The sequence below is a fragment of the Mchenga conophoros genome, linkage group LG19 (genome assembly GCF_057382185.1).
Source record: "Mchenga conophoros isolate Kocher_MC1m ecotype Shallow Benthic linkage group LG19, M_conophoros_male_GT1.1, whole genome shotgun sequence".
Lineage (NCBI taxonomy): Eukaryota > Metazoa > Chordata > Actinopteri > Cichliformes > Cichlidae > Mchenga > Mchenga conophoros.
In genome coordinates, this window is record NC_140544.1 from 2,558,803 (window position 1) to 2,688,034 (window position 129,232).

General features: G+C 44.3%; 1 protein-coding gene across 2 annotated transcripts; it reads left to right on the forward strand.

The window, feature by feature from the left end:
* Positions 1-984: 984 nt before the first annotated feature.
* On the forward strand, positions 985-52,943 carry galcb (galactosylceramidase b). 2 transcript variants are annotated; one of them, XM_085256311.1, is made up of 17 exons: positions 985-1,166; positions 1,319-1,387; positions 1,463-1,526; positions 1,852-1,965; positions 2,466-2,605; positions 3,497-3,535; positions 3,722-3,849; positions 38,485-38,640; positions 38,847-38,971; positions 39,356-39,483; positions 39,584-39,673; positions 39,759-39,848; positions 39,937-40,081; positions 40,188-40,368; positions 40,531-40,694; positions 51,339-51,415; positions 52,050-52,943. In XM_085256311.1, the coding sequence occupies exons 1-17, from the start codon at positions 1,026-1,028 to the stop codon at positions 52,191-52,193; spliced, it is 1,995 nt and encodes a 664-aa protein (XP_085112437.1). In that variant the 5' UTR covers positions 985-1,025; the 3' UTR covers positions 52,194-52,943. The 2 variants fall into 2 exon arrangements, with proteins under 2 accessions (XP_085112437.1, XP_085112436.1); XM_085256310.1 differs by lacking the exon at positions 3,722-3,849 and adding an exon at positions 12,495-12,625.
* The last annotated feature ends 76,289 nt before the right edge of the window (positions 52,944-129,232 follow it).

Below are 129,232 nucleotides of genomic sequence, written 5' to 3' on the forward strand. Positions count from 1 at the left end.
GAGTTTGGGAGCTGAAAAAACGAGGTCCATCTCAGTCCATGTGTCCATGTGTAAGCACGTTTCTCCCACACTCTACAGAGGGCAGTAGCACATACTTGTGACATCACTAAACATTAACTTGGGTTGTCTTAAAGAGACATCACACAGTTGAGATTGTTATAACTTCCTAATCAGTGTATACGTGTATATGAATTTAATAACCCATCTCAAAATAGACAGAGCCGGGTCCGTGACACAAATCGTGTTATTTTTATTTTTTAACAATGAATATGTCATTTGATGGTTTTTCCTCATTTCAGTCTTGTTTTTCAATTAGACTTGCTTTAATTTGTTTCACAATAAATATATTTAATAACCCATTACTTTACAAGTTCTCTCATTTAGAAGACTTCACTAAAAGGGATATTGTTTATGGACTCATTATGCACAATAGCAAAGATGACTTTCTGGTGAATGCTATAATCACTCTTTGTACATTTTAAATACACAGATCTAAACATACAAAGCTGGCTTTTGTAAAATTTTTATTTCATACTTTAAAGCCCTTATTTTATGAAAACAAAAGATGCAGTGAAACCTTTGAACACAACTGAAGAATGTGATTTAGTTAGTAAGCCCAAATTTACCCCTTTATTTTCTCTTCCTTTTTTTAAAAAACTGAAAGCTAATTTCTTGTAATCACCTGCTCCAAAGGAATCTTGCAGGAGCCATGTTGTTATATATTAATTCTTGTTTTTGCGTCAATAAAAAAAACAAAACAAAAAAAACTCTTCTAATGCAGCAGACAAATGCCTCACCGTTTTTCCCCGGATTTTAAGGGTGGGTCGTGTGTACCCTTAAAAAAATCATTGCGAACACTGTTTGAAGATTTTTTTTTTTAAATTGCGGACGTTCGTAGAACGAAATAAACGTTTAAAAGTAAATACCGGTGTGACGGGTTTCAACATCACGTGGCCGCTCAGCTGCGCTGTCATGTGATAGAGAATGTGCGCGCGCGTACAGCGTCTTGTCAGCTAGCGCTCAGGATGGACTGCAGAGAGTCGGCGTTATTAGTGTCCGTTCTCCTCTTGGCTTTGGCTTTGTGCTCTGCTCAGAATTATGTCCTGAGCGATGACGGGGGTCTGGGAAGGGTTTTTGATGGAATTGGAGGTTTAAGCGGCGGAGGGGTGAGTTTAGTGTATTTTACTAGAGTACTTCCTTGTACAACACTGCCTCCACAGGAACAATCTGATCTATGCATGCCTGCCTGCATGTTTCTGTTTCTCTGATTAGCTTATTATTTTACTAACATAACATTTCTACGTGTGCCTTAATGTAGGCGACGTCTCGGTTACTGGTGAGTTATGCGGAGCCGTACCGCAGCCAGATACTAGACTTCCTGTTTAAGGTACGACAGAAGCAACTCATTCACACAGTTCAGTTTTAAGCACGGGAACTCACTGCTCTGTGTTCCTATTTTCAGCCAAACTTTGGAGCTTCTTTGCACATTCTGAAGGTGGAGATCGGAGGAGATGCGCAAACTACTGGTAAAGTACATTTAGTCACACTACATTTCTGACAGTTTCTAATTTGTTACTTGTTACATTTCCATTTCTCTGCTGCCAGGTCTGAAATGCATTATGACACACAGCTAAAGTCCAGCAGAATGACATAAATTCCTTCTTAACAAGGAAACACTTGTGACATCTGCTTCATATGGATCTTAAAGTCTTGTATGGATAGGATATTGGCTATAATTACCACATATTTTGGTGCTGGGGTCGTGATAGACACTTTGGATCATAGTATAACTTCAAGAATAAACTGACTCTCTCCATTTTTTTGGTATTATTGAACCTCTGATTTGATCAGATGGAACAGAGCCGTCTCACATGCGCTATGAAAATGATGAGAACTACTACAGAGGCTACGAGTGGTGGCTTATGAAAGAGGCCAAGAAGAGGAACCCAAATATCACACTCATAGGTAAGAAGGAACATTGCTTCCTTTTCTGTCTGATAACTTGACAGCAGTAAACCAAAACCAGTAGACATCAGAGGGAAAATGTCATAGTAGGAAACTGAGATTTAGAATCTACATGTGTTGTTACAAATGACCACTCCTGCTTTTCTTGGCATGAACACATTTGGTATTACTGGCAAACCTCATGGAATTTCTGCCAGAACTTTCCACCCATTTACTTCTATCCGGAGATTTTGTTTTTTTTTTTTCATTTATTTTTTTTAAAAATTTGAATAAAGTAGTTTTGATATAAAGGTTACAATTCAATGCATGCAGTTATTTTATATGGAATGTAAATAATACAATAATATTATTGATATTATTGAAAACTTTAACAAGTCTGCTCAGTTTGTTGGATAGATGGTGGGGGTGATTGGAAATGTGACCAGATAGTGAAATTTATATTAAATGTAACACAAAAAGAATCATTGTCTTTTCTTGTGTGTCTGCTTGTTTTCATATAGGTTTGCCCTGGGCGTTTCCCGGTTGGGTGGGCCGTGGCAAGAACTGGCCCTATGACTACCCGGATGTCACTGCAACATATGTGGTGAACTGGATCCTTGGTGCCAAGCAGTACCATGACCTAGACATTCAGTATGTTGGGGTGTGTATACCACTTCTCAGATTAGAATGCAGCTCTGCACAAACCCACAAAATTCATGCAATAATCATCTCTACTTCAACACATTGCTTTTGTGGTCCTTACAAAGGCTGCTTCCTCAAAAAGTGAGTGCTTTGCAGCTTGGTGGCTTTTGGCATGTTTTGAACTTTCCTTTCATAACAGGATTATAATTAATTAATATAGCTATTAATTATAATTCTTTGTTACATTTCAAACACACACATTCATTTTTGAGCTCTGGTTAAACTGTTTGAACATCTGACTGCTTGCATTATCTCTCAGTATCTCTGGCATTCTCAGGATTTTAATAACCAAAAGTAGTAATGGTCAAAACTTCTAAACACTAAGCAGTTATTTGCAGCCACCTAGTGACAGTAAATTCTCTAATGTAAGTCCTGTTACCAACTTCTGTATTTCATCAAATATAAACCAGGAATTGGAACAAAGATGGACCTCTAGTAGCAGATGTGAATCTGGTCAATGTGACCAAGTGAAAGCCAGCCCACAAACACAGGGAGGAAAAAAGTAGTTCTGTTAATGTTAAATGTTACTTATTGCTCTCTACAGTAACTTACATGGCTTTGATTCATTCATGTTGTCTTAATCCTGTGCGGCTGTTGTTGCATGGAATTAGCCCTGTTAGAAAATGAAGGGTTTCTGTCCACTAAAGTGTGACTTTAACATGGTAAGTGGGAACATATCAAAACCTGACTTTGTTGTAAAATGTGACAGATGACATTTATTAGTTGCTTAGTACTGAAGGCCTGCCTGGAATATAAAAGCTTTACCACGTGATACTGGATTGATGGATTTGCAGGAAATTGAGCCTGCAAAAGTTTGTTTGCAAACTAAAATTCTCTTTCATCCATTTAGATCTGGAATGAGCGAAGCTTTGACATCAAGTACATTAAGGTAAACATAACTTACTGTTATCTTTCATTGTACTTTTGTCATAATGAGTAGCCTGCAGTGTAAATTGAAGTAGAAAAACAGCCACTAACATTGAGTTGTCCTACTGAGAGATGCAGTGTGACGGTGTTTGGGATGATTTTAAAGCTCTAGCCGAGTTCCACTGAGAGCATGTCTTTGTCGCCAAAGGTGCTCCGGAACATGCTGGATAAAGTTGGTCTAATTGGTGTTGGCATCATCGCAGCAGACGGCGATTGGAGCGTCGCTAATTCTATGATCCTTGACCCATATCTTAATAATTCTGTTGATGTGATTGGGTAAGTACAGAGTCTCAAGAAGTTTGAAATGAAATGCTCCCACTGCGTAAATCATTGGACCAGATGGCACAGTAAAAGCAGAACTTTTACCATGTGCTATAAGTTTACTTGAAGGCTATTTGGTGCTTGACAACTGATTGCGTAAATCCGAAATGTCCACTGAGTTTGGGTGCGTCTCTGTTAAAGCACACTCTTCTTCCACAAGTACCCAGCTGAATGTTTGTGGCTGTTATTTTGCTGGACTTGAAAGATAAAGTTGGAGCTGAATCATGTGTAGGTGTGTTGCTGCTGAAAAAAAAATTTCAGATCTGCCACATTTCTTAGGTGGTTTTAAAGCTGCATTAAAAAAAATTTTTTAAATATGAATATTGACCCAATACAGAAAGTAATCATAAGTGCTGAGAAATTTTTTTTATTGAATTTGGAGTCTAATTTGCATCTGTCTCTCCTGGGTGACAGCATGTTGATGTGCTACTGTAGGAAAAAACGAATGACTACAGTTGTGCCACACACTTATACAATCAAGCACCTAGGCATGCAGACTGCTTCTACAAACATTTGTAACAGAAGGGGTCGCTCTCAGGAGCTCAGTGAATTCCAGTGTGATGCCGTGATAGGATGCCACCAGGACAACAAGTTGTTTTTCAAGAGTTGGGTTCAGCCTCTTATTTCCAGTGAAAAGAAACAGTCCATAGATCACAGTTTTGAGCCATTTTATTGATTTATTGGTTTTAACTCAGTAGGCGTGATTGCGGATGCCACGCAGTTGCATCCACACTGCCCCACACACCACACCCCACTACAAACACATAGTGAAACACTGTCAGTCATGGACTGACCCATTAACATTACTGAAGCAGTGTAGGATCATCTTGACAGAACAGAACAAATGGCCTGTAAATGGTAAATGGCCTGTATTTATATAGCACTTTACTAGTCCCTAAGGACCCCAAAGCGCTTTGCATATCCAGTCATCCACCCATTCACGCACACATTCACACACTGGTGATGGCAGCTACATTGTAGCCACAGCCACCCTGGGGCGCACTGACAGAGGCAGCTTGTTAAGGAATAAAGGTAACCATACCAAATATCAAGAGTTAGTGTAAAAGCAGATGAAGCTGATCACCAGCCTCAATCCCTGCCCCCCTCAAATTCCCTTTCCTGGACACATGACTGTGATAGCTGGCCTGGTGAAGAGACAGCTGGAGTGAATGCATCTATGTTCCGTTTCCTAGTGTAATATAAAGAAAAAAAAGGAAAGGTTCAAGACTTTACAGTAACATTGTAGCATCAGAGAGCACCAAAATATATCAAACATTATATGAAGGACTGGGAGCCATAACCTCAATGATCACTTATAATATCTTCTCTTCTCTTTTGGCTCTCGGCGAAGGCAGTTGCACTTTTCTCCTCTCCTCCTTCCCCTTATCTTCCCTGCTTAGCCTCTTGTGCCCTTGTCTTGTCTCGTGTTTTTACTTTTCCCTGGAACACTCTCTCACAGTCTGTTCTCTAAAACCTAAAATAGAATTATGGATTTGATCAACTGGTCTCTGAATGCTATTGACACCCTTTTCTCAACGAGAGCCCGAGTGCCCTAGAGGTACTTTCCCTGCCGGATACACGATGGACGGGTGGCAGACATGGAGGATCGTGTGCTTGGCGGGACTGTCGATCGAGGACGCTGAAGATATCTACCTATTCGGAACCATGATAACAGGGTTCTTGCTGATCGGAGCTGGCTTGGCCCTGGCTTATCGGAGAATTAAGAAAGCGGAACCGGCTGTTCAAACCCCTCCAAGGCTGCCCACTGGGATTGAAACGGTGGGACGAGGCGCGACTTCTCAGAAAGAGCTCACTGAATGCAGCATGGTTAAGATCTTGGAGAAGCTTACAGCTGCCGTGAATACTCAGAATAAGACCTCTGAGTAGAGCTGGGCAATATAAGATTTTTTCACATCACGATATGTTTTTTTTCATTTCAGGCGATAACGATATCTATCATGATATAAGCCAAATAACTATATTTGTAAGATTTAAATGTGCCGTTGCTCACAAGTAAAGTGTGAAATAATCAGCAGCTTGTTTTTATTTAAATATTTATTTCCCATAATAAGTTCAACAGGGTAGATGTACTTAAGGAACATGAGACTTTTTCAGATAAATAAAGGCAAATATTGCAAACTACACAAAAGGCTATGGAACGCCAGGACTGCCATAATGAATTAATTAAATACACCATTAAATAATTAATTAAATGTGACAATAATTAATTAAAATTGGAATTAATTAATTAATTAAATAAATAGTTATGACACATGTAATTAATTAATTATTGACACATTTAATTAATTATTTAATGATATATTTATTTATTTCATTTTGGCAGTCCTGGTGCCTGGCTCTCATCTTGAAATAATTTTATCTGTCAGCCTCACCCATCAAACTCAGGGGGCGGGGTTAACGCTGCCCATGCAGCTTCTCTAACATTTGATTGGTTGCCGTGCAAAGTAAGTCAAAACAGGTCGATCCTAGATAATCGATTGCTTGTGTAGACTTGGGGAAGCCAGGTATCCCAGAATGCAGATCAAATCACAGGCAGCAGTGGTGGTGTAGTTTTAAAATACCCCGTTTTTCTGTCACCAGCTACACTTTTAACAGTGTTTTAGCCGCGAATGTCGCGCCGTATGTCTGGTCAGGTTGTCAACATAGAACATGTTTGCAAAAGTGCTCAGATGTTTTCAGAGATTTCACTAGCTCTGCTAACAATTAGCATGCAGAGTGCACCCAGGGGGTTACGTTAACCGGTTTGTTTACATATTCCACTCTCCGTGTTCCACATGTTGCATTCGCAGATTCTCATTTTCACCGAACGATCGTCTCTTTCCGCCTGGTTTTGTGTCTCTGTGCTTCTGTAACATAAAGAACGAGCTGACATTTTTCTCACGAAACCAGCGATCAGCTCAACAGACCCTCAGTTTACCTGCATGCATCCTCCTCCTCATCTGTCAGCTGTTTAACACCTGCTGCTAATTCAAGAAACACGCCTACGTTACCTGGTGATAGTCACAGTTTAACTGGGCAGCCGGTGCTCGATATAAAGCAATGTCAGCGCATTTTTCTGCACAAGATAAGTAAATATAGTATTTTTCCCGAGCTGCTGGAGCTTGTTTCCTTACAGAGGACTTTATAGGTGAACAGCTTCATCAGCGGCTGATGTCCAATCACCGGCACACAGCTTTGAAACCTCAGCTGAGTTTTAGCTCTCAGTGGTTAAACGCTGGACTTCATTCACTCAGGTTCTGTCTGTTTACTTCGCTGTTTTATTTACAACTGAGCAAATCGGTTTGGCTGAGGTTAAAGTTACGTTTCATAACTGCATAGTTTCACAGACGTTTAATGGTTCACTGGCACATGTGTTAGACTGAACTATTCGCTTTTCTTTATCTGGTGTGTTTTGGATTTAACAGTGAATTTTGAGATTAAACTGACTTTTATAACGTTTTTATACAAAGAGGAAAGAGAAGGCGCATTTCCACCGAGAGGAGCAGAGTTTGCAACAGCATGTTCATCATGAAGTCTGCAACATGGACAGAAATATTATATCATCTGTTTTTTAATAGTTATTCAACTGTATTCTAAGCACCAGCTGTCTGTTAGAATGAGATTTTTTTTTCTTTCTCTCTGTTGGCAGAGGTATAAAAATGCGCAGGAAAATCTGACGTGCATGGCAAACTTCACCGACAATATTTAGGGAGGAATAAACACACATCAAACATAAATGAACCATTTTTTTGCTTTTTCGGTCATGTTATGTTTACCTGTCAAAGGCTTGTTACAAACTATGAAACACATCGTGCAGACTTCTGGATGTTAGAAGAAAACTAATACTGCTCATGAAGGAGACTAAAGGCAGGAAGGTGTCCTTTAAAACTAAACATGTTAATAGGACCTCCCTATTTATAGCATAGTTTATGATTTAGCACGTGTATTTCAGTAATAGCCTGCTGATTTCAGTGTAGTGGTGAACAGTCGCACAGCTCACATAGGCGTTATCTGTGATACTCCTTAACTATAATTTATCCAAGTTAACTTCAGTTAACCATTCAGACGGTTCTTTTGCAATGAAAAACATAAACACCCATGCTGCCGGTAGGTTTCCTCAGTGCCAGCTGTTAACATTATAGCTGATTATGCAGTAACCATGGTAACCACGGACTCTGAGCAGCTGGATCGACGGAGGTCAGACAACAATTTTACATGTATGATCTTAAAACAGGACACAGCCACTATACGTGCTGGCCTCATATCAAATGTGAAGGCAGACTGAGTCTATGTTTGACATTTTTTAATATCTAATCTTCCTTTTCAAACATTTAAACAGCAGCGAGTCTGCAGCTGAGGGAATACAAACTCAAATTGTTGGAACAGGTTTGCTCGTTTCTTGGATTCATTTGGTGATTTATTAAATGTATAAATGTTATTCTAATCTGCTGCTGAGTCTCTTACACTTTTCTTTATGCTGTATATTTTCACGTCTCTGGAATAGTTGGCAGTTAGATAGTCAGCTGGGAAACTTTGTGTTAACTCATGGAGCTGAGGATATCGTGGATATGCTGACCTCGCTCCGTGGTGTACAGGGCCGTTTACCCTCATGATTAATATTCACAATAAAAATATTAGCCGAACATCATGAAGTCTGTATGTGTTTCATAGTGTCGAACAACCTTTGTACAGTTAAAGCCAGCAGTTACTACATGACGGAAACACCAACGTTATCTCTTTTATGCGTTTATACACAGATGACGCTGATTACTGAACAAAAACCCAAAGATCAGATGTTAAACAGATTTATTTGCACTTTCTCCTCCTTAAACATGTTTTTAATGTTAGTTATAATTCAGAATTGGCGACTGAAACACGTAGGACACATAAGAACATCAGGAAATAAAACACAGATAAATATAACCTCAGTAAAAGAAGTCAGCGGGGGTTATTACAGCTGTGTACCGGGGCCTGCGCTTTGTCGGTGGGATTGCTTGCGAGGCAAGCGGGTCTATCCCACGCTTTGCCGTGAGACTGGGCAGACATCTCCGAAATCATCGAAACACTTTTGCAAAGAGGCTGTATCTTGACAAACCGACCAGACACATGAAGATTAAACCACTACATGCTCGGCTACAAAAATATTAAAACGGTATTTGGTGACACACAAACAGGGTTTTTCAAAGTTCAGTTCTGTTAGCTTCCACATGCCGGTTGTTGTGTGCTAGAAACAATGGCCACCAGGCCAAAGCAATGGTTTTGACTCGATCAGCGTTAACCCCGCCCCCTGAGTTTGATGGGTGAGGCTGACAGATAAAATTATTTCAAGATGAGAGCCAGGCGCCAGGACTGCCAAAATGAAATAAATAAATATATCATTAAATAATTAATTAAATGTGTCAATAATTAATTAAATGTGTCAATAATTAATTAATTAAATGTGTCAATAATTAATTAATCAAATGTGTCAATAATTAATCACATGTGTCATAACTATTTATTTAATTAATTAATTCCAATTTTATTAATTATTGTCACATTTAATTAATTATTTAATGGTGTATTTAATTAATTCATTATGCCAGTCCTGGCGTTCCATAAAAGGCAGCCGCTAAAGCGTTTAAGTTTCAAAATAGAACAAACGAAACAGACTACTAAATTGTCAATTCCACTTAGAAACAAAATATTAATTCTAAAAACAAATCTTAGTTTGTTTTACAGAAGAACAGACAACACTGACTAACTTTTGTCAATATCAAATAAACTGAGAACTAAAAGGAAATTCTCAATCTCTCCTTGTTGTATAGCTGAGCTTTTCAAACAGTTTTAACAGTTACTTTAGTCTGACAAAAGCCGAATGACGAATTAGCGCTTCCAGTCAGAGACTGAGGCTACGTCCACACGTACACAGGTATTTTTGAAAACGGAGATTTTTCGTTTTAAAAAATAATCCCGTCCACACATAAAGGCAGAAATGAAGGAAAACGCTGCTATGAACATGCCAAAGCAGCAGGTGGAGCTAGATTCCTAACTGTGCAGAAATGTTGGCCAATCAGAAGTCTAGAAGCCTCGGTGGGAAAAAGTAAACAAAGCTGGGGCATAGAAGCAGAACCGAGTCGTATGTGTGTGTCACGCTTGGTTGATTTTTCTAGTCGGCACACTCATTTCCTCCATTACCCGGGCGGTACGGTGGCTGGCTGCTTCCCAAACAAATACACATGTGCGGCTTGGCACTTGTGCTGTACGTAACAAGTCACGTGACGTGACGCTGCGGCTGTGATTGGTTCGGCTCTGTGCTACTTAATTTGGATTGGCTGTTCTTTTTTTTCTTTTTTTGTAAGAGGACAAGAGCGGCGAGGTCTATCGCGATATTTTAATTTTTCTATCGAGAAAAAGTTATATCGCGATACATATCGTTATCGTTCTATTGCCCAGCTCTACCTCTGAGCATATATTGGATTACATCAAGGAGAAGATCACTCAGAATAACATCTCTGAGGGAAAGTTGGATTACATCGTGGAGCAGCTCACTGCAGTCGTGAGTAGGGATGGGTATCGTTTAGGTTTTATCGAGAACACAAAATTGGTCGAAAAACCTCTCATGTTCAGCTGTTTTTTGTTTTTTGTAAAAAGATAACAATGTTAGCCTTTTCTGCAGCTATGGGGCATATATGGTATCGCTCTTGGATGGAAGCAGTGCTTAATCAATGGAAAAAAACACAAACTTTGTCCAAAAACCTCTCATGTTTAACTGTTTTCCACTTTTTCTTTGGTCATTTTAGCCTTTTTGGCCAGGGTGAAGGGAGTATCTGCCATCAAACAAGAAGACAGCCGCATGTAGCTATGATGGTGTTTGCTAGTTCACTTTACTGCATTAGGTCAGCCTACTCAACGTAAATTACACACGAACAACATTAAGCTACTCACACAGAGAAGAACGGCTGCTGCTGCCATCATCATCCGTCATCATTTCTGCTACACTGGCAGGGCTAGGGGCCAGGACTCTCCTCTTCGAGTTTTTGGGGGATGTTGCTAACTCCGGGTCCGATAACAGGCGCCACACCCGCAGTAGATGTGCACGGTGTGAGGTCTCGCAGCAAGCTATCAAATACGGTGCATTTCTCGGCTTTTAAAAAAACCCGCTATGCGTCGCCAGGTGTTTCATCGGATATGAGGTGTTACTTCCTTTGACAGTATCACAGTATCAGCTTAAAGCACTTGCAGGCTGCTGAGTTTGCATATTTTGCTGTGAAGTACAGCCAGACTTTTGACCGCTTCGCCTTGGGCATTTTTAATCTGTAGCTCTGCTCTAAAAGAACGTACGTACCTGGGCCCGCCTACTATCCTCGGAAACGTAAAATGATTGGCTAGAATCTAAAGTGTATCACAGCTCAGGGAAAAAAAAGCACCGAAATAAAGCACCGAAATGTGCGCTGCTTTTCGGTCTGGTTACTACCGTTTATGTCAGAACCGGTGCCATCATGGCACCGGATACCGGTAACCATCCCTAGTCGTGAGTTCTCAGAATCGGCTATCAGAGCACAAGAATGACAAGACCACGGAGCGCAAGTTTGATAACATCATGGAGAGGCTCGCGGCTCTCCACAGGAGATTGAGAGACCAGTGTGTGTTAAAGAGCAGCTTTGAAATTCTCATGAGTTGCTCGCATAAAAGAAAAATCACCATTTATTGCGGCTATCCCTTCGGCGCCAGCTGTGGGCTCAAGGCTGGAGCCGAACAAAAACTCCCTGATAACGACTGTGTTGAGTCTGTTCCTTCCCATTCCATGCAAGGCCACCTGGGTTGGCTGGAAGACTGTTTACTTAGCCTGGCAGGCGAAGGACACTGTCTCAGCTGAACTATGGACATGCATACACATACACTGATATGCACACACTCATCACCCCTCCCTTTCCAAACGCCTTCGATGGTTGTTCCCTCCTGGGGAACACGGCGGGTCTGAGCCCGCGCTGGAATGGTAGCGCTGGGCAGGATGGCTGCTGTGTTTGCTTCGGATTACTCCTCACCCCCTACCCATCCCTGTGGCTTGTCACGTGTTACATAATGTTGTGCTGTGGACATTTATGTGCTTTTTTGTGCAGAGGAGTTTTTTTGTTTCTTGTTCTCATGCTGTCCTTCCCGGAGCCCAGCATGAGTAGAGGTCTCTTTTTTTCCTTTTGTACTTTCCCATTGTAGTGTATATTTCAATGTTTTTCTGTAACGCTACCGATCTCCGACCTGTTTCCCCATGTGATGTCTGTGTTGTGTGTGTATGGTCGGGGGGGGGCGTCCCATTTCACTGCAGGGCACCCTGCATGTGGTGAATAAAGCCTTGATTGCTTGATTTATAATAAATTGTCCCAAACATGGACAGAATCACTGAAATGTTAACTGTAGTCAGTAGTTTATCCCTCCTATTGCATCAAGTCTCTTACAAAAGCATCTTTAATGCCACCAGTTTCTTGAGAAACTAGTTCTGGATATAAAAGTTTTATGTGGAAAGCAGCAAACATTGTATAGACAAATTCTGAATTGTGCTAGCTGTGAATCCGTCTTCTCTGCTGTCAATCTCCTTCTATGACTGTGACTGTCTGCACCAGCTGCTGCGATACACTCTGGATAAGAGTGGTCTGGAGAGGGTCAAGATCATAGCCAGTGACAACCTGTGGGAGCCCATTGCCTTCTCTCTGCTGCTAGACCCTGAGCTGAGCACAGCTGTAGACGTGATAGGGTAGGATCCTCCTCTGTCAATAGTTTGTATACGTAGCTTATGTTCTCTATCCTCAGCAGCTAAAACTTCAGCCAGCTGATGGTTGCTGCTTAAAAATGAACCACCTACAAGGCTTTAAATGGTTTGGCACCTTCATACCTTTCTAATCTTTTGCACCCTTATGTTCCATCTCGTACTCTCCGAGCCCAGGATTCTGCCGTTTTAAAGGTTCCTAGAGCCAGAGAAAAAAAACTATCGGGGAACATGATTTTTCTTTTCATGCCCCATTTTTGTGGAACAACCTTCCTCAAGATATTAGGCAGGCATGCTCTGTGGAGGTTTTCAAAGCTAAGTTGAAGACCCACTTGTTCACCCTATCCTACATGTCTTAATTCTTTGCCTTTTAGTTTTGTTTTTTGTTTTTTTTATCGTTTTTAACTTTTATTATGTTTTTAACTTGTTAATTTGTGTTTTTAACTTGTATTGCTATGCATCACTTTTATTTATTTATCTCTTTATTTTCAAATAGCTGTACAGCACTTTGTCTGAAAGCACTTTATAAGTTTATAAGTTGTTGTTGTTGGTTATTATTATTATTATTATTATGTAAACTACTAGCAGTAAAAACAACATGCTTTTTTCTAATGGCAGTATAGCACAGAGTCGTTTGTTATTCTTTCTTTTGCGTTTAAACAAAGTGCAGCATTTAATACCTTCTAAGACGGATTTCATCCACGTTTCAGAGCCCATCACAGCACAGAAACAGCTTTGGTGAAGGTTACAAATGATCTTCTTATGGCCTCTGACAGTGGACTCATCTTTGTGCTTATTGTGCTAAACCTCAGTGCAGCGTTTGATACTGTTGATCACTTACCTTTCATGACCACGTAAACGGGGTGGTAAAATCAGCATTCTATCACCTCAGACGTTTAATGAAGGTTAAGCCCTTTCTTTCCAAGCGTGACTTGGAAAGTGTTATTCATGCCTTTATTACCTCACATTTAGATTATTGCAATTCTCTTTTGTCCCGAATTCGAAAATATTGAGCAATGGAACAAACCAACAGAGGCCCAGAAGAGTGCAGTCAAACAATGATTTATTGAGTACACGCGTGGGAAGATGTATACAGCAACACCAGCATCGATCTTCACCGAACAGCTCAATTCAGAATGGTTTTATTCATGTCAGGGTTCAACCCCTTCTGCGTCACAAATTAACATAATATGCATCAGTTTCAGTAAATGGTCAATCTTAAACCGCTAAAATTAGACAAAGAAGTTCCTTTTTCTATCACATCTTCCATACAAGGCAATTAGGTTCAGACACAGACGGTCCCTCTGGGCTTGTCCTCTTCTTGACTCATCTTCTGTCATCTGTCACTAAGCAAACTAAAATGCAGTTAGAAGCTAAATGAATACCAGGCCTTCGGCCTGGCCTATGTTTAAATCATATGTCTGTAAGCATGAATGCTGTTTATCCTTCTATTGCTCCAAGTCACCTACACAATATATTGTGAAGACATAGCGCTTCACAAAGCTTGAAACCTTTAATAGACTGAGCATCATCTCTGAATGAGCACAAATATGCAATGTGTGTATAAAGTGATTATGGCTGCACCTGTAATAAAAGGTTAATCCAATGCCAGTATCTTTAATAAACATCTTGATGCTATATCAATGCTGTAGGTTATATTATCAATGCAATGTTAATGATAAAGAATATATTGTAGCAGTAAAATAATTTCTTTTATTTCCACACTTTTAATAGGGGTTGGGCAGGGCACTTTGTCACGCTTGCAACTAGTGCAAAATGCTGCGGCACGATTTTTAACTGGCAAAAGGAAATTTGACCACATCACTCCGATTTTGGCCTCTCTACATTGGCTTCCAATTGAATTTAGGATCTGTTTTAAAGTCCTTTTATTGGTTTTTAAATCTCTAAATGGTCTGGCACCTGTTTATTTGTCTGACTTGTTGAAGCCCCATGTTCTCATTCGTTCTCTTTGATCAGCTGAGCATAGAGCTGGGCGATATGAGATTTTTTCATATCACGATATGTTTTTTTCATTTCAGGCGATAACGATATCTATCACAATATAAGCCAAATAACTATATTTGTAAGATTTAAATGTGCCGTTGCTCACAAATAAAATGTGAAATAATCAGCAGCTTGTTTTTAAATATTTATTTCCCATAATAAGTTCAACAGGGTAGATGTATTTAAGGAACATGAGACTTTTTCAGATAAATAAAGGCAAATATTGCAAACTACACAAAAGGCAGCCGCTAAAGCGTTTAAGTTTCAAAATAGAACAAATGAAACAGACTAAATTGTCAATTCCACTTAGAAACAAAGTATTAATTCTAAAAATAAATCTTAGTTTGTTTTACAGAAGAACAGACAACACTGACTAACTTTTGTCAATATCAAATAAACTGAGAACTAAAAGGAAATTCTCAATCTCTCCTTGTTGTATAGCTTAGCTTTTCAAACAGTTTTAACAGTTACTTTAGTCTGACAAAAGCCGAATGACGAATTAGCGCTTCCAGTCAGAGACTGAGGCTACGTCCACACGTACACGGGTATTTTTGAAAACGGAGATTTTCCGTTTCCGTTTTAAAAAATAATCCCGTCCACACATAAAGGCAGAAATGAAGGAAAACGCTGCTATGAACATGCCAAAGCAGCAGGTGGAGCTAGATTCCTAACCGTGCAGAAATGTTGGCCAATCAGAAGTCTAGAAGCCTCGGTGGGAAAAAGTAAACAAAGCTGGGGCATAGAAGCAGAACCGAGTCGTAAGTGTGGAGGGACAGTAACTGTGTGTATATGTAAGCATTTAAACACTGCAGAGAGTAGAATTAACAGTAACAGTATTGTAGAAATTCATTTCACCGAAACAATAACGTGGCGCACAGTGTGACGCATGCACCAGTTTATTGTATTTCCAGACTTGCTTTCGGCACAATTTACAGTGCACGCTACTCTGTTTTTTGTCAGACTTGAAATAGCCGAAATACCTTCACACTACGGAACTTCTATGGCTCTTCCGTTCGACAATCTCTCCGGCGTTGGAACCATCATCTGTTTTCTCTTCGGTCACGCTCGGTTGATTTTTCTAGTCGGCACACTCATTTCCTCCATTATGCGCTGGCTCCATTACCCGCTGGCTGCTTCCCAAACAAACACACGTGCGGCTTGGCACTTGTGCTGTACGTAACAAGTCACACGACGTGACGCTGCGGCTGTGATTGGTTCGGCTCTGCGCTACTGAATTTGGATCGGCTGACCTTTTTTTTTTTTTTTTTTTAAGAGGACAAGAGTGGCGAGGTCTATCGCGATAGCTTAATTTCTCTATCGAGTAAAAGTTATATCGCGATACATATAGTTATCGTTCTATCGCCCAGCTCTAGCTGAGCAGTTGTTGCTTTTGGTCCCAAAGTCACGGCTGAAACTTAGAGGAGACAGAGTGTTCTCTTTTGCAGCGCCGATGCTTTGGAACAACCTTCCTCTCCATATTAGACGGGCTACATCAGTGACAGTTTTTAAGTCCTTATTAAATAACTATTTTTATTCCCTGGCCTTTAACTCTGTGGGTAACTGACATTTTTATTAATTTTGATGCTATGTCTGATTTCTGTTATTTTATTACTATATTTATATTTGTATTGTACAGCACTTTTTAAAGTGCTATATAAATAAATGATGATGGATTCCCATTCATTTTCTATGACGGTCACTTTTGAACACCACAGATGTAACAAAATTGATTAAAACACTCAAAATTCAACGAAAGAAGTGCTCATCACTTTAATATGTTCAAGTGCATAGTGTGGAGGATGTCATAAGGCCTTTAGGCAATTGGATGTAAAACACAATATTTAGGAGTTTTTAAATTTGTAAATCGGTCTGATTTGACCCGAACACGTCAGGAAATGGAGAGTCCTTTTCACACGCTAAATTTAATTATGGAGTTCCACTGGGTTCTTGATATCCCTATGGCAGTATCATTAGAAGGCATAGCATACCACCAGTTCAGAAGTTTTGGCGCGAGATATGTGAAGACTTATCAAAGGCTACGTTCACACCACAAGTCTTAATGCTCAATTCCGATTTTTTGATCAAATCTGATTTTTTTTGTCTGCTCGTTCACACTACAATAAAATGCGTTCGCGATGTCTTATCGAGCGCTTCTCCGGCGGTGATAATTGGCGTCTGTCTTGTGTCAGTGACGTAAAAAACGGATTTAATGCGACTTGACCATTTACACAGCAGTCGCTTTCTGAAACATCGGATATGTATCGGATTCAGTACCACATACGAAAGTGACCCAGATCGGATTTGAAAATATCGGATTTGTGCCGGTCACACTGTCATACCATGATCGGATATGGGTCGCATAGGGTCAAAAAAATCGGATTTGATGCGCTTTCGCCTGCAGTGTGAACATAGCCAAAGTGTCTGAAATGTAACATTCCAACTTCCCCTTTAGTGTGTTTGTTGGGCAGCTTAGATAATGTCACTACAGATAAGAATATAGCCCATATGGTTTTCACTGCCGTATGCATAGCCAAGAAAACAGTCCTCATGAACTGGAAAAAACAAAAATAATCTTAATTCTAACCAATATAGAAATTATCTATTAGATTACATTAGTCTCGATACAGCCTCTACCACCACATCAGATCAATTGCTCTGGGCTCCTTTGATTAGCTCCATCACCTAGTGGGGGTGGGGGGTCATAGTTTGGTCCCACCTTCGCTGTAGTGATTGGTGTGGGGGTAGGGACAGGCTTAGGGCGTCGGGGGGTTCCCCAGTAGCATCTTCCTTGGGGGGCTCAACCCGGGGTAGCGGTCATGGCCTATTAGGGGCTCTTAGGTGACGGTTTCCTTGTGGCTGCATGCAGCGGGGCTAGGGGAGGGTCTGTGCTGACGGACGTGGGTTACTGACCTGGTAGCCTGGCTGCCCCTGGGTGGGTCCGGGACGGGCGTGAGGTTCTGGGGCGCTCCGTCTCTGGGCTGGGGCCTTGGCCGGGCCTCGGGGGCTTGGGTCCTGGTTGGTATGTTGCTGGGGTTGTGGGCGGGTGGGTGTATGGGGGCCCGGCCCTGGCGCAGGGTTCCGCCAGTGCATCGAGCCACCTGGGGGGCTCTTCAACTGGTGGGGGAGGTTGTTACATCTTGCAGGAGCTCTCCTCTCTTCAGGAACTCACTCTGCAGGAGGGGGAGATACAGGAGAGGTGGAGGAAGATCTCAGCCTGGGCGTCTATTGTCTTGTGTAGTCTGGAAGATGAGTGGATGACGGGGTGGGTGCAGTTTTCTCTGTGGTGGGGTCAGATGGGCTGTCCTGGGCTCTGTGGGGCCGGGTGGCGCTGCTGTTCTGTGCCCCGGTCCGGATGGGCCTGTGCCCCCTTTCCCTGGCGGGTTGCAGAGTATGGGGGAGCTGGCCCCAGGGAGAGGTCACTTGCCCCTCCCTTCCTTCCCTCCCCATCTCCAGCTGCCTCCCTCTTCCCGCTCCACCACAATCACCCACACATGCAGGGCCTTGGAGTAGGGGTGTGTCACCAGGGTGCAGGGGAAGCATCCCCCCTCTGTCCCCTTCTGGCTTCTTGTGCCTCAATTTTATCTCACAACTTAGACATTCACATTATTCACACTCTCATAACACATACATATAGGATCTTGGGGGTGGGCACGCTACACGGACTCCAAAAGACCATCAGGGTGTACACCTCACCCCTGGCGTCATTGCCCACCTCTCAATTTTAAATACACGTAGACACTGAGGGCTATCAGGAGGGGCTATGCGCTTACCTGCTGCTCTCTGGCAGGTAGCTCCATGCCCTCCTGGGTTTTAAATGCACCTTAGAACACACATGCATCAGCACTACATATGAGCGGGTGGAGAGAGGTTTGGAGTCTTCTCTCACCCCCGTTCTCTGCGGCCTGCTGGAGTGGGGGGCCAGGAGGAGGAGTTGGCCGTCCGACTGGGGTCTGGAGTGTGGGGCCTCCCTGCTGCTGCGGAGTCGGGGCGGTCTGCTTTTCCCCACTTCAGGGAAAAGGGTAACACCACCTGGGTCTGGGTGCAGTTTCCCCCTCCAGGGGCAAAGGTACCTAGACCCGGTTCTTAGAGTACGCTTGGGGAGTGTGATTGTGTGTACAGTGTCTCTCTATGTCTGTCTCCACGTTGGGTGAGTGTTGAGTAATTGCATATGAGAGCATAAGGGTGGGAATGGATGTTTGTATCTGTGTGTGCCTGTATGTCTGTGTCTATATGTCAGGTTGGGTATCAGACGCCACCTCTCTGGGGACATCTCAGGCCCTCTAAGGTATGGAGGCCTATCTCCCCCCACCACTTCCCCTGCCAGTGGCAGACGCCCTCAGACATCGGTGCTTTGGTGGTTCTTTGTGTCCGGGGATGGGCGCCCGGGTACACACCGGCTCACTCCTTGGTGGCTGCTTGTCGGGGCCTGGAGCCTGGGGCTCGCTTTGGCCACTTCGGGGGTTGGGTGCCCTCGGCCTCTCGGCCTGGGGCTCGGTCACTCTGGCACAGCTGGCTGCCGGCGGAGCTCACGGGCACGTCACTGCAACCCCCCTCTCCTGGCTTCTGCTCCGCGGCTGCTGAGTGACCCCTCATCTGGGGCTCTCCTCAGCTCTTTCTGGGATAGTGGCGCAGCTGCCCCTGTGTTGGTCTTCCTTGGTCTCTTGTGTTCTGAGGGCCTCTGGATGTCTGGAGTTTTGATCTCCTCCATACCTGCTTCATGCCCTGGTGGACGGGGCTGTGCCCCCCCCCCCCCCCCCCCCCCCACACACACACCTCCTCTAGCAGATCATTACATGAAGGAACCTTTTAAAAACAAGCGCGTCCATGCTCACAGGTGTACACACGGGTGATCACACACACAAGCTACACCCTTTTTGGCTCCTACCTCAAAGCACACTGTGCGCTGTTGATATTACGTGCTGCACAATAATGTTTAATATTTAGTATTTACTGTCATATTCCCATATATCATCGTGATGTTGTTTATTGTATTGCTCTCCTTTTCTTCTGCTGTTTTTCTTTTTTATTTCTCAGGTGATCTAGGTTATTGTATTGTATGTATTTTTTTTTTTGTCTGCTTATTTAGTTTTTTGTTTTTTTTGCCCTTTATCCCCGTCTGTCTTCTCCGCTGTTTTTTCCCCCCCCTCTTCCTTTCTCCCTTTTCTTTTCCTCATTCAAGTCTGTCCCGTATCTAGCAAGTGTAAATAAAAAAATAAATAAAATAAACAATAAAAGGTGAATCAAATAAACCATTACGGCAAAGGCTGGGATGTTCAATTTGGTAAAGTAAATCCGTTGGGCATCTTTCTTGGCCTTTAGACAATAATTCTGATGGCAAAAGAACCAAACGGGACAGGCAAAACAAAAAAAAAGACAGCATACATTTTCACTGCCATGCAGATGACACCCAGCTTTATCTATCCATGGAGCCAGATCACACACACCAATTAGTTAGACTGTAGTAATGTCTTAAGAAGCTCATAAAGATGTCTCATACTGACCTTGATGACCTCTAATTTGTTTTTGCTTCTAGTATCAGAAAAATGGTATCTAACTAGATGCTTACTCTGGATGGGATTACCTTGGCCTGGATGGCATCCTGGATTTAGGATAGGTACTTCTTCCACAATTGTAAAAAGTTAATCAATATTTGATCAGAGCATGTGTTCACTGTTCATCAAAACAGTGATCAGTAATTTTACTAATAACCAGGGAAGTACAGAGCAGAAACAGCTTTTTAATATTGTTCTTGCTCGCACCTTTCTGAACACTTTTAAGATTTAAAATAAACAAATATATAAACTTATTAAACAAAAATTTAAAGAATTTCAAGGAAATTGTGCAAATATTTGTCAGACAGCTAATAGATGTGTGATGTTTCCCTGTGGTCTGCAAGTCCAGGCCCAGAGACCAGACTGATGGATCTAAAACAGATATAACTAAAGTTAATCCAGTGGTTACCTGCACAGAGATAACCACAAAGCATAAACAACTTAGCTGCTGCAAGCTAGGTGTGCTACGAGCTTGCTGTGTAATGTAATATAATATAAGATTTACACAGCATGTTCAGACCAATGAGCTACTTACTAAAGATGTCCAAACCCTTTTCTTTCCAAGCTCCTTAGACTATTAAAGAAACCCTGTCACATCCTTCTCTTCTGTCCACTCCACAGATTGTCTGTTCAGGTTCATCTAGGTAATATTTCAGGCTCTCTAAACTCACAGTTAGTGGAGCTCTGCAGCCAGATGTCTAAGAAACAATTTTACCTTTCTTAGGAATGCTGCATGCTTAAATCATAGAAGCTATGTAATGCTATGTAATGCTGTGCAACAAGCACAGAATTACACAGCATCAATGGGACAGCAGTGCAGAGGATTCAGAGCTTATCTTAGAATCCTCGGGTTTAAAATATTGTTTCAACATTAAAGTAATCCAGTGACACACCAAACAATAACTTGATTGTTCCAAGCTTTATTTTTCAAATTGTAACCAAATGCAGTTTAAAAATGTGATAGCGACAAAGAAAAACTATTTCTTCTTTCCAAAACAAAAACTGAGAAAGGAGTCAAGGATTAAATGGAATTTTAAAAAATATATGATTTTTGTAACCGTATCATCCAATTTCAATAATATTATAATTCTTTTCTGTTTCTCTTGTTTTCCCCTCTGGTAAATAAATCAGTTCCCTTTCAGTCTATTCACTCAGTACACATAAGTATGGGATAGCCCTCGCACATCCTGCCGAAGAAACCTTTATTCACTCCTTCAAGGCAGATGACCTGTGTTGACATGCACACAGCCCCACCTGCACATATAACCCCTATCATCACAGACGTCTCTCAGTTCTTATGCTCTTCCCCTCGCTGAGAACACCTCTGCTGAGTTGGGCTAGCTATCTGCTGCTAGTTAGGTCCGTTGTCTGCTGACTTGAACTTAACTTAACTGCCGCTGTTGGTGTTAGTCTCCATCGCTGGTTCCTGATGACAAGCCCGCTGGCACCTCTTCTTAACGAGGTCAGAGTTGCCACGGATTACATCATCCATGCGTCCCGCTGTGCAGTGCTCTCCCTGGGCAGAGGGATGGCTTCGACAGTAGTAGCGCAGAGGCACCTGTGACTGACCTTCTCTGGCGTCCCGGATAGGGACAGGGCTGTATATCTGGACTAACCAGTGTCTGCGGCTAAGTTATTCGGACATTCACTAGATTCAATCTGAGGAAGAAGCAGACAGAAGCTTTGCGCGACATCATCCCCAAACGTCAGGCGAAACCCAAACCCACAGCTACCTCGCACAGGCCCGCCACTCCTCTGCCAACTGGCAAAAGACCGGCGCCCACTGCTGCAGTGGGTGTGCCGCCAGCGGGAGCACATCCTCCACCCTGAGCTCCGCACCAGTCAGCCTGGAGCAAAGGACAACCCTTGGACCCCCGGCGGGACCCGACGCCCAGGAGGAAGCCTCAGCCCTCCTACACTGGCTTGCAAAAGTATTTGGCCCCCTTGAACTTTTCCACATTTTGTCACATTACAGCCACAAACATGAATCAATTTTATTGGAATTCCATATGAAAGACCAATACAAAGTGGTGTACACTTGAGAAGTGGAACGAAAATCATACATGATTCCAAACATTTTTTACAAGTAAATAACTGCAAAGTGGGATGTGCGTAATTTATTCAGCCCCCTTTGGTCTGAGTGCAGTCAGTTGCACATAGACATTGCCTGATGAGTGCTAATGACTAAATAGAGTGCACCTGTGTGTAATCTAATGTCAGTACAAATACAGCTGCTCTGTGATGGCCTTAGAGGTTGTCTAAGAGAATATTGGGCGCAACAACACCATGAAGTCCAAAGAACACACCAGACAGGTCAGGGATAAAGTTCTTGAGAAATTTAAAGCAGGCTTAGGCTACAAAAAGATTTCCCAAGCCTTGAACATCCCACGGAGCACCGTTCAAGCGATCATTCAGAAATGGAAGGAGTATGGCACAACTGTAAACCTACCAAGACAAGGCCGTCCACCTAAACTCACAGGCCGAACAAGGAGAGCGCTGATCATAAATGCAGCCAAGAGGCCCATGGTGACTCTAGACGAGCTGCCTCATTTCCGCAGAGTCGTAAACAAGACAGTCAGCATCAAAGCAGCAGGAAGAAAATAAAGGTGCTATTGCAGAAAAGAGCAATACAAGTACAGCCGTTAGTTTGTTCAAAAAAAAAGGGGGGAGGGCTTCATCCCATCCACAACCTGTGAGTCTTGAACATGTATCTACGAATGTACAAGGTCAAGATGCTAACACTCAGACAGCTCTTGAATGCAGTTGGTCCGGGAGATTGGTTTGCAACAATCGATCTAACAGATGCTTATTTTCATATGACTATACACCCGAACTACAGGCAGTTTCTGAGGTTTGCATTCGAGGGCGTAGCCTACAAATACTTGGTGCTGCCTTTTGGGTTCTTGCTTGCTCCTTGCACCTTTGCAAAATGTGCCGAGGTGGCGCTAGCACCCCTCCGAGAGAGAGGCATCCGCATCTTAGCCTACCTAGACGACTGAACTCTCGTAGCTTGCTCCAGAGAGCAGGTGGAGACTCAGTTGTCACTGGTTTTGTGACACATTCACACACTGGGTTTCTCTGTGAACTTTTAGAGCTCGCTAATCCCGAGTCAGCAGATTTATTTCCTCGGTTTAGAAATATGCTTGCTTTCCAGCCGCTCACGTTTGTCAGAGCATCGCTTCCTCATTCAGGTTCAGCTGGGACGCAGACTGCATTTCCAGATGATATTAGGTTTGTTGGGCATGATGGCATCTATGATCGCCGTAGTGCCGCTTGGACTTTTAAAGATGAGTGTTTCAGTGCTGGATTCTCTCTCATTGCCTGTGGGCATCGTGTCACCTCGGGAGGAGGCATGCTAGCTCTCCGTCCCTGGAGGAAGCCCAGGCTGTTGCATCAGGGCTCTTGGACTGGGAGGGTGTTGTTTTGCTAGGTGGTGTCCACAGATGCTTCCCTAAGGGGGTAGGGAGCGCTGTGCGGTGCATCAGTGAGAGGGATCTGGTCCCCAGCCCGGTGCAAGCTGCACATCAACCACTTAGAGCTGTTAGCAGTGTTCTTAGCTCTCAAACATTTCCGTTCAGTCCTGGAGGGCCAACATGTCCTAGTCAGGATGGACAATTCAACAGTAGTCTCTTACATAAACAGGCATGGAGGAATACGCTCCTCTCAACTGTTGAAGCTGCCTCGCTCTGCTGTTATGGTGCAGTGTTCATTTTCTGTCTCTAAGAGCCATCCATGTTCTGGGTTACCTGAACTTGGGGCCAGACCTTCTCTCTAGCGGGGGGTCCTCTGGTGAGGGAATGGAGGTTGCACCCTTTGATAGTGGCTCAGATTTAGGATCTGTTAGGCAAGGCACAAGTAGATCTTTTTGCCTCCAGGGTAAATACTCACTTCCACATGTTTTTCTCCATAATCAACCACGATGCACCGTTGGGCATGGACACGTTAGCACACCAATGGCCAGACGTGCTCCCTTGTGCATTTCTCCCAGTGAAAATGACATCTCCAGTTCTGGAGAGAGTGCATCAGCAGTCGCTCTCTCTGATTCTAGTGGCCCTTTGGTGGCCCACAAGGTTGTGGTATGCAGAAATAATCAGCCTGCTAGCAGCGAGTCCTTGGCAGCTTCCTCTCCGCGGGGACCTCCTCTCTCAAGGTGCGAGGAGAAGTGGTTCATCCACGCTCGGATCTGTGGCGGCTTTATGCTTACCTGCTGAGAGGTCAAACTTGATTGCTAAGGGTCTGCCAATAAGTGTGATAGCGACAATTCAGAGCATTAGGGCCTCATCCACTAGAGGCTTGTATGCTTACAAATGGTGAGCTTTGAGCAATGGTGCCAGGATTGCCATACTCTCCCATTTCAGTGCTCTATTGTGGTTGTTTTGACATTCCTGCAGGAGCTGCTAGATAAGGGCCTTTCATTTTCAACAATTAAGGTTTATTTAGCAGCTATATCTGCTTGTCATATTGGCTTTGACGGGATGACATCAGATGCATCTCCCCTTGCCTTACGTTTTCTGAAAGGGGTTCACCGGCTGAGACCCATGCTTCTGCCCAGTGTCCCTGCTTGGGTCTTATCTTTGGTGCTGGAGGCCCTTTGTGGCCAACACTTTGAACACATTGAGACTTTGGATATGAAATTTCTCTCATATAAGATGCATTACTTCTCACTTTGGCTTCACCAAACACATGTCTGTGTATTGCGTTCAGATGCTGCCTTTTTTCCCAAGATCATGCCAGCATCTTATAGCTCAATGGAGTTTGATTTGCTGAGCTTTTGCTCCCCTCCTTTTGTATCTGAGGAGCAGAGAGGGCTACATTCTCATTGTCCTGTGCGTGCGCTACGTACCTACATTGAGCATACTCAGAATATGCGTTTATGTAACCAGCTGTTCATCTGTTTCGCTAGTCCAGCCAGAGGTTCCACCAGGGGGATGGCAACTTCATGGGCTCTTTTGGGGTGCCTATAGCTGATATTTGTGCAGCAGCTAGTTGGGCATCACCACACACTTTTGTGTGGTTTTATTGGTTCGACATTAAAGCCCCTTTGGTGGCTCGCACTGTCCTTTCTGCTGGGTCTACTGCACACTAAGGTGGTGGTGGTCCAATTCCAGTTCAGTGGCTGCTCTGCAGGGTGTGTATATATCTTCCATACTTATGTGTTGTACCTCGCTCCTCTCCTTCAGGGAACAGAAGTTATAGACATAACTGTGTGTTCCCTTTCAGTTGATTCACTCGGTACAACACAAGGTGGCCCCACTGAGCAGTTTGGCTCGGTGAAGAGCGGCTATCGAACTGAGGGATGTCTGTGATGACAGCGGTTATATGTGCAGGCGGCGCTATACGCATGTCATCACGGGTCATCTGACTTAAAGGCATGAATAAAGGTTTCCTCAGACAGGACACGTGAGGGCATGATATCCCATACTTATGTGTTGTACCTCGTTCCTCTCCTTCAAGGAACAGAAGTAATAGTGATAGGTTTGTAGCATAAACCTATTCGCTGGAACGTTAAGGACAACTTACTACACAGCAAAAGCAAGACACAAGTAGGCAAAGTTCTCTGTGTTACTCATGCATGAGGGAGGCCTGCCTGGAGCCAAGTGTCGTTCCACCCACTTGACCTCCGTCAGACTCTCAGCCATAGCACTTCTTTTATTGTGGTTACATGAATATACATAGGTTCATTAACATATGACGTCTACATACACACAAAGAGTACCTTGCCTGTGCGTTGTGTAAGTGTCTCCACAGACTACTAAGGATCAAACCTCTACCAACACGACATTGATTATAAAACTCTAAGCATAAATGAGTAGATATTTCTAAGCATAAATGACAATCCGCTATATAACCCTGACAAATAGACATAACTGTTTGCTTCACAAGCTATAAAATACAGGCTTTACAATCTGTGACTGTTTGATACTCAGCTTTAACTCCTTTTGTAGCTACTTTTGTTTTTTGTTTTTTTGCTGTATGGGAACAGCTTGAATACAGAAATCTGAACTGTGATCACCAAGTTTGACCTTTTGTATGTCCAGATGGGACTATTGCAACTCTCTTTACTTGGGCCTCCAACTCTCCCTCCTTCAGCGCCTGTAATTAGTCCAAAATGTGGCAGCATGCCTCTTAACTGGCACTAGAAGGCATGAGCACATCACCCCTACCCTCGCTAACTTACACTGGCTTCCCGTCAAATATCGCATTGATTTCAAAATCCTTCTGCTCACTTTGCTCACTTTCAAAATTCTAAATAACCTGGCCCCTAGCTACCTAAGTGATCTCCTTGATCTGTACAACCCAAAGAGAGCACTAAGATCCTCCAGCCAACTGCTCGTAATGCAGCCGAGGTCTTGTTTAAAAACCAGAGGGACTTCCGCTTCCGGCCGCATGGAGTGAAGTAGTGGGTGCGTTCAGCTCCGCTTATTATTTTTAAATATTGCATATGCATACTTAATTCTTGGTTAGCAGAAGCCACGCTAAAATGGATACTAAGAAGACCAGAAAATACACACAAAAGACCATAGACATCGATTCGACCATCTCGAGCGGGGAATATGGCGAAGCAACTAAAGCTAAAGCTAATGCTAACGTGGAGACGGGGGAGGAAGTGCCTATATCTGTGGGTACGCTGCGACCAGAAATACGTGCAGGACTGAAACCGTATGAAGACAGTTTGGACAGCATTAAAATCCAGTTGGCTAGTATACATAAAGGAATCAGCAGTGATATATCTGTGTTGCAAGAAGAAGCTAAAGCAGATATTAAAACCACCCGAGACGAACTCATGGGAAAAGTTGAACAGCTGTTCACTATGCAAGCAGAGGCAGCGAGCACACAGAAAGAGATGGAGAAGTCCCTGAGTGACACGACTGACAGGCTGACAACACTGGAAAAGTCCTATATGTCTCTAAAGGCAGACCATCAGAAGCTACAAGAGAAATGCACTAACTTAGAAGATAGAAGTCGCAGACAGAATATCAGAGTAGTTGGTGTTGCAGAAGGCGCAGAAGCGAATAACATCACCGATTTTGCCGCAAAGTTTCTGGCGGAGGTCCTCGGAGCAGACAACTTTGACTCCCCTATTGTTATTGATCGAGCTCACAGAAGCCCCAAACCACGCAGCGGGGAGCGACCGAGGCCCATTATTATCCGATTGCACTACTTCACAGACAAGGAGAAGATCCTGAGACTGTTTCGTAATAAAGGAAACTTACGCTTCAACGGGTCTCCAGTTTATATTTTCCCCGATATAAGTCCTGAGGTTGGGCGGATGCGAGCAACCTTCAATCAACTGAAGCAGAAACTCCGCAGCGCTGGCATCCAATACAGCCTGTATTATCCAGCCAAATTGGTGATTACGGCAAACGGCTCCAGATACACGTTTACCGACGCACAAGCAGCTGAGAAATTTATCTTGTCCAACAAGCTGATCACATCGGAAGATGAAACTGAATGGGAGGCGCTGGCCAGCTGATCGAGAAAGACATTACTGGATGGTCACACTCACTGACTGAGTTGATAAACTCTTATTCAGGTGAAATATATTATTATGCTGTTGAGGATATTTTTACATCTTCTTCCTTTCTTTGTTCTGTTTTGAGAGAATGAATAAGTTTATAGAAGGAGAATGAATTAGAATGTGTTCGCAAGAAAATTCATAGTTAATATTTAAATTGATTAATATTAAGGTAATTTAAGTTATAAGATGATGTTTATTCTCTTACCAATGTAATCTCTTCTTGTATGTAAACCATCATAATAGGAATTAAGGGTAATGGCAGAGCCTGAACTACTTTTTCCCCCCCTTTATTTATTAATTTTATTATTATTATTGATATTATTATTACTGTGAGTGTGCTTTATCAAAATTAAACTGGATATGAATAATATAATTCTTTAGGAGCTTAGTGGTAAGTCAGATGCTCATATCTCTCTCTGAGTTGAGACTTAAATACTTTTGTTGTATGGAGTCCCCTCTCTGTCCAAGCTCTGTTGGAGTGCTTTGGTCAGGGAGGAGCAGAGAGGAAGTAGGGACTGTTTTTGTGGGGTTTTTTGTTTGGGTTCTCACCTGCACTTTTGTTTGTATTTTGTTTGGAGGCCATTTTATTAAAAAAGGAGGGGGGAAAGGGTTTAATTGGGTTGCAAATCTTTATTTATAAGTTAAATAATGGTTATTGATAATTATAAAAACCTAGTAAATTTTGTGTCATGGAATTGTAAAGGACTCAATAGTGCTGTTAAGCGGGGCAATATTCTAGCACACCTTAAAAAACTGGGGACAAATACTGTATAGGATATTTGCAGGAAACCCATTTGAGAAATCAGGATCATCAGAAGCTATGTAGCAGATGGATTGGGCAGGTGTTTCATTCTAACTTTACAGCTAAGAATAGAGGTGCAGCCATTATTATCAAAAAAGGGATTCCCTTCATAGCGTCAAAAGTATTATTGGACCCTCGTGGACGTTACATCATAGTTACAGGAAAACTTTATAACAATCAGGTTACACTAGCAAATATTTATGCCCCTAATGTTGAGGATGCAGGTTTTATTAAATCATTTATATCCTCTTTACCTAATATGGACACCCATAAACTGATAATTGGTGGCGATTTTAATTTCGTTTTGGATTCTATTCTAGTCTTGATAGATCATCACAAAGATCAGTATTTAAATCAAAATTTGTGAAAACTATTCAAGAATTTATGAAGACATATAAACTGATAGATCCATTTAGAGCTATTTCCCCTAACTCTAAGCAATTTTCATTTTTCTCTTCTGTTCATCATACTTATTCTAGAATAGACTTTTTCTTAATAGATTATAGATTTCTTACACAGATCCAAAGTTGTGACTATAAGGCAATAGTTTTATCTGACCATAGTCCAGTATTGCTACAACTAGCAATAGGAGATAGACCTACTGCACCAAAATGGAGATTTAATAATGGTTTGCTGTTAGATAATATCTTAGTAAATGAAATAAAGGATCAAATCAAGCTATTTATTTCAATAAATGGCACACTTGAAGTTACGAGATCCATACTATGGGACACATTAAAAGCCTACTTGAGAGGCCAAATTATCTCATTGAGTAGCTATAGGAATAAGCAACGAAAAGAAAGAGAGTTAAACATAACAATGGAACTTTTAGAAATAGACAAGGAATATGCTATCTCTCCTTCATCGAAACTTTATAAAAAGGTCCCATTGCAGACAGAACTTAAATTGCTTTATACAAATGACACGATAAGATTACTTACACAACTTCGACATAAATACTATGAACACGGGGAAAAAACAGGTAGTTTACTAGCAAGGCAAATTAAAGAAGTTGCAGCTTCAAGACTGATTACAGAAATAAGAACTAGTGCAGGGCAATTAACAACTGACCCAAAGAGAATTAATGATGTATTCCGAGAATATTATAAAGCACTTTACTCTTCAGACTTAAAAAAAGATCCAAACATAATCGAAAGTTTTTTCGATTCTATTCAAGTTTCATCTATCAATATAGAACACAAACTATTGTTAGAACAACCAATAACATTAAGGGAGATAAATCAGGCTATTCAAAGTATGCAGTGCTCGAAAAGTCCCGGTCCAGATGGGTATAGTGCTGAATTCTATAAGACCTTTAGTGAACAAATTTCACCCGTTCTTTTGGAGGTATATAACGAAGCTCTAACTAAAGGATGCTTACCTTCAACCATGTATGATAGCACTATCTCTCTAATCCACAAGCCTGGTAAGGATCCTTTGGAACCTGGTTCGTACAGACCAATAAGTCTATTGAACGTAGATAATAAAATATTGGCAAAAATTCTGGCTATGCGATTAGAGATAGTTCTCCCAACAGTTGTGTCGGAGGACCAAACGGGATTTGTAAAAAATAGACAGTTATCTTTTAATATTAGAAGGCTATTCAATATTACTCCACCAGTAATATTGAATAGCCTCCACCAGGCCCAGGATCCTGCAGCAGCCACCAGGCCCAGGCTCTTCCAGCAGCCACCAGGCCCAGGCTCTTCCAGCAGCCACTAGGCCCAGGATCCTCCTGCTCCACCAGGCCCAGGATCCTCCAGCAGCCACCAGGCCCAGGCTCTTCCAGCAGCCACCAGGCCCAGGATCCTCCAGCAGCCACCAGGCCCAGGATCCTGCAGCAGCCACCAGGCCCAGGCTCTTCCAGCAGCCACCAGGCCCAGGCTCTTCCAGCAGCCACTAGGCCCAGGATCCTCCTGCTCCACCAGGCCCAGGATCCTCCAGCAGCCACCAGGCCCAGGCTCTTCCAGCAGCCACTAGGCCCAGGATCCTCCAGCAGCCACCAGGCCCAGGATCCTCCAGCAGCCACCAGGCCCAGGCTCTTCCAGCAGCCACTAGGCCCAGGATCCTCCTGCTCCACCAGGCCCAGGAGCGTTAAGATGCCGCCTAAGAGGAGCAACGTTAATGAGGAGGAACTGGAGGACATAAGGAAATCCCTAAACTTTATGTTTGAAGAAATAACAACAATTTCAAAACAACAAAAACTGATACTCAATTTAATGGATGATATTAAAGAACTAAGAAGGCAGAGCGAGGAAAAGGACAAGAAGATTGCTATGCTGGAAGGACGGGTGTCAGATCTGGAACAATATTCAAGAGTAAATGATGTGATAGTGACAGGACTGGAAACCAAGCATCAGACATACGCACGGGTAGCAGCAGCAGAGAGAGGGGAGCCACCCGAGCAAGAGCTACGCTCTTTGGAAGAGCAGGTAATGGCCTTCTTTAAAAGCAAAGGTATAGAAATGGACAGTAAAAATATTGAGGGATGCCATCCTCTTCCGAGAAAAAATCAAATACCTGCCATTATCATTCGTTTTGTTAATAGAAAACAGAAAAAAGAACTGCTCAAGCAAGGAAGAAAGCTAAAAGGTACAAATGTTTATTTAAATGAACACCTAATCAAGAAAAATGCAGACATTGCAAGACAAGCAAGAATATTAAGAAAACAGAAGAAAATACAGTCAACTTGGACGTCAGACTGTAAAATATTCATTAAGTTAAATGGAACACCAGAGCAGGCTAAGGTTCTAGTCATCAAAGAGATGACGGAACTAGAAAAATATAACCGATAAATGCAAAGCAGTGCTAAATATGATGGGACCGTCCAAGTGCACAACCAACGCAGATGTCTGACAATTTTCAACTAACAACTCGTATAGATATTGAAAATAAGACATTGATGTATGACAGCAACATAGATCCTGATTGTAATTTCTTTAACAATAAAACAAATGAATGCAATTATTATACAAATGAGCAACTTAAAAAGGAATTCAAGGTAGAACAGGGTATAACAATGGTTCACTTTAATAGTCGAAGCTTATATGCAAACTTTCAATCCATCAAAGACTACATAACACAGTTTGAACAGCCATTCAATGTGATAGCCATATCGGAGACCTGGATAACTCCTGGAAAAGAAGAAGACTTTAAAATAAATGGATATGAATTCCTTCATGTAGACAGGATCAACAAGAAAGGAGGTGGGGTGGCACTTTACATTGATAAAAACCTAAAGTACAAAAGAATGGGAAGAATGACAACTGTTATTGATGGAGTGATGGAATGTTTATCAGTGGAAATAATTATAGAAAAAAGGAAAAACCTAATTGTCAGTTGTATATATAGAACACCAGGATCTAAGATTGAGATATTTAAGGATAATATGGAGGACTTATTTACAAATATAAATCAGAAAAGAATGTTTATTTGTGGGGACTTTAATATTGACTTATTGAATCCAAATCATAATAAGAGTACAGAAGAATTTATTGATTCCATGTACAGCATCGGTTTATTTCCACTGATAACAAGACCGACCAGAATAACATCTCATTGTGCAACTCTATTAGATAATATATTTACAAATATAATAGAAGGAAAGATAAAAAGTGGGCTGTTAATCAATGATATAAGTGACCATTTACCAGTCTTTGCATCGTATAATTGCCATTATAAAGTGAACAACGATGGACATAAGATTATTTACAAAAGAATAAGAACAGAGAAGACCTTAAATTGTCTTAGAAATGAACTTTTAAAGCAAGATTGGAATATTGTGTATGAACAAACAGAAGTTAATAAAGCTTACGAAGGATTTTTAAGAACATTTAACACATTACTTGATAAAAACTGCCCAGTAATTGAAATCAATAGGAAACACAACTATGCAGGAAGACCATGGATGACAAAAGGACTACAAAATGCCAGCAAAAAAAAGAATACCTTATATCGAGAATTCATAAAAAAGAGAACAATAGAAACTGAAATGAAGTATAAAACTTACAAAAATAAATTAACTAATATAATGAGATCCTGTAAAAGAGAGTATTACATTAAAAGGTTAGAACACAATAAAGATAACACAAGAGATATATGGAATGTATTAAACAGAATAATCAAAAATGAATCAAGGAATAATGATTACCCTGGATACTTTATAGAAGGGACAAGAAGTATTAATAACATGGAAGAGATAGTAAATGGCTTTAATGAATTCTTCGTAAACATAGGGCCAAAACTGGCAGAAGAAATAAAGGTTGATGGAATAGAAAGGGACACTGGTGAAAATATTGAAAGGAATAGTAGCTCAATGTTTTTAAGAGCAGTGGAAGAGAAAGAGATTTATGACATGGTTAGAGGACTTAAGAACAAAACCAGTACAGACTGGAATGATATTGATATGGTAACGGTAAAGACAGTTATTGATGGTATCGTAAAACCATTAAAATATATATTCAACTTGTCGTTTCAAAAAGGAGTTTTTCCACAAAAAATGAAAGTTGCTAAAGTTATTCCCATTTACAAAACCGGTGAAAGACATAATTTTACAAACTATAGACCAGTGTCAATACTCTCCCAGTTCTCTAAGATACTGGAAAAACTCTTCATAAAAAGATTTGACAGTTTTGTGGAAAAATATGAATTAATGACAGATAGTCAGTATGGGTTCAGAAACAACAGATCAACAGCTTTGGCACTGATAGATTTAATGGAAAAGATAACGGAATGTATGGATAATAAGAGGTATGCGCTCGGAGTTTTCTTAGATCTAAAGAAGGCGTTTGATACTGTTAATCATGAAATTCTATTAAAAAAACTGGAAAAGTACGGGTTTAGGGGAGTGGTTTTGGAATGGTTAAAAAGCTATGTAGGGAATAGGCAACAATATGTACAAATAAATGAATATAAATCTAATTTGATGGATATAGCTTGTGGAGTACCTCAAGGTTCAGTACTGGGTCCAAAAATGTTTATTATGTACTTAAATGATATCTGCAGAGTATCGGAGATTTTAAAGTTTGTAATATTTGCAGATGACACAAATATACTGTGTGCAGGTGGGGAATTGCCACAGGTTTTGGAAATGATCACACAGGAATTAACGATATTAAAGAAGTGGTTTGATATAAATAAATTATCATTGAATCTCGATAAAACCAAATTTATGTTGTTTGGAAACCAAAAGAAAAACATCGAAGTAGAAATATGTGTTGACAATGTATATTTAGAAAGAGTAAATGAAATAAAATTTCTTGGGGTGATCATTGACCACAAGCTCTGTTGGAAGCCACACATTACTTATGTTCGGGGGAAATTGGCACGGGGCATTGCCGTCCTGGGAAAAGCAAAGCATATGTTGGATCAGAAAGCACTGCACATTTTATACTGTGCTTTACTACTGCCATATATGAGCTACTGTGTAGAGGTCTGGGGAAACACATACAAAAGTAACACACAAACAATAACTATAATACAGAAAAGGGCCATTAGATTAATAAATAATGTAGGGTACAGGGACCATACAAATGCACTCTTTGTCAAAATGCAAGCTATTAAATTCCAAGACTTGGTGAAGCTTAAAACAGCGCAAATAATGTATAAAGTCAGAAATAAATTGCTTCCCAAAGAAATCTGTAAATTGTTCATAGAAAGAGAAGGTGGGTATAACTTAAGAGGGAAATGGAATTTAAAAATACAAAGTGCTAGAACAACTTTAAGAACTATGTCAATCTCAATTGCAGGAGTTAAATTATGGAACAGTCTAACAGAAGAAATAAAAGACAGTCAAAACATAAAACAGTTTAAAGTAAAATATAAAAACCTAATTTTAAATAAGTATAAGAATGAAGAAAACGGGGTTAACCCAGGACGGTAATGTTGCTGGTAATGGTGTTGCGGTTCTTTTTTGGTTGTTTTTTTGTTTTTTTGTTTTGTTTTGGTTTGTTGTTTTTCCATAACTTGTGTATCTGCAAATATACACATTCTGTATTTTTCATATGAAAGAAACTATACTGTGGTGGGGCTTGCTAATTTCTTGTTTTTGATTTATGTATGTTATGTTTTGTTTTACTTCATATGTTTATATGTTTCATATGTTGTTTGTTTAATTTAAGACAAAAAAAAATTAAATGAATGAGAGGTAAAACTTGAGGGGGTAGGGACAAATAAGTAAATACTTCAGCCTACTCCTTTTCAAACAAATAATGGAATGATATTTTGTAATGATTGTGAAGGCACATGTTTGAAATGTTTGAAATAAAAATGAACTGAACTGAACTGAACTGAATATTATATACAGGGAGTGCAGAATTATTAGGCAAGTTGTATTTTTGAGGAATAATTTTATTATTGAACAACAACCATGTTCTCAATGAACCCAAAAAACTCATTAATATCAAAGCTGAATGTTTTTGGAAGTAGTTTTTAGTTTGTTTTTAGTTTTAGCTATTTTAGGGGGATATCTGTGTGTGCAGGTGACTATTACTGTGCATAATTATTAGGCAACTTAACAAAAAACAAATATATACCCATTTCAATTATTTATTTTTACCAGTGAAACCAATATAACATCTCCACATTCCCAAATATACATTTCTGACATTCAAAAACAAAACAAAAACAAATCAGCGACCAATATAGCCACCTTTCTTTGCAAGGACACTCAAAAGCCTGCCATCCATGGATTCTGTCAGTGTTTTGATCTGTTCACCATCAACATTGCGTGCAGCAGCAACCACAGCCTCCCAGACACTGTTCAGAGAGGTGTACTGTTTTCCCTCCTTGTAAATCTCACATTTGATGATGGACCACAGGTTCTCAATGGGGTTCAGATCAGGTGAACAAGGTGGCCATGTCATTAGTTTTTCTTCTTTTATACCCTTTCTTTCCAGCCATGCTGTGGAGTACTTGGACGCGTGTGATGGAGCATTGTCCTGCATGAAAATCATGTTTTTCTTGAAGGATGCAGACTTCTTCCTGTACCACTGCTTGAAGAAGGTGTCTTCCAGAGACTGGCAGTAGGACTGGGAGTTGAGCTTGACTCCATCCTCAACCCGAAAAGGCCCCACAAGCTCATCTATGATGATACCAGCCCAAACCAGTACTCCACCTCCACCTTGCTGGCGTCTGAGTCGGACTGGAGCTCTCTGCCCTTTACCAATCCAGCCACGGGCCCATCCATCTGGCCCATCAAGACTCACTCTCATTTCATCAGTCTATAAAACCTTAGAAAAACCAGTCTTGAGATATTTCTTGGCCCAGTCTTGACGTTTCAGCTTGTGTGTCTTGTTCAGTGGTGGTCGTCTTTCAGCCTTTCTTACTTGAGTGGGATTTCCTCTTCTCGACCCTATCAAAGTATGGCATAGGCCCTAATTATATCTCCTTTGTTAAGCTGCTTTACACAAAACCTAAGGCCTCGGTTAATACAAGTAATATATCTTCTAGTCCTTTCCTCCTCCACCGCTCTACAAGACAAGGGTGCCCTTTGTCCCCATTGCTATTTGCACTTGTCATAGAACCTCTTGCCATTCAATTACGCTCTACAAAAGATTATAAAGGAATAAGGAGATTTGGTGTAGAACATAAGGTCTCTCTATGCAGATGATTTTTTTGCTATATATCACTGACCCTACTAAATCATTGCCAAAAATTATGACAGTTTTAACTGAATTTGGGAAAATTTCTGGATACAAAATCAACTTAACAAAAAGCATATTGTTTCCGATTAGTTCTTTAGAAAAATTAGATAGCGCTACATTGATCTCGTTTCCTTTTACAATCTCAAATACCTTCAAATATCTTGGAATAACTGTAACCCGTGAATTCTCTGGCCTTTTTAAACATAATTTTGTTAATTTATACCATCAAACTGAACAGAACTTGGAAAGACTGTCTAAACTGCCCATCTCGCTTGCTGGCCGAGTAAATATCATTAGGATGAGCACTTTACCCAAATTGTTATTTTTGTTTCAATGTATCCCAATATTGATCACAAATTTTTTTTTAAGAAAATAGACCAGTTAATCTCTCAGTTTATCTGGAACAAAAAGACACCCAGAATAAGAAAGATATTTCTCCAAAGATCCAAGATTACAGGAGGAATGGGGTTGCCTTGTTTTCAGTTTTATTATTGGGCCTGTAATATACGTTGTATGTCATTCTGGGGCGGGGAACATAGACCTGATTGGGAACGGATGGAAAGTATGACTTTTTTCTCCAATACTCTTAAATCTTTGGTTCATTCAAACTCAGATCTGGGTAAGCATAAATGTAAAAATCCGGTAGTGTCTGACTCACTAAAAATTTGGTCTCAAATTAGAAAGCATTTTCATTGGCGTCAATGTTCAATCTTTACACCATTAATTCATAATCAAGCATACACATTGCTCTCAGGATCAACATTCCAGCTATGGAGTTCCAAAGGGATACACACAATCAAGGATCTGTTTATTGATAATCTTTTTCCTTCGTTTCAACAACTTCAGCAAAGATTTTCCATAGAAAACAGAGATTTTTTTCAAGTATTTACAAATACGTCATTTTTTTAAAGAAACGTTTCCATCCTTTCCCAATGAACCACAAAAGCTAGTTTCAGATGATCTATTCTTAATGAACCCGCTAAAGAAAGGAGCTATTTCTAGGATCTACAACCAACTTTTGCAAATAGACAGTACAACTACATTGGACCACTTGAGATATGCTTGGAGTGAAGAACTGGCTACTAACATCACTAAAGATCAATGGACTAAGGCACAAGAACTGGTTCACTCCACTTCTGTCTGCTGCAGGCACAGACTACTACAATTTAAGGTCTTGCATAGGCTCCATCTGTCTAAATTGAAGGTTTCAAGGATGTTTCCAGGGGCTGACTCAAGATGTGATCGATATGGCCAGAATTCTGCCTCATTGTCACATATGTTTTGGACATGTCCTAATATCGCTACCTACTGGTCTAAAATATTTAAAACTTTGTCTGATATTTTTAAAAAACAGCTCCCCCCAGACCCAGTAATGGCACTATTTGCTGTAGCTACAGTTAAAAACTTAAATAATAAACAAATTCGTGCTCTGAGTTTTATAACATTGCTTGCAAGACGCCTTATACTTCTAAATTGGAAAAATAAAGCCCCCCCAACTCATTCTGCTTTATTAAGAGACACAGTGTATCATTTACAGTTGGAGAAAATTTAATTTTCATTAAGAGATAATGTTAAACAGTTTTACCTAATTTGGCAACCCTTTATAGATTACTTTAATAAGTAAAACTGGGAGGTATGGCCTCCTCCCATATCTGCCCCAAGATTATATATATATATGGGTCTACGCAGGTGTTGTTGTTTTTTTGTTGTTGTTTTTTTTTTTTTTGTTTGTTTGTTTGTTTGTTTTTTTTGGGGGGGGGGGTTCGTTTGTTTTGGTTTGTTGGTTTGTTTTTGTTTGTTTTTGTTTTTTCCCTCTCTCCCTCCTTTGAATATACTTATTTAGGATAATAAATGTGTATGTATAGACATAGATATGATTGTTTATATAATGGTAATTATATTTTATGTAAAAAGGATGGGGAGAGGAAGGGAGGGAAGGGGGAAAAAGAGGGGAGGGGAAGGGAGAAGGGGAAAAAAAACCGATGTCAATGTAAATGAGATATATACTTTGTTGCCTGATTTGAATAAAGAAAGGAAAAAAAAACAAACAGAGGTGACCATGCCTTTGACATTACCGCCCCTAGACTCTGGAATAATCTCCCAGTTGATATCCGTAAATTGGAATCAACTCAGTCGTTCAAATCATGCTTAAAACACACCTGTTCAACTTGGGGATGGCAAGTGTCCTGCACTACACCATGCAATGTAATTTTAATTGTAACTGTACTACTTGTTCCTTGTTCTGCCCGCATTGCAGTACACTAGTCTTTCAAATGTGCTATAGAAATTAATTTTGACTTGACTTGACTTTTGTATGTGGTGATCAGGGCTCACTACCCGGGTACCACCACAATAACAGAGGCCCTGAAGACACAGAAGAAGCTGTGGTCGTCAGAGGACTACAGCACCTTTAACAATGAGGTGGGAGGAGGTTGTTGGGCTCGTATCCTCAACCAGAACTATGTCAATGGACAAATGACAGCGTAAGTTAAAAAACAAGCAGTACATGCCAGTAAAAATATTAAACATTACACAGAATGTTTTTAAATTTATTGAATTTTAATCAATTTGATGGTAAGTTTATTTTTAGTTAGAATAAAGTGTAAACTTGGTGAATACATGCTTTGGACAGACTGTTAAGCCTTAATGTTGAACAATGTGGTTAATATGACTGTGATCCTTCCTCCAGCACCATCTCCTGGAATCTGGTGGCCAGTTATTATGAGGATCTCCCATTCGGCAGGGATGGGCTCATGACAGCTGAGGAGCCCTGGAGTGGCAACTATGTGGTCGAGTCTCCAATTTGGATCACGGGTCTGCATACAGAGACAGATAGTTTGAAAATGTGTTTCAGATCAACATAACATTTCTCATAATAGCAAAGTTATTAGAGAGTGGTCAGTGGTCATAAAGGTCAGCAGTGTACTTTTAAATCCAGAAATCATGACACCAACCCTTAAGGTTCTGAGTAAATATAATTCATTATGTCACTGCATTTTTAGTGTTGACTGTATGTTGCATACTGATGGGGTAGACTGCATAGAAGACATCTCACTTGTGAGACAGATTTGATGGGTTGGCGAAAGTTTTGGCATGAAAGCAATCTGATTTTTTTTTAGAAGTGAATTAGTTTGGTAGTTGTTAGGTCTGGCTAGTGATTGTTTTGTAACCCTTTGTTTTCAAATGTTTTCCTTGCAGCCCACACCACACAGTTCACCCAGCCAGGATGGACCTACCTGCAGACTGTTGGACATCTGGCACAAGGTGGAAGCTATATTGCCTTGACTGATGGGAAGGGAAATCTCACTGTTGTCATAGAAACAATGGTAAGTTAGTTACACACACACACACACACACACACACACACACACACACACACACACACATGAATGCTCCTTTTAACAAAGCTTTTTGTTTCCTTTATAGACTCACAATCATTCAGTGTGCATAAGACCTCCACTACCTCCCTTTAATGTAACATCCCAAAATGCAACTTTCTGGCTAAAGGGGTCTATTGTAAGTTCATGTTATCTTCTTGAATCTTGCTTAGAGTTTCTGACTTGTACATCTCTCATGTTCAAGATTATTTATTTCTTCTTAGGCATCCATTAAAGAGCTCCAAGTGTGGCGGTCACAGTTTGACTTTAAGACGAACAAGCCCTCCTTTTTTGAGAAACTAAAACCCCTGAAGGTGCTGTTTACACTCTGAAGAAAGATGCACCTCAGTGATATGTGGGCACCAGTTTGTCAACTGTAACACTGTCTTTATATGACATTAGCTTGTAGATGGCTCGTTTACCCTGAATCTGGCTGAAGACGAGGTTTACACACTGACCACTGTTAGCACAGGAAGCAAAGGCAGCTATCCCGACCCACCTCCCTCAGCTCGCTTTCCTAAAGTGTACAAGGATGACTTTGATGTTCGTAAGTTAACCATGTGCATGAACCCAAAACTCACCGAATTTTTAACGTCCATTAAAATGACATAAAATGTGACCTTTATTTTAAATCTGCTTCTGTGTATGTATAGGAAGCCCACCTTTTTCAGAAGCTCCATACTTTGCTGATCAGACAGGAGTGTTTGAGTACTACATTAACCTGACTGATCCTGGACCTCACGTTTTCACCTTAAGACAGGTTCTAACAGAAAGGCCCATCACATGGGCAACGGATGCTGATCAGACCATTAGTGTCATCGGAGACTATTACTGGTGAGTAGTCCTGTGACTACTATGATTACCTTAGTTGGGTTAGTCACTACTATCACTAACCCAACTAAAGTAATTCATGGGGTGTCTGTGGCTGAGGAGATAGGCAGACACACAAAATATTTTTTTTTTTTCTCCACCCTGTTACATTGTTATTTTATACAGGCAGAGCCTGACAGTGACATGTGACGTCTTCATGGAGAAGATGAATGCTGGTGGTGTGTTCATAGCAGCCAGAGTGGATAAAGGGGGACAGTCAATCCGCAGTGCTAAAGGAGTCTTCTTCTGGGTGTTTGCTGATGGCACCTACAAAGTTACCAATGATCTTGGTCAGTACAATCTGTCTCTGCTCCAACCTTCTATAAGAATGATCAAAGATGTCCTACCATTAGTTAATGATTGAGTCTTAAAAAATGATCAATCTGTCTTTATTAATGGGCTGTGTACCACAGGGTTTTGATGTTCCACTAGTTAAACCATTACTTACAAAGCAATCACTTGATCCCGCTGTCTTAGCTAGTTCTAGGCCAGTCTTCAACCTTTTGAAAATTGGCCTAACATTAATATTAGATTTGTCAACTCTTTCTCAAATTTTTGAAAGAATAGTCCTAAAACAAGTAACTGATCATCTACAGCGGATTGATTCTTATTAAAAATGATAATAATACATTTTATTTAAAAGGCGCCTTTCAGAACACTCAAGGACACTGTACACAGCAGAATAATAAAAGTAACATAAAAGCATGCAGTTTACATAATCATAAAAACATAAGACATAACACAAATATAAAATTAGAATAGTTTCAGTCAAGTTTCACAACTTATCAAAGTACTGAAACAGCATTAGTTAAGGTTGCACATCATCTCAGTACAGCGTTCCATACTGTTGCCCATTAGTGATGGGATTTCCGGCTCTTTTTAGAGATCCGGCTCTTTCGGCTCGGCTCACTAAAAAGAACCGGCTCTTCAGGTTGGTTTGTTGCTTTAATTAATTTATTATCAACAATAATATAAAATTATGCGCAAAAGGAATTACTAATGTAAAAAAGTGGTTTTATTTATATATGTTTAAATATAAATATATGCGGTGGCCCCTAGAGACAAAGCACGTGCAAACTCTAAAGCATATACAAACTCCAAAACACATTTCTAGCGTTAACTGAACTTCCAAAACAGAGCTACCTAGATCACTTAAATTACACAATTGAAAGCATATGTGTATTGTTTGTGTATTTATAGACAAGCACTTACATATATTCAAATATTTTTTTTTAAAAAAAGTTCATTTACCTGTTTCAGCTAAACGGGCTGGCCTCGTTTTGCGCCGACAGAAATGCAGCTCTGTGTGGTAAGACTCGCGGTGGCGGCTTGTGTGTTTACATCAACGCGAAATGGTCCAAGAACTCTGTGCTAGTTTCTAGTTATTGCTCATTGCTGGTGGAGTTTGTGACTGTTAGATGCAGACCTTTTTATTTACCACGGGAATTCACCACTGTTTTCATTATCGGAGTGGCGCTTAGAAGAGCTAGGGCCGAACTTTCTCGGGCCATCAGAGAGGCGAAGCGCGCACACGCCCAGAGAATCCACAACCACTTCAAGGACAGTGGCGACACACGGCGCATGTGGCTGCTGAGCATCAACGGCTCCTCTGTGGAGATCGTCGACAGCACCAAATTCCTGGGCGTCCACATGGAGAAGGACCTTGGCTGGTCCCTCAACACCAGATCCCTGCACAAGAAAGCCCAACAGCGTCTCTTCTTTCTGAGAAGACTGAGAAAGGCTCGGCTTCCACCACCGATCCTGACCACCTTCTATAGAGGAACTATCGAGAGCATCCTGAGCGGCTGCATCACTGTCTGGTTTGGGAACTGTGCCATATCGAACTGCAAGACCCTACAGCGGATAGTGGGAACAGCAGAGAAGATCATCGGGGTCTCTCTCCCCTCTATTGAGGACATCTACACCACACGCTGCATTCGCAAAGGCACCAGCATTGTGGCTGATCGGACACACCCCTCTCACACACTCTTCACACTCCTGCCATCTGGAAAAAGGTACCGAAGCATTCGGGCACACACATCCAGACTGTGCAACAGCTTTTTTCCACAAGCCATCCGTCTCCTCAGCAAAAAGGGACTGGACTGATAAACACACACACACACACACACACATTATCACTCAGCTTAACTCAACTACCTCAAAACATTGAGACTGCCCTGACTAATCAACACAAGTGCAAACACACTGACCTACACCACCAAACTATCGTACACACCAACCTATTACTGGACTTTTTGCACTAACTTCTTTACTTCCTAATTTTTGCTGCTACACTAAGGAATGTTTACTGTTCCTCCTCTACCTCAACTCATCATCACAAAACCTTATTATTATGTTACGTTGTGTTTTTTTGTCACACTGTCACTTTGCTGCTCTTGTTTGCACATTTACACGTGCACTTTGTTGTCTGCTGTCTGTTAACAAGAAAAAAAAAGTCTTCCTTAGATAGTTAGATAGTTAGTTTTTGTTAATTTATGTTGTAATTTAAGATAAGATAAGATAACCTTTATTAGTCCCACACGTGGGAAATTTGTTTTGTCACAGCAGGAAGTGGACAGTGCAAAAGTTATGACGCAAAAATTAGAATACAATAAGAATAAATACAGTACACAGCTGTACAGAATAGAATAAAATAATATACTATATACAGTAGAATAAAATAGAATAAAAATATACAATAAGATAAAAATAGAATACGAATGCTATATACAACTGAGTAAAAATACAACGATGCCAGAAAAGATTATTGCACTTAGTGTTATTGCACATGTGTGGATGTGTGTGTTTGTTCAGTTAAAGTCTTTGTTGTGGAGTCTGACAGCAGTGGGGAGGAAAGACCTGCGAAATCTCTCCGTCCCACACCGTGGGTGCCGCAGTCTCCCACTGAAGGAGCTGCTCAGTGCTGTCACAGTCTGCTGCATGGGGTGGGAGACGTTGTCCAACAGGGATGACAGCTTGTCACTCCTGTCACTCACCACCTCCACTGGGTCCAGAGGGCATCCTAGAACAGAGCTGGCCCTTCGGATCACCCTGTTCAGTCTCTTCCTGTCCCCAGCAGAGATGCTGCCGCCCCAGCAGACCACACCATAAAAGATAGCAGAAGCCACCACAGAGTCATAGAAGGTCTTCAGGAGTGGGCCCTCCACCCCAAACGACCTGAGTCTCCGCAGCAGGTACAACCTGCTCTGCCCTTTCCTGTAGAGGGCGTCTGAGTTATGAGTCCAGTCCAGTCTGTTGTTCAGATGAACACCAAGGTACCTGTAGCTGTCCACAGCCTCTATGTCCATACCCTGGATGTTCAGTGGTTGCAGTGGAGAATGCTTGTGCCTGCGGAAGTCTACCACCAGCTCCTTGGTTTTACTGGCGTTGATCTGGAGGTAGTTCAGCTGGCACCAGTCCACAAAGTCTTGAGTCAGTCCTCTGTACTCCTTGTCGTCCCCATCAGTGATGAGGCCGACTATTGCAGAGTCATCAGAGAACTTCTGCAGGAAGCACTGGGTGGAATTGTGGGAGAAGTCTGCAGTGTAGATGGTGAAGAGGAACGGAGCCAGAACCGTTCCCTGTGGGGCCCCCGTACTGCAGACGACCCTGTCCGACACACAGCCCTGAGTCCTCACATACTGTGGTCGGTCGGTGAGGTAGTCCAAAATCCAGGTAGTGAGGTGATGGTCCACTCCAGAGTTCTCCAGCTTGTCCTTCAGAACCGAGGGAAGAATAGTGTTGAAGGCACTGGAGAAATCAAAGAACATGATTCTCACAGTGCTTCCAGCGGTCTCCAGGTGAGCGAGGGAACGATGTAGGAGGTGAATGACGGCATCATCCGCTCCAATGCCAGGCTGGTAGGCAAACTGAAGTGGGTCCAGTGATGAGCTTGTTAGGCGCCGAAGCTGAGCCAGGACCAACCGCTCCAGGGTCTTCATCAGGTGGGATGTCAGAGCCACCGGCCTGTAGCTGTTGAGGTCCTTGGGGCGTGAAGTCTTTGTTAGTCTATGTTAGGTCAGTCTGTCTTGTCTCTGCTAGCCAGCTAACTAGGCCTCTTAGTTAGCTAGTTTAGTGTTTTCTGTTAATTTATGTTGTAAATTTATGTTGCATGTAGCACCTTGGTCCTGGAGGAACGTTGTTTCGCTTCACTGTGTACTAACTGTATATGGTTGAAGTGACAATAAAGCCAACTTGACTTGACTTGACTTACTACCACACACCAAATCCGATTGTTGATACTTCCTGGCTTGTGTAGCCACTAGGTAACAAAAGCTCAACACTGCGCCCTAGCATCCTGGAGCACTTCTGTTGTCTTTTGTATGTGCTTCAGAGTTTGTACATGCTTCTGGGTTTTTACGTGTTTTGGAGTTTGTACGTGATTCTGAGTTTGTACATGCTTCTGGGTTTTTATGTGTTTTGGAATTTTTACATGTTTTGGAGTTTGTACGTGCTTTGTCTCTAAGGGCCACCATAAATATACTTTATTTATTCACTCCACATAAAATGTAATAAATAAATCATATACAGTGGGGCAAAAAAGTATTTAGTCAGCCACCGATTGTGCAAGTTCCCCCACCTAAAATGATGACAGAGGTCAGTAATTTGCACCAGAGGTACACTTCAACTGTGAGAGACAGAATGTGAAAAAAAAATCCATGAATCCACATGGTAGGATTTGTAAAGAATTTATTCGTAAATCAGGGTGGAAAATAAGTATTTGGTCAATAAGAAAAATACAACTCAATACTTTGTAACATAACCTTTGTTGGCAATAACAGAGGTCAAACGTTTACTATAGGTCTTTACCAGGTTTGCACACACAGTAGCTGGTATTTTGGCCCATTCCTCCATGCAGATCTTCTCGAGAGCAGTGATGTTTTGGGGCTGTCGCCGAGCAACACGGTCTTTCAACTCCCGCCACAGATTTTCTATGGGGTTGAGGTCTGGAGACTGGCTAGGCCACTCCAGGACTTTCAAATGCTTCTTTTTACAGAGCCACTCCTTTGTTGCCTGGGCGGTGTGTTTTGGATCATTGTCATGTTGGAAGACCCAGCCTCGTTTCATCTTCAAAGTTCTCACTGATGGAAGGAGGTTTTGGCTCAAAATCTCACGATACATGGCCCCATTCATTCTGTCCTTAACACGGATCAGTCTTCCTGTCCCCTTGGCAGAAAAACAGCCCCATAGCATGATGTTTCCACCCCCATGCTTCACAGTAGGTATGGTGTTCTTGGGATGCAACTCAGTATTCTTCTTCCTCCAAACACGACGAGTTGAGTTTATACCAAAAAAGTTCTACTTTGGTTTCATCTGACCACATGACATTCTCCCAATCCTCTGCTGTATCATCCATGTGCTCTCTGGCAAACTTCAGACGGGCCTGGACATGCACTGGCTTCAGCAGCGGTACACGTCTGGCACTGCGGGATTTGATTCCCTGCCGTTGTAGTGTGTTACTGATGGTGACCTTTGTTACTTTGGTCCCAGCTCTCTGCAGGTCATTCACCAGGTTCCCCTGTGTGGTTCTGGGATCTTTGCTCACCGTTCTCATGATCATTTTGACCCCACGGGATGAGATCTTGCGTGGAGCCCCAGATCGAGGGAGATTATCAGTGGTCTTGTATGTCTTCCATTTTCTGACGATTGCTCCCACAGTTGATTTTTTCACACCAAGCTGCTTGCCTATTGTAGATTCACTCTTCCCAGTCTGGTGCAGGTCTACAATACTTTTCCTGGTGTCCTTCGAAAGCTCTTTGGTCTTGGCCATGGCGAAGTTTGGAGTCTGACTGTTTGAGGCTGTGGACAGGTGTCTTTTATACAGATGATGAGTTCAAACAGGTGCCATTCATACAGGTAACGAGTGGGGGACAGAAAAGCTTCTTACAGACGACGTTACAGGTCTGTGAGAGCCAGAGATTTTCCTTGTTTGAGGTGACCAAATACTTATTTTCCACCCTAATTTACGAATAAATTCTTTACAAATCCTACCATGTGAATTCATGGATTTTTTTTTTTCACATTCTGTCTCTCACAGTTGAAGTGTACCTCTGGTGCAAATTACTGACCTCTGTCATCATTTTAGGTGGGGGAACTTGCACAATCGGTGGCTGACTAAATACTTTTTTGCCCCACTGTAATATGTCTGTGAAGGTTCTCAGTCATCCAGGTCATCGTAGTCAAAGGAGCTTGCAAAGAAAAGCGTCTGGACTTCTTTAAGTTGCTTGAAGACGTTTCACCTCTCATCCGAGAAGCTTCTTCAGTTCTAAGGTCAAATGGTGGAGACAAAACGCCAAAACACAAACTTAACAATGTGGTGTATGCTGTACAGTGCAGCGAGGAATGCTCAGACCTCTACATTGGAGAGACCAAACAGCCACTTCACAAGCGCATGGCACAACACAGAAGAGCCACCTCCACAGGACAAGACTCAGCAGTCCCTCTGCATCTTAAGGATAAAGGACACTCTTTCGAGGATGCCAATGTTCACATTTTGGACAGAGAGGACAGATGGTTTGAAAGAGGAGTGAAAGAAGCCATCTATGTCCACTGTGAGCGACCATCTTTGAACAAAGGCGGGGGTTTACGACACCAACTCTCTGCCATCTATAATCCAGTTTTGAGATCCCTTCCCAGACGCCTTAACGCCCACTCACATCCTGGGCCATCTGACCTCAGGAATTCGCATGATAAGGTGGGGCCAGGTTTCACAATGAACTCACCCGAAACTCTGGCTGATTGGGACCCACACCCAGTTTCACACCTTGGCTCAGGCGAATAGAGAATCATCAGGGGGTCCTTTTGTCCCTCTGTGGGGGGTTACTCCCACTAGGTTTATATCTGGGACTCTCCACCATTTGACCTTAGAACTGAAGAAGCTTCTCGGATGAGAGGTGAAACGTCTTCAAGCAACTTAAAGAAGTCCAGACGCTTTTCTTTGCAAGCTCCTTTGAAATCATATAATACAAAAACCAACTATTTACATTTTAAACTTTTAACAATTTAAATTTTCAGCTTTTTCCTTTTAAACAATTTTAAAGTGAAACAACACAAAACACTGCAAACCACAACACAATTAAATATAAATTAAAATATAAAAACAAAAAGAGCTTGCATATTCTGTCATATGGGCCTGCATGAATAAGCTTTCTGAATCCGTTATCATCCGCAACTGAAAATAGTTGTGGATGATTACTATACCTTTCTAATGTGACGTTATTGTCCCTGGCTCTCTTTCTCTCCCGCTCTGTTCCTGTGCTACTGCAAGTGTAACTACCGCCCCTCCCCCCTCTTCCCAGCACAAAGTACAAGCCTCGCATGCGGAGTGAAGCGGAAAAAAGGTGCGAGAGAGAGAGAGGGTGAGAGAAAGAAAAACAACCCCACGGCTCGCGATAAGGAGCCGGCTCGCGTCGTTCACTTCAAAGAGTCGACTCTAAGAGCCATTTCGTTCGCGAACGACACATCACTATTGCCCATAATATTCTATTAGAGCAGTTAAAGCATGTCGTCCCTCTCTGAAACAGCAGGATGGGTGTTGGTGTCCCTGTTTTGTTGGTCAAAGCGGGCAAAAAACTGGTTTAGGGTGTCAGGTAAGGTGATGTCCGGGGAGTTTGTGTGCGACTGTCCTTGTAGCCAGTGAGTGTCTTGATCCCCTGCCACATGTTTCTGGAATTGTTTGTGTTAAAGTGTTCCTTGATGCACTGTTTGTATTTCCGCTTGGCTTCTTTTATGCGTTTAAGCAGAGATTGGCGTGCCTCTTTGTTGGTCTCCTGATTTGAAGGCACTGTCCCATGCTCTTAGTAGGGCTCGCACCTCACTGTTGAGCCATGGCTTCTGGTTCGGGAACACTTTAACAGTCTTTGTTGTTGTTACACTCTCGCTACAGAAGTTGATGAATGAGAGTACAGCAGATGTGTGGCCCCCCAAGTCTGATCCTTCTGCAAATGCACTCCAATTCATGTTATCAAAACAGTTTTGTAGGGCCGTGGTGGCTTCCATGGTCTACTCTCGTACTGTTTTTACAGATGGTTTTTGTCTTTGAATTAGAGGTTTAAAGGGAGGGATCAGGGACAGAGAGAGATGGTCTGAGAGTCCAAGATGAGGCAGTGGGGTGGCTTTGTAAGCATCTGGGATGTTGGTGTAGACCTGGTCAAGTGTGTTGTTTTCGCTTGTTGGGAAGCTCAAGTTTTTAAAGAATCCAGGCAGGACAGATTTCAGGTTTGCATGGTTAAAATCTCCTGCCATGGTCACAGCGCAGTCCGGGTGCGTTGTTAGCTGTTTATTAATCGAGCGCTGGAGTAGCTCCATGGCTGACTGCACTGCAGTGGTTTGAATTACATTCATCTAATACAGGGAGTGCAGAATTATTAGGCAAGTTGTATTTTTGAGGAATAATTTTATTTTTGAACAACAACCATGTTCTCAATGAACCCAAAAAACTCATTAATATCAAAGCTGAATGTTTTTGGAAGTAGTTTTTAGTTTGTTTTTATTTTTAGCTATTTCAGGGGGATATCTGTGTGTGCAGGTGACGATTACTGTGCATAATTATTAGGCAACTTAACAAAAAACAAATATATACCTATTTCAATTATTTCTTTTTACCAGTGAAACCAATATAACATCTCCACATTCACAAATATACATTTCTGACATTCAAAAACAAAACAAAAACAAATCAGCGACCAATATAGCCACCTTTCTTTGCAAGGACACTCAAAAGCCTGCCATCCATGGATTCTGTCAGTGTTTTGATCTGTTCACCATCAACATTGCGTGCAGCAGCAACCACAGCCTCCCAGACACTGTTCAGAGAGGTGTACTGTTTTCCCTCCTTGTAAATCTCACATTTGATGATGGACCACAGGTTCTCAATGGGGTTCAGATCAGGTGAACAAGGAGGCCATGTCATTAGTTTTTCTTCTTTTATACCCTTTCTTGCCAGCCACGCTGTGGAGTACTTGGACGCGTGTGATGGAGCATTGTCCTGCATGAAAATCATGTTTTTCTTGAAGGATGCAGACTTCTTCCTGTACCACTGCTTGAAGAAGGTGTCTTCCAGAAACTGGCAGTAGGACTGGGAATTGAGCTCGACTCCATCCTTAACCCGAAAAGGCCCCACAAGCTCATCTTTTTTTTTTTTTTTTTTTTTTTTTTTTTTTTTAAATGACATCAGAAACAGCAGTATGCGACATTACGTGATGGCAGAGCTTCAGTTCATCCTTTGTCTTTTTTTTTTTTTTTTTTTTTTTTTTTTTTTTTAATAAATAGGACAGGGGGAATGAATGAGAGAGAGAGGGGGAGAGAAAGAAAGAAAACCAAAGAGGAGAAGAGACGGTGAGAAGGGGGGGGAAGAGAGAGAAAAAAAAAAAGAACTCCTGGGTCACCTGTATGGAGAAAAAAAAAAAAAAACAAACAAACAAAAAAAACAAACAGAGGAGACAGCAAACAACAAAGAGCAACATAATAATAGAGAAAACAAAGCACCATCACAATAAACTAGCTAGTCATAGATATCAATATTTACTAAATAATAAACGATATTGTGCAGCACGCAAGATAGACAGCGCACAGTGTGCTTTGAGGCAGCAGCCAAGAAAGCTTTAGTCCGTGTCTGTGAATACCCATGTGTGCATACCTGTGTGGATCAGCATGCTTGCATTCCAAAGGTTTCTCCATGTAATGATCTGCTAGGGAGTGTGGGGGCCCCACAAGCTCATCTATGATGATACCAGCCCAAACCAGTACTCCACCTCCACCTTGCTGGCGTCTTGCTAGAGCTCTCTGCCCTTTACCAATCCAGCCACGGGCCCATCCATCTGGCCCATCAAGACTCACTCTCATTTCATCAGTCTATAAAACCTTAGAAAAACCAGTCTTGAGATATTTCTTGGCCCAGTCTTGACGTTTCAGCTTGTGTGTCTTGTTCAGTGGTGGTCGTCTTTCAGCCTTTCTTACCTTGGCCATGTCTCTGAGTATTGCACACCTTGTGCTTTTGGGCACTCCAGTGATGTTGCAGCTCTGAAATATGGCCAAACTGGTGGCAAGTGGCATCTTGGCAGCTGCGCGCTTGACTTTTCTCAGTTCATGGGCAGTTATTTTGCGCCTTGGTTTTTCCACACGCTTCTTGAGACCCTGGTGACTATTTTGAATGAAACGCTTGATTGTTCAATGATCACGCTTCAGAAGCTTTGCAATTTTGAGACTGCTGCATCCCTCTGCAAGATATCTCACTATTTTTGACTTTTCTGAGCCTGTCAAGTCCTTCTTTTGACCCATTTTGCCAAAGGAAAGGACGTTGCCTAATAATTATGCACACCTGATATAGGGTGTTGATGTCATTAGACCACACCCCTTCTCATTACAGAGATGCACATCACCTAATATGCTTAATTGGTAGCAGGCTTTCGAGCCTATACAGCTTGGAGTAAGACAACATGCATGAAGAGGATGATGTGGACAAAATACTCATTTGCCTAATAATTCTGCACTCCCTGTAGACTCCAATTTTTCCTGTTAAGGAGTCGTCGTCTTCATACAGTAAGGTTAATTATGGAGTTCCACAGGGCTCTATGCTTAGGCTAATTGTATGTACATTATGCCTGCTTTCTTTAGGAAGTGTCATTAGAAGGCATACTATGCTGTAATTCATTATTATCAGGATGTCCTAAAAACTCCCCGAAAAGCCTTCAGATGATCCAAAATCCTGCAGCAAGAGTACTGACAGTACTGACAAAGAAACTTGAGGCCACTGCTGTTAAGATTTGGCACTGTATAAATAAAATAGAATTGAATTGGTTCATCACACTTAACTCCAAACTGAAAACCAAAATCATCACTTATAGTCTTTTATTTCGTAGACAGTTTCTCCATAATTTCCATAGTTGGACAGTTTGTTGTTTCTGTGCCTCTCATCACTGTTCTTTTGTCAACAGTTGGCGAGACTGTACTTGCAGAGGGACAGTCTGGTACTGAGGTACATAGCTGGTACACCTTGTCACTCACTGTAAAAGTAAGTAGACACTTTTTACTATTTCTAATGTTTCTTTATACTCTCACTTCTTCCACTGTTATGATGATTAAAGGAGTTTGTAATCCAATAAACCATGTTAGGACGTGGAGATTAGATCAACTCAGATTAGCTACTCTCATTATCAATAGTATTTTGAGTCAGCATCTAAATCACATGAGAGATTTAAGATGATGTATTAGCAAGACAGAGCAAAAAATCTGCCTTTTTCCTACTTGGATTTTATATGGAGGTTTGTTTGTTTTTTAGGTGATTTGTAGATTTGTAGGTGTGTTAATACAGTATGTCAAAATCAAGAAATAACAGACGTCACACTTGAGGTTGTTCTGAAAAAAGGCAAGGTAAACAGTTTGTGATCATATATGAAGACAAAATAAAAGGGAAGGATTATAACCTTGACGACACAGTTAACTGGGGCAGTAATCAGTCCTGCTTGCTGGTAGCTGTGCAGGAACAGTCCTTTCTGGTGTAGGTTATTGTGTTGACACACTGTAACTGAACATTTCAGCAATATGCCTGTCTTGTCACAGCCACATTAATTTACGAATTAACCTATGAAAAGTCTATCTTTTTGCGCGGATTTGAAAATGTAAAGATGTTTTTCTCTTTACTGTAGGGACAGTATGCATCAGGGTCACTGAATGGATACCCTCTGTGGAAGAATGCTGTGATACTGACCCCAAAGGCTGGCTGGGCTGCCATAGGAACACGCTCATTTGAACTGGCCCAGTTTGATAACTTTGCTTTGGTGGCTGAGTGATGAATTAACTTTAAATCATGATTTACACTATGCTGAATGTCCTGATTCATTTATGGACTTGATTAGTACTTTACAGCCGATAGCTTCAAGCATAATAATGTTGTGTGTAAAATTTTGGGCGATGTATTGACAGAAATGGGTTATAGTATTTAATTACCATGTAATTATGCATCACTGTGTTTTTTTTTGTTGGAATGATCCTGTCATATCAAACCTCAGTCCTGAACAGAAATTAATGTCTTTCTACAGCTCACAGCCAACAAAACACTGGTTTAAGACCTTTCTTTGAAGAGATGCCAAGACTTCAAGATAAGGCTGGAATTGTTTTGGGGCATAACTTGTAGTGAATCGTGTGTTTGTAGCACATCAGAATCCATCACACTTGTACAGGATGTGCCTTATAGCCTGGTGTTAGAATCAAATGACCATATTAGTATTTGGTGTTAGCCGTGTAGTTGGCTTGTCACTACCATAGGAGCATCCCTCAGTTCCCTCAATGGGCTCCACCCCTCATTTGTTGCATCTGTTTTCAAAACAGCTAAGTTTCAACACACCACGCTTCTCGGAAATAATACTTAATGTCTTGGTGGTTTCCTCCATCTCCATCTTTTTATATACAGTGTATGTGGAGGAAAAAAATATATCATATGGCACTGAATCCTGGAACTTTGTTTGATGTGATTGTAAATGATTTTATAGTTTGACTTTATATTGTCTTAACTGCTTTGAATAAATCAAATAGAAAGCCAACCACAAGTGTAGTGTAATCCGTGACTCCCCATTAATCATGTCTGCTCCCTACTCCCATATAGCTAACTGCACAGTCACCAGGATAACCTAAGATGGCAACACAAGCACTACATTTTAATTTACATTCATTAAAATCAGCTAAATTTAGGGTCCAATCCTGATTTATTCCCTGTGCTTTGAATACCCTAGTTGTCAAAAGTGGAATAACGCTGGGATTTGGTTTAGTCAGTAGAATCTCCAGGTTAGGATTAGATATACAAATTCTGTGGAGAAGGACAGGGAAAACTACTGGTCTAGGTGTTTGTCTTACTCATTTTTCCAGTCCTAGATTGTCCAAACTAATGTAAACTTCTGAGTACCATGGCCAAAGGATATGGAAATCTTAATTTCAGAAACTCTTATAACACTGTTGCATCCCATGAATATGAGAATTTAAGCAGGCTTACCAAAGGTGATCACATGTTTTGTTTTTGTGTTGTTTTTGTGTTTGTTTTTTTAAACACTCACTCTACTCCATGCTGTTCATGACATCTGTGTTCTTTCTTTGCACCATGATTGGGGTTGTTGAAAAGTCCAATCATCAAGCTCTTCTCACAGTTCCATTGTTCCATGCTGGTCCGGTGTCAGGCTTCCAAGCTCCAAAGTAGAGCTTTCAAGTTACTCTGCAGCTGTTTTCATTGAAGAACCTTACACACACAGAACAAGATGGAAAAAAAGTAGCAACAGTTGCCTCTGTTTTCTTGCAGTTTGCATAAGGCTCCATGACACAACAATAAACAAGGCAGCGTTCCCCACTAAAATGTATAATAATATTAAGAAAGCTCAGAAGCTGTTAAAAATCGTGGGATTAAAGTCAAGGATTTAGGTTTAGGTTAAGCTCCATGGGCGTAAACGAAGTTTTATTTTTTATTTGGGGTGGGGAATTTAAGGTATAAGGTTTCAAACCTATATTCAGACGTAGACAGCATATTGAGTGGGTTGGTCAGCACGTACCACATTGCATCTGGCAGATCTGCCCTTTATACTAGTAAATGGACGAACTTTATAAATTGCCTTTCTACAAAGGTATTGCTCATCATTCACACATCACTAATAACTAATAATAACTAATAACTCCAATTTCCTTGGCAGCACCTGGAAATTGGAGTTATGGCAGACTGCACAATTTCCCCTCTGGCATTTATCATGGCAATGGAGTTGGTTATGCAGGTATCCCAGTGGGTAGTGGGATGTGAGAGACTCAAGAGTGGCCTTCGTCTTCTACCCATTAGGGCCTACATGGATGACATGACCATCATTACAACAACAAAACCATGTACTAGGCGATTGCTACAGAAGCTCCAGGAAAACATAGAATGGGCAAAAATGGAGTTTAAGCCAAGTAAATCTTGCAGTATCTCCATCATAAAAGGAAAACTGACAGCCTAGCAATTCTATATCAGTGGAGAACCAATTCCAGCAGTCTTAGAGAAGCCCATAAAGAGCCTGGGATGGTGGTATAATGATACGTGGCAACTAGAACAACTAAGGCAGATCTTGGCTGATGACCTCAAGCAGATTAACAACACTGCACTCCCAGGGAAACTGAAGCTCTGGTGCTTCCAGTTTGGGTTATTACCCAGACTACTGTGGCCGCTGACAATGTACGAGGTCTCACTCAATCATGCCAATCAACTAGAGAGGCTAGTGAGCTCCTACATTAAGAAGTGGCTCGGACTTCCCAAATGCCTCAGCAGCGTTGGACTCTACAGCGACGGGATACTGTCATTGCCTATCCCTAGCCTGGTTGAGGAGATTAAATGTGCAAAAGTAAGGCTTGAGATGTCACTCACGGACTCCCGGGACCCCATAGTGAGAGGCACTGCTCCCACCCTAGCAACGGGGAGGAGGTGGACCACAGCCACATCTGTGCTACAGGCGAAATCCGCTCTTCGGCACTGTGATGTGGTCACGTCCAACAGGGTAGAGGAGGATTTGGTCTTGGCGCAGTAACACCTTGGTGGCAACAGGCATCTGTAACTGTTCTGGTTACAGATGCCTGTTTTATTGTTGTGCCTGAAGAATAAATTCCTCGTTTAGAGCCTCTGGGTCTGGGACTGATCCAGCATCGACACTGTCAGCAGAGGATGGTCCAGCTGCTAGTGTAGAACTTTTAGCAGGAGGTGAAGCTGAAAAATGTTAAATATTAAACATTCATTAAAATGGGTTGAAATAAATGTACAGTACACATAATAAGTAGTGATTTGCATGTTTTCAGTTAAGTTTTTACTAAAGTTACAACTTTTAAATATTGGCATCAAATAAGTCATCTCACACACTCACTGACCCAAATCATTCAGTACAAGTGCCCTCTAGGGTAGTGTGACATCTGTAGTGCTTTTCTACATTGTACATTAATAAATTAATGAGTGTGACTATAAATCCAGATAGCTAATGACTTTTTGACACTACTTTCCTGACTTTGTAGTAGAGCTGGGCGATATAAGATTTTTTCATATCACGATATGTTTTTTTCATTTCAGGCGATAACGATATATATCACGATATAAGCCAAATAACTATATTTGTAAGATTTAAATGTGCCGTTGCTCACAAGTAAAATTTTAAATAATCAGCAGCTTGTTTTTATTTAAATATTTATTTCCCATAATAAGTTCAACAGGGTAGATGTACTTAAGGAACATGAGACTTTTTCAGATAAATAAAGGCAAATATTGCAAACTACACAAAAGGCAGCCGCTAAAGCGTTTAAGTTTCAAAATAGAACAAACGAAACAGACTAAATTGTCAATTCCACTTAGAAACAAAATAATAATTCTAAAAATAAATCTTAGTTTGTTTTACAGAAGAACAGACAAAACTGACTAACTTTTGTCAATATCAAATAAACTGAGAACTAAAAGGAAATTCTCAATCTCTCCTTGTTGTATAGCTTAGCTTTTCAAACAGTTTTAACAGTTACTTTAGTCTGACAAAAGCCGAATGACGAATTAGCGCTTCCAGTCAGAGACTGAGGCTACGTCCACACGTACACGGGTATTTTTGAAAACGGAGATTTTCCGTCCACACATAAAGGCAGAAATGAAGGAAAACGCTGCTATGAACATGCCAAAGCAGCAGGTGGAGCTAGATTCCTAACCATGCAGAAATGTTGGCCAATCAGAAGTCTAGAAGCCTCGGTGGGAAAAAGTAAACAAAGCTGGGGCATAGAAGCAGAACCGAGTCGTATGTGTGGACGGATAGTAACTTTGTGTATATGTAAGCATTTAAACACTGCAGAGAGTAGAATTAACAGTAACAGTATTGTAGAAATTCATTTCACCGAAACAATAACGTGGCACACAGCGTGACGTAAAAAAATGCGCACACCTTTGACGCTGTGTTTTCTCAGTTTTTCTAGTCCACACGTAAATGCAAAAACGGAGTTTTCAAAAATATCCACCCTGGCCGGAGTTTTTAAAAATCTCAGTTTTCAGTGACCAAAAACGCCGTTTACATGTGGACAAAAGGTGCAAATGCATAGAAAAATCTGCGTTTTCAAAAATACCTGTACGTGTGGACGTAGCGCATGCACCAGTCTATTGTATTTCCAGACTTGCTTTCGGCACAATTTACAGTGAACGCTACTCTGTTTTTTGTCAGAGTTGAAATAGCCGAAATACCTTCACACTACGGAACTTCTATGGCTCTTCCGTTCGACAATCTCTCCGGCATTGGAACCATCATCTGTTTTCTCTTCGGTAACCTTCGGTCACGCTCGGTTGACTTTTCTAGTCGGCACACTCATTTCCTCCATTACCCGGGCGGTACGGTGGGTGGCTGCTTCCCAAACAAATACACATGTGCGGCTTGGCACTTGTGCTGTACGTAACAAGTCACGTGACGTGACGCTGCGGCTGTGATTGGTTCGGCTCTGTGCTACTTAATTTGGATTGGCTGTTCTGTTTTTCTTTTTTTTCTTTTTTTAAGAGGAGACGAGCGGCAAGGTCTATCGCAATAGTTTAATTTTTCTATCGAGAAAAAGTTATATCGCAATACATATGTTATCGTTCTATCGCCCAGCTCTACTTTGTAGTGCATAACATTTGACACTTCAAACTAGTACTGTGACTTAAGAGTTTTGTACAATGATGATGCTAACTACCTCAGGGAGGTAATCAGGTAACCTCTTAAGAAGTATATAAGTTATATAAGAATCTTGGTGTTCATATTGGTAACATTATATAACATTTGTTATACTAGAAAGTCTCGAAGAGAATTATCAGGTCTGGTTTTCATGAAGATTTTTAAAATTACATTTGTATATACATGAGTGTGAAGACCATACTACACACACACACAAAATTGTTCAGGTGGGTAACACCAGAGGTTCAGTATGGCTAGCTTTGGTGATGTGAACGACACACGGGGAGGTAATAAGGCATATATAACACTATTTTCACGTTAGCAACAGGACATGTAGGGCAGCTGTCACCTCACAGCAAGTAAGTAAGTAAGTAAAATTTATTTATATAGCACATTTCACAGATAAAAATTAGAGATGGACCGATCCGATATTACGTATCGGTATCGGTCCGATACTGACCTAAATTACTGGATCGGATATCGGAGAAAACTAAAAAATGTAATCCGATCCATTAAATATCACGAAAGCACCTCACAAAACTTGCAACACGCCGTAACTCACCTCAGAACGTTAGCACGTCGGAGCAGTATGCATCACGTGATAGAGCGGCTGTGGCATGCGGGACCTGTCGGTGGTCTGGATAGCATTTGGAGCTTCGCTAGCAACCCGGCATTTCATCTCCGACAAAGTTATCCCGAGAGAAGTAAAGCAAGTGTGTAAGTCCATCTCTGAATGTTTGTAAAGCATTCCTGCGTTAAGCTTAACAAGCGACTGCCTCTCCTGCTGCTACTTCAATCATGAAACTGCTTAACGATCAGCTGATCGGCTTTTCTGTCGCGAGTCCGTGTCTCTAGTTTGCTTTTGGCCCATTTTGCACCAGAAAGAGGAAACCAGCAGCTGAACAACAGCAGCACGTTTAAGCTTGATCAGCTGTTGTTAGAATTTATTTAATATTACTTTCTACTCGAGGATCTTTTCTACGTAGCTGACGGCTGGTAACTGTGCAGGGGCGGATCTAGCAAAGTTTAGCCAGGGGGGCTGATAGGGCATTAACAGGGAAAAGGGGGCACAAAGACATACTTTTCTTTCTTATTCTCATTTAAAATGTCTAGCTTTTAATAAATAATTATCTGACACCCAAAGTTTTAATTTGATGTAAAATGAATAGAAGTCAATTACTGTATATAGTAACTATTAAGTCTAATAAATATATATATATATATATATACACACACCCTAGTAAGCTATAGTACTTTTTCCTTTGGGAAGGTACCATCTGTGCAGTCTGCAATTTTGTTGAAGAAAGATGTTGAATCTATTTAATATTTCTTGAAAAATAATTGATTTCTGTGCATTTTTTTTTTCACACTGCATCAAATTAAGGTTGATTACGTCGATTAAGCATCATGAGGTGGAGCGTGAGGGGTGGTTCCCTATTTTTTATTTATTTATTTTTGTTGTTGCTGGGAGTTGGAACCCTATTAGTTAGGTTGCTTAATATTTATGCTAAGTACTCTTTAAAATACCAGAATAGGGAGGATGGTGTAGGTTTAAGTTTATTAGATTGATCAGTATTGCTGAACTATGAAATTTTTTTTTTTTGCATACAGGTATAACAGAATAGCTTTAGTGTAGTTGTTGTTTTAAACTTGAGTATGAACTTATACAAAATGCAGCAAGATATTTAAAAAACAGTTTTGTTGATTAAAAAACACTATATCGGATTCATATCGGTATCGGCAGATATCCAAATTTATGATATCGGTATCGGTATCGGACATAAAAAAGTGGTATCGTGCCATCTCTAATAAAAATCACAAAGTGCTTTACAATAAGATCAGACATACAAGAAGGTTACTGGTCTGAACCTTGGCTGAATAATAGAACAGAATAGAGTAGAATAGAATAGCTGGTGACTGTTAACTATCCTCATCCTCACCATCTTGTTTGTTTCTGTGTACCCCGTGGTGATCTGCCTTCTTATCTAGGGTGTACTATGAGTATCACCCAAAGACAGCTAGGATAGGCTACCTGATAAGGACACCTGGTTACAGATAATGGACTCATCTTCATGAGGATGTCACGTGCAGCACCTTCCGCTGGTTCGATCTGAGTGATCACGTCCCCTACTATAAGGCCCTTACGGTCAAACTGTCCAAGAAACAGAATTGGCTGGTAGCCCAGGGCATGTAGTTTTGAAACCTGCAAGAACAACAAAGAAAAACATGCAGCCAGTCTTTCATGTAAGAAAATTGATGTATAACAAACCTTTAAGTTTCACATCTTTGTTGTTTTATTGTTGTAGATAGTTAAAAAGTATTTATGGTGACTAAACCTGTAAATGTATGATAAAATCCATCTTAAAATGTTTTGTCTCTCAGTTAATAGCCGATTAAATTAAAAATCAGAAGTAGCTTAAATAAAAAGTTTTTAACAAGTTTTTTCTAGTTTGATGTCTTTAGTGTGATGATGTTATTCTGATGTGAATAACTTTTTTTTATTTATGCTCTTTTATAAATTAATAATTTATGTGTATATACATGTCTTGTTAGTTTCTTACTTCATGATATACAAGAAAACATTGACAACTGTGATTAATAAAGAATTGTCTAGCAGACCAACCATCAGAACTTTTAAACTTACTGACAACTGGGCTGAATTAACCACCCTGCTCGCATTTCTGTTTTTTTTAACAGAGGCAGCCCAGTTACTGTTTTTAAACTGTTCTTGTTTTTTTATTTTCCAATCCCTCCTTTACGTTCAGGCTGCCCAGGCATCCACTGCATGTCTTCCTGTTGCAGGTGCTTGGAGCCTGACAGGAAGGGCATGGTTTGGTTTTTGGCTTTGTCATTTCTGCAAATGAAAATGGAACATGTAGTGATTATTTCAGGTCGGTTTTGGTTAAATTATTACAAAAATAATTTATGACCAAAGAAATAACTTGTATTACGAGGCAGTATTACACCATATTTAGAAAAAAAATCAATTACGAGATTAAAGTCATTAATATTGAGTTAATTACGTGAATAGGGTTAAAAAAAAACTGAATTGATTACAGAAAAGATAAATTGCTAAGCAAGTGTGGCCAAGCAAGTGTCTTTCACATGAGAATACATCACAAAAAAAAAATTTAATAAACTTTTGCAGAAGTAGTTCTCTTGGTACACAGACTGCTCTGTGAAAACATTTCAAGTTTAATATCAGTTTAATATCACTGAAATTAATATTTCAGTGAACATGCAAATAACCCACAGTTTGTCACAACTTACTTAGGTAGGATCTGCCTCGTGTCGAGTCGAAAAATTCGCTGCAGGACCGTGAGTTGAAAGATACATTTACTACGACTCCCAAGATGCATTGCAGTAAAAACCATCCAATCGCCTTGCTTAAGATCTGTTGACGTGTCGCTAAAGGCGCGCTGTAGATAAATATTGCAATTTGAAAAAAATAAAATAAAAAAATAAAATTTGTAATTACATCATTTAACACTGGGCCAGTTTATTTTCGTATTATCGCTGGTTATTATTTTAGAGTAAATAAAGGAATAAGATAAGATAAGATAAGATAAAACTTTATTAATCCGTCGGGTGGGTTCCTCTGGGAAATTCGGTTTCCAAAAGCACAGCACCGACAGAAGTTACAGTTACAGAATATTATATATATATATATATATATATATATATATATATATATAGAGGATCGCAAGTTCGATTCCTGCCTGGGGCGTCTGTATCCAGTAAGGGTCCTAAGGCTAGACCCCCTATGCTAAGCAAGCCTACCGCAGACATGAGCGAGACAGATAAATATGAAGGCATGCCGGCTCGGACGTCGCCCGGATCAACAAGGTCCGCGTCAGGTGTTGAGGAACCAGGGCACCCTGACGAAAAGTGGGCTACTGGGACAAGAAGGCATCGGTGGGCAAGAGACGAAAACAGGGCGTTGTTGGAATGCTACTATGTAAGTAACCCCGGCGGAAGGGGCTACATGAATAGGATGAGGGACCTATGGATTCTTCGATACCCAACATCCACAATGACGGCGAAACAACTAGTAGCTCAGTGTTCCAACATTCGAAAGAAGGGACTGCTCTCACAGCTAGAGATTGACGAGGTACAACACAAATGCTACGGCAAGGAGGAGTCAGGACGCCAGGTCAGGGGGGAGATATCATCACCCCCACCCGAGATTGGGTACATAGCCCCAAGTGCGATAGGAGAAGGATCGTTGAGTGCGAGAGGAACTGACCTGAAAAATAGGATCATGGCCAAGCTTGAAACCTGGATCCCGCGTAGCCGGTTACCATAGCAAAGGTGTACTCTCAGTGGCAAGGGAACAATAAGAGAACAGCACCACCAAGGCTGGAGACGGAGCAATACTGGAAGAGCATATGGGAGAAGGATGCAACCCATAACGGCAATGCTCAGTGGCTAGAGGATCTGAGGGCTGACCACAGCGACCTCCCTGAACAGGGTCCAGTAACCATCACAGTGGCAGATATCCAAGAAAGGGTCTCCAGTATGAAGAGTTGGACAGCACCAGGGCCCGACATGGTTCACGCCTACTGGCTGAAGAAGCTGACTGCACTCCACGAGCGTCTGGCAGCACAAATGAACCAGCTGCTAGTTAACGAGAGACACCCGGAATGGCTAACTGAAGGCCGGACGGTCCTGATCCCCAAGGACCCCAAGAAGGGACCGGTCCCCTCCAACTACCGACCAATAACCTGCCTCAGTACTACATGGAAGCTCCTGTCAGGCATCATATCGGCTAAGATGAACAGGCACATGGGTCAATACATGAGCGGGACACAGAAAGGAATTGGCAAGAATACCAGAGGCGCAAAACACCAGCTACTGGTAGACAGAACAATCAGCCGAGACTGCAAGACCAGACTGACCAACCTGTGCACTGCCTGGATTGATTACAAGAAGGCCTATGACTCAATGCCCCACAGCTGGATACTGGAATGCCTAGAATTGTACAAGATCAATGGGACCCTAAGAGCCTTCATCAGGAACTCAATGGGGATGTGGCGTACAACACTAGAGGCCAACTCCAAGCCCATAGCACAAGTCACCATCAAGTGCGGGATCTACCAAGGAGATGCTCTGTCCCCACTGCTGTTCTGCATAGGCCTGAACCCCCTCAGTGAGATCATTAACAAGACTGGCTACGGATACCGACTACAGAACGGAGCAGTTGTCAGCCACCTCCTGTACATGGATGACATCAAGCTGTATGCCAAGAGTGAACGAGACATCGATTCACTGATCCACACTACCACGCTATACAGCAATGACATTGGAATGTCGTTCGGACTGGAGAAGTGTAGTCGGATGGTAACAAAGAGAGGGAAGGTAGTCAGAACTGAGGGAATTGAACTACCAGAAGGCAACATTGCAGACATAGAGGACAGTTACAAGTACTTGGGGATCCCACAGGCGAATGGGAACCATGAAGAGGCCGCTAGAAAAGCTGCAACCACCAAGTACCTGCAGAGGGTCAGGCAAGTCCTGAGGAGTCAGCTGAATGGTAAGAACAAGATCCGGGCCATCAACACGTACGCCCTGCCCGTGATCAGGTACCCTGCTGGGGTAATAGGCTGGCCAAAGGAGGAGATAGAAGCCACTGACATAAAGACAAGAAAGCTCCTTACCATGCATGGAGGGTTTCACCCCAAATCCAGCACCCTGAGGCTGTACGCTAAGCGGAAGGAAGGGGGCCGGGGACTGGTGAGTGTCAGCACCACAGTCCAGGATGAGACAACGAACATCCAAGAATACATTAGGAAGATGGCCCCAACTGACCGAGTGCTCAGTGAATACCTCAGGCAGCAGAAACCCAAGAAAGAGGAGGGAGACGAGGAACCATCATGGAAGGACAGGCCCCTGCACGGTATGTACCACCGGCAGATAGAGGAGGTGGCTGATATCCAGAAATCCTACCAGTGGCTGGACAAAGCTGGACTGAAAGACAGCACAGAGGCACTAATCATGGCAGCACAAGAACAAGCTCTGAGCACAAGATCCATAGAGGCTGGGGTCTATCACACCAGGCAAGACCCCAGGTGCAGGCTGTGTAAAGATGCCCCAGAGACAATCCAGCACATAACAGCAGGGTGCAAGATGCTAGCAGGCAAGGCATACATGGAACGCCATAACCAAGTGGCCGGCATAGTGTACAGAAACATCTGTGCCGAGTATAACCTGGAAGTCCCGAGGTCAAAATGGGAGATGCCCCCAAGGGTGGTGGAGAATGACCGAGCTAAGATCCTGTGGGACTTCCAGATACAGACGGACAAAATGGTGGTGGCTAACCAACCGGACATAGTGGTGGTAGACAAACAGAAGAAGATGGCCGTAGTGATCGATGTAGCGGTTCCGAATGACAGCAATATCAGGAAGAAGGAACACGAGAAGCTGGAGAAATACCAAGGGCTCAGAGAAGAGCTCGAGAGGATGTGGAGGGTGAAGGTAACGGTGGTCCCCGTGGTAATCGGAGCACTAGGTGCGGTGACTCCCAAGCTAGGCGAGTGGCTCCAGCAGATCCCAGGAACAACATCGGAGATCTCTGTCCAGAAGAGCGCAGTCCTGGGAACAGCTAAGATACTGCGCAGGACCCTCAAGCTCCCAGGCCTCTGGTAGAGGACCCGAGCTTGAAGGATAAACCGCCCGCAGGGGCGTGCTGGGTGTTTTTTTTATATATATATACACACACACACACACACACACACACACACACACACACACACACACACACACACATATATAAATACAGAGACATATATAAATAAAATATATGAAGGGGATAAATAGAATAAATAGGAATAAAAATAAAAATACAAGTGAATTGCACATTTCAAGTATTGAGGTCTATTGCACCATTGACTATTAACAAAAGTATTGCACAAAAGGTATTGCACAGTGAAGTGAAGAGGCACTACAGCTTAGTTGTTCCCCCCTCCTTTGTCCTCCTGTTTCCCCTCCCTCTCCCCTCCAGAGAGGAGTTAAACAGTTTGATGGCGTGTGGGACAAAGGAGTTTTTAAGTCTGTTAGTTCTTGTCTTGGGGAGAAGCAACCTGTCACTGAAAAGACTCTTCTGGTTGTTAATGGCCGTGTGCAGAGGATGCCCAGCATTGTTCATAATGTCTAGCAGTTTTTTTAGTGTCCTTTTCTCTGCCACTGTCACCAGAGTGTCCAGCTTCATGCCGACCACAGAGCTAGCCTTCCTGATCAGTTTCTCTAGCCTGCATGAGTCCTTCTTTGCTGTGCTGCTCCCCCAGCACACCACAGCATAGAAAAGTACTCCAGCAACCACCGACTGGTAAAACATCCTCAGGAGCTTCCTGCAGATGTTAAAAGACCTCAGCCTCCTGAGGAAGTATAGTCGGCTTTGGGCTTTTTTATACAGGTGCTCTGTGTTGCATGACCAGTCCAGTTTATTGTCCACCAGCCCGAGGTACTTGTACTTGTTGACCACCTCCACCTCCTCCCCCTCTATCTGAACCGGCAGTGGACCTTCTCTGGACCTCCCGAAGTCCACAACCAGTTCCTTAGTCTTTGAGGTGTTGAGTTGCAGGTGGTTTGTGTGACTCCATGCGACAAAGTTCCTCACCAGACTTCTGTACTTCTCTTCATGATCGTCCCAGATACACCCCATGATGGCTGTGTCATCTGCAAACTTCTGAATGTGGCATAATTCAGAGTTGTAGCAGAAGTCAGAGGTGTACAGGGTGAAGAGAAGAGGGGACAGCATGGTTCCCTGTGTTGCTCCTGTGCTGCTGACCACAGTGTCAGACGTGATGTCCTTCAGCCTGACGTACTATGGCCCTTGTTGAGGTAGTCGGAGATCCAAGCCACCAGGCGGGGGTCCACCTCCATCCTGTTCAGTTTTTCCTGAAGCATACAGGGCCGGATGGTGTTAAAGGCACTGGAAAAGTCAAGAAACAGGATCCTGACCGTGCCTTTTCCCCCATCCAGGTGTGAGTGGGCTCTATGCAGGAGGTACAGGATGGCATCCTCCACTCCGACACCCGCCTTGTATGCAAACTGTAGTGGGTCCTGGGCATGTTGTACCTGTGGTCAGAGGAGGTTGAGGAAGAGCCGCTCTAGAGTCTTCATAAGATGTGACGTCAGTGCCACCGGTCGGAAGTCATTCAGCTCATTGGGCCGGTTCCTTTTGGGGACCGGGATGATGCAGGATGTCTTCCATAGGGCGGGCACTCTCCCCAGTTGCAGACTGAGATTGAAGACTCGTTGTAGCGGCTCCCCAAGTTCAGCAGCACGGGTAGCACCAAGCTGTTTGAGCTAAGATGTTAAAGTTATTCACATAATGAAAACCTATACTTTGTTTCGGGCGAGTTCCCCATTAAAATGCATGTAATAGTCAGAAACGCACTGTCTTGACGAAATAAAGCGTTTTTGTACAACTGTCCCTGGTGTAATGCGGATGGCCTCAGCCAACATCAAAGGCCCTTGGTTGGTGAAGATTGCCTTACAGGAAGCACTCTCCCTGGTGTAATCTGGATGGCCTCAGCCAACAACAACATTGGCCCTGATGAAATGTGGATGGTATTGGCCAGCACCAAAGGCCCTGGTGTAATGTGGATGACATCAGCTAGTAACGCAGGTTCTGGTCAAATTTACATGGCCTCAGAAAGCAGTACAGGCCCTGGTGTGGTGAAGATGGCCTCACAGGAAGCAGTGGCTTTGGTGTAATGTGGATGGCATCAGGCAGTAGCACAGGCCCTGGTGTAATTTGGATTTTCTCATCTAACAATACTGTCCCTAGTGAAATGTGCATGATATTGGTCAGCAGCACAGGCCCTGGTGTAATGTGCATGCCATCAACGAGTAGCACAGACCCTGGTGAAATGTAGTTGGCCTCAGCCAGTAGCACAGGCCCTGGTGAAATGTAGTTGGCCTCAGCCAGTAGCACAGGCCCTGGTGAAATGTAGTTGGCCTCAGCCAGTAGCACAGACCCTGGTGAAATGTAGTTGGCCTCAGCCAGTAGCACAGGCCCTGGTGTGGTGAAGATGGCCTCACAGGGAGCACAGGCCCTGGTGAAATGTAAATGTCCTCAGCCAGTAGCACAGGCCCTTGTGTGTTGTGGATCGCATCAGCCATCAACACAAGCCCTCTTGAAATTTGGATGGCATGAGCCACCAACGCAGGCCCTGGTGAAATGAGGATGGTATCATCTAGTAGCACAGGCCTTTGTTTCGGGCGAGTTCCCCATTCAAATGCATGTAATAGTCAGAAACGCACTGTATTGACGAAATAAAGCGTTTTTGTACAACTTCATATAAATAGCTGTAACTTTTGATAGAAGATTCAGATATACGTATTCATGGCTTTATCTTATAATATTCAATATCCCCGTGCTGGGCCAACAGGTTTTGCAGCTGTGTGAGCTAAGATTTTCAAGTTATTCACATAATGAAAACCTATACTTTGTTTCGTGTGAGAACTCCATTCAAATGCATGTAATAGTCAGAAACGCACTGTCTTGGCGAAATAATGCGTTTACAACTTCATGAAGACAGGTCTAACTTTTGATAGGAGACTCGGATATGCATATTTATGACTTTATCTTATAGACTTCAATATCTCCGTGCTGGGGAATATACTTTGTTTCGGGCGAAACAGTATGTATACGTGGATGGATCAGCCAGCAACAAAGGCCCTGGTGAAAGGTACTTGGTCTAAACCATGAAACACCGGGCCTGGTGAAATGTGGATGGCCTCAGCCAGAAGCACAGGGCATGGTGCTGTGAAGATGGCCTCACAGAGAGCACTGGCTCTGATGAAATGTGGATGGCATCAGCCAGTAGCACAGGCCCTTGTGTATTGTGGATCGCATAAGCCAGCAATACAAGCCCGGGTGAAATTTGGATGGTATCAACGAGTAGCACAGGCCCTGGTGTAATGTGGATGGCCTCAGCCAACAACACTGGCCCTGGTGAAATGTGGATGGCATTGGCCAGCAGCACAGGCCCTGGTGTGGTGAAGATGACCTCACAGTGAGCACTGGCCCTGCAGCAATGTGGATTGAATCAGCAAGTAGCAAAGAATCTGGTAAAAATGTGGATGGTAACGGCCAAAACCAAAGGCCCTGGTTGTGTGTATGTGTATGGCATCAACGAGTAGCACAGGCCCTGGTGAAATTTAGTTGGTCTAAGCCAGCAACACATGCCCTTGTGTAAAGTGGATGGTGAAAGAAAACTCTGTCCCGGGTCATCCGTGGATCGGGTTTCCTCCGAGGCGTGGGCACCTATCAGCAAAGATTGTCCATGACCTATAGAACTCAAAGGAATATTCTCAAGTAACAGTCAGATATTTTCTCAAGTAATAGTCAAATATGCCATTCAGCGTGTTAGTTACAGCGCCGGGAGTAGCTTGGGAGAACAAGGAAACACAGACTGCTTCAGGTTGCCTTCCCAAACCAACTCAAAGTTTATTTGTCATACAACAGTTTATATAGAGGAAAAAGGTTCGTGTGTCAGCAGATTCTCAGTTCAAACCGGTACAGACCAAATAAGGAAGCGTCTTCCTGCCCTCTGAGCAAAGAAGTATCCTTCGTATAGTTTATCAGTTCAGCTACAATTTATGATTATCCCAGCGAAATACACTCCTAGACATAGAATACAGAGTTCTTTCATTAGTGAATTTTGAAACAAACCACCTGGCCTTTAACAAGCCCTTTTCTAAGAGATAAAGAAGGGAGGATGGGAGTAAGGGAGTGATCTCTGTGGTATTTTCGACCTTGAGGTACCAGCCTGTGATTCTTACACATCAATTCTTGGGTCACAGAGAAAGAGAAAAACAACTAGTAAATGGGCCTTATTAAGTAACAGTTTTCCTGTATAATATCACTATAAAACAATATCCTGTAAATGCTCCCATGGTGCTAAAATACATAACAGTTCCACTCTTTTATTATATTTAAAATAATAACTCAATATAAAGGAAAATCACAAATGTAATAACATAATATAAAGACAAATCATAAATGTGAAGTAAATCATAAATGTAACTGGTCCTTCGAGCAAGCTTAATATCAAAATTCTGAACGAACCTTCATTCCCTTCTTGGATAACGGAGTAATTCACAACCTAATGCTCAATATATACATCAGGATCATCATTGGTGACATCTGGCACATCATCAGGGTCAATTTGTGCTAATTGTAAATATATTGAGGTAGCTGTACTAGGTGGGTGTCCCGCCAAGTGGAGCATGAAGTATTGTCAGCAAAATGTGGCTTGCAGAAATATAAACATGGTTACAGCTTTCAATACAAAATAGTAAATAAAAAATCCTAAAGTTAATGCGATCGATACAACAATCAACCTAAAAATATAAAACATACAGTTCTTCTGTCGTCTCCTGGCCTGGTCCCAGGTTCGAGAGACCTCGTATAAGTGTCGAGTGATGACAATGGGCATTTCATTTTCTCTATTATCAGGATGGAATGAGTCAGCTCAGACATTGTGTGGTACTCTAGGCTTTCTGTTCCTGCTTGATGTTCGAGTACCTTGTTGTTGTTCAGGTGGGGGATCAAAGAGCTCTCTGAGTCTTGGCTTTTTCAGGCGTTGTGTGTATAGAGATTGACAGACCACGTGACTTTCGTGCATTGCATGCCGTGAACTCGTGGCAAAACAATCCAAGTACCGCATCAAATGCAAGCATTTGCAGCACCGCAAAACGTTCATTCTTCGGTTCCAATAAATTCTTGCTTTTTCTTTGCCCCCCAAAAAGGTATGTACAAAACGAAGGAGAACAATGCCGGTCCGTACAAAGACAGACTTGATGAAAAGTCAAAGAAAAGATACGAGGAAAAAAATCAAGCCAGTGAAAGGGTCAGACCCGTACGAGCACACAGAGTGACAAAATACGTTAGCGTGCTGCCCAACTTTCAGATTTATAATTATACGGTTCTTGGAGTGAGTGCATACACTCGTGAAGTTTAGTAACTTCAGGTCACTGCAACAAGCCCAGGTACAGTTTACCGACGGATGGGTACAGGACCTTGAAATGCACCGTGTAGAAAGTAAAGACCATCGTACACATCATAAGTTTACCAGTCTCACAAATTGTCTTCATAAATACACATTCGTTAACCGTTTATTAATAGGACCTTTAAGCTCAACGGTAATTAATTAGTAGTGGAAATAATTTCTGGTACGCATTACAGAAATGTAGCAGTTGTGGAGCAGGGAAATTATTTTACTGCTATTGTTAAATAATCATCATTATTACCATTGCATTAATAATATAATCTGGAGTTTATATTGCATTCACGGGTTGAACAGTGTGTGTCTTTCAGAAAGACTAAGTGGCAGGCTGACAGGAAGTTGCAGAGAGTTTGCAGAAGTGAAAGCAGGAAGTTATTTTGAGCAGCAGGCTAAGACGATCATTGCTTTAACAATGTAACAGATAGCTTTAAGATGGCCTTAAGATGTTTATGATGATGTTAAATTTGTATTTCAGGTGCAGTTATGGCTATTTTGTACACATTGCATATCTGTGCTTATTTGAGTTGATGTTCAGGTTCTTTAAAGGTCTTAAGCTTCACTAGTGAGAGTGTCTAGATGATCCATGCTGAGGGAAAACTAGAACATAGAAGGAATTGCAATACATGCTTACAAAACACTTATATCAGGTCATTTTATATTAAGGTTTTAGTAGAGGTTCTTGGTTAAAACATTTATTTAGTAGAGGACATATACATAGTCTCAGTTAGGTTGTAACACATAAGGATGAGCCTCTGGTCTGGTAAAAGGTCAGAAGTGCGAGAGGTGACATAGAGGCTGAGTGAGGTCGTGACACACACACATGAGTTAGAATTATTTATAGGAAAGAGGTTCGTCATGTCTGGTTGGAACTGCGAAAGTGTCTCGGTAAAAGAGGAACCGTCCTTGTCGTCTCGGCAAGAAAGAAGAACTGAAAGGTAGAAAGGACGTGCCGGCTATGAAAATAGAAGATGATGTTCTTTCAAATTGGGTTAAAAGTCATTGTGGTGTTGATCTGATCTATGTATAAAATGTATCTGTGACGTTAAAGGGGCGTCATTAAATTTAAGCCCTGACAGTATAAAAATCTGTGTATGCTTTGAGTAAGTTGAAGATCAATTGCTGTCTGCGTACAGAGTTGTCTTCCCACACGTGTGTATTCATTAAAAATCATTGTTTGACCAAGAGCTTCTGGACCAAGGGTGGTTTGTACTCTCCTTCCTCAATTTTGAACCTTAACACAGTGACAATAATATTGTATGCTGTAATCGTACTGGGCAATTAGTGATACAAAACAACTGTTTTATCCTGTGAATAAAAGTATATGTTTTTGTCAATGTACCATGGCAATAACAGAAGCGAAACGCAATATTGTGTCAGGACAATTCACTATTTATGCACAATAAACAAAGGCGCGACAATTTCTGTTCAGCGCCAGACTTGCTTGTAACCTATATCACTAATTATGTTAAGAAAAATGACGCATTAACTACAACAGCAGACTTGCCTTCGTGTAAATGCTTGGAGCAGACTAACCTGTGAGCTGGAGTGTTCTGGGACGTTATATTTGGTCTTTGAATGGCTGCAATCCAGTCGCCTCTTTGTTACTTCGGAAACATGGCTCGAACAATTTCTCTTCAACGACGTAATCCGATAAAAAAAAGATCTCTTTACCTGTCAGCTTCCCGTGGCTGTCATGCGACCGGCTATTGCAGTTAATGATACAACAGCTTCTTGCCATTTTTTGTGTTTCTTTTTATCGCTGTGTAACTAATTTCAATTGAAAACCTGCGTGCGCTAGTACCTCTTGCCACGAGTTCCCAGAATTCTTTGCGGTTTTACCCCTGAGTGACGTCACATTTTCAATCTCTATTGGATCCGGGCGCTGGCTCGCCTGAGTCGTTATCTACCTGTGTGTGTTTATTTGTTTTGGTTCCCGGCGCTGGCTCGCCTGAGTCGTCGTCTGCTTCATCCGACACCTGAGGTGGTCTGGTTGGGCTGGTCTTAACCCTGCTGGCATGAATCCACTGAGGTTGTCCGTCTGTGAGGATGCTGGTTCTCGTCACTGCCAGTACAGTCTGGGGGCTGGAACACGCGGCCTCCCCGAGTGGCCCTGGTTTTAGCGACTTCACCAACATCGCGTCTCCTGGTTTCCTGAGGAAGGGAGAGGCTGAGAGAGACAAACTTTCTGATGGTTATTATTCAGTGTTTCTACCAGGTTGTGAACATAGTCCGACAATGCAATGTCTATGTCCCCTTCCAATAGCGGTGCCCCTCTGGAGGCTGACCATGGTGTTGGGAATGGTCTTCCCATGATTATTTCAAATGGAGATAATTTGGTTGCTGCGGATGGAGTCATTCTAATCTCGCAGAGGACTTGAGGAAGTAATTTGACCCAGGTCATTCCTGTTTCTATCATTGCTTTAGTCAGGCGATTTTTTATGGTCCTATTCATTCTTTCTACAACTCCTGAACTCTGAGGGTGGTATGGCACATGATATTTCCAGTCTATTCCTAAAGTTTTAGCACACTTTTGAATTACTTCTGATGTGAATGAAGGTCCTCTATCACTGTTAATTTGGTGAGGTATTCCGAATCTGGGTATTATTTCATTGCACAACTTTTGACAGACTACTACTGCAGTTTCTTTTGATGTTGGATAAGCTTCTACCCATTTACTAAATTGATCCACTATCACCAGTAAGTACTTGATGCTTCCTTGTGCTGGCATATGTGTAAAATCAATTTGTAATGTATGAAATGGAAAATCTGGTTGTGGTAAATGCTGATGTTTTGCTTTTGGTCTCCCTACATTAGTTCGTGCACATGTTAGACAGGTTGCTAATATGCATTTTACTGCGTGTGATGTTTTCTCAATTACAAATCTTGATTTTATTGCTCCTATTACCCCTCTTTGTCCGACATGACTCACACCGTGAAAATGTCGGACAAGGACTGGCAGTAGGGAAGATGGGAGGGCAATCAAACCCTCAAGATTTTTGTATAGGCCATCTCTGTCATCTAAGGTACAGTCATTATCCTCCCAATAGGTGTAATCAGATGCAGAGGCCTGCTCTTGTCTGGGAGTGTAACAAGTGGCAGCTGTAGGGGCACAGATAATACTTCCTGTGGAGGTGGGAGCTGTGACGCAGCTGCAGCCTTGGCAGTCACGTCTGCTAGGGCATTACCTGCTGCTTCGTCTGTGTCAGCTGTACTGTGTCCTTTCGTTTTAACGACTGCAACGGCCGATGTTAGCTGTATAGCCTGCAAAAGTCTTTGAACAAGATAAGAATTAGCAATTGATTTTCCGTCAGCAGATCTGAAGCCTCTCTGTCTCCACAATGTGCCAAAGTCAGGTACCACACCAAACGCATAACGGCTATCAGTATAAATTGTCACCCGCTTATCTACATGTAGCTCACAGGCGCGTATTAAAGCTCTGCTTTTTGTCCTGAGTGAAATGGTAATGAGTGAGCCTCTAGTATAATGTCAGGCAATGTCACCACCCAATAGCCACAAAGAAATGAGTTGTCATTTGGTTTTGAACAGGATCCGTCCACATAAACAGTGATAGGTGTCTGCTCTAAATCTGGGCGTGGTGCTGTAGATTCTTGTATGCGTGTCATGCAATTGTGAACATCAGGCCCGTCTGAACCATCCTGTCGGTCAGAGGAACACAGCATACGAATAAGTAAGTGTGCTGGCGAATTGAGTGTGCTGCTTGCTTTTATAGTGAGATTTGCTGTTGAGGTCAGTGTAGCTTCATAACCTGAGCGACGTTGTGCGGTCATATGTTAAGATAAGATAAGATAAGATAAGATAAGATAACCTTTATTAGTCCCACACGTGGGAAATTTGTTTTGTCACAGCAGGAAGTGGACAGTGCAAAAGTTATGAGGCAAAAATTAGAATACAATAAGAATAAATACAATACACAACTGTACAGAATAGAATAAAATACTATATACAGTAGAATACAATAAAATAAATATACAATAAGATAAAAATAGAATACAAATACAAATACTATATACAACTGAGTAAAAATACAACGATGACAGAAAGGATTATTGCACTTAGTATTATTGCATATGTATGGATGTGTGTGCTTGATCAGTTAAAGTCTTTATTATGGAGTCTGACAGCAGTGGGGAGGAAAGACCTGCGAAATCTCTCCGTCCCACACCGTTGTGTAGTTATGTTTGCTAGAATGGTCGTGACCTGATGATTGGTGTGTAGAATAGTGTCATGTGAGAGTGTGAGCTTCTCGCAGTCCCTTATCATGATAGAGCAAGCTGCTACTGCCCTCAGGCAGGCCGGCATCCCCTGAACAACCACAGGCAGCACCTTTGAGTGGCGGAGGTCAGCGCTCCCTTTAATGCATTGAAAGAGGCAGTCATTTCTGTGGACCACAGTATTCGAGGAGGCTTGTCTTTTTTACAACAGTCACGCAGAATGTGGTCATGAAAAGAACAGTCTGGTATCCACTGTCTGCAATAGTTCACCATGCCTAGGAAGGACAGCATTTCCTTCTGTGTAGTGGGCCGAGGGACGGAGGTCACAGCTTTGACCCTGTCTGCAGTCATGGAATGTTTTCCGTGAGACAGTGTGAATCCCAAATATTGAACAGAAGTCTGACAGTACTGCATTTTCTTTGCCGATGCTTTGTGGCCAGTCTGTTGGAGGTGCTGGAGAGGCATGTGTGTAGCAGTTTGACATAGTTCCTCACTCGGAGCACAGAGGAGGAGGTCATCCATATCCGTACAACATTAAAAAGTTTTTGCATCTCTGTGTGTGGAGTGAAGCTGTGGAACAGACTAAGTAAAGATATGAAGCAATGTCCAAGCATGGCGCAGTTTAAAAAGGATATGGTTTTTACAGGGTACAGGGAAAGGTAGAGATTTGATAGGGTGTTCTTGTCTAATATTTTCATGTGTGTGCGGGTGCACGGGTATGTTGGTATGGGTATATATATATATATTTGTAGGTTGTGTATCCTTGAGGTGAAAATGTGTATATGTGCGTATGTGTATATACGTATGTATGGATAGACAGAAACATATATGTATATATTAAAAAAAACAAAAAAAAAATTACACATGACATATAATGTAATTGCAAGGAGGTATTTTTGTAGTCTATTGATACTATATAGTGGAAAAGGGGTGGGATTAAATAAGCTTATGCTTCTTCCTGCTCCTTTTTGAACATGAACTTTATTTGTAGTTGTGGTTGCTTGTTTTCCTTTTGTTTTGCTTTGTTCATTTGTCTCTTTTAATTCTATTTTGTTGTACTTTTTCAACATGTTCAAAATAAAGATTCAATCAATCAATCAAACCACGTACTGTATCAAGGTACAGCCCTCCGGAGGAGTGAAGCTGTCCAGGGTAGCACGGACCACCATTGAGAAAGCAGCAGGGCTATCCACCATGCCTTGGGGCAGACGAGTCCAGGTGTACTGCTTATTTCTATGTGTGAATGCAAATATCGGCTGTGTGTCTTCATGCACAGGCACTGAGAAAAAAGCGGAACACAGGTCCACCACGGTAAAATGTGTAGCTGTGGATGGAATGGATGTCAATATGCTGGGAACGTCTGGGACGAGAGGTGGCAGAGGCATAATGACTGCATTAATTTGCCTTAAGTCTTGTGTGAAACGCCATACTCCAGGTTTGTTAGGCTTTGGCACAGGATTGACAGGAGTGTTATATGGAGATACTGTGGGCTTTATTACTCCTGTAGTCAATAAATCTCCTATGATGACATCTAGGGCTGCGGCTTTTTCGGCGGAAATGGGATATTGCTTGACATATACTGGCTTGTTGTATTTCAGCTGTGCGTGATAAGGTGTACAGTCAATAAATCCTACATCATTCTCAACTTTTGACCATAATGTCATATTCTGGTATTCAGCTGGCAACGTAACTGCAGAAATAGTACAGTGGATAGGGTAGGTTAGATCTATGTGTCGACATGGTGTAGTTATGTCATAACCTATGTCTGAGTTATGTGACAAAACCACTGTTTGACCTTCACTGGTGTGAGCAGTTATCATGTTGTTGAACAGTGTGAGAGAGACAAAAGTGTGGCTCCCAGGCATGGGGTTACCTGGTAGTGGTGTCTGTACACGTGTTTGGCACAGTGTGTGACATGGAGTACCGGACAAAAAGATGTTGAGTTCATTCTCTGCTGAGGCGTCCAGCTGACACAGAGGCTGTTCCTTCTCCATGATGTCGGTGCATAGGGCAGAGAAAACATAGCTGTTATCAGTGTCAGCAAACATTTCACCCTTTGTGTTAAATGAAATACACAAATTCATTTTTGCCATTAAATCTCTGCCTAATAGATTCACAGGCGAGTTTGGAATAATTACGAATGGATGATATGTGATTTCATCTGGTTTTGGGCCCCAGCGTGTCTTTAGAGAATGAGTTTTAGGGCATCGCACTACAGTTCCGTTAATTCCCATAGTGTTGATGCACACAGAGGAACCAGGCCCATTATAGAATTTTCCAGACAGTGAACTTTTAGTGGCTCCACTATCCACTAAAAATGGGTATTTCTTACCATCTATTTCTACCTCTAGTATGGGCAAGTGCTCTGTGTTAGGGGACAGTTGCAAATGCAGCATCGTGTGTAGTGCTTCACACTGCTGTCCCTCATCCTCACCTGGGCCTCCCTATTGGCGGTCCAGCCGGGGGTTATCAGATGATGGGAAGAGATCATGGTGGGAATTGTAACGCACTCTCTCCCATTCTGATTCATGCTCTGGGTGTCTGCGGCTGCTGGAAAACTGAGCTAAATTTGCACCTCTAGCTTGTCTACCTTGTGGGTTAAAATGCGGATTATAAGGCTGCTGCCTAGATGTGGGGCCATTATTGCGTGATTCCTGTTGTTGCCAGTTACCTTTACTGGAAGAGCTCTGCTGACGCCTAGTGGCAGGAACTTGTCCTGCGTTTTGTGGTTGAGGCTCGCGTGCTCTATTGGAAGCTGCAAATTTGCATTCCCTAAACCAATGTCCTATCTTTCCACAGCAAAAACACACATCTCTACTCTTATCTTTCCGCCCTCTGAAACCTCCCTGCTGTGCTGGGGCAGGTGGTACTCCTGCATACATTAGTTTCTCACTTTCTTCTGGATCTGCAACATCAAAATTCAGCATCATTTTAACACTTTTAGCTTTCGTGGTAGTAGGGAAAAGTTCTGCACTGGCCTTCAGTTTTACAAGCTTTAAAAAAGCATCTTTACTCAGTTCATAGAGATTATTAGTAGCTGTCACTTTTAGCAACTGAGAGCATTCAGGGTGGATATTGTTCAAAAAGGTAGTAATGAAAATCTGATCATTTCCATCCTCAGGCATGCATGCCTCATTGGTCCAACAGTGCATAAAGCATTTTATGAATACTAGGATAGATTCATCAGGCTTTTGTTTACACATAGTTACTGAATTTAAGTCAATTTTGTCTCTGGACATTGTTAGCAGGAATCTCTTTAGATTCCTAAAGAAATCGGTGATTTTGTCATCATTTACCCACAAGAACTCTGCAGTTGTGGATGCTTTATCATACTTTGGATCTAGATCATAGAAGAGTCACAACTCTTCTATGAGTTGTGACTCGGTTACTCCAAGAATGCATTGACACAATATGTACCTGTAATCCGGAAGTGGGAGTCGTACTGAGCCGTTATTTGTGACTTTATATTTTATTTTTTTCGGTTTTACAGTTAATTTAGATTTTTCCTCGGACCTGTCTGAGGTCTTTGAATTATTCTGACCCATGTTCAGTGATTTCCAGAGGGGTTTACGCTTGAAGGATTTAAGTTAGTATTTTTGCTGTGGCATACCTGAGGTTACTTGATTATTGCTAGCAATTTTATCTTTTCTTTTTTTTTTTTTGGTGAGCAGCTTCTCACTCTTTAATGAGCAACTTCTCGTTTTATGACAACAGGCAACTTCCTGTGTCCTTTCTGCTGGTGAGCAACTTCTCACTTTATGACAACAGGCAACTTCCTGTGTCCTTTCTGCTTTATTTTACTTTATTCGGGGACTAAGGAAGATTCGTCAGTGTATCCCATTTATCTGGGCCACTGAGGAAAGCTTCGTCAGCATGTCCCGTTTCTACGTGGGTCACTGAGAAAGGCATAACACAGTCTTTATAAATAAAATTAAGAAAATTGTGTTTTAGTAGCTGTGTTTCGATTAATGTATCGCATTATATTGTTGGGAATGTTAAATGCTAAAGTGAAGAAAAGGTTTGATTTCACTCATGACTGAGCATGTTATTATTAACCATAGCAGGCCACTGTAAAGAGTCAATTAACTTTTATAGAGGTAAAAAAAAAAAAAAAAAAAAACCCCAACCCTCTATTGAGGTCTATGAATAACAGGGGAATGATAGACTTGTCACACTCAAAATGGAGATATGTAATAATAAACACTGGTCCCCGTCTTTTGGGTGCTTTCTTGAAATAGTCAGCAATTTAAAAGCGGGATAGAACCGACAGGGGCATGTGCTGAGAGGTGGCGCTGCACAAGAACAAGAGCAAAATAAAGAAAAATTATTGTGTTTAGCTTTGATAAATTCAAATTAAAATGTACCATTACACTCAGAAGATCAATATGAAATTCGATATATGCTAATTTTGTATGAAGTACATGACTGATAACTGTTCTGTCCTGAGCTTTTGTTTTTACAGCACCCACTTGTCCACACCAACAGTTTCTCGCCACCAACAGGGGGTACTTGCAAAGAATAGGGAGGAATATCATCAAAAATGGGAAAGGTAAGCCCCGAACGGGGTGATAATACCATAACTTTCACTTATGGTCAAATCCTCAAAATTTGATCCCAAACTTGAAAATTCTTCAAACATTTAGAGACAGAGTGGATAAACATAATGTCGCAAACCACATAAGGATGGAGCATTTGAATCGATAAGATGGTGAAATAACATGCAGTAAAATGTTGATCATGTTGATTATGTTTATTCCAGTGTGCAGAGCAAGGTTATTATTATTAACGAAAACAAATGAAATAACGAAAACTAGAAGTGAAAAAACATTTTCGTTAACGGAAATATAATAAAAACAAAAAAGGAAAACTAACTAAAACTGTAATGAGTGTTCACAATACTAACTAAAATTAACTGAATTTACAGCAAAATGTGTTTCGTTTCATTGATGTGTTCGTGTCCTACAATAGTTAAGGGTGAAAATGAAGTTTAGTTTCCAGATTTTTGCTTGCTGTCTAATTATGCCAGCAGGTGGCAGTACATTAGTTGAGTCGTCTGTGTTGCTGCTCCGTCCACGCGCAGAATCATGTCAGGAAAAGTCGGGGGAAAGCGCCAGAGTCCAATTTGAATATGACTGTGTTTTGGATAAAGCAAGTGTCTGTTGTAGTTGAAAGAGACAAATTATGAGGGACATTTCTAATGGGAAAATTCCCACAAACCTTAAAATGCACTTGAAAAGCTCACACAAGAAGGCTAACCTAGCTTACCTTGAGAAGGTAAGGGAGCACACTCAACCCTCATCCCCAGAAAACAGAAGCTAACCCCAGGCAAGGCAGCGTGATGCATCCCGAGACAACAGGACGGGGACATCTATATAACTGTGTGAGTCAATTGCCTTCACAAAGTTTATCAATTCAATTGAACCAAAATTAGGAACACCCGGTGCTGTAAGAGTTAATAGTCTCAATACTAGGGCTGGGCCATATTATACCGTTCACGGTAATACCGGTATAATGTTAGGCAACGATAGGAAAATGAAATAGCTCGATAGAATGGGAGTAAAACGCGCATGCGCAGTGCCTTTGTTTTCATACGCACATGGCCGATTGTTGAGTGAAACAAATGAACCAGAATTGGTTTGTAAAAATGGTGCAACTTCAGTGATGTGGAACTGGATTGGTGTTTGTCCGTCAGATACACAACAAAGCACATTTTTTGCAGAACATGCAAGCGGCCGTTGTTATTGTCATATTTATCAGACTAAGATGCTCTTAAATCTGGGAGTAATCTGGGTCCTAAACTCTGTATGCTTCAGGTCAAACAACACTGCAGCATCACTGAGAGTTAAAAACTGTCTAAATTCTTTCATCTGTAATAAAACGATCAGCATCGCTGCTTTACCAGGTGTAACTATAAAGTTTAACTTCCAGGCATCCATGAAAACAAAAGTTATTACATTTAACAGGGTTAGAAGTTAGCAGGAAGCTAGCGGAAGTTAGCTCGCTAGTTTCGCTAGTTACCTAAGCATGATATTGCATGTTCTGACTGAGATTTCTGAAAAAAAATTAAACGTACAGCTCTGCTATCACTTCCAACATAAATGAAGACAGGAAACTAAACAGCAGTGACGTTTGTAGGGTTACTGAAGTAGGGCTAGCTGGTATATAATGATGTGCTACGTGATCGCTAGCGACACCGCTATGTTAGCATAACATAAACAGTGAAGCTGGAGGACGAACACTAACACTTTTCCACTTATAAAAGTTAATGTGAAGGTTCCTCATGGTTCGAGACAAATGCAATCGCATGGCAGGATGCTGTAAACCAGGGGTGTCAAACTCAAATACACAGTGGGCCAGAATTCAAAACTGGAACAAAGTCGCGGGCTAACATTAATATTTATTGAAATATATTTATTCCTCCAGATATAAGAATGAATCTTTTCTTATGGACTCAAACACGTTTTGCTGAAAAACTGAATATGGAACAAGCAAAGCTTAATTTTAAACAATATATATATTAGCTGTATAATACCAGTAGGCCAGCTCTGATAGTAATTTGGTATGGCTTCACGGGCCAAATGTAATTAGGTTGCAGGCCAGAGTTTGACACCTATGCTGTAAACGGACCAAACTTCAGTCAGGAGAACAACTGAGATAATCCATCCACAATACAAGGTTAGTCATTAATATACTGCAACAACATGGGAATAGAGCAGCTGCCAGAGAATTCAACATTAATGAATCAATGGTACAGAAGCGGAGGAAGCAAGAAGAATGAGTTTAATAAAGTTTGATTTATCTGACTGCTTTGTTTCGCTTAATGTGCCTTATAATCCCGTGCACCTTATGGTCCAAAAAATATGTACTGCACACTGCAGTTTAATGTTGCAAAGCACCTCTTTTTAACTTCAGTGGATATTATACATGGTTATGCTCGGGATATGTCAGCCCATTTCTACTGGAAATGCCTTTTGGTTAAACTTTCAGCAAGGAATTTCCATTTGCACTGTTACATTTTTATAAAGCTTTAATGTACATAAAAACCAGCTTCTTGTTTAAGTGAAAATAAATGGAAGGGAGTCTTTTTGCGCTAGTAATGTTGTGGAGTTGTATTTTGTCTCGCATCAATTATATCGTCAGTTATATCGTTATCGCAAATTTTCAAATATATATCGTGATAAATATTTTTGGCCATATCGCCCTGGTCTACTCAATATCCGAGGATAAGCAGAAGAGCATTACTGATATGATGAAACTGGGATTTTGTTACACTTAATTATCGCAAACACAACCAAAACTAAACTGAAACTAATCAAAACTAGACTAAACTGAAACTAAGGATTTTCAAAAAATAAAAACTAAACTAAACTAGCAAACAATTGGTAAGAACTAATTAGAAACGGATGTAAAATTGAAAATCTGGAGTCAAGACTAAATAAAAATAAAAACTAATGAAAATTGCAAAATGATTAAAACCCTGGTGCAGAGATTGGCTAATCTGACCAGGAAATGTTATAAAATGGATTGTCGGAACAGTCAGCGTTAAAGTCACCTTTGACAGTCCAGACTAAGATGTCCGACGCCATGTTGGACATCTTCAGGGCGGAAAAGGGTTGATGTGACCAAGGTGTGGTTTGGCTTGTTGTATGTATATTTCAAGATCATATGGCTCTGGATGGACCAGTTACCAGGGCATGGAAGGAGGACAGACTCATTAAATGAGGAGAAGGAATTTCCTGGGATTGAAGATCCTCTGGGTGAGTGGTTGACTGAAAGCATGCATAAAATAAAAGCTATTTTTCGTTATTGATTGGTAATACATTGATAATTGGCCACATTTACAGCTGTATTGACTTGTTGTGGACGTAGTCTACTTCATGTTTAAGCACTCTAATTAACAGATTGAACATAGAGACATTAAAGGAAGTGTATGCAGCTCCACCCTGTTAGATGCCAGTCACGGTGGGGCTCAGTGATGAATCAGGTGAGCTGGATTCATGGCTGAATCAAGACAAAGATTCCCCTGCTGTGGTCAGTAAGGGAAAAGCAGGGGGAAATAAAATTTAAAAGAGGCATTTATAAACGTTTATGTGTCAAGTTTATAAACGGGATAAAAAGAGGGTGTTATTTTAGCATCAGCATTATTATTGCATCAGAATCATATAACAAGCATTGCATTGATCATTTATTGAAGCTTCTGACATTATATTAACATTTGTGTTCCAGTGATTGTTATAACCTCAGGTTAATCTTCTATTTACAGGTGTCAGGATAATCATATGATCTTTCATTGCAGGTGTAACCATGATCATTTTTATACATATTGCAGTTTGTTGCTCATGATAGAGTTGTGCTCAAGTTAATAAGGGTTAAAAGCTACAGTCAGCGCGATGTTTGGCTGATCTATGGACTGGAGTGACATTGGGCATGGAAGGCCGCACGCGCTTACATAACACTGATATCATGCTTTTCTTTGTGATCTTTTATTCGGTTATGTCTTTTGCTAAGTTTTAAGTAGTGGCAGTTAATTAAACGACATTCATTTAATATAACATACCTGATTCGGAGCATTACACACAGATCAACTTAACAATCTGCAAAACCTTGTAGCTGCAATATTGTGTCTCCATAAGGGACAGTTGGCTCCATGAGATAAGTGGGAGTCAGTGCCTGTCCTCGAGAAGGAGAGAATCTTCCTTTGCTGTGTCACAAGTAGTCAACAAGTTCATATAAACGTGAAGTTCATATTATTACAGGTTTTGTTTCTTGGCAATTCTGCAGATGCAGGCTCTGGGCGGAGCCAGGGGTTGAACAGATCTAACATGACAATTAAATTGATTTCATTCCCTGACACAGGATGACAGGACTGGAGCGACGACACTGGATAGGAGGAAGTCTCATACTTTCTAAGATATGAGGTCACTAACCTTTTCTTTCAATTTTCTAGCTCCGTTGATTTGACACATGGGAATGTGTCAAAAAAGGGGGAGGAAGTTGAGTTTTAACATCAAACAAGGGTTATATGAACATTTTTATGACTTCATTTGTGTTTTAATAACTTAGGTATGGTAAAAAAAGTTTCCAGACTTTTTTAGAGAATCAGTGAGAAGCATTAATCATTATTTCCATGTTTAAGCATTAATTATTGAAATGAACTGAATAGCGTTTAGAAGATAAAATGCCTGTGTTCATGAGAAGCTGAGTATCACACTGGAGAGGAAACCGTGGGACAGTAGGCGGAAGCAAACACATGATTTTTGGGGGGCAAATGTTAGGATTAAAAATGGCTAATTTGTTTTTGATGTCTTTTGTTAAAATGAGTGGTTTTAATAATTTTCAGACACACCTTGCAAATGTGCTTATAATGAGTTAGCACTTGGTCTTTTGAAGGTCATAAGCTTCGTTCGGCGTGATGGTCCGGACTGATAAAGTGTAGGAAATGCCTTGAGTGCAGAGGGCTAAATGCAAACACGCTTACACACAGGATATGATTAGAATAAGTCCCTGGGACATTCTGAATATTCTAAACCAATTCTGAATCACCAGAAGGTCAGTAGATAACAACATTAGATTATTAGAGCTAGGAAGAGAGGTGTTTTGGTTTTCTGTCTCTTACAGAGAAAGGAACAGACACCAGACGAGGTCACAGATATACGAGGATCCTTCGCAGCAGAGACAGACACAGTGACTGCTGAGACACCAAATGGGTTCAAGTGTCATGGCGTTTGGGGTCCGATTAGTCACCTCAAAAGGATGGATCCCATAAACACACAACCATGAAGGGGTTGGCGGAAATCCAGGAACACCAGACCAACGAGGTTCGAGAGGCTCTTGGGCAAAAGGGGGACACGTTCCTGTTCCTTTTTCTGGGGGATACACAGGATACACAGGACAAACAGGACCCGAGGATACACAGGTCGTTGTTTGAAATCGGGGCAGAATAATCCCCTGATCTGTGCAACGACTGAAGGGTTGTCTAACCCCTGAGGTTGAAGAAAGAAGAGCAGAAGATCACCCAACTGGACGACACTGGTGGCTGCAGCAATAAAATAAAGACTAAAAGCTCCTTGGACAGAGGTTCTAGTCTGAGTACGTCTGAAGGGTATAAGGTAGGACCAAAATAAAGCTGTGGAAGAACTGGGGAGTGTCATCTGTACCTGCTATTGTTGTAATAATAGTTTTTCTTGCATCTGAACTGTGCAAAGACAGAGGTCATCTCACATATGGTTCGCCAAACAGGGGGACAAAGGGCCTCAGGAGTGAGAAGAAATGAACCTGGCCACACTGGATTACAGGGTATAGGTGAGCTCTCTATTCTAAAGAGCTCATCAGGGGGAGTGTGAGATTATAATATTATTTTATGCCATGTTATACCCCTAATTAAAGATTGTGAATTATTATGTAGTTTTAGTTTGCATTATTCTCCTGAATTAGAAGAAGGTGGTAACTATTGCATTTGTTAAACTGATTTGCATTACATTAGACTGCTGATTTATTGTGAATGAATGATATTGTTTTATGATGCATTATACTGCTGAGTTATAAGAAATACTGTTCGCAGAAAGTCTTCGCCTTATTTGTCTGATTAGAAGAGAACAGAACATACTGGAGTTTTCTGCCCCATCTCAGCAGGAGCAGATAAACAGGGAGCCAAGGTCGTAGCTTAGGCGCTGTGTGAGAGAAAGCATGTGAATGTTTAGGCTTTTATGATTAGATGGGGGCCACTAGATGCTATAAGAGTTTGATCAATGCTCCACCATTTTGAGATCTGATGCTGTCTGCGTACGGTGTCCATCTCCCACGCGTGTGATCATTAAAATCATCGTTTGACTCAACCCGCCGGACCAGTGTTGTTATTGTGGTTTTTCCTCTTGTATCCATCCCCAATATTTGAATCAGTAACAATGGCCTGATCTAACAAAACTGTCCCTGTTGAAATATCGATGGTATTGGTCAGCACCCCAAACCCTGGTGTAATGTGAATGGACTAAGCCAACACCACTGGCCCTGGTGAAATGTGGTGGCATCAGCCAGTATCACAAGCCCTTGTGTATTGTGGATGGTTTTGGACAGCACCACATGCCCTTGTATAATGTGGATGGCATCAGGCCCTGGTGAAATGTAGTTGGCCTAAGCCCTGGTGTAATGTGGATGGTATGACCCAGCAACGCAGGCCCTGGTGTGGTGAAGGTGGCCTAACAGGGAGCATTGGCCCTGGTGCAATGTGGATGGCCTCAGCCAGCAACGCAGGCCCTGGTGTGGTGAAGATGGCCTTAGCCAACACCACTGGCCCTGGTGTAATGTCGATGGCATCAGCCAGTATCACATGCCCTTGTGAAATGTAGTTGGCCTGAGCCAGTAGCACAGGCCCTGGTGTAATGTGGATGGTATGACCCAGCAACGCAGGCCCTGGTGTGGTGAAGGTGGCCTAACAGGGAGCATTGGCCCTGGTGCAATGTGGATGGCCTCAGCCAGCAACGCAGGCCCTGGTGTGGTGAAGATGGCCTTAGCCAACACCACTGGCCCTGGTGTAATGTCGATGGCATCAGCCAGTATCACATGCCCTTGTGAAATGTAGTTGGCCTCAGCCAGTAGCACAGGCCCTGTTGTTATGTGGATGGCATGAGCGAGCAATGCAGGCCCTTGTGAAATGTGGATGGCCTCATCTAAAAACACTGTCCCTGTTGAAATATGGATGGTATTGGTCAGCACCACTGGCCCTGGTGTAATGTGAATGGCCTTAGCCAACACCACTGGTACTGGTGTAATGTGAACGGCCTTAGCCAACACCACTGGCCCTGGTGTAATGTGGATGGCATGAGCAAGCACCGCAGGCCCTGGTGAAATGAGGATGGCCTCAGCCAGCAACAAAGGCCCTGGTGTTATGAAGATGGCCTCACAGGAAGCAGTGGCCCTGATGTAATGTGGGTGGCATCAGCCAGTAGCACAGGCCTTTGTATATTGTGGATGGGATCAGCCACCAATACAGGCCCTGCTGATATGTAGTTGGCCTCAGCCATGACCACACACCCTGGTGTAATGTAAATTTTCTAAGCCAGTAGCAAAGGCCCTGGTGTAATGTGAATGACCTTAGCCAACACCACTGGCCCTGGTGAAATGTGCATGATATCGGTCAGCACCACAGGCCCAGGCGTAATGTGGATGGCATCAACGAGCAGCAGAGGCCCTGGTTTGGTGAAGATGGCCTCACAGGAAGCACTGTCTCTGGTGTAATGTATATGGCCTCAGCCAACAACAGTCGCCCTGGTGTAATGTGGATGATATTGGCCAGTACCACAGGCCCAGGTGTAATGTGGATGGCATCAACGAGCAGCAGAGGTCCTGGTGGGGTGAAAATGGCGTCAAAGGAAGCACTGTCGCTGGTGTAATGTGGATTGTAGAAGCCGGCTTCAGAGGCCCTGGTGTAATGTGTATGGCCTCAGCCAACATCACTGGCCCTGGTGAAATGTGGATGGTATTGGCCAGTGTGGCACTATGTTAAAGACAGAGACATGAAAATAGTAGCCCCCCATTTTATTTGATGCTCAGAGACATTTTCTTTTAGTGAGGCCACTGCAATGTAAGTTTTACTGTTGTATAAGTTCCGCCAGCAGAGGGCGCTCGGTCCTGTACGCATCGGTAGGTGACGCTACACTATAAGAAGTAGTGTCAGTGGTGAAGAGGCAGCGTACGGCCTGCACACCAAAGAGAACTGATTGTCTTATTTTTCTGTTTTTACAGGTAAGCTGGGTGGTTGATAATATAAACAGATGTTATAAAAGTGACAGACAGCAGTGGCGATTAATGATAAATGTCTTGTGTGTGGTGAATGTTAAGCTAAAGAGCTAATTTCCAAGTTGGTCCAGTTGTTATTCTGTGCCGATTAAAGTGTTAGACTGTACCGAAACTCTGTGAGCTCGGTGCGGTGTATTTTTGGGTTAAAGTTGCAATATATATGTTTTGCACAATAAGAGAAAGTGTGAATTGCTTTATGTTTAGTTCATGAAGAGTGGATGCTATAGAAACATGTTAAGAAAAACATTTATTTGAAAGAGATCTAGTTTATTAAATACAGTTAAGAAGACAGGTTCATGAATAGATTTAAAAAGTAGTAAAAACAAGATAAAACTGTAATGAGTTCACTATGTTGTTCATGTGTATAGTAAAATGTATTTGTGTGATTTAACCAGTTTACAAAGGTGGTGCATGTGAATGTGAAACTGTATAAGTTACTTGTATAAAGTAATGTCAGCTACACTAGAAGAAGTAGTGTCAGTGGCGAAGAGGCAGCGTGCGGCCTGCGCGCCAAAGAGAACTGATTGTCTTATTTTTCTGTTTTTACAGTTTTCTGTAAAAATAAATGTGTTGCACGGGAGATGAGTTGGCCCATCATTTCAACAGTGTAACACCAGCACCAAAGGCCCTGGTGTAATGTGGATGGTATCAACGAGTAGCACAGGCCCTGGTGAAATGTAGTTGGCATTAGAATCAGAATCAGAATCAGAATACTTTATTGATCCCTGGGGGAAATTATTTTTTGTTACAGTGCTCCATTTTAAACCAACATTAAGACAAGACAGACAATACGCTAACTAAGAATAGTACAATATATACATATATATACATACATACATACATAAGTCACTTATAAATAAATATTTGGAAAAGAAACATGTGTAGCTGTAGCAGCAAACAGTGTGTTAAGTGGATGCGTTGTACAGGGAGATGGCCACAGGCAGGAATGATTTCCTGTGTCGTTCAGTGGTGCTTTTCGGTAATCTCAGTCTCTCACTGAACGAGCTCCTGTGACTGACCAACATGTCATGGAGTGGGTGGGAGGTGTTATCCAACATTGTCTTTATCTTGGACAGCATCCGCCTCTCCGACACCACCTTGAGGGAGTCCAGCTCCATCCCCACAACATTGCTGGCCTTACGGATCAGTTTATTGAGTCTGTTGGCATCTGCGACCCTCAGCCTGCTCCCCCAGCATGCAACAGGATAGAGGATCGCACTGGCCACAACAGACTCATAGAAAATCCTCAGCATTTTCTGGCAGATGTTGAAGGACCTCAGTCGCCTCAAAAAATAGAGACGACTCTGGCCCTTCCTGTAAAGTGCTGTGGTGTTTTTAGCCCAGTCCAGTTTATTGTCAATGTGTACTCCAAGGTATTTATAGTCCTCCACAATGTCAACACTGACCCCCTGGATTGAAACAGGGGTCAAGTGTTTCCTGGTCTTCCTGAAGTCCACGATCAGTTCCTTGGTCTTTGCCACGTTGAGCTGCAGATGATTCTGCTCACACCACGTGACAAAGGAGTCGACCACAGCCCGGTACTCTGTCTCATCATCCCTGCTGATGCATCCAACCACCGCAGAGTCATCAGAAAACTTCTGAAGATGGCAGGTCTCTGTGCAGTGGCTGAAGTCTGTGGTGTAGAGGGTGAAGAGGAAGGGGGAGAGGACAGTCCCCTGTGGTGCCCCTGTGTTGCTAATCACCTTGTCAGACACACACTGTGGGAGACGTACATATTGTGGTCTTCCTGTCAGGTAATCAACAATCCAGGACACCAGAGAAGCATCCACCTGCATCGCTGCTAACTTATCACCCAGGAGGGTCGGCCTGATGGTGTTGAAAGCACTGGAAAAGTCAAAAAACATGACCCTCACAGTGCTCGCCGGCTGGTCCAGATGGGTGTAGACACGATTGAGCAGGTAGATGATGGCGTCCTCTGTTCCGAGACGAGGCTGATAAGCGAACTGAAGGGGATCCAGATGTGGTCTTACTATGGGTCGCAGCTGGTCCAGGATGAGCCTTTCCAGGGTCTTCATGATGTGGGAGGTCAGTGCCACGGGGGGCCACTGGGACGAGGCGTCTTTGGTACAGGGACGAGGCATGATGTCTTCCACATCACCGGGACCCTCTGCAGACTCAGACTCAGCATAAACAGTTTATGAAAGACTCCACACAGCTGGGGGGCACAGGTCTTGAGGACAAGGGGACTCACTCCGTCTGGTCCAGCAGACTTGCCTGAGTGAAGTCTCCTCATTTGCATCTCAACCTGGTATTGAGTGAAGGTGATGGGTGGGGGAGGGGTGTCAGGAATCTCACAGGAGGCAACATGTGAAGAGAGAGGCTGGCACAGTGGTGTGGCTCTGGATTCCAGGCTGACTGCAGGTGAGGTTGTGGGGGTGGGAGCAGACACTGTGGTGTCGAATCTATTGAAAAACAGATTCAACTCGTCGGCTCTATTCTCACCTCCCTCAGCTCCCATGCTGTTGGTTGGCCTGAATCCAGTGATGGTCTTCATGCCCCTCCACACCTCTCTCATGCTGTTCTGCTGGAGTTTCCACTCCAGCTTCCTCCTGTAATTGTCCTTAGCCTCTCTGATCTTGTCCTTTAGTAACACCTGGATCTTCCTCACCTCCTCTTTGTTGCCCCCTCTGAAGGCCCTCTTCTTGTTGTTGAGGAGGGCTTTGATGTCCTTAGTCACCCACGGCTTGTTATTTGGGTAACAATGAACAGTCTGAGCTGGAACAATGGAGTCGGTGCAGAAAGTTATGTAGCCTGTGATACACTCAGTAAGCCCATTGATGTCCTCGGCGTGAGGCTCACAGAGTGTTTCCCAGTCGGTCACCTCGAAACAGCCCTGTAGTTCCGCTATTGCCTCCTCTGACCACCTCCTAACAGTCCTGGTGGTCACAGGTTCCCTCCTCACAATTGGCACATAGCGGGGGGTGAGGTGAATCAGGTTATGATCTGACCTACCAAGTGGGGGGAGGGAGGAGGAGCTGTATGCATCCTTGACGTTAGCATACAGTAAGTCTAAAGTTTTCTCTCCCCTGGTGGGACAGTCCACATATTGTTTGAATGTTGGTAGTGTATTGTCCAGTGATACATGGTTGAAGTCACCCGAGATCACAATAAAGGCACTCGGGTGCTGAGTCTGTAGCCGAGCTATGGCAGAGGGGATAGTGTCACATGCAGCTGTGGGGTTAGCAGAGGGGGGAACATAGACAGCCACCAAGATGACGTGAGAGAATTCCCTGGGTAAATAATACGGCCTGAGTCCAACAGCACACAGTTCAGTGTCCGGGCAACAAATCCTTTCTTTGATTGTTATGTTGGCAGGGTTACACCACCGGTTGTTAACTAAAACAGCAAGCCCACCTCCTTTACGCTTACCGCTAGCGATGCTGTCCCTGTCCGCCCGAACAGTGTGGAAGCCTTCCACGGAAGCATTCTCATCGGGAATGTCCTGGTGCAGCCATGATTCGGTGAAACACATCAGGCTACACTCTCGGTATTCCCTCTGACTCCGTACCAGTGCTGAGAGCTCGTCGATTTTAATTGCCAACGATCGCACATTTCCCATCACAATAGACGGCAGACACGGTTTAAACCTCCTCCTCGCTTCGAGCCTCCGCTGTCTCACCGTCACCTTTTTTCTTCTCTTCTGTCCTTGACCTCTGCATCCCCGATGTGTTTTCCTCCAAATTTCAGCTGGTACTTCTGCGGGCCTGGCCAGCGAGCCGGCCGGCATCAGGGCGATCAGCTGATCTCTGGAGTAAACAGTCCGTGCGTGTAGGAGATGTGCCGCGGTCCCGTTCCTTGATAAAAGTAACAGTTCCACGGCCACCAGAAGAACAAAAACTCTCTCAATCCACATGATTGAGTAAGAGATAGAAAACGGAGGAAAATACAAGTCAGAAAAAAAAAGAATACGTAAGAAAAAAGAGCTAAACTAAGAGAAAAGCAGGAGCGACTGTAACAGGCTGCACGCTGGTTGGCGCATGCGCACTCGAATATCCCTGTGCTGGGCAAACTGGTTTTGCAGCTGTTTGAGCTAAGATTTTCAAGTTATTCCCATAATGAAAACCTATACTTTGTGTCGGGCAAGAACTCCATTCAAATGCATGTAATAGTCAGAAACGCAATGTCTTGGCGAAATAATGCGTTTACAACTTCATGAAGACAGGTCTAACTTTTGATAGATGAATCAGACACACATATTCATGGCTTTATCTTATAGAATTCAATATCCCCGTGCAGGGCAAACAGGTTTTGCAGCTGTTTGAGCTAAGATTTTCAAGTTATTTACATAATGAACACCTATACTTTGTTTCGGGCGAGTTCCCCATTCAAATGCATGTAATAGTCAGAAATGCACTGTCTTGACGAAATAAAGCGTTTTTGTACCACTTCATATAAATAGCTGTAACTTTTGATAGAAGACTCAGATATACGTATTCATGGCTTTATCTTATAGAATTCAATATCCCCTGTGCTGGGGAATATACTTTGTTTCGGGCGTAACAGTATGTATACGTGGATGGATCAGCCAGCAACAATGGCCCTGGTGAAATGTACTTGGTCTAAACCATAAAACACAGGGCCTGGTGAAATGTGGATGGCCTCAGCCAGAAGCACAGGGCATGGTGCTGTGAAGATGGCCTCACAGAGAGCACTGGCTCTGATGAAATGGGGATGGCATCAGCCAGTAGCACAGGCCCTTGTGTATTGTGGATCGCATAAGCCAGCTATACAAGCCCTGGTGAAATTTGGATGGTATCAACGAGTAGCACAGGCCCTGGTGTAATGTGGATGGCCTCAGCCAACAACACTGGCCCTGGTGAAATGTGGATGGCAATGGCCAGCAGCACAGGCCCTGGTGTGGTGAAGATGGCCTCACAGTGAGCACTGGCCCTGCAGCAATGTGGATTGAATCAGCAAGTAGCACAGAATCTGGTAAAAATGTGGATGGTAAGGGCCTGGTTTAATGTGCATGGCATCAACGAGTAGCACAGGCCGTGGTGAAATTTAGTTGGTCTAAGCCAGCAACACATGCCCTTGTGTAAATTGGATGGCATTAGCCAGAAAAGCACGTTCTGGTTAAATAGTAGATGGCCTCAGAAAGCAGTACAGGCCCTGGTGTGGTGAAGATGGCCTCACGGGGAGCACCGGCCCTGGTGTAATGTTGATGGCATCAGGCAGTAGCACAGGCCCCGGTGTGGTGAAGACGGCCTCACAGGGAGCACTGGCCCTTGTGAAATGTGTTTGGTATCGGCAAGCATCACAAGGCCCTGGTGTAATGTGGATGGCCTCAGCCGGCACCACAAGCCCTGGTGTGGTGATGATGGCCTAACAGGAAGCACTGGCAGTGGTGTAATGTGGATGGCCTCAGCCAACAACGAAGACCATGGTGAAATGTGGATGGGATCAGCCAGCAACACAAGACCTTGTGAAATGTGGATGGTATCGGACAGCACCACATGCACTGGTGTAATATGAATGGCTTGAGCCAGCAACACGGGCCCTGGTGAAATGAGGATGGTATCAGCCAGAAGCACAGGCCCTGGTGTGGTGAATATGGCCTCAAAGTGAGCACTGATCCTGGTGTAATGTGGATGGTATGAGACAGCAACGCAGGCCCTGGCGAAATGAGGATGGTATCAGCCAGAAGCACAGGCCCTGGTGTGGTGAATATGGCCTCATAGGGAGCACTGACCCTGGTGTAATGTGGAATGCATCAGCCAGTAGCACAGGCCTTTGTATATTGTGGATGGGATCAGCAACCAACACAGTACCTGGTGAAATGTAAATGTCCTCAGCCAGTAGAACAGGTAATGTGGATGGTCTTAGCCAACACCACTGGCCCTGGTGAAATGTGCATGATATCGGTTAGCACCACAGGCCGAGGTGTAATGTGGATGGCATCAACGAGCAAAAGAGGCCCTGGTGGGGTGAAGATGGCCTCACATGAAGCACTGTCCCTGGTGTAATGTTGATGGTAGAAGCTGGCATCACAGGCCGTGATGTAATGTGAATGTCCTCAGCCAGTAGCACAGGCCCTGGTGTATTGTAGATCGCATCAGCCAGCAACACAAGTCCCTGGTGTAATGTTGATGGCCTCATACAGCACCACAGGCCCTGGTGTGGTGATGATGGCTTCACAGGAAGCACTGTCCCTGTTGTAATGCGGATGGCCTCATCCGACAACAGTCGCCCTGATGAAATGTGGATGGTATTGGCCAGCACCAAAGGCCCTGGTGTAATGTCAAGGTCCTCAGCCAGTAGCACAGGCCCTTGTGTATTGTGGATCGCATCAGCCATCAACACAAGCCCTGATGAAATGTGCATGATATCCGTCAGCACCACAGGCCCAGGTGTAATGTGGATGGCATCAACGAGCAGCAGAGGCCCTGGTGGGGGAAAGATGGCCTCACAGGAAGCACTGTCCCTGGTGTAATGTGTATGGCCTCAGCCAACAACAGTGGCCCTGGTGAAATGTGGATGGTATTGGTAAGCACCACACACCCTGGTGTAATGTGAATGGCCTAAGCCAGCAACACACACCCTGGTGTGGTGATTATGGCCTCACAGGAAGCACTAGCAGTGGTGTAATGTGGATGGCCTCATCCAAGAACACTGGACCTGGTGAAATGTGGTTGCATCAACAGAGCCAACATGAAGAAGGTTCTCCCCAAATACTATCAGCACATCTCCTTTCCCACAAGATGTGATCAAACATTGGACCACTGTTACACTCCATTCAAAGAGTGCTACAAACCCCTCCCCCGCCCAGCTTTTGGTAAGGCAGACCATTGTTCCATACTGCTGCTGCCGGAATACAGACAAAGACTGAAACAGGAAAAACCAGCTTCCAGGGTTATTTACAAATGGGACAGTGAGGCTGAGGAGGTCCTGCAGGACTGCTTTGACACAACTGACTGGCAGATATTTGTGGATGCAGCTGATGGCAACATCAATGAACTCACAGACTCTGTCATTGGATATATTGGAAAGTGCATGGATGATACCATCACAAAAACCACTGTCCGCATATATCCAAATCAGAAACCCTGGGTAAATAAAGACGTTCGCGCCAAGCTAAAAGTGCGGACCTCTGCCTTTAACTCCTGGGATGCTGATGCATATAAAGCAGCCAGGTACGACCTCCGAATGTCCATAAAAAAGGCCAGAAAGGACTACAGGGACAAAATGGAGTCCAGCTACCACAGCTTTGACACCAGGCGACTGTGGAATGGACTGCACTGCATCACTGACTACAAGAAGGTCAACACAGTCAGTGTTCAGCCCACTGCATCTCTTGCAGACGAGCTTAACAACTTCTATGCTCGTTTTGACGCAGACAACAGAGAGCAGATCCTCTACCCTCAGGAGGACAGTGAGGCTGCAACTCTAACTCTGAAAACAGAAGCTGTGAGATGGACCTTTAAAAAGGTAAATCCTCACAAAGCTCCAGGACCAGACTGCATCCCAGGCCGGCTACTCAGAGTGTGTGCAGACGAGCTGGCAGAGGTGTTCACCAACATCTTCAACCTCTCCCTGAGGCAGTCAGTGGTCCCCACGTCCCTCAAAGCATCCACCATCATTCCCGTTCCCAAAAAATCAGTGGTCTCCTGTCTGAATGACTACCTTCCTGTTGCACTGACATCCGTCATCATGAAGTGCCTGGAGCGGCTGGTCAAAGGTCATATCTGCTCCTCCCTCCCTGACACACTGGACCCTCTTCAGTTTGCCTATCGGACAAACAGAGCCACAGAGGATGCCATCGCCCTGGCAACGCACACCACCCTCACTCACCTGGAGAAAGGGAATACATATGCAAGGATGCTTGCATCACCATCAACGGCGCTTGTGATGTTATGTGCACATTGAGAATTTTAGCATCTCCTAGTGGTTAGCTTGGAGACTGCGGTCAAGTGAATTTTTATGTGGTTTGGCTTGTATTCCTATTGGATGTTTAGAGTCACATGAGTGGGGTGATACAGGAAGAGTTTCCTATTGGATGTTTAGAGTCACATGAGTGGGGTAATGCAGGAAGCCATTTTAGTATTGGGATTTGCACAATGAGGCGTACCAGAAGTCTCCCTGTTTAATCCTTAAGCATCCACCTGTGTTATGCCATGGAGAAGCATTGTTTGTAAGTTTGAATTGTGTTTCATCTTTATAAGTAGTGAGTGTTGTATATTTTATTGATTTTATGCATATTTGGAGAGATGTATATATAAATGCCTAGATCTGTTCGCCATGTGAAGCAAATGCATAATTCTTTATTGAGCATATTTCTTTTTTGTATTTTTTGTAGTTTCACAAGTTCTGGGAAATCACTGTAAGTTGTACGTTGATGAAGACAAACAAGTAAACAGCCCTCAACTTTACTTTCACGCCTGACTCATCATTCAACGCTTTCAGTGCTTACGGCATATGTTTAGCTATCTGTCACTTCGTGTACCAGAACCACGCACGCAGGGGACAGAACAGTGAAAAAACAGCATCACACCAGGGATAATACAGCAAGTCTGGATAGCAGAGACCGCTAACGCTCATTAGTCTTCCTGTTTAGTTGTACCTTGCATGCCGAATAGTCATCATGGACAATAAGCCAGATACAGAAGATCAACAGAAGACTAGCTCTCCAGGAACATCTGTGAAGTCATATGTGACCAGATCTGTTGCTAGTTCTTCTAACAGCTCCTGCAAGTCTTCTGCAAGCCTAGCAGCTGCTAAAGCACGTGCAAGAGCTGAAGCAGTGCGTGCTCGCTCCACCTTTGTCAAAAAAGAAACTGAACTCATGGTGGAAAAAGCCCAGTTGAGAGTAGAAGAGGCACGCATGGAGGCTGCTCTGGCCACACTGAAGCAAGAGAAAGAAGTTGCAGCGGCTTTAGCTGAGGCGGAGGTTTTGGAATCAGCCGTAGCAGAACTCGGCTCTAAACAAGATCTCAGGGCAGCGGACATCATAGGAATTCCCCCTGACTCCACAGAAAAAAGAACAAATGATTATGTTGAGTGTCACTCAAGAATGCACTCTAGTCAGCTGTCGTTGCCCGGCCTTGAGTCCCATCTCACCTCCAGTCGGCCACGCGATTTCTCTCATGCTCCACCACTCCAGGACAACGAACTGAATCCCATTCGTACAGCCATTGATGGACTGAGCTCCACTCCAGCTCGTGTCAAGAGCCATACTACCTTTGAAGAAAATGGTATGAAGCATCCATCTGCTCAGAATTACCCTGGGATTTATCCATGTAGTGTCACCCCCCTGCAGGAACCTCAACCACACACACATCCTCTTAGAATGCAAGCAGCGCAGCCCTCTGCTCTGAACCATACCGGCATTAATGACTTTGCTGTATACATGGCTCGCCGGGAACTTGTGACATCCGGGATGACAAAGTTTGATGATCGTCCAGAGAATTATTGGGGCTGGAAGTCTACCTTCATGAACATCATTGAAGGGCTAAAACTCACCTGCAATGAAGAGCTCGACCTTCTCACTAGATGGTTAGGTCCTCAATCATCTGAGCAAGTCAGGAGAATCAGAGCTGTTCATGTCAATGACCCCGCTGCAGGGCTCAGGATGGCGTGGATGCGACTTGGAGAGAACTACGGGTCTCCTGAAATAATTGAGAAAGCTCTGCTGGACAAACTGGAGAGATTTCCTAAGATCAGCAACAGGGACCCTCTCAACCTGAGAGAGCTTGGTGACTTGTTAAGGGAGTTGGGGTCAGAAAAGTTAGAAGGTTGTTTGCCTGGGCTCGCCTATCTGGATACCTCTCGCGGCATTAACCCAATAGTGGAGAAACTGCCGTATGGCCTTCAAGAAAAATGGATGACACAAGGCAGTGCGTACAAGCTGCAAAACCAAGGCCAGTTTCCACCATTCTCATTCTTCACTGACTTTGTCTGCAAAGAAGCCCGCACTCGTAATGATCCAAGTTTTGCATTTAGCTCATTTGGGATGACGACAGTGAAACCAGAAAACTCACCTAAAAGGTACACGCATTCCAGGAACCACGTCTCATCCAGCAAAACAGAGATTACATCAACATCTGCCATCAAGCCCACAGAGTCAGCTAGCAGTAAGTTGGATGTGGACAGACAGTGTCCGATTCACAAAAAACCCCACCCTCTCAAGCGGTGTAGGGGCTTCCGAGCTAAGACACTGGATGAACGCAAAACGTTCCTGCGAGATAGTGGAGTTTGTTTCAGATGCTGCTCCTCAACTGAACACGTTGCTAAAGACTGCAAAACAATTATTCGCTGTAAAGAGTGTAACAGTGACAAGCACGTCACAGCGCTTCATCCAGGACCAGCTCCATGGGCTGTCAAAGACCCTGAGGATGAGCATGGCGGGGAGGAAGATGAAGCGGCTTCTCCTGACATAATCTCCAAATGCACGGAAGTGTGTGGAATTGCCAATAACTCCCGCTCTTGCTCTAAAATCTGTCTCATAAAAGTGCATCCTAGAGGACAACCAGAAAGATCTATAAAAGTCTATGCCGTACTTGATGACCAGAGCAATAGGTCTCTTGCTCGGTCCAAATTCTTCGACCTGTTTGGCCTCAAGGGTACCGGTTCTCCCTACACGCTGCGCACATGTGCGGGAGTCACTGAGTTATCTGGCCGAAGAAGAGTTGGATTTGTTGCTCAGCCATTGGATAGACATCTCAGCATTCCTCTTCCCACACTTATTGAGTGTAGCCATATCCCAGATGATAGATCGGAGATACCTACTCCTGATGTAGTCAAACACCACCCACACCTAAAGTCTATCACTCATCTCATCCCTGAACTTGATCCAAATGCGCAAATTCTCCTTCTGCTGGGTCGGGATGTGTTACAAGTCCATAAAGTGAGAGACCAACGCAACGGGCCCAATAATGCACCCTATGCCCAAAGACTGGACCTTGGCTGGGTCGTAGTTGGAGACGTCTGTTTGGGTGCAGCTCACAAGCCGAAAGCAGTTAATGTCTAACGTTCTGGAGAATGGGCGTCACTCTCATTTCAGTCCATGTCCCAACCACCTAGTTGTGAAAGAGAAGCTTACAACAAGGACAGGCATAAGACCTCTCAACTCTCAAACCCTGTCACACTTTCATCCTCTGGACAGTCTGTTTCAGAACTCTGATGATCATTTACTTGGCAACAAAATCTTCGAAAGAACAGAGAATGACAATGAAGTTGCCCCATCTATTGAGGACAAACGGTTCATTCAGTTGATGAATAATGAGATGTTCATAGATGATGCTAACAGTTGGGTAGCTCCCCTTCCCTTTCGCATGCCAAGACCACGGCTGCCTAACAACAGAGGACAAGCTCTGACTCGTTTCACCAGTCTCTGCAAAACTCTAGAAAGGAAACCTGAGATGAGGAGACATTTTCTGGCTTTCATGCAGAAATATCTTTGATCGAGATCATGCGGAACCAGCTCCAGCACTCAACGATGGAGATGAATGCTGGTACCTTCCCAGTTTTGGCGTCTATCATCCACGCAAGCCTGGCCAGATCCGAGTTGTGTTTGATTCAAGCGCTCCTTATCTTGGCATCTCCTTGAACGATGTGCTGTTGACAGGGCCAGACTTAAATAACACTCTGCTGGGAGTCCTAATGCGGTTTAGGCATGAACAGGTAGCCATCACAGCAGATATTGAGCAGATGTTTCACAGCTTTGTTGCCAGGGAAGACCACAGGAACTTCCTCAGATTTCTGTGGTTTAGAGACAATGACATCACGAAGGAAGTTGTGGAATATCGTATGAGAGTCCATGTGTTTGGCAACCGCCCCTCTCCAGCTGTGGCTACTTATGGGCTTCGGAGAGCAGCTTTACATGGAGAGGGCGAGTTTGGGGAGGAGGCAAAGGAGTTCATACACAGGAACTTCTACGTTGATGATGCACTCAAGTCACTGCCATCTGCAACAGCAGCTATCAGTCTTCTCAAGGCAGCCCAAGGCATGCTTGCCATCTCCAACTTGAGACTTCATAAAATAGCATCCAATTGCCTAACTGTCATGCAGGCTTTCCCATCAACAGATCATGCAAAAGACTTGAAAAATCTCGACCTGGACAAAGATTCACCTCCTTTGCAGCGAAGTCTTGGATTAAGCTGGGACCTTGTGAATGACACTTTTACATTCCGTGTTGCCAGGAGCGAGAAGCCATTCACCCGAAGAGGAGTTCTTGCATCTATCAATAGTTTGTTTGATCCACTTGGTCTCGTAGCTCCCGTTACTATTCAAGGAAAGCTCTTGTTGCGGCAGCTCACTCGTGACGGTAGTGACTGGGATGCTCCCCTCCCGTCTGAAAAGGCAACAGAGTGGATTACCTGGAGGGATTCACTGCAGGATTTGGAACAGTTTGCAATCTCCCGAGCCTACATTGCTACGTCCCTGTCCACTGCACAACGTACAGAGATCCATATCTTCTCGGATGCTTCCACCAAAGCCATTGTGGCTGTGGCATATCTCAAAGTGGAAGATGTGGAAGGTAAATGTCATGTAGGTTTCATAATGGGGAAAGCCAAGTTGGCCCCCGTGCCATTTCACACTATTCCCAGGCTGGAATTAGGTGCTGTTGTTCTGGCAGTGGAAATTGCTGAGCTGCTTGTGAAAGAGCTGGACATTAGTCTTGATAGTCTGAAGTTCTATACTGACAGCAAGGTGGTGCTGGGGTATATTTACAATGAAAGCAGGAGATTTTATGTGTATGTCAGCAACAGAGTGGAACGGATAAGGAAGTTCTCATGCCCTGAACAATGGCAATATGTCCACACTGATGAAAACCCTGCAGATGTTGCCACCAGGTCAGTGCATCCAGCTCGTCTCTTAATCACCAACTGGCTTACAGGTCCACGTTTTCTGAGACGTTCTGGGGACATAGACTCAGGTAAAGAAACATCCTATGACCTCATTGATCCAGACTCTGATACAGAGGTCAGAAGCCACATTACTACTGTTGCAAACCCCCATAGGAGTATGGGGTCGCATCGATTTGAAAGATTTTCCATGTGGCAACCCCTTGTCAGAGCTGTGGCCTCCCTAATCCACATCGTCCAATCCTTCAGGTCTGAGAAGGATAGAAATGGGCAAGACTGCAAAGGTTGGCATCACTGTTTGAAGCCACACAAAATGGATACACTGTCGCAAGCAAGGCATACCATTATTGGATGTGTACAAAAGGAGACATACTAAGTGGAAGTGTCTTGTTTGGAGAAAGGCGAAGTAATTCCCAAAAGCAGTCCTCTGAGGAAGCTCAGCCCAATTCTTGATGATAGCAAACTTTTAAGAGTTGGTGGGCGGCTCCAGCATGCTTCAATCGAGACCCATGAAAAGCATCCTCTCATCATTCCTGGCCGCAGCCACATAGCTACTCTACTTGTAAACTACTACCATGAGCGGGTTCACCATCAAGGCAGAGTTTTTACTGAGGGAGCTATCCGCACGGCTGGCATCTGGATTGTAGGGGCAAAGAAATGTATCTCCAGAAACCTGCACAAGTGTGTTACATGCAACAGACTTCGTGGTAGACCCGCAGAGCAAAAGATGGCAAATCTTCCACCTGATCGTCTTAGCACTGAACCTCCATTTACAAATGTGGGCCTGGATGTTTTCGGCCCCTGGAATGTCTCCACCCGTCGCACCCGAGGTGGTGCCGCAAACTCTAAAAGGTGGGCAGTACTCTTCACGTGTTTAAGTGTTCGTGCTGTGCATATCGAGCTCATAGAGTCAATGGACACATCGAGCTTCATTAATGCTCTACGGCGGTTCTTTGCTATGCATGGTCCTGTGAAGATGATCCGCTCTGACTGTGGCACAAACTTTAAGGGGGCTTGCAGAGAACTTCAAATTCTCCTACGGGATGAAACCGATATCTCAAGGTACCTCAGTGAGGAAGGATGCACATGGCTGTTCAACCCACCTCATTCTTCCCATATGGGAGGAGTATGGGAAAGAATGATTGGGGTTTCGAGACGGATTCTTGACTCTATGCTTTCTCAGATCAGTCCCTCGCATCTCACTCATGAAGTGCTTTCGACCCTTATGGCTGAAGTAGGAGCGATAATAAATGCAAGGCCTCTTGCTCCCATCTCAAGTGATCCAGATTCACCGTTTCTTCTGACTCCAGCAATGATCTTGACACAGAAGGTCTGCACCCCTCTTGCTCCTCCAGGATCATTTGAAGCTACAGATATGTATCGTCAGCAGTGGAAATGTGTTCAGCACTTGGCGAATACATTTTGGGAGAGATGGAGGCGAGAATATCTCTCTACTCTTCAAAATCGAAGCAAGTGGCAAAATAGCCAGCCCAATGTCAAGGAAGGGGACTTGGTGTTGCTCAAAGACCCTCAGGTAAAAAGAAATCAGAGGCCAATGGCTCTTGTCACCAAGGCTTACCCAGACAGCGATGGAAAGGTCAGGAAACTCGAACTGAAGGTCACGAAAGGAGGTACCATTAAGACCTTCTTTAGACCAGTAACCGAAGTAGTGGTACTTTTGTCTATCTGATTATCTACCATGGACAGTCAATGTGTTATTTTCTTTAGCTGATTGAACTGCTAAGAAATTGATAGTGGTATTGTGTTCAATACCAAGCGGGGAGTGTGATGTTATGTGCACATTGAGAATTTTAGCATCTCCTAGTGGTTAGCTTGGAGACTGCGGTCAAGTGAATTTTTATGTGGTTTGGCTTGTATTCCTATTGGATGTTTAGAGTCACATGAGTGGGGTGATACAGGAAGAGTTTCCTATTGGATGTTTAGAGTCACATGAGTGGGGTAATGCAGGAAGCCATTTTAGTATTGGGATTTGCACAATGAGGCGTACCAGAAGTCTCCCTGTTTAATCCTTAAGCATCCACCTGTGTTATGCCATGGAGAAGCATTGTTTGTAAGTTTGAATTGTGTTTCATCTTTATAAGTAGTGAGTGTTGTATATTTTATTGATTTTATGCATATTTGGAGAGATGTATATATAAATGCCTAGATCTGTTCGCCATGTGAAGCAAATGCATAATTCTTTATTGAGCATATTTCTTTTTTGTATTTTTTGTAGTTTCACAAGTTCTGGGAAATCACTGTAAGTTGTACGTTGATGAAGACAAACAAGTAAACAGCCCTCAACTTTACTTTCACGCCTGACTCATCATTCAACGCTTTCAGTGCTTACGGCATATGTTTAGCTATCTGTCACTTCGTGTACCAGAACCACGCACGCAGGGGACAGAATAGCGCTGCTGTGGAGAGAGTGAGCAGCTTCCGGTTCCTTGGTGTACATCTGGCTGAGGATCTTACGTGGTCAGTACACACAAACAAAACAGTGAAGAAGGCGCAGCAGCACCTCTTCTTTCTCAGGAGACTGAAAAGATTTGGCATGAGCCCTCGCATCCTCAGGACCTTCTATCACTGTGCCATTGAGAGAATCCTCACTGGATGCATCACCACCTGGTATGGCAACAGCACCGCCTACAACTGCAAAGCTCTCCAGCGAGTAGTGCGGTGCTCTGAACGGATAATTGGAGGTGAGCTTCCCTCTCTCCAAGACATCTACAGGAAGCAGTGCCTGAGGAAAGCGGGGAGGATCATCAAGGACTCCAGTCACCCCAGCCATAAACTGTTCAGACTACTCCCATCAGGAAGGAGGTTCTGCAGCATCCGGTCCCGTACCAGCAGACTGAGAGACAGCTTCTTCCACCAGGCCATCAGACTGCTGACCACGTCATAGACACCTCACCTTCACTACTGGAACTTTAACATTATGCACTCCATACTGTACAGTAATGCCACTGTTTTGCACATGTCTCAACTCTGTATATTTTTATATATTTTATTTATTGTTTACTCTATTTAATTTGTAAAATATGTGTACACACACACACACACACACACACACACACACACACACACGTAGAAAAATATTTAGTATACACATCCAGGAATGCATATACTGTTATATATTGTACATATATTTATTAGTTTCAGATGTAGCCATTCTTGTATTTTGCTTGTTTACATTATTGTATTTTGCACAACTCTGTTGCTTGTGAAGCTCGCACACAAGAATTTCACTCACATGTACTGTACCAATGTACCTGCACATGTGATGTGACAATAAAAGTGATTTGATTTGATTTGATTTGCTCTTCATCGACTACTGCTCGGCATTTAACACCATCATCCCCTCAAAACTTGCCACGAAGCTCGTCGACCTTGGGCTGGGAACACCCATCTGCAGATGGATTCTAAACTTCCTCACAAACAGGCCCCAGGTGGTGAGAGTTGGTAAGCACACCTCCTCATCACTCATCCTAAACACAGGTACGCCACAGGGTTGTGTGCTTAGCCCCCTCCTATATTCCCTGTTCACACACGACTGTGTTGCTAAACAAGAGTCCAACATCATCATCAAGTTTGCGGATGACACAACCATCGTAGGCCTCATCACAGACAACGATGAGACGGCCTATAGAGAGGAGGTGATGGCGCTGAACGAGTGGTGCCTGGAAAATAACCTGACTCTCAACATCAGCAAAACTAGAGAGATGATAGTGGACTACCGGAAACGACCAGTCAGAGAACACCAGCCCGACCACATCAACGGTGTCAAGGTCGAAAGGGTCAGCAGCTTCAAGTTCCTTGGAGTCAACATCACTGAGGACTTCTCCTGGACCCTTCACACAGACACTGCTATCAGGCTCGCCAGCGGCTTTACTTCCTGAGGAGGCTGAGGAAGTTTAGCATGAAGCTGTTGTAATGTGGATGGCCTCATCTAACAACACTGTCCCTGGTGAAATATGGACGGTATCGGTCAGCACCACACACCCTGGTGTAATGTGAATGGCCTTAGCCAACACCACAGGCCCAGGTGAAATTTGGATGGTATCAACGAGTAGCACAGGCCCTGGTGTAATGTGGATGGCCTCAGCCAACAACACTGGCCCTGGTGAAATGTGGATGGCATTGGCCAGCAGCACAGGCCCTGGTGTGGTGAAGATGGCCTCACAGTGAGCACTGGCCCTGCAGCAATGTGGATTGAATAATGTGAATGTTCTCGGCCAACACCACGGGCCCTGGTATAATGTGGTGGCATCAGCAAGTATCACAGGCCCTTGTGTATTGTGGATGGCTTCGGACAGCACCACATGCTCTTGTATAATGTGGATGGCATCAACGAGTAGCACAGGCCCTGGTGAAATGTAGTTGGCCTAAGCCAGTAGCACAGGCCCTTGTGTAATGTGGATGGTATGACCCAGCAACGCAGGCCCTGGTGTGGTGAAGGTGGTCTCACAGGGAGCATTGGCCCTGGTGCAATGTGGATGGCCTCAGCCAGCAACGCAGGCCTTGGTGTAGTGAAGATGGCCTCACAGGGAGCACTAGCCCTGGTGTAATGTGGATGGTGTGAGATTATAGGATTATTTTATGCCATGTTATACCCCTAATTAAAGATTGTGAATTATTATGTAGTTTTAGTTTGCATTATTCTCCTGAATTAGAAGAAGGTGGTAACTATTGCATTTGTTAAACTGATTTGGATTACATTAGACTGCTGATTTATTGTGAATGAATGATATTGTTTTATGATGCATTATACTGCTGAGTTATAAGAAATACTGTTCGCAGAAAGTCTTCGCCTTATTTGTCTGATTAGAAGAGAACAGAACATACTGGAGTTTTCTGCCCCATCTCAGCAGGAGCAGATAGACCGGGAGCCAAGGTCGTAGCTTAGGCACTGTGTGAGAGAAAGCATGTGAATGTTTAGGCTTTTATGATTAGGTGGGGGCCACTAGATGTTATAAGAGTTTGATCAATGCTCCACCATTTTGAGATCTGATGCTGTCTGCATACGGTGTCCATCTCCCACGCGTGTGATCATTAAAATCATCGTTTGACTCAACCCGGCCGGACCAGTGTTGTTATTGTGGTTTTTCCTCTTGTATCCATCCCCAATATTTGAATCAGTAACAACGGCCTGATCTAACAAAACTGTCCCTGTTGAAATATCGATGGTATTGGTCAGCACCACACACCCTGGTGTAATGTGAATGGCCTAAGCCAACACCACAGGCCCTGGTGAAATGTAGTTGGCCTAAGCCAGTAGCACAGGCCCTGGTGTAATGTGGATGGTATGACCCAGCAATGCAGGCCCTGGTGTGGTGAAGATGGCCTCGCAGGGAGCACTGGCCCTAGTGTAATGTGGATGGCCTGATCTAACAACACTGTCCCTGTTGAAATATCGAATGGTTTTGGTCAGCACCACACACCCTGGTGTAATGTGAATGGCCTTAGCCAGCACCACTGGCCCTGGTGAAATGCGCATGAGATCGGTCAGCACCACAGGCCCAGGTGTAATGTGGATGGCATCAACGAGCAGCAGAGGCCCTGGTGTGGTGAAGATGGCCTCGCAGGGAGCACTGGCCCTGGTGTAATGTGGATGGCCTGATCTAACAACACTGTCCCTGTTGAAATATCGATGGTATTGGTCAGCACCACAGGCCCTGGTGTAATGTGAATGGCCTTAGCCAGTAGCACAGGCCATTGTGTATTGTGGATCGCAGCAGCCATCAAAACATAAGCCCTGGTGAAATGTGGATGGTATCAACATGTAGCTAAGGCCCTGGTGAAATGTAAATGTCCTCAGCCAGTAGCACAGGTCATGTTGTAATGTGGATGGCCTCATCTAACAACACTGTCCCTTGTGAAATATGGATGGTATTGGTCAGCACCACTGGCCCTGGTGTAATGTGAATGGCCTTAGCCAACATCACTGGCCCTGGTGTAATGTGGATGGCATCAGCCAGTATCACATGCCCTTGTGAAATGTAGTTGGCCTCAGCCAGTAGCACAGGCCCTGGTGTAATGTGGATGGCATGAGGAAGCACCGCAGGCCCTGGTGAAATGAGGATGGCCTCAGCCAGCAACAAAGGCCCTGGTGTTGTGAAGATGGCCTCACAGGAAGCAGTGGCCCTGATGTAATGTGGGTGGCATCAGCCAGTAGCACAGGCCTTTGTATATTGTGGATGGGATCAGCCACCAATACAGGCCCTGCTGATATGTAGTTGGTGATAGGTTTGTAGCTTGTACCTATCCGCTGGAACGTTGAAGACAATATAATTACACTGCAAAGCAAGACACAAGCAGGCTGGTTTACTCATGCATGAGGGAAATCTGGCTGGGGCCAAGTGTCGTCTCACCACCTAGCCTCCGTCAGACTCTCAGCCAGGCTCCCCATAGCACTCCTTTTATTGTGGTTACATGAATATGCATAGGGTCATTAACATATGACATCTTACATAGGTATACATTTTAACAAAGAATACTGTGTGTGTGTGTGTGTGTGTGTGTGTGTGTGTGTGTGTGTGTGTGTGTGTGTGTGTGTGTGTGAGGTCAAGGTGTGACCCTGTGAAGACTCCCCAAACGCTGGTGCCAGGAGCGGGTCCATCTGAACAAAAGGCTCTTATACTTAAACAGATATACGTGTGTTTGCTATACCATATATCAGCAAGAGAAGATACGACCTCTCCTAGGAGGTGTGTGATCTATGCCAGAACACTCTGTAGAGGGAGTGAACGCACTCCCCCTTCATGCTACTCAGAGCCGTTACAGACCTCCTAGGATGAGACATTCTTTCAACCTACAAATGATTATACACTTCTGGATGTGATTAGCCAGCAACGCAGGCCCTGGTGAAATGAGGATGGCCTCAGCCAGCACCACACACCCAGGTGTAATGTGAATGGACTTAGCCAACATCACTGGCCCTGGTGAAATGTTCATGATATCGGTCAGCACCACAGGCCCAGGTGCAATGTAGATGACATCAGCTAGTAACGCAGGTTCTGGTCAAAATTACATGGCCTCAGAAAGCAGTACAGGCCCTGGTGTGGTGAAGATGGCCTCGCAGGAAGCAGTGGCGCTGATGTAATGTGGATGGCATCAGCCAGAAGCACAGGCCCTGGTGTGGTGAAGATGGCCTCACAGGGAGCACTGGCCCTGGTGCAATGTGGATGGCATCAGCCAGTAGCACAGGCCTTTGTGTTTTGTGAATGTCCTCAGCCAACACCACTGGCCCTGGTGTGATGTGGATGGCCTAAGCCAACATCAAAGGCCCTTGTGTGGTGAAGATCGCCTTACAGGAAGCACTCTTCCTGGTGCAATGTGGATGGCATCAGCCAGTAGCACAGTCCTTTGTATATTGTGGATGGGATCAAACACCAACACTGGCCGTGGTGTAATGTTGATGGAATCAGCAAGCAAAGTAGGATCTGGTGAAATGTAGATGGCCTCAGCTGGCAACATACACCCTGGTGAAATGTAGATGGCCTCAGCCAGTAGCACAGTCCCTGTTGTGATGTGGATGGCATGAGTCAGCACCACATACACTTGTGTAATGTGAATGGCCTTAGCCAACACAACTGGCCCTGGGAAATGTGCATGATATCGGTCAGCACCACAGGCCCAGGTGTAATGTGGATGGCCTCAGCCCAGGGCAAAGGCCCTTGTGTGGTGAAGATCGCCTCACAGGAAGCACTCTCCCTGGTGTAAAATGTACGGCCTCAGCCAACAACAGTGGCCCTGGTGAAATGTGGATGGTATTGGCCAGTACCACTGGGCCTGGTGTAATGTGGATGTTCTCAGCCAGTAGTACATAAACCTTGTATATTGTGGATCGCATCAGAAAACAACACAAGCCCTGGTGTGGTGATGATGGCCTCACAGGAAGCACTGGCAGTGGTGTAATGTAGATGGCCTAAGCCAAAACCACTGGCCTTGGTTTAATGTGGATGGTATCAGCCAGTACCACAGGCCCTTGTGTATTGTGGATGGTTTCCGACAGCACCACATGCCCTGGCGTAATGTGGATGGCATCAACGAATAGCACGGGCCCCGGTGTAATGTGGATGGCATGAGCAAGCAACGCAGGCCCTGGTGTGGTGAAGATGGCCTCACAGGGAGCATTAGCCCTGGTGCAATGTGGATGGTCTCAGCCAGCAACGCAGGCCCTGGCGTGGTGAGGATGGCCTCACAGGAAGCACTGGCAGTGGTGTAATGTGGATGGTCTCATCCGACAACACTGGCCCTGGCGTGATGTGGATGACATCAGCCAGTAGCACAGGCCTTTGTATATTGTGGATGGGATCAGCCAACAATACAGGCCCTGATGAAATGTACTTGGCCTCAGCAAAGAGCACAGACCCTGGTGTAATGTAAATGTCCTAAGCCAGTAGCAAAGGCCCTGGTGTAATGTGAATGGCCTTAGCCAACACCACCAGGGCCAGTGAAATGTGCATGATATAGGTCAGCACCACACGCCCAGGTGTAATGTGGATGGCATCAACGAGTAGCAGAGGCCCTGGTCGGGTGAAGATGGCCTCACAGGAAGCACTGTCTCTGGTGTAAAGTGTATGGCCTAAGCCAACAACAGTGGCCCTGGTTAAATGTGGATGGCATCAGCCAGTATCACAGGCCCTTGTGTTTTCTGGATGTCATCAGCCAGCAACCCAAGCCCTGGGGAAATGTGGATGGTTTCGGACATCACCACAGGCCCGGGGGTAATGTGGATGGCATGGGCCAGCAACGCAGGGCCTGCTGAAATGAGGATGGTATCAGCCAGCAGCACAGGATGAATATGGCCTCACAGGGAGCAATGTCCCTGGTGTAATGTCCATGGCCTCATCCAACAGTACACTCCCTGGTGTGGTGAAGATGGCCTCACAGGAAGCCCTGTCCCTGGTTTAATGTGTATGGCCTCAGCCAACAACAGTGGCCCTGGTGAAATATGGATGGTATTGGTCAGCACCACACACCCTTGTGTAATGTGAATGGCCTTAGCCAGTAGCAGAGGCCCTTGTGTATTGTGGATTGCATCAGCCAGCAACACAAGCCCTGGTGAAATGTGGATGGTATAAACGAGTAGCACACGCCCTGATGTGGTGATGATGGCATCACAGGAAGCACTGGCAGTGGTGTAATCTGGATGGCCTCAGTAAACAATCCTGGCCCTGGTGAAATGTGGATGGTATTGGCCAGCAACACAGGCCCTGGTGTAATGTGAATGGAATCAACGAGGAGCACAGGCACTGGTGTAATGTGGATGGCCTCATCCAACAACACTGGCCCTGGTGAAATGTGGATGGTATTGGCCAGCACCAAAGGCCCTGGTGTAATGTGGATCGCATCAGCCATCAACACAAGCCCTGGTGAAATGTGGATGGTATCTACGAGTAGCACAGGCCCTGGTGAAATGTGGATTGCCTCATCCAGCACCACAGGCCCTGGTATGTTGATGATGGCCCCAATGGAAGCGCTGGCAGTGGTGTAATGTGGATGGCCTCATCCAACAACAGTGGCCCTGGTGAAATGTGGATGGTATTGGCCAGAACCACTGGCCCTGGTGTAATTTTTATGGCCTCAGCCAGTAGTACAGAAACCTTGTATATTGTGGATCGCATCAGAAAGCAACACAAGCCCTGGTGTGGTGATGATGGCCTCACAGGAAGCACTGGCAGTGGTGTAATGTGGATGGCCTAAGCCAACAACACTGGCACTGGTGAAATGTGGATGGTATTTGCCAGCACCAAAGGCCCAGGTGTAATGTGAATGTCCTCAGCCAAAACCACTGGCCCTGGCGTAGTGTGGATGGCATCAACGAATAGCACAGGCCCCGGTGTAATGTGGATGGCATGAGCAAGCAACGCAGGCCCTGGTGCTGTGAAGATGGCCTCACAGGGAGCATTAGCCCTGGTGCAATGTGGATGGCCTCAGCCAGCAATGCAGGCACTGGTGTGGTGATGATGGCTTCACAGGGAGCACTGTCCCTGTTGTAATGCGGATGGCCTCAGCCAACAACAGTGGCCCTGGTGAAATGTGGATGATATTGGCCAGCACCACAGACCCTGGTGTAATGTCAAGGTCCTCAGCCAGCAACACAAGCCCTGGTGAAATGTGGATGGTAGAAGCCAGTAGCACAGGCCCTGGTGTAATGTGGATGGCCTCATCCAACAGTACAGGCCCTGGTGATGTGAAGATGGCCTCATAGGAACCACTGTCCTTGGTGTAAATTGTATGGCCTAAGCCAATGTGGCCCTGGCGAAATTTGGATGGTATTGGTCAGCACCACACACCCTTGTGTAATGTGAATGGCCTTAGCCAGTAGCACAGGCCCTTGTGTGGTGAGTATGGCCTGACAGGGAGCACTGGCCCTGGTGTAATGTGGATGGCATCAGCCAGTAGCACATGATCTGGTGTAATGTGGATGGCATGAGCCATCACCACAGGCCCTCGTGAAATGTGGATGGCATCAGCCAGCAACGCAGGCCCTGGTGAAATGAGGATGGCCTCAGCCAGCAACGCAGGCCCTGGTGTGGTGAGTATGGCCTGACAGGGAGCACTGGCCCTGGTGTAATGTGGATGGCATCAGCCAGTAGCACATGATCTGGTGTAATGTGGATGGCATGAGCCATCACCACAGGCCCTGGTGAAATGTAAATGTCCTCACCCAGTAGGACAGGCCCTGTTGTAATATGGATGGCCTCAGCGAACAGCAAAGAGCCTTGTGTGGTGAAGATCGCCTCACAGGAAGCACTCTCCCTGGTGTAAAATGTACGGCCTCAGCCAACAACAGTGGCCCTGGTGAAATGTGGATGGTATTGGCAAGCACCAAAGGCCCTGGTGTGATGTGGATGGCCTCAGCCAACAGTACAGGCCCTGGTGTGGTGAAGATGCCCTCACAGGAAGCACTGTCCCTAATGTAAAGTTTATGGCCTCAGGCAACAACAGTGGCCCTGGTGAAATATGGATGGTATTGGCCAGCACCACAGGCCCTGGTGTAATGTGAATGTCTTCAGCCAGTAGCAGAGGCCCCTTGTGTATTGTGGATTGCATCAGCCAGCAACACAAGCCCTGGTGAAATGTGGATGGTATAAACGAGTAGCACACGCCCTGATGTGGTGATGATGGCATCACAGGAAGCATGGCAGTGGTGTAATCTGGATGGCCTCAGCAAACAATACTGGCCCTGGTGAAATGTGGATGGTATTGGCCAGCAACACAGGCCCTGGTGTAATGTGAATGGAATCAACGAGGAGCACAGGCACTGGTGTAATGTGGATGGCCTCATCCAACAACACTGGCCCTGGTGAAATGTGGATGGTATTGGCCAGCACCAAAGGCCCTGGTGTAATGTGGATCGCATCAGCCATCAACACAAGCCCTGGTGAAATGTGGATGGTATCTACGAGTAGCACAGGCCCTGGTGAAATGTGGATTGCCTCATCCAGCACCACAGGCCCTGGTATGTTGATGATGGCCCCAATGGAAGCGCTGGCAGTGGTGTAATGTGGATGGCCTCATCCAACAACAGTGGCCCTGGTGAAATGTGGATGGTATTGGCCAGAACCACTGGCCCTGGTGTAATTTTTATGGCCTCAGCCGCTAGTATAGAAACCTTGTATATTGTGGATCGCATCAGAAAGCAACACAAGCCCTGGTGTGGTGATGATGGCCTCACAGGAAGCACTGGCAGTGGTGTAATGTGGATGGCCTAAGCCAACAACACTGGCACTGGTGAAATGTGGATGGTATTTGCCAGCACCAAAGGCCCAGGTGTAATGTGAATGTCCTCAGCCAAAACCACTGGCCCTGGCGTAGTGTGGATGGCATCAACGAATAGCACAGGCCCCGGTGTAATGTGGATGGCATGAGCAAGCAACGCAGGCCCTGGTGCTGTGAAGATGGCCTCACAGGGAGCATTAGCCCTGGTGCAATGTTGTTGGCCTCAGCCAGCAATGCAGGCACTGGTGTGGTGATGATGGCTTCACAGGGAGCACTGTCCCTGTTGTAATGCAGATGGCCTCAGCCAACAACAGTGGCCCTGGTGAAATGTGGATGATATTGGCCAGCACCACAGACCCTGGTGTAATGTCAAGGTTGATTATGCGAACGTGCACCCAGTCAAATCCTTCTGCTCACCGGACCTGGAGTACCTGATGATTAAGTGCCGGCCATTCTGGCTACCGAGGGAATTTACAGCAGTGATTATTACGGCTGTTTACATTTCCCCGCAAGCCGACACTGAGCGAGCACTCAGGGAACTGTACAGCGCGATCAGCAGTGAGGAAACCGCACACCCAGAGGCAGCGTTTATCACGACCGGGAACTTTAATAAGGGAAACCTGAAGAAAGTCTCACCGAAACTCCACCAACACATCCACTTCAACACTCGTGGAGACTGGCTACTTGACCACTGCTACACCTCTTTCCGGGATGCGTACAAAGCCCTCCCCCGCGCCCCATTCGGCCAATCAGATCACTGCTCCATCCTGCTCCTGCCCGCCTACAGGCAGAAGCTGAAACAGGAAGCTCCAACCCGGAGGGCGGTGCACTGTTGGACGGACCAATCGGAGTCTGCGCTGCGGGACTGTTTTGATCACGCGGACTGGGAAATGTTTCACGTGGCTGCTAGGGACATTGATGAGTACACAGACTCAGTCTGCGGATTTATCAGGAAATGCGTGGAAGATGTCGTCCCATCCAGAACAGTTAAATCCTTCCCAAATCAAAAACCCTGGATTAACGGAGATGTTCGCGCGGCACTGGCGGCACGGAGCACTGCCTTTGCCTCCGCGAACACATCGGACTACAAACACGCACATTACCAACTCCGGAAGACGATCAAAGCAGCCAAACGTGAGTACAGGGACAGGGTGGAGCAACAGTTTGACAACCCTCGGAGTATGTGGCAGGGACTAAACACGATCGCAGACTTTAGAGGGAAAACCAGCACACCGCAGACCACGGCCTCTCTGTGTGAGGATCTAAACGTATTCTACGCTAGATTCGACACAGCGAACACCATGAGACCGGACAGTGTGCGCACCGCGGATGACGTCAGTGCGCACACTGTGTCTGAGGAGGATGTGCGGAAGTGCTTCAAGAAGGTGAACGCACGCAAAGCTACTGGTCCGGACGGGATTCCCGGCCGCGTCCTCAAGTCATGCGCGGCTCAGCTGGCTGGAGTGTTCACACACATCTTCAACCTTTCCCTCTCTCTGTCTGTAGTCCCAGCCTGCTTCAAAATGGCCACCATCGTCCCTGTACCCAAATCCTCCACCATCTCCTCATTGAACGACTGGCGACCTGTAGCCCTGACCCCCATCGTGAGCAAATGCTTTGAGAAGCTGGTCAGCGACTTCATCCGCTCTGCACTACCCGACTCACTGGACCCTCTACAGTTCGCATACCACCACAACAGGTCCACTGATGATGCCATAGCCCTGACACTACATACTGCCCTGTCACACCTGGAGAAGAGAGACACGTATGTGAGAATGCTGTTTGTAGATTACAGCTCAGCATTCAATACCATCGTTCCCTCGAAGCTGGACAGGAAACTGCAGGATCTAGGACTGAGCAGCTCCCTCTGCAGCTGGATCCTTAGCTTCCTGTCTGACAGACGCCAAGTGGTCAGACTGGGCAGCATCACCTCATCCCCCATCACACTGAACACTGGTGCTCCACAGGGGTGTGTACTGAGCCCTCTCCTATACTCACTCTACACCTACGACTGCACAGCCACTAACAACTCCAACATCATTGTGAAGTTTGCGGACGACACTACAGTGGTGGGTCTTATCACCAACAGTGATGAGACAGCTTACAGGGAGGAGGTCAGCGCCCTGACCCACTGGTGTCAAGACAACCATCTCACCCTCAACGTCGCAAAGACAAAGGAGTTGATAGTGGACTTCCGGAGGTGCAGAGAAGTACACACCCCCATCACCATCAACGGCGCTGCTGTGGAGAGAGTGAGCAGCTTCCGGTTCCTTGGTGTACATCTGGCTGAGGATCTTACGTGGTCAGTACACACAAACAAAACAGTGAAGAAGGCGCATCAGCGCCTCTTCTTTCTCAGGAGACTTAAAAGATTCGGCATGAGCCCTCGCATCCTCAGGACCTTCTATCACTGTGCCATTGAGAGCATCCTCACTGGATGCATCACCACCTGGTATGGCAACAGCACCGCCTACAACTGCAAAGCTCTCCAGCGAGTAGTGTGGTGCTCTGAACGGATAATTGGAGGTGAGCTTCCCTCCCTCCAAGACATCTACAGGAAGCGGTGCCTGAGGAAAGCGGGGAGGATCATCAAGGACTCCAGTCACCCCAGCCATAAACTGTTCAGACTACTTCCATCAGGAAGGAGGTTCTGCAGCATCCGGTCCCGTACCAGCAGACTGAGAGACAGCTTTTCCATCAGGCCATCAGACTGCTGAACACGTCATAGACACCTCACCTCCACCACTGGAACTTCAACATTATGCACTCCATACTGTACAGTAATGCCACTGTTTTGCACATGTCTCAACTCTGTATATTTTTATATATTTTATTTATTGTTTACTCTATTTAAATTGTAAAATATGTGTACACACACACACACACACACACGTCGAAAAATATTCAGTATACACATCCAGAAATGCATTTACTGTTATATATTGTACATATATTTATTAGTTTCAGATGTAGCCATTCTTGTATTTTGCTTGTTTACATTATTGTATTTTGCACAACTCTGCTGCTTGTGAAACTCGCACACAAGAATTTCACTCACATGTACTATACCAATGTACCTGCACATGTGATGTGACAATAAAAGTGATTTGATTTGATTTGATTTGATAATGAAAACCTATACTTTGTTTCAGGCGAGTTCCCCATTCAAATGCATGTAATAGTCAGAAATGCACTGTCTTGACGAAATAAAGCATTTTTGTACAACTTCATATAAATAGCTGTAACTTTTGATAGAAGACTCAGATATACGTATTCATGGCTTTATCTTATAGAATTCAATATCCCTGTGCTGGGGAATATACTTTGTTTCGGGCGAAACAGTATGTATACGTGGATGGATCAGGCAGCAACGAAGGCCCTGGTGAAATGTACTTGGTCTAAACCATGAAACACAGAGCCTGGTGAAATGTGGATGGCCTCAGCCAGAAGCACAGGGCATGGTGCTGTGAAGATGGCCTCACATAGAGCACTGGCTCTGATGAAATGTGGATGGCATCAGCCAGTAGCACAGGCCCTTGTGTATTGTGGATCGCATAAGCCAGCACTACAAGCCCTGGTGAAATTTGGATGGTATCAACGAGTAGCACAGGCCCTGGTGTAATGTGGATGGCCTCAGCCAACAACACTGGCCCTGGTGAAATGTGGATGGCATTGGCCAGCAGCACAGGCCCTGGTGTGGTGAAGATGGCCTCAGCCAACAACACTGGCCCTGGTGAAATGTGGATGGCATTGGCCAGCAGCACAGGCCCTGGTGTGGTGAAGATGGCCTCACAGTGAGCACTGGCCCTGCAGCAATGTGGATTGAATAATGTGAATGTTCTCGGCCAACACCACTAGCCCTGGTGTAATGTGGTGGCATCAGCCAGTATGACAGGCCCTTGTGTATTGTGGATGGCTTCGGACAGCACCGCATGCTCTTGTATAATGTGGATGGCATCAACGAGTAGCACAGGCCCTGGTGAAATGTAGTTGGCCTAAGCCAGTAGCACAGGCCCTGGTGTAATGTGGATGGTATGACCCAGCAACGCAGGCCCTGGTGTGGTGAAGGTGGCCTCACAGGGAGCATTGGCCCTGGTGCAATGTGGATGGACTCAGCCAGCAACGCACGCCTTGGTGTAGTGAAGATGGCCTCACAGGGAGCACTAGCCCTGGTGTAATGTGGATGGTGTGAGATTATACTATTATTTTATGCCATGTTATACCCCTAATTAAAGATTGTGAATTATTATGTAGTTTTAGTTTGCATTATTCTCCTGAATTAGAAGAAGGTGGTAACTATTGCATTTGTTAAACTGATTTGCATTACATTAGACTGCTGATTTATTGTGAATGAATGATATTGTTTTATGATGCATTATACTGCTGAGTTATAAGAAATACTGTTCGCAGAAAGTCGTCGCCTTATTTGTGTGATTAGAAGAGAACAGAACATACTGGAGTTTTCTGCCCCATCTCAGCAGGAGCAGATAAACAGGGAGCCAAGGTCGTAGCTTAGGCGCTGTGTGAGAGAAAGCATGTGAATGTTTAGGCTTTTATGATTAGGTGGGGGCCACTAGATGCTATAAGAGTTTGATCAATGCTCCACCATTTTGAGATCTGATGCTGTCTGCGTACGGTGTCCATCTCCCACGCGTGTGACCATTAAAATCATCGTTTGACTCAACCCGGATGGACCAGTGTTGTTATTGTGGTTTTTCCTCTTGTATCCATCCCCAATATTTGAATCAGTAACAATGGCCTGATCTAACAAAACTGTCCCTGTTGAAATATCGATGGTATTGGTCAGCACCCCACACCCTGGTGTAATGTGAATGGCCTAAGCCAAAACCACAGGCCCTGGTGAAATGTGGTGGCATCAGCCAGTATCACAAGCCCTTGTGTATTGTGGATGGTTTTGGACAGCACCACATGCCCTTGTATAATGTGAATGGCATCAACGAGTAGCACGGGCCCTGGTGAAATGTAGTTGGCCTAAGCCAGTAGCACAGGCCCTGGTGTAATGTGGATGGTATAACCCAGCAACGCAGGCCCTGGTGTGGTGAAGGTGGCCTAACTGGGAGTATTGGCCCTGGTGTAATGTGGATCGCATCAGCCATCAACACAAGCCCTGGTGAAATGTGGATGTTATCAACGAGTAGCACAGGCCCTGGTGAAATGTAGTTGGCATCAGCCAGTAGCACATGACCTGGTGTAATGTGATTGGCATGAGCCAGCAACGCAGGCCCTGGTAAAATGAGGATGGCCTCAGCCAGCACCACACACCCTGGTGTAATGTGAATGGACTTAGCCAACATCACCGGCCCTGGTGAAATGTGCATGATATCGGTCAGCACCAAAGGCCCAGGTGTAATGTGGATGGCATCAACGAGCAGCAGAGGCCCTGGTGGGGTGAAGATGGCCGCACAGGAAGCACTGTCTCTGGTGTAATGCGGATGGCCTCAGCCAACATCCAAGGGCCTTGGTTTGTGAAGATTGCCTTTCCAAAAGCACAGACTCTGGTGCAATGTGTATGGCCTCAGCCAACAACATTGGCCCTGATGAAATGTGGATGGAATTGGCAAGCACCAAAGGCTCTGGTGTAATGTAGATGACATCAACTAGTAACGCAGGTTCTGGTCAATGTACATGGCCTCAGAAAGCAGTACAGGCCCTGGTGTGGTGAAGATTGCCTCACAGGAAGCAGTGGCCTTGATGTAATGTGGATGGCATCAGCCAGAAGCAAAGGCCCTGCTGTTGGGAAGATGCCCTCAAATGAAGACCTTGCTCATGTGGATCGCATCAGACAGTAGTCCAGACTCTGGTCTGGTGAAGATGTTCTCAGCCAGAAGCAGAGACCTGGTGTGGTGAAGATGGCCTAACAGGGAGCACTGGCCCTGGTGAAATGTGGATGGCATGAGCCAGCAACGCAGGCCCGGGTGAAATGTGGATGGTATTGGCCAGCACCAAAGGTCCTGGTGTAATGTGGATGGCATGAGTCAGCAAGGCAGGCCCTGGTGAAATGAGAATGGTATCAGCCAGCAGCACAGGCTCTGGTGTGTTGAATATGGCCTCACAGAGAGCAGTGGCCCTGGTGCAATGTGGATGGCCTCAGCCAGCAACGCAGGCCCTGGTGTGGCGAAGATGGCATCACAGGGAGCACTGGCCCTGGTGCAATGTAGATGGCATCAGCCAGTAGCACAGGCCTTTGTGTTTTGTGAATGTCCTCAGCCAACACCACTGGCCCTGGTGCGATGTTGATGGCCTCAGCCAACATCAAAGGCCCTTGTGTGGTGAAGATGGCCTTACAGGAAGCACTCTCCCTGGTGCAATGTGGATGGCATCAGCCAGTAGCACAGGCCTTTGTATATTGTGGATGGGATCAAACACCAACACTGGCCGTGGTGTAATGTTGATGGAATCAGCAAGCAAAGTAGGCTCTGGTGAAATGTAGATGACCTCAGCTGGAAACATACACCCTGCTGAAATGTAGATGGCCTCAGCCAGTAGCACAGGCCCTGTTGTGATGTGGATGGCATGAGTCAGCACCACATACACTTGTGTAATGTGAATGGCCTTAGCCAACACAACTGGCCCTGGGAAATGTGCATGATATCGGTCAGCACCACAGGCCCAGGTGTAATGTAGATGGCCTCACCCCAGGGCAAAGGCCCTTGTGTGGTGAAGATCGCCTCACAGGAAGCACTCTCCCTGGTGTAAAATGTATGGACTCAGCCAACAACATTGGCCCTAGTGAAATGTGGATGGTATTGGCCAGCACCACTGGCCCTTGTATAATGTGGATGGCCTCAGCCAGTAGTACAGAAACCTTGTATATTGTGGATCGCATCAGAAAGCAACACAAGCCCTGGTGTGGTGATGATGGCCTCACAGGAAGCACTGGCAGTGGTGTAATGTGGATGGCCTAAGCCAACAACACTAGCACTGGTGAAATTTGGATGGTCTTGGCCAGCACCAAAGGCCCGGGTGTAATGTGAATGTCCTCAGCCAAAACCACTGGCCCTGGTTTAATGTGGATGGCATCAGACAGTACCACAGGCCCTTGTGTATTGTGGATGGTTTCCGACAGCACCACATGCCCTGGTGTAATGTGGATGGCATCAACGAATAGCACAGGCCCCGGTGTAATGTGGATGGTCTGAGCAAGCAACGCAGGCCCTGGTGTAATGTGGATGGCATCTGCCAGTAGCACAGGCCTTTGTATATTGTGGATGGGATCAGCCAACAATACAGGCCCTTGTGAAATGTACTTGGCCTTAGCCAAGACCACACACCCTGGTGTAATGTAAATGTCCTAAGCCAGTAGCAAAGGCCCTGGTGTAATGTGAATGGCCTTAGCCAACACCACTGGCCCTGGTGAAATGTGCATGATATCGGTCAGCACCACAGGCCAAAGTTTAATGTGGATGGCATCAACGAGCAGCAGAGGCCCTGGTGGGGTGAAGATGGCCTCACAGGAAGCACTGTTTCTGGTGTAATGTGGATGGTAGAAGTCGGCATCACAGGCCCTGATGTAATGTGGATGGCCTCAGCCAAAAGCACAGTCCCTGGTTTGGTGAAGATGGCCTCACAGGAAGCACTGTCTCTGGTGTAATGTGAATGGCCTTAGCCAACACCACTGGCCCTGGGAAATATGCATGATATCGGTCAGCACCACAGGCCCCGGTGTAATGTGGATGGCATCACCCCAGGGCAAAGGCTCTTGTGTGGTGAAGATGGCCTCACAGGTGAAATATGGATAGTATTGGTCAGCACCACTGGCCCTGGTGTAATGTGAATGCCCTTAGCCAACACCACTGCCTCTGGTGTAATGTGGATGGCATCAACCAGTATCACATGCCCTTGTGTATTGTGGATGTCGTCAGCCAGCAACACAAGCCCTGGTGAAATGTAGTTGGCCTCACCCAGTAGCACAGGCCCTGGTGTAATGTGGATGGCATGACCAAGTAACGCAGGCCCTGGTGAAATGAGGATGGCCTCAGAAAGCAACAAAGGCCTCACAGGGAGCACTGGCCCTGGTGTAATGTGGATGGCATCAGCTAGTAGCACAGGCCTTTGCATATTGTGGATGGGATCAGGCACCAATACAGGCCCTGGTGATATGTAGTTGGCCTCAGCCATGACCACACCCTGGTGTAATGTAAATGTCCTAAGCCAGTAGCAAAGGCCCTGGTGTAATGTGAATGACCTTAGCCAACACCACTTGATCTGGTGAAATGTGCATGATATCATTCAGCACCACAGGCCCTGGTGTAATGTGAATGTCCTCAGCCAACACCACTGGCCCTGGTGTAATGTGGATGGCATCAACCAGTAGCACAGGCCCTTGTGTATTGTGGATGGCATCAGCCAGTAGCACAGGCCCTGGTGTAATGTGGATGGCATCAACAAGTAGCAGAGGCCCTGGTCGGGTTAAGATGGCCTCACAGGAAGCACCGTCCCTGGTGTTATGTTGATGGTAGAAGCCAACAACATTTGCCCTGGTGAAATGTGGATGGTATTGGCCGCACCAAAGTCCCTGGAGTAATGTGGATGGCCTCAGCCAACAGTACAGGCCCTGTTGTGTTGAAGATGGCCTCACAGGACGCACTGTCCATGATGTAAATTGTATGGCGTCAGCCAAAAACAGTGGTCCTGGTGAAATGTGGATGGTATTGGCCAGCACCACAGGCCCTGGTGTAATGTGAATGTCTTCAGCCAGTAGCACAGGCCTTTGTGTATTGTGGATCGCATCAGCCAGCAACACAAACCCTGGTGAAATGTGGATGGTATCAACGAGTAGCACAGGCCCTGGTGAAATATGGATATTGTCATGGTCTCCGCTCCTCGTTAGCTGACAGCCGTCAGGTGCTTTGTTTTTGTTTACCTTTCTCTCTCACTTCTGCTCTCTCTTTCTCTCTCGCCCTCTCCCATTCTCTTTCTCCTGCCGGGGCGGAGCTCAGTATGGGCTCCTGCCCCTGGCCTACACACCTGTCGGTGATCATGAGAGATTGGAACCCTTCTTAAGAGGGCGAGTCTGCTCTACTCGTCGCTGGATCGTTGAGCCTTCAGCGTCAGTCGTCCTGTATTTTATAAAGTCAGTTTGTGAGCATGTCTGAACCAGGAGACTAATGGTTTTTTTCTGCCTGTGCATAGATTGCCTCTGGACTTGTTCTTCCCCGTGCCTGGCGACTGAACGGGAGCAAGAGAGACAGAGGAAAGGAGAGGAGATATGTTAGGACTGAATGGAAACCTTCCCTTCCTGGACTCCTGCCTCTTTCATTCCTGGACCCTGGAACCCCGACCCCTTTTTTCCTTTGGCACCATTATGTGTATATATGAATTTCACTGTAGGAAACACTGTAAATAAATGCACCTTTTGAAGATACTAGTGGTCTGCGCGTGAGTCCGATCTACGAAACCTGACAGAACGATCCAGCCACAACATGGACTCAGCAGATCAGAATACCATCGGTCAGGCACTGGCTGCCCAAGAAGCGGCGCTGACTCGCCACGAACAAATGTTACATCAGCTGCGAGGTGAGATCGCTGCACTAACTCAAGCTGTTTCCGGTTTGACTACGCCAGGGGGAGTACAGCCAGGGACCTCCCAGCCGGCTCGCCCTGCCTCGCAGGAGACACTCTCGGCGGCTGCGGCCGGTCCCTCATCGGCAGCCACCCCATCCTCTGACGGTCCTCTGCCTTCGCCTGAGCCCTTTTCGGGGGAGACAGAGAAGTGCCCTGGCTTTCTGGCCCAGTGTTCATTGATTTTCCGCGAACAGCGGCGTTTTCATAACAATGACGGGGCGAAGATTGCGTTTTTGGTACAGATGCTTCGTGACCGGGCTTTGAAATGGGCCCAGGTCGTGTTAAACTCCAACCCGGAGATCTCTTTTGAGAGATTTGTGATTAACTTTAAGACTGTGTTTAATCAGGGCTCTGGAGTTGAGGCTGCGGCGCTCCGCCTCCTTAACTTTAAGCAAGGTAAACGGAGTATGGCAGATTATTCAATCGACTTTTGGATTTTGGCAGAAGAAACTGGCTGGGGACCGGATGCGCTCAGGAGCACATTGTTAAATAACATCCGGGAAGATCTGAAAGATGAATTGATTATGCGGGACCTACCCACTGCTTTTAATGAATTGATGTCTTTATGTATTAAGGTGGATGAGCGACTACGAGCTCGTCGGCAAGCACGGAACTCCAGTTCCCAGGAGGCCGCAGGGCCGCGAGGGGCGGAGGCTTCGGCCGATTACCGGTCCTCCCGGACATCAGGGGGCGCCGACGAAGAGGTACAGCCCATGCAAATCGGCAGCTCTCACCTAACCGCTGCAGAACGTCAGCGACGCATCACGGCCGGTGAGTGTTTGTATTGTGGTAATAAGGGACACATGATTGCCTCCTGTCCGTCGCGAGCAAAAGGCCGCGCCCGCCAGTGATGGTAGGAGTACTGGTGGGCGGTTTGAATCAGGATAAATCTCCTCCACGTTTAGCCCTGCCGGCTAAGCTGCTGGTCCACTCCGAGTGTCATTCACTTTCTGTGCTTATTGATTCTGGAGCAGAACAAAATTTCATTGACTCTGAACTAGCTAAACGACTCTGTGTGACTGTGGAGTCACTACCCCACGCCTTACGCGTCACGGCTTTATCAGGGCAGCGCCTCCCCGACATCACACACATCACTGAACCGCTCACCCTCACACTGTCTGGCAATCATTCGGAGGAGATTAGTTTTTTTGTTTTTCACTCCACTCAGACGCCGTTAGTTCTTGGTCATCCCTGGCTCCAGCAACATAATCCCACGATTAATTGGCAGAAAGGAAGCATTACGGGCTGGGGAGAGGAGTGTCATATGACCTGTCTTAAGGCGGCCGTACCGCCTAACCAATCGGTCATCTGTCCAGAGCCACTGCGGTCTTCCAACTTAACAAGTGTGCCGTCTGTTTACCACGATCTCGCTGAAGTGTTTCGGAAGGACCGAGCCCAGTCGCTGCCCCCCCATCGGCCTTACGACTGCGCCATAGACCTACTGCCGGGAGCTCCCTTACCGGCCAGCCGCCTCTATAGCCTCTCATTGCCGGAACGGGAGGCTATGGAGAAGTATATCACGGAATCTCTTGCTGCCGGCATCATCCGGGCCTCTTCCTCACCCGTCGCAGCAGGTTTCTTCTTTGTGGAGAAGAAGGATAAGACCCTCCGACCCTGTATTGACTTTCAGGGACTCAATAACATTACGGTCAAAAATAAGTATCCACTGCCTCTACTCACCTCTGCTTTCGAACTTCTCCAGGGCGCCGTCATATTCAGTAAGCTGGACTTGAGAAATGCTTACCATCTGGTTCGGATCCGAGACGGTGATGAATGGAAGACGGCGTTCAATACCCATCTTGGACATTTTGAGTATCTGGTCATGCCGTTTGGCCTTACCAACGCACCTGCAGTGTTCCAGGCTCTGGTCAATGATGTTCTGAGAGACTATATTAACCGATTTGTGTTTGTCTATCTAGACGACATTTTGATCTTCTCTTCCTCCCAGGCTGAACACGAGACCCAGGTCCGGCTGGTACTGCAACGCCTTCTGGAGAACCGGCTGTTCGTTAAAAGTGAGAAATGTGAGTTTCATGTGCCCACGGTTGCCTTCCTAGGGTACATAATTGAGCGTGGAGATCTTCGACCCGATCCTGTGAAAGTTAAGACTGTTGTGGACTGGCCTGAACCAACTAACCGTCGCCAGTTGCAACGCTTTCTTGGTTTTGCTAACTTTTACAGGAGGTTTATACGGGACTTTAGTAGGATTGTTCTACCATTGACCCAGTTGACCTCTCCCAAGCTTGTTTTTCAGTGGAGCAACGCCGCCCGGTCTGCCTTTCAGGAGCTCAAGAAACGGTTTGTCTCGGCGCCCATCCTGGTCCAACCTGACACCACCCTTCAGTTCGTGGTAGAGGTCGACGCATCCGACTCAGGGGTGGGGGCCATCCTTTCCCAACGGAGGGAGGGTAAGATGCACCCTTGTGCCTATTTTTCCCGTCGTCTCACCCCTGCAGAACGAAACTACGATGTGGGCGATCGGGAGCTGTTGGCGATTAAGCTCGCCTTGGAAGAATGGCGGCATTGGCTGGAAGGCACAACTCAACCCTTTGTGGTCTGGACCGACCACAAGAACCTGTCCTACCTTCAAACGGCAAAGCGTCTCAACGCTCGACAGGCCAGATGGGCCCTGTTTTTTACCCGTTTCCATTTCTCAATCACGTACAGACCCGGTTCCCGGAACGTCAAGCCGGATGCTCTCTCCCGTCAGTTCGCTGTTACTGACGAAAAGCCGGACCCTGATTCCATCCTGCCAGCAACCTGTACTATTGGGGCCATCACCTGGGAGATTCAGGCGGCCATCCGGGCGGCTCAGGTAGCCGAACCGGATCCGGGAGGGGGGCCTGCCCACCGACTCTATGTTCCGCGCGCTGTCAGGTCCCAGGTTCTGCAATGGGCTCACACGGCCCGGTTCTTATGCCACCCAGGGATACATCGCACCGTCAAGTTTCTCCAGCGGTACTTCTGGTGGCCTTCACTCGCCCAAGATACTCGGGAATATGTCACGGCCTGTACGGTCTGTGCCCGAAACAAACCCTCGAACCAACTTCCGGCGGGTCAGCTCCATCCGTTATCCACTCCTTCCAGGCCATGGTCTCATATTGCACTGGATTTCATTACCGGGCTACCTCCCTCAGCAGGTAACACTGTCATTCTGACTATCATTGATCGTTTCTCTAAAACGGCTCATTTCATTGCTTTGCCTAAGCTTCCTACAACATAGTGTCTGATCGGGGTCCTCAATTCACCTCCCGGGTCTGGAAAGAGTTCTGCGACTCCCTGGGCGCTAAGGTCAGTCTATCCTCAGGCTATCATCCTCAGAGCAATGGCCAGTCCGAGCGGGCCAACCAAGAACTGGAGACTGCCCTGCGCTGCGTCGCCTCCACCAATCAAACCATCTGGAGTGCGGAGTTGCCGTGGATTGAGTATGCCCATAACAGCTTGACTGCCTCAGCTACCGGCCGGTCGCCCTTCGAGGCGTCCTTGGGATATCAGCCTCCTCTTTTCCCTGCTGTGGAAGGTGAGCACTCTGTACCCTCCGTTCAGGCTCATCTGCGCAGGTGCCGCAGAGTTTGGCGGGCGACTCGAGCGGCGTTACTACGCACGAAGGAGAACAATAAACGTATCGCAGACCGGCACCGGACTCCAGCGCCCGACTACTCTGTTGGCCAGAAGGTATGGCTTTCTACCCGTTTTGTTCCGGTTCGGACTGAGTCGAAGAAGCTTACGCCCACCTTCATTGGTCCTTTTGAGATCTCTGCTTTGGTCAATCCCGTCTCTGTGAGGTTGATGCTCCCTCGTAATATGAGGATCCATGATGTTTTTCATGTTTCTCAACTCAAACCTGTCCGGTCCAGTACTCTGTGCCCTCCTTCCAGGCCCCCTCCTCCCGCCCGGCCTACTCCATCACTCGCATCATGGACTCTCGGCGCCGTGGGCGTGGCTGTCAGTATCTGGTTGACTGGGAGGGTTATGGCGTGGAGGAGCGCTCCTGGGTCCCTCGGGCGGCCATTCTGGATGTGCCCATGCTCCGGGAGTTTCACCGCCTGCATCCGGACAAGCCTGGTGGGTCACCGGGTGGCTCCCGTTGAGGGGGGGGTACTGTCATGGTCTCCGCTCCTCGTCAGCTGACAGCCGTCAGGTGCTTTGTTTTTGTTTACCTTTCTCTCTCACCTCTGCTCTCTCTTTCTCTCTCGCCCTCTCCCATTCTCTTTCTCCTGCCGGGGCGGAGCTCAGTATGGGCTCCTGCCCCTGGCCTATACACCTGGAGGTGATCAGCACACCAGTCGGTGATCATGAGAGATTGGAACCCTTCTTAAGAGGGCGAGTCTGCTCTACTCGTCGCTGGATCGTTGAGCCTTCAGCGTCAGTCGTCCTGTATTTTATAAAGTCAGTTTGTGAGCATGTCTGAACCAGGAGACTAATGGTTTTTTTCTGCCTGTGCATAGATTGCCTCTGGACTTGTTCTTCCCCGTGCCTGGCGACTGAACGGGAGCAAGAGAGATAGAGGAAAGGAGAGGAGATGTGTTAGGACTGAATGGAAACCTTCCCTTCCTGGACTCCTGCCTCTTTCATTCCTGGACCCTGGAACCCCGACCCCTTTTTTCCTTTGGCACCATTATGTGTATATATGAATTTCACTGTAGGAAACACTGTAAATAAATGCACCTTTTGAAGATACTAGTGGTCTGCGCGTGAGTCCGATCTACGAAACCTGACAGATATGGTATTTGCCAGCACAACAGGCCCTGGTGTGGTGAAGATGGCCTCAAAGGAAGCACTGTCCCTGGTGTAATGTGTTTGGCCTCAGTCAACAACAGTGGCCCTTGTGAAATGTGGATGATATATGGCCAGCACCACAGGCCCTGGTGTAATGTGGATGGCATCAGCCAACATCACAGGCCCTGGTGTGGTGAATATGGCCTCACAGGGAGCATTGGCCCTGGTGCAATGTGTATGGCATCTGCCAGCAACAGAGGCAGTGGTGTGGTGAAGATGGCTTCACAGGGAGCACTGGCCCTGGTGTAATGTGGATGGCCTCAGCCAACAACACTGGCCCTGGTAAAATGTGGATCGCATCAGCCAGCAACACAAACCCTGATGAAATGTGGAAGGTATCAACGAGTAGCACACATGTAATGTGAATGGCCATAGCCAACACCACTTGATCTGGTGAAATGTGCATGATATCGTTCCGCACCACAGGCCCAGGTGTAATGTGAATGTCCTCAGCCAAAACCACAGGCCCTGGTGTAATGTGGATGGCCTCTGTTAAGGTTCAAAAATTGAGGAAGGAGAGTACAAACAACCATGGTCCAGAAGATCTTGGTCAAACAATGATTTTAATGAATACACACGTGTGGGAAGACAACTCTGTACGCAGACAGCAATTGATCTTCGACTTACTCAAAGCATACACAGATTTTTATAGCATCAGGGTTTGATTTAATGACGCCCCTTCATCCGTCCCAGACAGGATATATACATACGTCAAATCAAAACCACAATGACTTTTAACACAGTTCGAAAGAACATCGTCTTCTATTTTCATCTGAAACACGAGCCCCACATCCTGCCAGACGCTGTTCCCCTTTCTTGCAGAGGCAACAAGAAACTGTTCCTCTTTCACAGTTGCGAGTAAACATAACTAACCTCTCACCTATAAATGATTCTAACTAATGTGTGTGTGTATGTGTTGACCTCAATTGCACCCTGTTTCACCTCGCCGACTAGCTCCTGACCTCTAACCAGACAGAGAGCCAGAAACCACTCTCAGATATGTAATAACCGAACTGAAACTATGTATGTGTCATCTACTAAATAAATGTTTTAATCAAGAACCTCTACTAAAAGCTTAATATAAAAATGACCTGATTCACTGCATCTGGAATACAAGGTTAATATAATACCTGTATGCATAAAACCTTAAGGCCTTCTTAAAGCTATCTGTTACATTGTTAAAGCAATGATCAATTTGAATAACCTAGTAATTCAAATAGCCTCGTCTAGCCAGCTGCTCAGAATAACTTAAAACTGCTTTCACTTCTGCAAACTCTCTGCAAGCCTGTTTCCTGTCAGCCTGTGACTTTAATCTTTCACACACTGTTAAACCTCTGAATGCAATATCCATGCTACAGATTATATTATTATTTAACAATAGCAGTAAAATAATTTCCCTGCTCCACACTCCCTCTCTCGACCTCTGGAACACCAGAGGTCGCAATACATTGTGTCCTCGCTCTGACCCTCTCTAGCCATCCTCTGGCTCAGCAAATCAGACAACCTCATGTCATCTAATTGGTCCAGTAATAAACACCAGCTCCCATTCGAGAACACTCCATACGTAAGCTTAGATTTTCTCGGTCCCTCTCTTGTGGTCCATCAGGCCTCGGGCCTCCCTGTGGTCACCGAGATCTTCTGCAAAGGAAACAAAACACCTTTTCCTGCACCTTTTCCTGCACCTGGACTCTGTAATCAAAAGCCTGATCCTAATTATGTTCTTAACTTATTGACTTGTCTTTATATATATTCTTCAACATTACTCATCACTTTAAAACTCTTTAAGCGCTGGTTTCACGTCCGGTTGCTCGCTCTATTTTCCCTTATCTGATCATCAACATCCTGTACACAAACTGTCGTTGCTGCAAGTTCCTCCACTCTAATCTTAAGTCACCTTTTTAGCAAGAAAATCATTATAAGCGCCTATTCTACTAAAAGCTCCAAAAGAACACAACCACTTTAATCAATTAAGTTTAAGCATATAAGCAATTACTCCGGTATACATTTCATCATAGCTAAATGCTGCCTAGAAACAACTCCTGTGTGTTAACACTAACTTCATTTTAACCTCACATTTTCTATGTTATAACCTGTTTTTGGTATAGCCTTTTTATTTCATTTTGCTCATTTTAATGTAACAATACCTCCTAATTCTAGTTTATCAGACTTAACCAAAATATATGCTTTCCTTCCTCTTTGGTCCGTCCTTAAGTTCAGTTAAAAGCTAAATGAATTTGAGGCCTTTTGCCTGGAATCAATACTGTCATGTGTGTTTCTGGACTCTGTGTCTGTAAGCGTGTGCAATCCTTCAATGACTGATATCATCCTCACAGTAGATTGGCTAATCATAGCGCTAGCCAAAGGCTCGTGACCCTCCAGAGACGAATTGAGCCACAACTCCTTTAAAGGCACAAAATGCAATATGTATAAAAATCATTTCTACGTATAAGCTCTCCCCTTTATCCTAAAAATAAATCTATGAAATATCTGTATGTGTACGCCTACATTATAACCACTTCTTCTAGAAATCAAAAAGAAATCAAACCTGTTCTCCTCCTTTAACCCTCACTAATTTTCCCTCTAAGATTTATTCACAGCTTTAAAAAACCGACATTGTATCTTCTAAACAGGATTCAGTTCACTTTAATCCTTTAACCTTAACATAAAAATAACAGTTTCAGTTTTACCATATCCAAATGATCAAAAAACCCAAAAGTCCTAAAATGATCCTAAATTATTAAACAATTAAATTAATACACCCTAAACCCCCCTTTATTTTGACACATGAAATATGTCAAAATACTATACAAAACTAAAAATGCTCAGTTTTCCCCCCTCATGATCCAATCTATGTCATAAAAATAAACTTAAAACAGAACAGTTATCAGTCATGTATTTCTTCAATTATGGTAACATGAGTTACCACAGGCCCTGGTGTGGTGATGAATGAATCAAAGGAAGCACTGGCAGTGGTGTAATGTGGATGGCCTCAGCCAACAACACTGGCCCTGGTGAATTGTGCATGATATTGGTCAGCACCACAGGCCCAGGTGTATTGTGGATGGCATCAGCAAGTAGCACAGGCCCTGGTGTGGTGATGATGGCCGCACAAGAAGAACTGTCCCTGGTGTAATGTGGATGTCCTCATCCAACAGTACAGGCCCTGGTGTGGTGAAGATGGCCTCACAGGATGCACTGTGCCTGGTGTAAAGTATATGGCCTCAGCCAACAACAGTGGCCCTGGTGAAATGTGGATGGTATTGGCCAGCACCACAGGCCCTGGTGTGGTGATGAATGAATCAAAGGAAGCACTGGCAGTGGTGTAATGTGGATGGCCTCAGCCAACAACAGTGGCCCTGGTGAAATGTGGATGGTTTCGGACAACACCACAGGCCCGCGTGTAATGTGGATGGCCCCTGACAGTAACACAGGCAGTGGTGTGGTGAAGATGGCCTCACAGGAAGCACTGTCCCTGGTGTAATGTGGATGGTAGAAGCCAACAACAGTGGCCCTGGTGAAATATGGATGGTATTGGTCAGCACCACACACCCTGGTGTAATGTGGATGGCATCAACGAGCAACAGAGGCCCTGGTCGGGTGAAGATGGCCTCACAGGAAACACTGTCCCTGGTGAAATATGGATGGTAGAAGCCAACAACAGTTGCCCTGGTGAAATGTGGATGGTATTGGCCAGCACCAAAGGCCCTGGTGTAATGTGGATGGCCTCAGCCAACAGTACAGGCCCTGGTGTGGTGAATATGGCCTCACAGGGAGCACTGTCCCTGGTGCAATGTGGATGGCGTCTGCCAGCAACACAGGCAGTGGTGTGGTGAATATGGCCTCACAGGGAGCACTGGCCCTGGTGTAATGTGGATGGCATCAGCCAGTAGCACAGGCCTTTGTATGTTGTGGATGGGATCAGCCACCAACACAGGCCCTGGTGAAATGTAGTTGGCCTCAGCCATGACAACAGGCCCTGGTGAAATGTAAATGTCCTCAGTGAGTAGCACAGGCCCTGTTGTAATGTGGATGGCCTCATCTAACAACACTGTCCCTGGTGAAATATGGATGGTATTGGACAGCACCACACACCCTGGTGTAATGTGAATGGCCATAGCCAACACTACTTGATCTGGTGAAATGTGCATGAAATGGTTCAGCACCACAGGCCCAGGTGTAATGTGAATGTCCTCAACCAACAC

What these genes read in the sequence shown, in the direction of transcription:
- galcb (XM_085256310.1), top strand. Translation starts at nt 1,026, where the DNA reads ATGGACTGCAGAGAGTCGGCGTTATTAGTGTCCGTTCTCCTCTTGGCT. An exon ending in CAAGGATGACTTTGATGTTC is followed by an intron (nt 40,082 to 40,187) that starts GTAAGTTAACCA and finishes GTGTATGTATAG; the next exon opens with GAAGCCCACCTTTTTCAGAA. An exon ending in CAAAGTTACCAATGATCTTG is followed by an intron (nt 40,695 to 51,338) that starts GTCAGTACAATC and finishes TTTTGTCAACAG; the next exon opens with TTGGCGAGACTGTACTTGCA.